Consider the following 141464-nt stretch of genomic DNA (forward strand, 5'->3'; position numbering starts at 1 on the left):
CTTTGCACGGACAAAATGCCTGTTGCCATGGAAAACAGTCCGTGCAATACAGCCTAGTGGCTGCTCTGTAGTAGGTGCAGGATTTACACCCAGCCGTAACAAGGAAAAGGACATGGGCCCAGATGGCAAAATGGGAGTAAATATTGTATCTGGCTTACAGCTCTGTTTTACATTGGGAACAGCATTAAGCAAGGCATACTTCCAAATAATGCAACCAGATTGAGAGTCCTGTGAGTTTTTAGCATAAGCACTAAGCTCTTTATGAGTGTTTGTGTACATTTTGTACACAACAATAATATGCACATGAATAAGTTGTACCAAGTTTATTCTTTTTTTGTTTTGGGTGGAAAAAAACACAATTAAATTGCAGTTATATTTCCAGCATCAGAGCTGTGCAGTCATGCTGGTAGAGGAAGATAGGTAATACCCTTTCAATGAAATCCCTGCCTGGGCACCACTATGGTCATTTATGTCCCACAGGGCTCCCAGCCATAGCTGGAGGCACAGTACGATCCAGAGTTAATTGTGAAATGAAGCTCCCTTCACTGCGGCAAGACCCAGGGCTTTCACTGGATTCACCACTCTAGCATCTGAAAAGGCCTTTTTTCTGCTGTTTTACATATGACATCACATTTGAGGTAGGATGGATCACAAGGTCCACCTTGCAAGATCCATCAATTTCTGTCTGCTAACATATAGCAACTTTGTCGATGCTGTACCATAATTGTGACCTCAGCTCCAGCCAAAGTATCAAGACTCTGATACTAAAATGAAACCACAGCAAAAATAAATACTATAATCAATAATCAAGTGTACAGGGATGCAACGTAAGGAACATCATGATCAAAATTGCAGTTTATCATCTGATAGAATTGGAATTCGAAGATGATGGCGTGGCGAGTTTCCAAACATAGGACTCCTTTCGACATTATTAGCCTGTGCCATTTAAATGTTGTCTAATTAACTTGAAGTGGCGATGGAGGTTAACTGTTGCATCAGAAGAACAAAGTGCCATCTTTGGTATAAATACATTTATATGTTAATCTTTTCCCTCAGAATTTAATTCTAATAAAGTACTGATGTACATTTTTTTGGTGTTTGAGTTTTATTATGATATTTTGTATCCATCTCATTTTTAATTGAGAACCCATTGCATATGTGCTGTTAATCAAGAGCCTTGCACCTCAGATCTACATGAAAACAAATGTTTCAGAGACTGAAAATTGTGTGCATGTCTGCCATCTACCATTTACAGTGTGGTCATTTAGCAGACACTTTTAGTCAAAGCGGCTTACAAAAGTGCATTTTGCATTGCAAGTGAGCGCCATAAGAGAGATGGGTGCAGTACATTTGCCACCGTCAAATGTGCTTGCTTCAAAACCAGTGACATAAGGGAGAGAAGGGTTCGGTAGCTAAAATGTTATATGAGCAAGAGCTGCACTGAAATGCCTATGTATTTGTTGAATGTTTTTGCAAAGCTAACGGTATTCATAAAATTGTGATAAATTAATGCTCAGGACAGACAACAATTTTATGTTTTGCTTTTGGAAAATAATAGGTTTGTAAGGCAAGCATGGATGCCCTGTTCTAGGCATACTGCCTACTGGATACTGGAGAATGTCTCCCAAATGACTGATGTTTATTCCAGGTTGAATGTAAACAAATAGGATAAATTGAATAATGTGTTCTTTTATTTTCAGTTCTTGTCAATTGTATAGAATTTTATAACTAAACATAATTTGTCATTTCTGGTGAATTTGCAGAGTAGTGCAGCATTGGGAGACAATTTAAATGACATGCACAGCTGTAGCAACAGTAACAAGTTCTTGAAATAAAATAAAAAATCAACTGGCAGAATGCTTTTTTGCCTTTAATTTAAACTTTTTGCAGAATCAAAACTTTTGAAATCTAGATTTACTGATGGTTATTTGTGTGCCTGTTTTACATTTCAGATATTGAAATGCAGAGAAACGCTTATAAGTAAAAAGTTGACTCATGAAGAAGAAGGAAAAAAGACATGACTGAACAATGTTTGTTGATGGGGTCCAAACTAGGAAAGAAAACAAAGTGGAACATAAAGGATAAAAAGAAGATCACATAAGAAGAAACAAAGTGCAGGGGAAGTTATGATGAACTGGAAATACGACTTACAGGCCAGAAAAAATGAATGAGACCATCCAAGTATAATAAAGTATACTGTCAGATGGAAAAAGGACCAAAGACTTCCTTATTTCTGTATATTCTATGATGGGACATCCAGTTAAAACAATTCAAACTACCATGCACAAAGTCAGTATTGAACATTTTTTTCATAAATGAATGGGCTTTCTTTTCAAGAAATGGAAGCACTACATGGATTCTTTTTATTCAATGAACAACTATGTAATTTAGCTAATCTTAAGGACATATGACCCTGGATGAAAACTAAGCTTAACATTAATATCAAGTATTAATTGCACTGTACAGTGTATAGTTTACTGCTGCTAAATCTGACCATACGAAGCTTGATTTCTTCCCATAAAAAAAATTGATGAATTATCTCATTATTTTGGATCAAGAACTGCTGTGACTGGCATATGATCAGCATCTGCTGCTGCAATGAAATGGACCATTGTCACAACCTTTTTCTTCTAAGCTTTATTATAGCCACTGCTGCATTGTCCTCTTGCTTCTGTGCCATTGCATCAGTTGTAAATGTGATTTTTTAAATGCTCCTTTAGTGCCAAACTACTACAGCTATATTTTGAAGTTGAATGATCACATCTGTTATGATTGCACATGTTCCATATGTACCTATAATAGTGATGGACTTGTTTTCTTCTCTGCCATTCCAAACTACCAGTTTATTCAGTTTTGGCTGCATTGTAAAACAGACTCATTAAACTGCAGCAGCAGAAACAGTGTTTCCCACCCTTGCAGTAACCAAGATATATATGGTTTTATATTTTTTAGTTTTAAAAAGGACTATATATTTTTAAAATGCAGAATTTTCATGACACCTCTGCTTCTCCAGCTCCCCTCCGTGGGTTTTCTAGTGTGGTTGGTGCTGTTGGGAGGAATTCCTCTTATCAGCTCCAGCCGTCAGAACTTCAGAGCTCTTTGAGATTGCCAGATGAATATGCTAGTATGCTGCATCAAAATCCTCAGACGCAAAACCAACACCCATCCCTCCACACAAGCCAGGCAGCCCTCATGCAGGGTTATGAGGCTAGACACAGAGGAAGGGGATCTGAAGAAATCTTACAAGGTAACCTTAAGCATGGCAGTAATAATGCTAACAACCCTTACCAAAAGGAAACAATGGATTATTTTTTTTTGATGAGTAGTAAAGAAGGACAGAGAAGAGGAAGTCATGGATTTGGATATAGTACAGGATTGGGGTTTCCCAGTTCAGATGGACAGGTGCCTCACCAGTACCGATCTAACAAACCTACTTCAGGAACTGTTCCTGGTGTGTCACAATATCAGATGGACTGTAGTGTTGCCACAGGATCAGCTGGCAATAGAAGCAGTAGTACTGGAGCCTTTTCTCCTTCCCACCAATATAGTATGGCCCAGAACCCTTCTGTAACAGGATCTTGTGTGCGTCGCCAACAAGCCCAGAATTACCCTTCCCCTCAATCTATACAGCAAGAGCAACAGCACAGAGGTTATTCCCTACCTGGACAAAGACGGCTACCACAGTTCTCCAACTGCCCTCCCACAAATCCAACAACGGGGTCAGCAAGGAAGTACAATTCCTCCCCACACAGATACTATAGTGGGGGAAATGGTGAAAACTGTAAAATGAATAATACAGCTACTTCTAATTCAAATCCAAGTTCCTATAGAAATTCAACCAATCCAGGCACTACACGGTCATTTGAGGGGATGGGGCAGAGTTACCCCAGTTCAGATTATCCATATAATTCCAACCTCTCCCACTCACATTGCAACCACCAGCAGAATGTGGGACCAAGCTATGAGACCTCACACAAAATGCACCCCACCAACCAGGGGTTGAGCCAACCAGGGCTTTCTTTCCCTAAACATCCCCCATGTTCAATATCATCCTCCAAGTCTTCCACATCTTCTACTATTCCATCTGTACATCTGTTTTCTTCTCACGAAATGACCAAATCCCCAATGCACACACAAAGCCAACAGCCTCAATTCCAGCAAAACTTCAGTCCAATTTCTAACCCATCTCCAGCTGCCTCTCTCGTCCAGTCACCCAGCTGCAGCTCTTCCCCATCTCCACTGATGGGTATTTCAGAGGGTCTGGGAAATTCCACTGCACCCTCTGCCCACCAACCATCATCGCATTCTCTCTCAAACCCCAGAAACAGTCACAGTAGGCTGTCACAGACAATGCCTCAGCTGAGTCCCACACAAAATTCGAACAGCAGTAACAGTAGTTGTGGGAGCAGTGTTCATGCAAACACAACTAGTCTGAATGCAAGTCCAGGTGCTAGTCATTCCGTTTTAACAAGAAAGGGAGTGGGACACAAGGGAAGTGATCGGTGTACATCGTCCTCCCACTACTCCACCTCTTCACTTGAAAAACAAGTCCTAGACCCTGGTACCAGCAGTCTAAATGCCTTGAGTTCGCAGGTGGCTAATTTGCCAAATACAGTGCAGCATATGCTGCTCTCTGACTCTGTCTTACCAAACAACAGGGGCAAAGATGGTGGACACCAGCCACCACTGCAATGTTCACCCACTGGTCAGCAAAGGAATATAAGTAGTAGTTCAACACCAAGGAGAGAAGGCTGTAGTAGAATGGACAGTCATGATATAAATTCTGATGAGGAACACATGACTGAACAGCCAAGAGAGGCCCAAGTTGAAGGTGAAGAGCAACATTTGGAAGGGGAAGATGGGAAGATAAGGCAGTTAAGTGAAACTAACAGTGTGGCTGGACTAACTGATGGCATCCCTACATATCAGAATCAAACTAACTCCCAAACTGAACATGATTGTCAGGGGTCTCCATCTCATCTGAATGTAGAGCTATCTAAAAAGAAGAAAACATGGTCTTCCCAGAGTCCCCCTCAATTACAAAGGACTGATTATAAAACATACAGTTCAATATCCCCCTCTTCCATTTCTTCTCACATTCCATCTGAGGGACCTAGTACAGTCCCTCCATGTCCCTCTCCTGCACCCTCTACTAGTCTGAAGTCCCCTACACCATCACCAACCCTCGTCTCTTCATCTCAGCCTGATTTTGTTGTTCCTTTTGTTATTCCTAGTGATGAAGTTGGAGGGAGGAAAAAATGTAGTGATACAACAAAGAAAGAAGAGATGTGTGCTAATGAAAATGAAGTGAAACAATTAAAAACTGATATGTGCCAAAGCGGAGAGAGTCATATAAAGAAAATACATGCTAGGAGGGAAAATGAAGGTGAAATTCACTGTCAGGTCTCCTTCAAGAAGCGAGAAGATAAAAGAGGAGAGACAAAGGAAACCCACATAGAAGGAGGGGTTGGGGTGATTGTTTCAACTCGCTCTGGAACTCAGTCCAAAACTCTGTCAGAACAAGCTATATCAGCATCCTCACATGGACGAGATCAAACTAACATTCTGGGAATTCCAAACTATTGCCCTAATAGGGAGAAGCACTCTTACAGTTCATTCAAAGATTCAAGTAGTCACAATGGAGAAGGTGATATAAGTGTGCCGACTAATGCTGAAGCACATGGACCAAAACTGACTGGTAGGCACTCACCACCACCACCTCACCACCTTAAACCTGGTGGTCAAAAGTCCCCTTACAGATTCCCTGAGTCTGTCCAAGGTAGTGGGAGGAGTTTAAACACTGACAGAGTTGTGCAGAGTGAAGATGGACTAGCACCAAAGTTAAATGACCAAGCTTGTCAGCAACCTCCGCAACACATTGCAGGACTTCAAAAAAAGGTAAAAACAGCAGAAGTTAAAGGACAGACTAGAAGAAGCATGGCTTTAGAGTCTGGAAGGGGACATGATAATACTGTTCAACAGCAAACATTTCCAAGTCTTTTGCAAGAAGTTTTACAAGGTTACCACACAGAGAAACGATATAGGCATACTGAAAACATGGCTCCACAGTTGCAAACCCGTACTACTCCTCAGTTTCAAAATATACCTTATCAATACCCCCATGCCAGGCATTCTAAATCCATGACTGAAAGTGTGAGAAACCATTTTTTGTCTCAGAGTAGAATGAGTATGGATTGTCATATCCCTAATGAATCCTCTTCCCTTGGAAAGACCTATCCAAATCAGAGGCCTGAAGGTGAGATTAACATAGACCAGGATGCTGGTCATTCCTGGTGTTCTGGAGGAGCTGGATCAAAAGAAATTCAATGGGGTTCTTTGGGTAAAGTTATAGATTCCCCAAATCATCGTGGAAACAATATGCCACAGTCCTCAGAACTTGCAAGGCCCTATACAAAGAACAGTAGCCCAACGGTATCTGACTATGCCCATCCTACCAGGAAATCCTTGTCAAATGAATTAAACTCCACTTCTGCAGTGCAGCAGTTGCTACTCAAAGCGGCTGAGCCAGCAAGGGGAAATGAATCATCTGTGGGGCAAGTTAAGCCTCATGCACCATCATCACCATTACCATCTCTCTCATCATTGGAGCGACGCTCAGTCATCTGTGATCTTTCACCATCTTGTCTGACCACCCATGCAAGGGAGAGATCTTCAGAAGGAGATACAGTGAGTATTCTGCCACTAACCGGGTCTTCTGTTATTCAGCAGTCACCTTCTACTTCAGTGTTAAATCAAGAGGACAGTAAAGAAGAAAAGTTGCATAAAGCTATGTTGAGGGAGGAAGCACTTAAGACTATGAAGGAGGTCCAAAATTCTAAAAAGTGTAACTATAGTCATTCCTTTACGAAGGGAACAACTATTCAGCTTCAAAACCGAATGCAGCAACCCTGTGGTCCTCACCAGTTGGACACAATCCCTGGGGGGAGTGTTAAAACGGCAAAAATGCCCATTCTTCACACCCAACAAGCCCCACAACAACTAATACCCACCCCTAATCCTCTGTCTTCACCATCATCAAGATTTCAACTGTACTTCCAAGGCCTAGATGAGTCAAGTCATCACTCTACTGGTGTAGATGGCTTTGGATTGAGAGATTCAGGGGATGGGACTGTCAAAATAAGTCCTCGACACTCCTACCAACTATCGCATCACAATTTGAACGCATCTCAACCAAAAAACTCTCAACCCACTAATAAATTGCAAATGTATCCCCACTCTCACTCTCTCCAACACTTACACAGCTTAAATGACAGACTTGAATGGGGCTCAAATACTAACCAGCCATCTTCTCAGGATTTAATGATGTCCCCTGATTCAAGCAAAAATCAATGCCATGCAGGAATTCGATCCACACCTGATGTACTAGCTAATCCACAACTACCACCTCCTCAGGGCAGTTACTATAGCATTGGAAAAATGTGGGGGCCATCATTACCTGGAAGAGAGAACAAAGGGATAATGGAGGGCGATTCCTACCGAAGAAATGAACCTCCTGTTGCTCCCTCTGGGCCAATGGTCTTGCCCTCAATGCCACTAGTGGTTTCCAGACATCTTGAATCAAACTCATCAAGAATCGTTACAGAAGATGTTGTCAAATCATTTCACCAAATGTCTACGCCTATCAAGCAATCTGATTCTAGCAGTGTTAGTGGGAATAGTGGTCTCTTGGGACCTCAGGGGAAAACTAAAATGGGGGGTTCTGGGGACACAAACCCATTAATTATGAGAAGAAGGGTCCGTTCTTTTATCTCCCCAATTCCTGCAAAAAGGCAACACCAGGATATATCCCAACAGCAGCAGCAAAGAGGAGTTTCAAGTATGCATCCCTCCCATTTATCCAACTCTGATGTAAAACCCAATGTAGATATTGACCCATTCAGCCCAGATGTGCCCAAACACAAAACAGTCAGTACAAGTGATTCTCTAGACTCTCCTCCACCCTCTTTGGGAAAAATGGATGTTCTACCACTTAGAAAGGGAAGGGGCTTGAAGCTGGAGGCAATAGTACAAAAAATTACACCCAATACTAAAAAAACAAATGAAGATAGTGAGAGTAATACTGATTCAACTTCTAGCTTATCTCACACAGAAATGACTTGCATATCTGACCTGAAGGACTACAACTCCAGTGTTGGGGAGAATTTCTCAAGAATGGAAACTGGCAGCGTGAGTTGTTTGCCATACCTAAATGAAGGTATATCGTTGGAAGAAATTATATCCTACAGGGAGGTTGAGGAAATAGGGCCTCTGCCTCCAACTGCATACCAGTGTGACCCCCATCAGGACACACACATCCTGAAATGTGATTTGATAGAAAAGCCTACCAGAACTACAGTTAGGGATTTGGAGTCTGCATTAGACTTTGGGATCGGGGTGCCAGGAGCTCCAAAGTCTGAAAGAGACACTGCAAGAGATGGGGGGAAAGATGAATTATCCCCTGATTTCACCCTATTAGGACCATTGCCCCCACCCCCTCCATTGCCTCGCCCTGTACAAGCAACTTCCCCTCCATCATCTTCTGCTCTGTCAGATATTCAACATTTCACTACAACTTATCAGCAACTGGAGACTCGTAGAGAACATTCAGCAGCTACTCTTCTGAGGCAAAAACTTGAAGAGGGTGAGATGTGTTTGGGTTTGGATGATTATTCTGGGAGGGATGTCCTTGGGACTAAGTCACCCCACCACAACCAGAATCCAAATCACTGCCTATTATCCATTCCCCCACAAAACCAGCCACATCAGCAACACATATCTACAGGGAGCATATCTTCAGTGAATGGTGAGCCACAGTATACTCAAACGAAGCCCTCTGATAGTGCTGTACCGAGAGGATATTTTCCATCTGGGAAGAAAAGGGGACGACCAGTGGGCAGTGTGAATAAGCAAAAGCGTATTCAGGGACAGTCACAGAATGCATCCCTTAATGCTTCCCCTGTTACGGAAATGCCTACATCTGTTCCTACTGCTACACCTCAAACTGAAGTACAAAGCATCACCTCTGCAATTCCTATCAATAAAACCAACTCTGACAATGAAACCTCTATGCCTCTTACTTCTGTTACTATATCTCTGGCAGCAAAAGAAGAGATTGAGAGTGAAGAGAGAGAGCCAGAAATGGAAGCAAATCCTTGCAGACAAAAAGGAAGAAAGGAGGAAATTGGGAATGAAACGGATGGAGTGGTGACCATGCCGACACAGAGAAGTGTAGTAGATGTGTTTGAAGGGGAGGTCAATTCTGCAGGAATTAGAGGAAACCTGAGTTCTAGTGGGGTTTTTCCAACCTCCCGGAAACCCGTTTTTGCTCCATACATTCATGTAGAGAGAAAGTTGGAGGAGCTGGGAAATGTATGCTCCATTGTAAATGCTGAAGATGAAAAGAAGAAGGCAGAGAGTGGAGAAGAGAGGGGAGGAAAGTGGACAGGAAAAGAAATGGGAGGAGGGCCTGTTGCCTCTATAAATCCAACACACACGTCTCAATCGACTAGGAATGATGGAGAAAGGGTGAGGTCAAAAGAGAAGAGAGGTGCAGAAAAGGAAAATGCTTCTCACATTCATTCTAGTCCAACAGGGAAGGTGCTTCCTTCCTCAGGGTATGTTATTTCAGGATCAGTGATGACTGAGATTGACGCCTTTGGTCATCTTCTCTGCTGCCTGTGCAAAAAATGGGCTAACTACAAAGATCTTGGTGACCTCTACGGACCTTACTATCCTCCTGAGTATGCTTTGAGGTTTCCCAAGAATCCCTCTGTAATTAGGCAGAGCCTGGGGCCAAGCAGTGTCAGCACTGTGGGGGCATTAGCAGGGGCTGCTAAAATTGAAATGAAACAGGAGATCACTCCAGTAGCACTTCAACAATGCGAGCCTGCCACAGACTCCAGTTTGACAGGAAATCAAACTACAGACCCATTGGCTGCTACATCAACAGACAAGGAAGCTTCTGTGAGTGCACTGGATAGACACTGTAGTAGTAACAAAGGGAATAAAGATTGGGAATTGACGCAGATACCTGCTAATGAGGTGTTGAAACAAGAAGAGCAACCAAATGAAATCTCTCAACTGCTAGAAAATGAACAGCATGTAGAGGACATCCAGAAAAGGCCGCAACACAGAAAATTAACTTCTCATCCAAGATTTAAAAGGCGACACAAATCCAGTGAAGATTTGCCCAAAACTGGACCCACCAACAGCAAAGCCTTACTGCCCTTTCAACCCCCTCCACCTCTACCACTTCCCAACCAAGATTCCTCTGATCCTTCAGCGCCATTGTCCCTGCTTCCTCAGGTGCCCCTGGACCCAGATGAATTGTGGGTACACGAGGGATGTATAATCTGGGCCAGTGGGGTGTATCTCGTTAATGGAAGGCTCTATGGTGTGCAGGAGGCACTAGATGGTGCCAGAGAGACAGTGAGTTTTTATTTATTTTTATTATTTTTTGTGTTCTACTACTGAAAGGCTCACATGCATCAGTGTTCACGTCCTGGTTTTAGTATCTAAAATGCCCACAAAACGTTTGCAAAGAGCATGGATTTTTTGTAGGTTTTTTTAAAAGTCCCTAACCCTGCCCTGAGAAGCCCAATTCCCCCTTCCCCTCTCTGTTAAAAAAAACATGTCATGTTTGGATATACATTTACAAACCGCTCAGAATAGCAGCAGATAGACCCTAAAATATGCATACTTCTAACAAAATTGCAATTGTTTCGCAGTATGAAACACAAATCAAAAGCTCCAAGATTAAATTAAATATGCGTGTGGGCCTTTAAATTAACTGCATTTATTTGAATCCCATTTTCAGTAGTTTTTTTGAGTGTTTGACCTATTTGTGTTAACAGTAATTTTATCTTTCATAATTGTATGTGTTATTTCAAAGTAGACAACTTGTAATTGTCTGTTTCAGCTATACAGTACATTGTATAATTTGGTTTATATCACTCTTTCTGTCAGATGTCCCTCTGTAGCTCCTGTTTTCATGTAACTGCTGTACTTCTGTCTTGAGTGTTGACCTTGTTGCATCCAATTTGTCGCCTTGTATTTCAACTGCGACCACTGTCTTCACTAGTGCTGCTCCCATTGTAAGGCAATGGGTTCAACCCTTGGCTGCTACAGTAAAGGCTGCACACTAAGATACCACTATTTGTGTGCTACAGAGGCAGGTCAGCATTTTAATTATTATACACATTTCTTCATTGCCAGCTACTTGTAACCAAGTTTGTGTGTTAAGCACAGCTATTGTGCATGTTCTACTTTATTTTATCTTGTTTTATATGATGATCTATATAAATTATACTGTCTCTCTCTCCCAGGCTGTGCTCTGAATGAAGACAACTTTTCATTGCGGTGTCCAAAGCACAAGGTACGAACAGAGACGAATCATGAACAAATCTTCTGGTGAACTGCCCTCTGCCTCAGTTCATCGAGACACTACCACAAAGACATTTTTAAAGCTTTGAAGTTAAACACATTTTTGCCATTCCTTATTCAGGTTTTTCCAAGTTGTCTGTCTCTTTCTCTTTGGAATATCTTCTAGTTCCCTCAGAACAATCGGCCAGTGAAGCCTGTGTGTCCAGCGCAATCGGAGATAGGTTGAGGGAGAGCAAGAATGGAGCACCGAAGAGACAGACCTGGTGAGTACAGTGATGTGGGAGAGCTTTGTGTCATAGAATTTCAATGGTCCAATTTCAGTGGTACAAATATTTAAGGAATGCACTCCACGGTTTGATGAGGTGCTGACTATTTAAAACAAAACACAAAGTCGAATGCTAACCAAAGACATTTCATTATGCCTTGATCAGGGTATGATGGAGGCATGTTATGGCTATAACAATATTATTACAATATTGCTAATGTAATATACACCGTTAGATGAGTGGAGGGTGGGAGTGTATTCCACTATAATGGGGTCTGTTGCGCTTTCAGAGTAATTGCCATGTGCAGGAAAATGGGTTGTAAAATTTGGTTTGCTTTTAAAATGTGAATACTGTGCATGTCCTTATTAAGTTTCTGTATTGTCCCTTCACTGGTTGACCGAAAGAGCACACGTCGGATGGGTGTTAAAATCGATGAGAGGAATCCAGAAAACAAAACTACTGTGTGGGGGAAATCATGAAATCCTGGAGCAAGAAATATTTTTAGAAAGTCCCTTTTCTGAAGAACCCTTTTTTTTATGCAAAACAAATACCAGAATAATCTCTCATCAGTAAAAACAAATGATGAAATATTGATGAAGATCAAAGGACTGAAGAATACTGAAGGAGATGCGGGAAGAAAGCAAATGATGGAGGAAAGAAAAACATGGCAACAGAGACCCACACACTGACACTGGAAAAAGAGAAACTTGCTCCCTTTTAAAAAAAATTTTGTGAAAAATGTGGGGGAAGTTTTTGACTATCATTTTTTCATCATTGTGAATATTTAATTTATTTTTTAAACTGAAATACTGGGCATATAAGTGGAGAGAATGGAACTGGGAATGAGTATGGGAAAGGACTGCAAGAGCATGGAGAGAAAATTGATGGGGAGTGAGAGAGAAGAGCAGGGTATTCTTACAGCTATCATTGTCAGCATTTCCATTTTTAATACGATCACCGATTTATACTCTAGTCTGAATGGGATCTTCTCTATTTAAAATAGTTGACTGAGGTTGATGAACTACTTTTTCCCCCTAATGTTAAAAAATAATGGCACCACATTTTAATTGTTTGAGTGGCCTCTGAGATTAATATTGCCTTGGGAAATGTTGGCTTGTTGCCTCTTGGAATTTGTGTGTGCGTGTTTGCACACTCTTATGACTTTGCCTGTATGATCCTTTGAAAAATTCTCCTGTTTTCATTATGGGGGTTTTTACAAAGCAGACAGTATAGAACATTTTACATAGAATTGCTCCCAGATCAGATAAATCATGTTATCTTTGAGGAGGAGGCTAGAGATAATAATGGGACTGCGCCCTCATACTTTATTGACCCAATGGGTATGTCAACTGACAACAGTAAATGGGCTAAAGATCCAATATAACAAAAGTCTTTTTTGAGCAGTAAAGTGGTTCAATAGACAAGGAGACAATACGCTGAGAGAGAGAAAAAACATTCAGCCATCTTAAAAAAACATCAGTTTAAGCTCAAGTGTGAACTCATCTGTATTACTATAGTCATTATTTCTATTGTTTTTTTATTCTGGTAAAAAGTGACAATATCAAAATGTTGTATTGGAACTGCCTTGTAAATATGTACATGGATTATAAAAATGACCAAATTGGGGGAAAAATGCATGTGATCAATGTCTTTACTATTGAGCACTTCGCCTATAAGCTGTATTTAGTTACAATATGAATATATGACATTAATTTGTCTATTCTGATTAATGTACGTCCATGCCTCTGTGTCTGAAATTTCCTGCGTGTCATCATTGAGGCTTTCAGTCTGTTTTTCTTTTACACAACACATTCAATAACCACTCTTTGGGGAAGTTTAGTTGTTTCTGTGAAAAATAAAATGAAAAAGAGGAACAGTCCGAGGCTGTCCATGAGAGGAGTGTTATAGGGACATGCACACCACTGTTGATTTCACACAGCCTGATGGTGGATGCCCAGTGACAAGTGGTTGCTGGACAGAACCAGAAGCGTCTACTATTGCCTTGATGCACATTACTTAATAGCAATATGGAATGGCTGCTGGGTTTGGTATGTGGTCTGATGTGTTTTGGATTTCTCACTGAAGGTAAGATTATTACTCATTCAGCATATAATACAAATACACACCATATTGTGTATATTACTTTGTTGTGAATGTGACATCCTTAAAGTAATAATTATTCAATTTCATATGTGCTGCAATGTTAAGAATAATGTAGTGTTTCTTTTATTGTATGCTGTGGATATGGAACCCCCATCTTCTGCCCTCAGTTTGAATAGCATAAAACCATAGCATCTTTTCTCACCTTCAAGGTTAGTTTAGAAACAACATTAGTAACTAGTTTACTACAAATCAACAATATGCACCACTTTACCAAAATTATTTGATTGTACTTCATGATTATCACCCATCCGGAGCCAATTATGTATATTATAGCCATACTTTTGTGGATCTCACACATAGTCTTTTCAATGTAATGAAGAGATTAGATTACATTGAATAATGAAAATTCCAACTACTTGGAACTACTTGGATCAATATTTTTGTTGCTGAAACTGAAATCATTTCATGTGTATAGCATCAACCTTTATCCTCATTTAAGTTGGCATATTCATTAATCATACTCAACGAGATTATGAAATACACCCAAGTGCTCAGCCTCCCCAATTTTAGCTCAGTAGCAGCAACTGTTACATATTGCATCTGTTATCTATCAGTATATAATGCCTTTTCATTTTTTAAAAATCTTCATTCACAGCTCAACCCAAAATCCGTGTGGTTAAGCCAATCATGGTGGCACTGGCTGGAGAAACACTCAATCTTGAGTTTAATGTGACTGTGCCAGTGAACCAAAGCTCAGTTCAATTTGTCTGCCATTGTCGTCGCCACAAAAAAGTGCTAAAATCTTATGACGTCTTGGAAACAAAAACAATTTCATGGAAACTGTCTGTTTTGAATAGTTCAGATTCAGGAGAATACTACTGTGAGTACCAGAAGACAATAGCCTCCTGGGAGATCCTAGTAAGAGGTGAGGGTCTGTAAACTGGAATGAATGGAAGCGGTGTTGAAGTGTATTTGAACAGAAAGTTGGTTTCAATCATTCGCTTTGTGTTTGAATGTTTTGGTTATGTCTGTTTGCTAAAAAGGTGCACATACATTTTAGTCTACAGAGTTATGGGGCGGCCTGTAGTGCAGTGGTTAAGGTACATGACTGGGACCCACAAGGTTGGTGGTTCGATCCCCGGTGTACCCACAATAAGATCCGCAGAGCCGCTGGGCCCTTGAGCAAGGCCCTTAACCCTGCATTGCTCCAGGAGAGGACTCTCTCCTGCTTAGACTAATCAACTTTATGTCTCTCTGGATAAGAGCGTCTGCCAAATGCCATTAATAATAATAATAATAATAATTCCCTTTCCCTTTCGATTAAGGAATCTTTAAGATATCTGAAGGCATTGCCATGGAGCACATGAAAATGTATGTATTAAATATACCTGAAAAATGAACAGTGGTTCTCAGTGGAATTCACCTGGCCCAATTCAGGTTGTGAATGCAACTTGTGAATACTTATTAATTAGGTTTTTTTCAGCAAGGACATTACCACGAATCAGCCAGCTAGAAGGCTATTCTGGTGATTCTCAAGTGTCGGACACTAGTATGGATTGCAGAAGGACATGGTCAGCAGGACTGGAGCTTTTCATTCTGTTCTTTTCCTGTTTAGATTTTTTATATAATCTTATTTTTCTTAAACTGTAATTCTGAACCCTGACATTACAGAGAATAACTAGTAAAAATGGTATTTTCAACAAAACTAAATCAGAAATAACATTATAATAACAAGGGGGTGAAAACATTCTGAAGGCACTATAAATCTCCAGGACTAATCCTTATAACATCCTACTCTGAAGTAGAGAACATAAATGACGGAAACTGATGTCTCAGTCTTGTGACACCATTGGGCAACAGGAAAGTGAGTATGATGATTACATTAATGGCATTTGGCAGACACTCTTATCCAGAGCGACGTACAACAAAGTGCATACCCATAACCAGGGATAAGTGCGCTGAAAGACCCTAGAGGGAAGTACAATTTCAACTGCTACCTGCACAACAAAGATAAGGACCAGGGCCTATTAGATTTTTTAAAATTATTATTATTTTTTTTTCAACAAACAAACAAACAAACGCAAAAGTATGACCAAACCCCTTAACTAGCCAAACACTGCTTACCTAGCCAAACAAAAAATACTGATACACAAAAAAGTACATCACAGAAAGACAACGATTAAGGTTCACAGGGAGGTAGGGAGGGACGGGGAGAGGTGCTGTTTGAAGAGGTGCGCCTTCAGTGTGCGCTTGAAGATTGGAAGAGATTCTACAGTTCTGACCTCAACGGGGAGTTCGTTCCACCACTGTGGAGCCAGAACAGACAGTAGTCATGACAGTGAGGTGGAAGTTCGGAGAGGGGGAGGTGCCAAGTGGCCTGTGGTGCATGATGTAATGCATGCATTTCTGTACTGATGTGTCAGGACTTCCGTTTTGCACCTAATATCTAGATTTCAGAATATGTTCTCTTTGCTGTGCAGTCTACACAAATAACACATCTTTCAATCTCTTTCCTAGATGTGGGATACCGGGAGTCAGTTTCTAGAGATGCAGTCCTCATACTGAATGTGGCTCTGAATGTGGGCCTTTTCCTCTTCAGTAGCATTGGGTCCATAATTCTTCTGATGGACTACAGGGTGAGTAGGGAGGAATAGGGACACAAAATCCAGGGATGACGTTTCTGCAAAAAGAAACACAATTATTTAAAAAACATAATGATTGTAATGCATTGTGATACACAGGGATTTTACATAGATCAGTCAATTTCTTTGAAAGGCATTCATTCATTCAGGTAGTTACTACAAAGATTTCAGGTAATATTACTGTCATTAATGTAAGTGCTTTCTTTTAGAAACAGCACAAACTGAGGAATGAGAGAAAGGAAGAAGGGGAAGGGGAAATGGTGAATGAAGTGGAAGATGCAGTTGCCACTGACTCTGTTTACACAGTGAGCCCCTCTCTTTCCTTGTATATATATACACACACACACACCACCATCAATAAAAATGTTATTTTGTATGTATTTAGGTATCAACTTTTAAAAATAATTGTGAAATAAAAGTATTAAAGATCACATTTTCACTACTCCACCCCAAACTAACCTCCAACTTTTTTCAGGCTCTTGAACATGGGACTTCCTCAATTTACAATGTGCTAGACCCATCAGCAAATGACATGGACCAAACATGTGTGCAGCAGGTGATTAATGAACCATGGTTAATTTTATATGTACTTTACGATGTCAGAGAGAATAGTCTCACATTCTCTCCATTTTGTCTATTAACAAACTGTTCTTTTGATATGAAATTCCATTTGGTTCTTGGTGTCGTTTTAGGGATGAAAGACCGACTCATATTGGTTTTTTTTTGCTTTCTTTTTTAGACTGACAACTCACAAAAGGAGGATGGCATATTTGAATCTGTCTATGAAAATTTTTGATGTGCTCTATTTTTTTTCATTTTCTTTTGCCCTTTCATCATCACTTTCATTGCTGTAATGTACTTCAACCTGCATGTTTTCAAGAACAGAACATGCGTTTCATTAAATTACTTCCTACAACAATTTCATGTAGGCTTACAATATGAAAACATGAAGCAGTCTGAAACGTACTATTGAAACTGAAATATACTATTTGAATTTGTTATGTTTTGACGAAATAAATGAAAATATAACATAAATAACTGGTGCCAATTTATAATAAGTTGTTATAGTCTTATAGTTAAGGCTTTGCTGCAACTCAGATGCTATATATTTATTTTCACAACCACGATCGTAGATTACAACCCATATTTAAATATATTACCTTCCAATCAGTTAACACGGTTTCCAATATTGTTTATCGTATGCAGCCAATATGACAACTTCAACTCTTATAATTGCAACCTTTAAAAATAACACGTATACACAATCTTCTTAGTTATTAAAATACATTTTATTTTATGATTTAATGTAAGTTAACTCGAGCACTTTCAGTTTAATACAATAACATATTGAGTATAAGGGTGACCGCATGTTAAATACAGTCCATGGTATGACATTAGCTAAATAACATATGTAACCAGCTCAGAAAAGGGTAGGTCTAATACAAAATTCTGGAAAGCCCAAAAAACGGGCTACATTTCCAGACGTTGCTGTTTCTTCGTCTTCGTCTTCTTTAGGGCATTTGAGATAAAGCTTAATTTGTGCATTACCGCCACCAAATGGACTGGAGCGTGGAGCAGTGGGAGCAGTAGATTTGGCGGGGGAAATAAATAATTCTTTCAACTGGACCATTTGCCTGTTTCCAAGTTGTTTCCAAAATATTTTACTTGATGGCCTTCCTAGAAACCATTTAATGACATTATTATGCTTTACTTCCCTCAATGAGATAAATAAACTGGTTTACTCTTTACTTTATCCTCTACATTTAAATAATATAAGTTTTACTGTTTATGGCTCAATACAGTGTATGCAATTTCCTTTAGGATGCTTACCTATTTTATGCATTGTATAGTTGAGTTCTGTATGATCAATTATTAAACGGGTTATCGCGTTATTTTCCCTCGGCAGCTATCTAACTCCAGTCTCTGTGGAATTTGTAAGTATGTTCTGGAGCCTGAGAGTCTGTTTGGCCATTATATATCTACTTCTTCGCTTCCCTTTACACCAATATGGGCAGTTACCCAGAGAAAATAAACCTACGCACCATTTATTTGTCGTCTATACAATCTATGGAAAATATCAAGCAAAATATCCTGCATGCATTGGAATAGTTTTGCTCATGCTCAGTTGATTCAGTTCTGTGGGTGGGAACTATTTATGCGAAGACCAATTGACTTACGAGCGGCTTGTGACGCAATCAATTTTAACAAAGATGGCTCAGAAAATATCAAGATATACTTCTTATAACACATGTCAATGTAAAACGCACTGAGACCTACATGAATACTCAAGCAGCTAGTGTGGACATTGTGTGGGCAATTACCTTTTTTGGACAGTCATGTATGAAAATGTGACCCAATAACAAATAAATTTGGTTATTCAATCTGGCGAAATAAGTCACTCGAGTCCTCCTTCCTATGCATTATGTTGCGTTTCGTGAGACAGAAAATACAGCACTTAACTACTCTCTACAGTGACACCGCCTTTATGATTTCAATCACAACCAACCAAGTAATTCCATGAACATGGCTGCGGAAGGTGATTTCCTGATGCGATATCGAGCAGTATCCAATAAATTAAAAAAGTAAGAAAAAATTATATTTTCTGTTCGCATTTTAAAGTGAGTGTTTTTCCATGCATATACTGGTCGTACACGTACGTTCCGTTTTAAAGCTTAAGGGTCGCAATCTTCCAATGCTAGCTAACTAGCCAACGTCAGATACAATTTCCATTTGTTGTCTCGATAGCTAGCTTGTTTTGTTTTTTTAGAATTCCGTTGTCATCTAGCTAGATAACCTTAGCTAGCAAGCGACCGGTGTTTGGTGAATGATATAGGCCAATATCATAAGAGTCTAGTTATTAGACTAGTTATAATAAAGTACAATAGCTAACTTGCTGACTTGAAGTAACGCAAGATGTCTTTCCTAAATTCAAGCAAATTAAAACAACTTGAAATGACCCAGGGTATATCATCTAGATCAGGGGTCGGCAACCCTGGTCCTGGAGAGCCGCAGGGTGTGCTGGCTTTCGTTGTTACTTGGCATTAATTGATCAATGAAAGCCGTTGATTGCTTATTTTAAGGTGGAGACGAAAGCCAGCACACCCTGCGGCTCTCCAGGACCAGGGTTGCCGACCCCTGATCTAGATCTAAAAAATTAAAATCTGTAAACTGGAGGGTAACGTAATGTAAAATGTAATTTCCATATGTTGCTCAGGGTAAGAGCATCTAGCTACTGAGCAGCATAAATAACGCCCCCATTAACTTGTATAAAAAGAGCCCAAGGTAGAGCAAACCTAGACCGCTTTCAGTGCCAAATACTTTCAGTGTACTGTAAATATTTAGATGTAGATTTTTTGTTAATTTACAGGCGATTTCTTCGAAAGCCAAATGTTGCTGAGGCAAGCGAACAGTTTGGTAAGTTAATATTGGGTAAAAGTAACAATAGAAGGTGACTTGAGTCTTGTGTCTAATTTAATTTTCCTTTTATTTCGAACTTGCACTTGTCAGCTTTACAGTAGATAACAAAATCAGGTTCACTGTCCTGGTGTTATTTTTGTTATTTTATCTTTCATAGGTATGTAATAATTGTCATATCTTGCTCCAGGTCAGTTGGCCAAAGAGCTCAAACAGCAGGACTGTCTGCAGTATGCTGCATTTTGTAACCTGGCCATGGCAAGGTATGTGGACCTTTTTCCATTATTGACTTCTCATGAAGTTTTTTATTAATTGTCCTTCTGGCAAATCACACAGAGAACCCCCATGATGGTATATATGATACAATAGATTTGATAAAATAAAGTAGAGGTTGAATCATTTGATAATTGATCAGTGTGTGCTTGTGTTACAGGGAGCCTGAATTTACTAATTTTGGATGCTTACCTGAAATTAAATACTTGTATTGTGAAATAACAGTAATTGTTTGTTAAAATAAATAGTCTGGATAAAGGGCAGGAGTGAAGCTGTAGTTACTGTTTCATCTAATGCAATAGTTATTAATTACCTAATTAATTTCTCAATTAGATGTGAGCAGACGTTGTTCAATGCCCCAGGGGAGGCGCTTGCTCTTACGGAGGCAGCCCGGCTGTTCCTGCTCTCCGAGCGGGAAAGCCGCGCACTCCGAGCCCCAGGCTTTGACGAACACCTTCAGGCTGCACTCAATTGCTACAGCTTTGCTATCAAGGTGATACAGTGGCGCCTGTGTCCTTCCAGTGTGCATGAATGAGCGTCGTATGTTCTGTAGTGTTATGCACGTGTACATGTTTGTGTTCCCGGTGTAATGTATTTTGTTATGACACAAATCATTTGCTTGTATTTCAGGTGTACATAGAAATGAACCAGCCTGTGATGGCTGCTAGTCTCTCTCTAGAGCTGGGAAATGCTCTGAAGGTAACTGATTGCTTAGCATATATCCCACATCATCCCTCTTTTCCGTATCATGGTCCCCATGTTAATATAGTTAAAAAAGTGCCTGAGCTTTCATTCAGCACTGTTAATGTATTGTGGTTAGCCTGTGTGTGTGTGTGTGTGTGTGTGTGTGTGTGTGTGTGTGTGTGTGTGTGTGTGTGATGTGTCTGTGCATTCCCTCAGGGGAAATGGAATCCACTGTAGGATCCAGTCTTTCCTTGTCTGTAATATCCAAACATTGACTCAGGGGACTGTGATTGGTCTGGACTAGTCTTATTGCATGCATTGCCCTTTCTCCAGGAGATGAACAGACACGGAGAGGCCATAGTTCACTACCAGCGGGCCGCGGAGCTGCAAGCACAGACCCCAGTTGAGTCTCTGCTTTCTCTTGGGGAAATGGCCTCCTGCAAAATTCTAACACGTGAGTGAATCAGGGCATGTGTGCCTCAGTTTCTCAAAAATGCCATTTATAGCAAATTGTGTTGCTCTACATTGTCCGCTACACGGAATAAGGTGATTAAATGTATATTGTAGGAAATTTTGCCTATATCCTCTGTGTCTTGGTTGCATTTAAAACGTACAGACTCTCTGTTTGTGTGTGCAGGTGACTATGACGGCGCACTAGCTGTTCTTACAGAGATGCAGTACACGTGTCAGGAGAGGGGGCTGCAGCTGCCTGGTACCAACACACCTGTGGGTGAGGCAACAAGATCCAATCACATTGCTGTGGCATTGTGACATCATTTCCTGTTAAACAGTCAGCCTGTAATAAGTCCATACCTTCGGCTCTGATACTAAATACTGGAAAAATGTCAACGCAAATGACATGCTATCACATACACTGTTTTGAGAGATACTTGTCCGAGTAATAAAAAGGACAGACACAAGCAGGCGCATTGCAACCTGAGGGGAACTATATTTACAACTGCTTTCCTGACGGATAATTTGTTAACCACACACTACGGCATTGGATGGGTAACACATTCCAGGTAGATGATAGAGTGCTGTTTTGCTATGAACTGTCTGGCCATATCTTACCTGTTACCTTAACTGTACTCAAGGTAAGGGAGATGGAACGGGATGGTTTTATCTGGTGTACATATTTGACTGTCTCTCGTTTCACCACCTTTCTCCATTTATTTTCACTCACTTACAACTTCCACATTCCAGGGGCGTTTTTGGATATTGTGGCCAGATGTGAGATCTCCAGAGTGCTTCTCCTCATGCTGTTAGAGGTGGGACCAAAATTCTTTTTACTATTTGCAGTTACATCACTGCAAATCTATTGAGACTTTTGAACTATGAATGCAAATAATCATTGAAATTTGAATTGTTTAGTCACATTTGAAATATTGGAAGACACCCTGAGTAATCAAGATCATTAGTAATGCATTTGTCTGCCATGAAGTATGTGATCAGTTGACTTTTGATGCCGCTATTAACCTGCACTTTTGTCTGTGAAATCATTTGATTTGATTGCTTATTTAAATTAATTTGCAGTTTAAAACTATTACAAAAATATAAGCAACAAAACATGGGCATATTCTTTTGGGGGTATTTTGAAGGCGTACTGTAAGTCCATGCATTGTTTCTGCCGTCTTAGTTGTCGTAGCCATGAATACTCTCCTGCTGGCATTGTCTTATTGTACATTATTAGACATAACTTTAAATGTCAAAGATATAAATGATCAAATACATGCAGTACATAGTGTTCATACTGCTGTTTCTTCTAAATGGGAACATTTGGTGCTGTTGCCATGTTTGAACTGCCAAGTTTTCCCTGGATTTCCCAAACTTATACTGTGACAAGTAGGTATAAGAGTAAATTGTGTGCTATACCTGTATAGATTTGACATTCTTGTTATACAACATATTACTGCATTATGCAGTTAATATGTGAATTTCATATAGAATAAAGAACAATAGGGATTCAATGGCATTATCTTATTTCTTCATGTTACTGGGATGCATGGATACAGAGATATTTTACGTGAACCAGCTTTCCCAAACTTCTTTCAGCCTCCACCTCAGAAGTTGCTACCAGAACACGCTCAGACCCTGGAGAGGTACGCCTGGGAATCCTTTGATTCTCACAGCCAGGGTAAGTGTCTATCCCGTCAGCACATGGAGGGAGGTGCCTCTGCCGTGTATAAGCTCTGGAAGTCAGCCATGGTGCACTCTCTGTGATAGCATAGCTTCCTCTCCCGACAGATAATATTCCCCAAGGCTTGGTGGAAGCACAGCCTGTTCTTAAAGCGACACATACAGAAAATACTGCTGTGTGAGTATTTCAGTTTCTGCTGAAGCTCACTGCTTCTTTGCCGTCTTTCTTTCCTGCAGTGACTTTCCTGCCCGAGAATGTCTTTTTACTTCTGCAGTCCGTGGTGGTAAGTACAGAGGAAGCAGAATGGACTGTGAATTTTAAGCATTGTTGCACAGAATTATATCCTGCTACATACTGTGTAGTGCTATTGGGGTTGCCATCCTGTGTTTTGGACTTATAATTATGGAGGACTGCGGTGGTGGTGTAATATACTGCTGTATGTGCTATTTGACTAGTGTAGTTAAAGCTGGGTGTGTAACTGTTGAGTCTGTTTTGGTTAGACCTGTTGAGCTGATGTGTGGGAAACTATTTTTTTTAAAGCAGTTGAGATGTGTAATAATTCATTATTTATCATTGTCAGGATATAATTGAACTTTTTAACTGTTGAGTTTTATAATATTATATATTGTTGTATTATTTTACAGATGGCCTGCCAGGAGAAAGATACAGAGTCTCTAAAATCTCTACAGACTGAATTGTGGTGGGTTCCGTCTCATGCTGCCGTTTGTGTGGGTGCTGGTGGTTGTCATTTGAGGCACCTTTTGAAATATGACCACTTATGAAATGTTAATGGGCTGTGTCTGTAGGCCATTGTTCATGGCACTGCTCCTTCCCTCTTGTCCTGTCCTGCCAACCCCTTGTGCTGTGTTTCACAAACCCCTGTGCTGTGTTTCACAAACCCCTGTGCTGTGTTTCACAAACCCCTGTGCTGTTTCACAAACCCCTGTGCTGTTTCACAAACCCCTGTGCTGTGTTTCATAAACTCCTGTGCTCTGTTTCACAAACTCCTGTGCTCTGTTTCACAGGCCCCTGCTGTCTGCAGAGCAGAACCACCTGCTGCATCTGGTGGTTCAGGAGCGCATCACTCCCTCAGGGCAAGGAATTTAGTGTGTGCTCCTATTGCCCCTCACCGCCCCCCTACACACACACACACACACACACACACACAGACACATACACACACACTCATACACACACACAGACACATGCAACACACACACAGTCTCAGGCTCATCAACTCTGTGCATTCACAACATGGAACATAACTTTCTTTCAGTCTTTCAAAGTATCACTATGTGAGAGAAAGCCAAGTCAACGTAGATCTTGTTTCAAAATTTCATCCACATTGATGTATTTACAGGTAATGACATGAAAGGGTCTGACTGGTGTGGCTTTTGAAGACCAAGCCAGACAAATCTGTTTAGGGGCTACTTGTTTTAATTTTTCTCAGTGTACAGTGTTTTATTTTAGCTGCCAGTTAACGATATAAACTGGCATTATGATATGAAATTATGTCATCTGTAATGTTGGACGTTAAGTTTATTAATATATTATTTAATTAAACTGTTGTAAGAAAGCTCTGTGATCTCTCATTTCCTTTGGTTACATGATCTTTGTTTTAGACCTTTAATAATGAAAGTGATGGTATTGGTATGTGCTCCTCTGCAGATTTAATACTGCATGATACAGAACAGTATTCAACAAATTTCCGGATCCTGAATGCATTAACAGTGACAAACAGTGTGTTATAATGCACAGTCTGAGTGACCAGATACTACAGCATTTTAACACCACACAAATGACAGACTGCGTTATAGTATATTTGAGCTTCAGCATAGTGATATCAATATACAGTACAGTGTATTTCCAATATTTCAGAAAATTTTGTTCCTTCATGGGATAAATGTATACATTATAAAACATTAATATTTGTGAGAACTTTTTTGTATTACAGATGTTCTTTTTTTTTTTCCAACCTCTCATCCTCAGTTCACCCTTTAATGTGTTTGACCACATATATTTGATTGGAATGTTTAACTACTCTTCAAAGCGCTAATTCAACAGAATCCGGCAGATTGAATTATGCCTCCACAATTCTGTAATCCTATAGAGGTCCATACAAAAGGTCACAAATCTGAGCTTTTACTAAGAATAATATCCAAATATTTAAGAAATGTAGTAAAAATACATTGCAAAATGAAAAATAAGGAAAATGATATAAACAATAATTCTTGAAACAATATTGGAAAAAATACAGTATGTTCATTTGTTAGGGAATAGCAGTATGCTTATACAGTACATTAAACAGATACCTTCAATTCAACTATATTTCAGCCTGTTTTTGTACACTAGTATGAATGAATAACGTCACAATATGTAGTTTACACCACAGTGGTGTAAAAGAATTGGACACAGTGCGCCAATAAAGAAGATAAAGATAGAACCGGTAATCACCTGTATTCTGATATCTGAATGTCACTGTCCAGTTTGAAATTGTGTTGTAATATTCCATTCAAAGTTTTCAGATATTTCTTTGTGACATGTTCATAAATTGTGGAATATGCGCATCTTTATTATGTTCTAGCAACCCAAAAACATGGACTGCTCTGTATTGAAAAGTAATACAATAGCTCAAGTGCTTTTAGAAAATGGAAACATACAATTGTTGTTCTTTCCAGTTGTACACAATGAAATTAGCTCTAAAGCCCTGTTCAGACCAAAGATTTGTGACACAACAAGCTGAAACTGGTGCATGTTCTCTTGCTCGCCACCTGTGACTACACAAGTTGCATTAGACATTCTGAGATTGGTAGTTCACACTGCTGCAGCTCCTCTCTGCAACAGGTTCTGTGACTTTGCAAATCTTTGGTGTGAATTGGGCTATGCACTGAACACAGGATAAATTCCACAAACTATCTGTGCTTGTGATTCAATGACTTGGAACCGTTCTAAACGTTTCCAACATTCCAGTTTTCCGATTTACTATAAAGGAGACGTGTCTTCTATTGACAAAATGGCCTGTTTTGTGTGTAGTGCTTCTTCTCAGCTTCAGTTACAGTGCTGAAAATCCTGACAACACGCTGCAAACAGATCAGAGATTATATCAATGATTTGAGAGAAAATGCATGAAAGAGTGGTGCCTGTCCAGCATTTAGCTAAATCTGCTTATCTGTATTCCTTCTGCTGGTTTAATCTAGCATTGTAGCCTCTCTTTGCTAATGCACCTTATCATTTTATAGAGGATTTCACAATCCTTTTCTAAAGGGTGTCAGAGGAATTGGAACCAGACCAGGATGCAAAACATGTCAGTCACTGTTGCCATTCTGGAGGGAGCGTGTCCCCATCTTGTATCTCTTCTATCCCTTTTCTCTCTCTTTCATTCCATTTAATCCTCCTATCTCCCTGTGTTTGGGTCTTTATCACCACAAACGATTTCAAATGGGCTGAAAATCTATTTCAAACAGGAAGAAAGAAATGATGCGCAAGCAAATAAAAAATCTAAATGAAACCAACAAAACAATTACAAATGTCAAATCCCTACCCTTGTCCACCCTCCTCTGCAAAAAACGCATAGCTAAAAATGGATTTGGCCTGTTTTTTTACCCCCCCCCCCCCTGCCACCACCACCACCTCTCTGGCGGGAGCAGCTGGACTTTACGAGTCGCTCTCACTCGCTCTTCTTTCGAAGGACGAAGTAGATGACGCTGGAGATGAAGGTGAACACAAAGGAGATCCAGGCGATGGTGAAGCAGTGTCCGTGAGAGCCGCTCTCCTCCTTGTGGAAGACATCCGTGTAGATGGAGGCAGCGATCATTATACACAGGCCTGGGGGTTGGCGTGAGAGAGAACACCAGGGTAAAGAAAATAAAGGAGGTGAGAGGAAGGTGTGTGGAAGGATGGGGAAGAGAGAGAGATGTTAAAACAGCGTAACATTAACGAGTTTAACAGAAGGAGAAGTGAACACAGGGAAGAAGATGGGCTCGGACAGTCTTCTTCTCAGGCAGTACTTACAGGAGATGAGCTGGAAGAGGCCGGAGAAGGTAAAGCGCTGCCCCTTGCCCAGGGTGAAGAGCTGGGCCAGGAACACAAACAGCCCCAGGATGGAGAACACACAGGCCAGCACCGCACTGGCCTGCACTGCGTGGAGGTAATCTGCAGGGGGCGTCAAACAAAAGGACAATGCTATGACGCAGATTCACTCCTAAATACACTACTGCATAGATTGCGACAGATTTGCACGGTGGCGAAGGGGGCATGGATTTTCTTGTTAATGCTTCTACCTGCACTGTGGGTTACTGTAATTCAGTGGCACATACAGGAAAACAAGACAAATGAACCTCACTGCATGTAAATAACAGGATCTTTACCTTGTAGGGCACTGTCGGGGATGTCAGTGTAATTCCAGCCTCCATTGACCATCACCCACTGACCCCACACATCCGTGGACACAGTTTCTGTGACCCACCAGGCCTGGGAAAGACAGGGAATTTCACACTTTTCCTCTCTTTGTGTTGGAATAATGGGTTATTTAGCAGATGCTCTCATCAAGGACAGTGGGCACAGTTTATGTTTATTAAAATATTGTCAATAAATTAACCTGGCTTATTTCATATCCCAAAGCAACAGCCTTGCAATTAGCTCTCTTAAGACAAATCTGAAGGCCAAGAACAGTGCAGTTGATTTAGAAAATTATAACGTTACAAAATACAAAATGTTCATTTTGAAATTAGACAAGAAAAATATAACATGACATGAAACAAATAAAAAACAAAAAAACAGCTGAATTATGTGATTCAATCAAACCAATCACTGCAAAGTCATTCCTGACAGATTCTTCATCATTCATTCACATGCAGTATTTGTCTTTTATAGTGATTTCATATTATCATGTATTTCCATAGCACATAAGTTTGAGCCATTATTAACAGGTTAGCATAGCTGCCTGTTGGTGGCTTTCACTCCATAATAACCTGCTTTGTTTAAAAACAAGAATGGTCAGATACCAACATCATTGGTACATTACTGCCTTCTTTCATTAGGGCCCGATACATTCATCTGAATTAGGGTAAATGAAGAAGTATCCTTCAAGTTCCAGGCTTGAAGTGTCATTTGCACAAAGGTATTATTTCACAAGCAGAACAAGCTAGGTAGCGAAAGGCAAATTAAATGTTATCAAGCGTGCATTTGTAATACATCATATTTAGGTGATATCTATATGTCTCAGAGTGACATAGATATCACCTATAGATATATAGATATATATAGATATATGTTCCAATAGGGCGTTGCCTACTGAAGACGGTAAAATGATGACGTAAGTAAAACTGAAAGGACTGTTGCTATTTGAATTCCATTATACTTTTAAGAAGCATTCATGATGGTGTACATAGGGTTAAAGGGAGGAGGGATACTCACATTGTCGATTGTGGCAATGAGGAGGAGGATGATGGTGGTAATGTGGAAGATGAAGATTCCGGCCAGGAGTATTAACATGGTGACTGAGAGATGGAGAGAGGCAGGGGTCGATACAGTTACTAAATCCTCAGACTGGACATTTTCTCTATTTTCTCTATCTCTATTGGCTACCAGAGTCCACCTAACCTCACCTAAACACATGCAGAATCTCGGGAAGCTTGTGATTTCATGGGAAGCTATAATCTGAATGCCATGGGAGCCTGTGTGCGGTACACTTATAAGACCCCATCCCATGCATGACATACTGGTTCAGCCAATTGCTGAAAAATCTGTCAGTAATAGGCATGAGTAAACAAATACAACACATATGTTCCTGGGGCGGAGAAAACCAACCATTTCAATTGATAACTGAACTAAATAAATGCACCTGGTTATGAAATAACATGTTACTAAGTGCAAATAAATTAACATAAAAATTCTTTTTAAAATTCTAATCAAACATAGACTAGTTAAAGCACTAACCTTGACACTTAGAGATGGGGGGGGGGGGGGGGGAGGGGATTGGGTGGTGAGGAGGGGGGTTTCAATGGAAGTTGGTGATCACATTTTGCATGTGTGCCAAGTTTAAAAATGGCAAAACTCTGCAGATAAGTTTAAAGCCCCTGAATGTTGAATCAGGGTTAAAAACATGTTCTCTGACCCAGGCTCGAGAGCAACTCTTTAATTTAACCAGAGGGACAGTAAAGCCTATTATCTCTGAGGTAATAACCTCAGAGGTAATAACCTCTGTTGTGCAGGGATGAGTTATGACTCGTCTCTGACGTTTCACAAACACCACTTAAAATAACTATGCCAAATACCTGGCTGCTTGTCCGTTCCCTCACACAATTTCATAAACTGACACCTTGGTGCACACACACACACACACACACATGCACATGTACACACACACACACACACAACAGCAGATAAGCAAATATGGGGGTAGAAATCCAAATACTTGGTACTACTCAGTGATAACATTTTTTGTTAGTTGTGCTCTAAATACAACATGATGCAAACACAGTTTTTGTTGATCAGTTACTCTTCCACAAACAAGCTCAATGATAAATAGTAAAGATTGATCAGCTTAAACTAGTTCAACTGGAAGGTAGTTAGCTGAAATTTGATATTTTAATAATCAAATTGATTTAAATATTTTAATTACACAGATTCTCATTTCTGTGACCACATGAACATTTTCTAAATGCCATCCAAAATATGTAAAGATTACAGAAAAATCATGTCCTGCTTAGTTAATATTGGCTTTCCAAACAAAAATAAACTTTCCAACCGATCACAACAGTGTATGAATATGACCATAATTGTTCAGGGAAGATATTATATCAAGATTTAAAAGCACATTTACCAAATAGAGAGAAAAGCCTCTCCTTTTGCCATATATTTGTCAGCAGGTCAACAATTGAGATTGATACCTATTGTTATTTTTTTCCATCCCACAATGCCCCTCTGAATTTTCTTTGCTAGCCAAAGGCACTCAACTGGAACAATGCTCTTAAAGCTTGTTTATGTAGCAGTAACATGACGTAATGACACGTTATCGAGGAAAACCAAGATTGGTCAGAAGAACGTCCTGACTACTTACTGCTGCTCCAAAAGAGAACAAGATAACTTCAATTTTGATAATCATGAAGACAATTGTCTCTCACACCATCAAAACATAACTTTGCTTCAAAGGACTATGGAAGAGAGAGCCAAGGTGGGTGGAAAGGACAAACTTTTAAAGAGGAGGATTTATAAAAAGGTTGACCTCTGTACAGTAAGGCCCATTTTTTATATTAGCAGTCTTAAAATTAAGCTGCCCACACCATAAGCAAGCTATCTCATCAATTAAATATCCTCTTTTAAGGACCATAGCCAGCCACAACACAGCTCAATCCTGGATGACACTACTCACTGTCACTACTAGTCATTATAGTTGCTAGGCTGCATTATTGTTTTCCCATTTTTCATTACATCATAGAATGAAGAGGAGATTACATTCATATCACAGATCATTACTTCTTGTTCTTATAGAATAATGTTTTTTTTATTACTAAAACAGTTCTGAAGATACATTAAGATCATCTCCTGGTTCTCTCTTTGAAAGTAGTAATATTATATCCCTACCAAAACCATCATGGTTCCTTATCCATTTAGTGTAATACTCAGAAATACTCATGAAAGAGGCTAGTAGTTTTTGGATACATTCAAAGTTTCAAATAGATTCATTTCACACGTTTTTCAATAATAAGAAGACAGAACTACTAGTAAATTCAGATTAAATTACATTTAAATAATGTCAGTCAGAGAGGACCGTTTGCACCAACAGCACTAAAAAAATATGTCTCTGTAATTTTCATAACTTATTTAATAAATAAATGCTCACATTCAATGTAGACACATTGTGGCTGACATAATAACCTACAACTGTATAAACATATGCAATAGCAGGTTTATTGCGATTTCACACGGCAAATTGATAAATGCCCCAGGCAGTTGTGTACACAACCGCTCGTCATAATACAAAGGGGGGCAAACACCATGCAGAAGGTTACATGAGTAATACAATACACAATCCGAATGTACGGACTGTATCCCATAAATGAATATACACTGACTTAAAGATTCAAATATTATAATTGTAGCCCGCGGAAAAATCGCAGAAAATCACGACTTACCTGTTCTCTATAAGGCGTATCCGCGGGGGAGAAATAAAAACGCTTTTGTCAATATTGTCACTAAAATATGAAGTGCAATTAGTTCACTGATAGTTTATCCTTAGTAAAAGAAAAAAAAAAACGATGAACGAAACTTTTCATATACTCAAGTGTTATTCGGTCGGTGAATCCAAGAGGAAATGTTAATATTTAATGTAGCTTATTGCTGCCAAAAGAAATGCTTGATAAAATAAAAAATAAAAAACCCTGTCCGAAGACAACAACGGTTTTATGTTATTTTATCATAAAATACAGTTTAAGTTATAGCTTAAATTATTTGTTAAATAAAGATACACTAAATATCATGAGGTTATTTTTACTTGCGTTTACGTTTACTTGCTACCGAAGAGAAAAAAATACAGTTTTTGTACGCCCTCTTCTTTTCCAAAGTTTTGAAATCCACGAAGACTTCACCCGCCCATTGCAGCACTTTCCCACACAAATAAGCCCCCTCCCACTACCTCCCGCCCTATCCCAGTTCTGCAACTCCAAACCCCCTCTTTCCTGAGGGAAAAATTAGAATTTTGTCCATTTCACGATAACATTTTATTTGTATTTATCTTCATCTTCTTCTAATATTATTACTATTAGTATTAGTATTATGAGCATGAGTATTAGTATTACAATTCGTGGTGCTACTAGCACTACTACTACCAAAATGATGCATCCCTCTCTCTGTCCATCTGTCTCTCCCTCTCAGGAAGAACAGTCAGTGGAAAAATGCAGTTAGTAGGAAAAGGGTGAAGCATGGTACATATCACACCCTGGGAGATACAGCACATTGAGCGTGATTCACTGCTCATGTTATGTCATTGTTTAAAACTTTATGTATACAGTGTGTTTGTGTTGCTCTCTTGTCTTTCAACAGAGGTAGGGCAGCTGGCTGATGCCCAACTTTCCCGGAGATACAGGAATGGTATCCACCAGCAGTCTAATGATATTGACGTTATTGTGGCCTTCGCATGGCTGTGTGAGCCAGTTGGTTGCTGGGTGATATTAGGACCTGTGTGCCCACAGCTGTGTTCGCCATAGTCACGTTAAGAGCTCAGCACAAAAGAATGGTAAACTTTAACTGTGCTTCCGCATTGTGTCTGTCCCTGGTGGATGCAATCAAACTCACCGGATGCGCCCTTCCTTCCACTGACGCGCCGGACTGGCAGGAACAGCAGCTCCTTGCTTAGAAGGGATCTTGCTCATACTTCTATTTGCTCACCCATAGCTCCAGCACTGGCATTGACCCTAAGTATTCTAAGTGCAATGGACTCCCCCACGCACTTCTGAGTACGGGAGTCTGGAATGACACAGCTGCATAGCAGGGAGAGATGCAGCTCCAGGAAGGAGGGGTCACTGCTCCACCTGCCAAGATGGCAGAGACATCCACAGAGCCATGCCCACCAGGCAAAAGGTTCACAGGAGGGAGAGGGACAGAGGTCAGAGAGAGAATTTTATGATTCTCTCCCTTCATAATATTTTCTATCTGCTGATTCCATACAATGTTTCTTTAAGTAATTTATGACAATTGAGATTAGAGTAGTCAAAATGTAGATACGTGCTAACTGGAAGAAAAAGAAAACATTAAAATCCATATATTTAAATCAGACTATCCCACCTTCACCATAGTCCTGTCTTTTCCAAACACTTTCCAGCCTCCTCTCTATGCTTCAGACTGTGACACACACAGGGTTAACAGTACAGTAGCCTGCATATCCTCTTTTAGGGGTGGACCATATAAGCAGTTGCCAGACTCACTCGTTGACTTGCTCACAAGAATTCCTCTCTTGTGTACTCAATTTTTTCCACTCCCACATATACAGGATTTCAAAACAGCACCACAGACTGTGCTCTTTGACTGGGAATATACAGTCATTTTTCAATGTATATTATTTTATTCAATTTCTTATAGTTGCTGCTATGTTGTGGTTTCTGCTTTCATTGGTGACAGGATTTTCAGGTTATGCACAAGAGGTATGCTCAGATGATTATTTTAAAATCCTTAAGGCCCTGCTTTGTAGAGGGCAAGGCTGAGTACGTACGTAAAAAGATGTACGTGTTCACCTCAATCAGACCAGGCATTGCCTCTAATCTAATCTGCCGTATGATCATTATTGAGGCAAATACAGGTACTGCACAGTTAGTCTGACTATTTCTGTTACTTTTTCTTCATTATTGGCATTTCTTCAATAGTTGCTGGCTTGCTGACAGGATTCCATTGTTACTGTGGTTTAAATTTTGCTACAGTTCCCAGTGAGCGAAGCCTGTTTTTACACTCTTGTTTTACTCTCTTATATGCCCCCTCCATCCCTCTTTGTTCTCATTCCTGTCTTTCTCTCTTTCACGCTCTCAATAATATCCAGACACATCTTTTTCTTCAAAACAGTTGAAGAAAAAACAACTCCTTCCTGTAACTAGGCAACCTAGAGAATTTGAGTCGTCTGACAAGACACACCCACAGCCCCCCTTATCTGTTTTGAATCTTTCAGAGCTGCCTTCCTGATCCTGTACTTGCAGTTGGCAGGCCAGCCCAGCAGTGCACATGCTGTTTTAATTCTGCATGACTCTCATACCAGATGTGTCCTGCGTTGATGGAGCATTAAAAAAGCAACCTTCACACCACCATCTTGTGGCGCACAACGGACACTGAAACTTGAAATATTTTCAGCGCATATAATGGACACCTTTCACAATTCACTTGCATTTCTCGCTCCCAACTTGCTACACCACCATACTCCGAACAAGAACAGATGCTGAGCTGATGTAGAAACATAATTATTCAGTTTATTTTACTGGCATTCTTGTGCGCTGCTACAAATTTCCAACAGAGCAACTGAGTGCTGCTGTTGTTGGTATAGGTATAGTATATGGTACAGTTTTATAAAAGCACTGGCTCATATAGCCCTTACTCCGCTTATAGTGTCAGTGCTAGCAGTCATGTGTGCATGCATCCTGAGGGAGGGGTTTAAAGGGCAGGTGGGTTTCCCATCTCAGATCTCTTTCTTCAGGTTGAGCAGATGCCTGTAGTCAGTCTGCATTATACTCCCCCAATGAAATACACAGCACAGCTGGTGGTCTGCACAGTGAAAATAAGTGGCAGCATTGGAGACATGCAATCTGCATTCTCCTGAATGTGCCTGGGCTACTAATACTATAGCAAACTGGGCAAAGAGCAGATTAAATTGATCAAAAACAAACAACAAATCTTTATCCAATTTCCTTATCTCTATTAAAATGCAGTTTTAAAAAAAAAAGTCCCACCATTAAGGAAACACTGTTTGCAAGTCAGCACTGCTCACAGTAGCCTACTGTACAATTGCAACAACAGAAAGAGCTGCATATAAACAGGAAAAAGGTGCTATATGATAGTATGTATTATTGTAATGTCATACAGGAACAAATACTTTGCGTTGCCTTTTGGTTGATGGTTTACTATTTACGACGAGTGCCTCCATGGATGCTGCCATTGTTGTGTGACGTCAGACAACTGCTTCTCGTGAAGTTGTGGTGGATGGATTAGCTCCGAGTTCACAAGAAGTAATTTCGATTTTGAGTGACGTTCTATTGCACTTTCGGAGGAGGTCGGAAAAGCCGGACTTCCGAGTTGTCTGGAATGCAGCATTTGTATGTGAACCCAGGTTGTGTTTTTCAATACGTAGCCCAAGGGTAGCCTAAATGTTCAAAGTGTGATGTTAAAGTGACCAGACAACGTAACGTTACTTTATTGATAACATATATAAACATATTAAACCATACACTATGAAATACATGCTAGGCCTACGCATCTTCTATCAATGTAAAAACACATGGTCCTCTTGAATGACACAAATGGCACTGAAGACCTTTATCAGACCGAAAAACTGCCCATTATTTAGGTAGCTACATTGATTTCTATTAAACCAATTTTCAAGCGATACGGTCTTGGTTTTCCGTGCTCACTAGTCAGAATTTCTCGTAATTTTCTGCAGCATCCAGTTCGGCAACGGCTCTCTGGCAATAGTGGTGCCAAAGTAAAATTGATTGGTTTGGCAGGTGAAATCACGCCGAGGCCATGAGCGCTGAAATTGTGGAATTGTGGACACCTGGTTGCAGCGACCAACCTCCGTTGATCTAAAAAAAAACAAACAAACAAAAAAAAAAAACCAGTTTGGAAACAAATGGTTATGAGTCAAATGTATATTTTGTTCAAAATTATTTCACCGAGAATACAAAATGTGTGTGCAAGTTCTTTAGCCTAATGAATTCAGTTTGGTCTCAGGCTAACAAAATCTGCATACAGATGGATGCCTAATGGAAGTGTTTGGACAACATTAATGCAGGGCACAGATGATTTGTCGTTCCGCGATTTCAAGGGGTAAAACTATATCCATAACTTGCGATGTCTTCTGAAGGTACGAGAAAGGTCGTTTTCTTTTTATGCACTGTAAGCTTTACTCTTTGTGTTCTACGGACTTGTGGTTCTACAAAAGCAACAATACAACCCGTTTCGCATGGTTTTAACACGTACCCGCAAAGTGGGAACTTCAACGAAACTGCAACGGAAGGTGAGGACTCGGGCAAAGAGGTCCGCTTTAGATCGCTTGTGCTTGGACGCAATCTTCAAACAAAGTACAGACGTTATGGTGGAATTAAAGTAGACGGACTGCGAGGAAACAGTCTGCCTCCCCAGACTTCTTTACCGAACATTACCTATTCTGAATTGCTGAAATCCCAGAACAATTCAAACCGAATTAACGAACTCTCGGAATCATCCAAGCTCGCCAGCGAGAGCCGAGACTCTCAAAAAAACGATCGTGTCAGTAGAGTGGACTCTCAACCCAAATCTGACACACGGAGTCTTAATAGAGATGGAGAGAATTACCGCAATCTCTCACGAAATTCAAATTGGAACGATGACACTAGTGCCGTCAAGTCTAAAATGGAACCTCTGAACAATGACAGTGGATACCAGTCTGACACGTCAGGACAAGCAGGTGAAGCATTTATAAGGACTTGGGGACAATTTGGTTGAATCCTCTGTCCTTGTGGGGGGATATCTTGAGAAGAGTTGTGGTAAGTAGCGGTCACCAGGCTATATATTAACTTTTACAGGATTGATGGGCAACTTGTTGGCTTTAGCTGATAGCGGTGGACTACCCACGGTTAACATCCTTCAAGCAGCTGAGTCAAAGCCACTCATACTATGTGGGACTGACGCAATGACATTGGTGGCAAATAAAAACGAATATGACTATTTGAAAGTGGAAGGAGGTAAGTGTGACTTGGAGTTTTTAGAGTGGATTTTTGTTTTTGTTTTTTGTTCATATAACCTATACGTGGCTTAGATCTTTGAGCTGTACTTGAATTTATCTGGTGACATGCCATTCTCCCTCCCTCTCCTCAGTGAATGATGCGCCCCTTTACCTGTCCCAGCTGCCCTCTTCCTGTGGACACACTTTTGAAAGGATGTCACATCATATAGTCTTAAAGACACCCTATGATGGATGTTTCATCACAAGAAAGGTACTTGACCTCCTTATGTAATGATGTGTATACCTTCTACCATTAATTCGTATGCATCTCAATTGTTTCTTTTCTTTCTCAGGGTGATAAGTACATCATGCCATTGCTGTGGTGGGAGAGCCCTGTGAACATATCCTGTCCTGTCACAACTCCCTTTCCTCTTCCTCCTCTGCCTTTCCCCCCTCTTCACCTCTTTCACCCTCCTGCCATTTGCACCCCTTTTGGAATGAATATCAACATTGAAGGAGGACTGAATGCAGCCGCGAGGCTCAACGTTGAGTGTAAGTTGTCGTTTTTGTTATTTTTAATGATCTGACTTTGTGTTCTGCTGTGTGTATAAGATTTTGTTTGTGTGCTTCTTGTCACTCATGTTTCTCTGAGTAACTGTTGGTTTTTGTATATTTTCTTCCATCTTTCTATCCTCAACAGTGCAGGGCAAGAGGGTGCCTTTTTTATCGTCACAATGTGGCTACCATGTAATTGGTAACCCAGCACAACCGATCATACACGTTCCATATAGAGCATGTGGGATGAAAATGATGGTAAGCACAAAAGCACTTTCTTTCTCTCTCTGTACACTTAATGTTTTCCTGTGTAATATAATGATATCATAGTTTTTACTCAAGAGAAAGGGAGACTGGTGTATATGTGAAGGAAGTGTTATTAGCATGGCTTTTCAAAATTGAACCCTTTCCTCTTCAGAGCAACAGTGTCATTTTCATTTTGTACTTCCTTTCTCAGGCTGGAATGCAAGTCCTCTCCTTATTTTCTGGAAAGACTGAGAAGATCTTTACTTGTCATCTATACCCCACCTCCACTCCTTCATTCTATCATTCTGTTGTACCAATTCATGGCTATTCCAGCCCTCCTGTTGTTCACCAGGTTCCCCCTCTTAAAGTCCCCATCTATCCATCTGTACCTGACCCCTTCAACTATGAACAGAGCTTATATACTTATCCACAGGCAGTCCTGTCTGTTAAATCATGGCCTGCTCCCACTAAGCGTACTCCTGTCCCTCCTGGTTACCATCCGTATGGCTCTGTGAACCCCAACATTCACCTACATCCTTCTGCTGGTGGCTCTTCTCTTCCTGGTTTCATCCCTCCTTTTGATTCAGCCTTGCACATGCAACAAACAGCTTTTCCGGTTTGCACCCCTTCAGGGCCCATACCTTGCATTTTTCCTTTTCCGTTCCATCACCATCGTGACCCACTCTCTCCTCCTCCTAACCACCATCACAATCCATTCTCTCCTCCTCCTCCTCATCACCATCATGATCCATTCTCTCCTCCTCCTCCTCATCACCATCATGATCCATTCTCTCCTCCTCCTCCTCATTACCATCATGATCCATTCTCTTCTCCTCCTCCTCCTCATTACCATCATGATCCATTCTCTTCTCCTCCTCCTCATCACCATCATGATCCATTCTCTTCTCCTCCTCCTCATTACCATCATGATCCATTCTCTTCTCCTCCTCCTCCTCCTCATTACCATCATGATCCATTCTCTCCTCCTCCTCCTCATTACCATCATGATCCATTCACTTCTCCTCCTCCTCATCACCATCATGATCCATTCTCTCCTCCTCCTCCTCCTCATTACCATCATGATCTACTGTCTCCTCATCACCATCATGATCCACTGTCCCCTCTTCCTCCTCACCAGCATGACCCACTGTCTCCTCCTCCTCATCACCATCATGATCCATTCTCTTCTCCTCCTCCTCATCACCATCATGACCCACTGTCTCCTCCTCCTCCTCCTCATCTTCATTATGATCCATTCTCTCTTCCTCCTCGCCATCATGATCCACTGTCTCCTCCTCCTCTTCTCCGTTATGATCCATTCTCTCGTCCTCATCACCGTCATGATCCTCTCTCCCCCATTGTTACTACTTCCCCATTCCGTTTTCTTTCTTTTCCTACCTCCCCCACTCTATCACCACCTTTCCTAAGCTGCAACACAAGTCACATGAAAATCAGGCTATCTTCTGCTGTCCCGGGTACTGTTAAAATCAGAGGTATGTGTTTTTGAGATGTGGCAAAATCATGCTTTATTGTTTGAACAGTTGTGGGTATAGATGTCTTAAAGGTCACTGGACAATATCTTGTCATCAAAATGAATAAATACACATGCAAACGTTGTTGCAAACTTATGATGGATGGTAGATAATTCTATTTTGCCCAAACCCGACAATAAAAAGATGAAAAACTTCTTCTTTTTGAAAGACAATTTTTATGCTTCATTTAAAAAAAATTAAGGTTTGAAGCAGGATTTTTGCCCTCTCCTCTTCCACTGCAGGTCCCGATAATGCATGGTGGCCAATTACCAGTGTTACTGGCTGTTCTTTCAGCATAGAAGAAATGGGTGTTAAAGGAGTGAGCATTTTCTTGTCTCTTCGCCCCTGTCATGCATACACTGTGGTGAGTCTGCAGCTGTGGCAAATTGGATATGACTCAGCCCTTAGCCCAACTATATACAGTCGCTTTACCCCCTAACCTCCCTCCACAGAGTCCGACTAAGATAACCTTACCCATCAAGTTTGCTGATGCTGATTTGAGGCGACTTCGGATTTTGGAGTTGCAGTGCCCCTATTACTCGCCCACCTCCACCTTACCCACCACACACCCGGGCCAGACTCCTCAACTTAAGGTCTTCTGCTCTGACCATTCTATGAGTGTGGACCTGCCCTCAGGTCCCCAGTATGCCCTGATGCTTCAGGGTAAGTGCATCCGTATTCAACTCGCTGTAATGCCTGTGTGCTGTGTGGTTTGTCATGTTCAATTATAGGTGCACTGGGTACAGTGCTAACCTGTACAGAATAACATTTGTGCATTGATTAGAAATCGTATGGCCCCAGCAGAATGTGTACAGAGACTTCATGGGGCTCAAGGGTGATATGTTTCAAGTATAATTTGGTTCTTTATTTTGTTTCTGTCCACCACTCCCAATCCCCCACCCTCCCCTCGACATTGAAGGTACAGAGAGCGGACAGAGTAGTGGCCACAGGCATTGTGGATATACCATGAATGAGGGAGAGAACGGTAGAATCGTGCTGAGTGTCCCCTTCACTTCTTGTTACATGTCTGGGCAGGTGAGTGGTCATGGAGAGATGAGTGGTCAATACTTTTAGCAATAAACAAGCAGTAGTTCAATATCCTTTTTTTCCCCAACAGGGTAACAAGCGGAACATTTTCCTAAAGTATCAGACACTGAGTGGGCAAGAAGGAGAGGTTCCTTTATCATGTACAATTACTCCACCAATTAAAAAACAAGGTTTGTGGCCTGCTCTAAACTATTGAAACTGCCACAATAGCTGACAACTCTCCTGCAGCTTTCATTGTGGGTTGATTGTTCAATTATTTGGCACGTTTACCCAACCCAAAACAACTTTAACCAAGCTCCATGGACAACGAGCACACAAGTCGGCCATTTCTAGACATTTATCAAACCCCCTTTTTCACTCATCTTTTTCCAAGATTTCCATCCTCCTCTCTAAGCAGCATGTATGTGTTTGTAACTTTCAAGGGTGTGAGATCAGCGATGATCTGCGCCTCCTGTGTGGGCACGGCCCAGTTTCTCCTGCTGAATGTCAGACTCTGGGCTGCTGTTACTGCTCGCGTACTCATGCCTGCTACTACCCTCTGGACGGTGAGCGCCTCTGGATTCCTGGCATCGTTGTCATCACTACATGTTATCAGTCATCTCTGGGTTCCCAGAGGTGGAGTATGGGTGATATTGCATATGCAGAGCTTTGAACTAGTTACCTGGGCTTATTAATTATATTTGAGTGTGTAATAGTGCTAACAGACAGAAATGGTCTGAACATACGTGGGTATATTTTAGCCATAGGGTCATTCTGTGAAAAATGTCACTGTCACGTGGAAATTGTGGTTTGTGTCCATTACTTATTATTTAAGAGCCATATCTCCAGAATGTCAAATCCAATGAGGCTAATGTTTTGGATGTCCTTTATTGAAAATATAAAGAATATTTACACAAAGTTTGAGCATAATTGGAGTGGTCAACTCCCACACCTTTTGGTTGATGTTTCACAGAATGACCCCATATTGCATGGGAGAGTAAGCTAATGCTGTGATATCAAATGGCTGCTGGAGTAAATGTTACACCATCATGCTTGTCCTCCTGATCAGAGTGCACACCTGACCGTCACATGATCTTCATTGTGCCTGCCTCTCTCACGGACCCGCCCCTGTCCACCTCCTCGCTGTTCACGCCTGGCAAGAATACCTGCTTCCCCCAAAAGGTCACCTCCAGCTTTGCTCTGTTCAAGATCCCACTGGATGGTTGTGGGGTGCATAAATATGTGAGTCTCTCTTATTATAACCTCATTCCTTGAGCACTGCCTTATAGCTGCTGGCACTAATGACCTACCCCTGTGTGAACAGGAGGTCGGACACACTAAAATCTACATGGTGGAGATCCTCAATAGCCTCTATGCCATCAGCCTCAACTATGGTACCATCACCAGAGACTCTCCAGTCAGGTAAACAAGACTGTTATGTGTATCCATGAGCTTTAAATCTTAATCTCTGTGTGCTCTAAAGTGGATACCAGGGAACAACATGAAACCCAAAGGAACGGGAGGAATTTGTTCCTTTTTGTGTTCCTTTGAGGCACATTTACAAACAAATTCCGTTACAATGCCATTCCAGGCAGGGGGTGCTGTAGCCTGCATTCTTCACAGTGAGTCACAAGTTACATTTGCGATGCTCCAGTAAATCCATTGATGAAAATTCCCTGGCTGCTTGAAGAACACACACCCACAAATCGACTTCTCTTGTGTCCCCAATTTCTTTTGTGCTATTTTTAAATGCAATTTGTCTCATTTCAACCATGTTTTAGGAATAAAATTGGCATTGGGTGTTTGGTGTGGTTACAGTGGAATGATATATGACCTAATTGTATCATCTTGGGCCCCACGCATGAAGCATAAGATACAAAATGAACTTTGAATTTGGCTGTTTGGCCATACATTATAAAAGCAAATTATTTGCAGTTACCCAAGTCTTTCACATATATTACACTTTAGCTGCCAATAAGGTTGAAACCATTAATCATGGTTGTTAAATGGCTGTAAACAAAGAATTTTCAATTGTGAGTTTCTTGCTTGTGTCCCTCTGTCAGGCTGATAGTGGAGTGCAGGCACAGTCCTAGCGCTCATGTGAGTGTGGCCTACCTGGTGAAAACGCCCTCTCTAGGGCCCGCCATTCAGGCCCAGGGGGTGTTTGGCGTGCAGCTGAGGATTGCTAAAGGTACATTATTCCTGGAGGGGTAGTGGGGTGCACCTTTAATCTCCCTTTCTTAGTGCGGTGCAGGGAGATGCTGTGCTTACAAATCTCTGCCATCTGCCCTCCAGACGGGAGTTACACAGATTATTACCCCCAGTACCACCTTCCGCTCAGCCGTCTTCTTCAGCATCCGCTGTACTTGGAGGTGCGTCTGCTCAACCCCCCGGATGACAACACGGTGCTGCTGGTGCATTACTGCTTGGCCTACCCCCGCTCAGCACAGGCTGCTTGGGTGCTGAACTATGATGGGTGAGTTGGGTTTGTTTTCCCTTCGCAATGAATGAAACCCATTTCTCTGAATCCATGAGACCCCATGGGTGATGGGTAACTGGGTACTCAACTGTCCCCAGTTGTCCAGTGTTGATGCCATGTATTTCTAACCCCTTTCCTCCATTAGTTGCCCGAACCAACTGGACCCCACTGGTCACCTTCCCACCTCTTCCCCATCCCCACTGAGCCACACCAGGAGATTCACCATCAGAACATTCCAGTTTCTCTCTTCTGACTTGTCCTACTCAGATGAGGAGGTGAGTCCTATGCCTTTGAGTTGGTGTGGATTCAGTGACTGTAAGCCAAAGCTGCTAACTCTTTTTCCCCACTGCTTCCCACAGATCTACTTCATGTGTTCAACGGAGGTCTGTTCTCAATCTGATGGCCCCTGTGTTGAAGGCTGCTTTCATTGTAAGACCCATAGAAATGGCACTAAATGTGTAACAACGTTCAGCCTGCTGTGGTTTTCCCACTTTGACCCTTCAATTTCTGCATGGCATATGAGATCCCGTTGATTTGCTGCAAGAAGGTCCAAGGTCCTCAACCATGGAAACTAATCATAGCCTTATGTATTCTCCTCCTGGGGGTGATGTCAGGTTCTGTACCTGCTATAAAAGCACACTTATCACCCGCACAATTGGCACTGGCTTGTGGGGCAATTTTAGAGCATACATGCGTTCAAGTGGTGTCCATTAAAGGATGTAATTTTGTGCATTTCCTTCCAGTTCCCTCAGCTGGTAAATGAGAAAAGGACCATTCTCGCTGGAGATCCAGATGGTAAACATTACAGTCTAATGTTAAATCTTGGGAATCTTGGTGTTAAATCTTGGGAAGCAAAAAAGGTTGCACTTAAATTTTTCTCTGTCTCTCTTTCTTCTCCAGGCTCAAAAAGACTTACCAACAATAAAATTACTCAGAAATGACACCTTGGCTTGTGGTGTTTTCTTTGGTTTTCTGGAGAAACTGGAGGCCAGGGAAACACCTTGAACTCTTTGTCATGTTCCTCAAACCATTCCCGAACAATCTGTTCAGTGTGGCAGGGTGCATTGTCCTGCTGAAAGAGACCACTGCCATCGGGGAATACCGTTAACATGAAGGGGTGTACCTGGTTCACAACAATGTTTAGATAGGTGGTACGTGTCAAATTGACATCCACATGAATGCCCGGACCCAGGGTTTCCCAGCAGAACATCGCTCAGAGCATCACACTCCCGCCACCGGCTTGTCTTCTTCCCACAGTGCATCCTGGCGCCATCTCTTCCCCAGGTAAATAGTGAACACTATGCACATGATATAAAAGAAAATGGGACTCATTGAGCCAGGCAATCTTTCATTTTTCCAAGGTCCATTTCTGATGCCGACATGACATTGTCACCACTTTTGATGGCACTTTTGATTGCATAAGCATTATTACAATTTTCCACAAATTGTGCCACAGTAGCCTTTCTGTCGAATAGCCTCCAGCACCCAACACCCTGTTGGTGGTTGGTGGTTTGTCCCTCCTTGGACCACTGTCGGTAGGTAATCACCACTGCTGACCAGGAGTACCCCACAAGCCTCTGGTCATAACGATTTGGCCCTTGTTAATGTGGTTCAGGTCTTTATGCCTGCCCATTTGTCCTGCATCCAACACATCAACTATGACAACTGATGATTCGCTTAGCATCTAATATATCCCAGACCTTGTACTGTTCTTACAAGATAATCAACCTTATTCACTTTTTCTGTGAGTGCTCATAATGTTTTGCCTCAACGGTGTAGCTAGATACACTTTGATTCAGGTTATGTACCTCACGCAGTGATAGCAGTGTCCTACTTGGGATTCAGAGATGCAACCTTTAGGTTACAAAGCCAGTTCCTTTACTATTATACTACACTGCCAGTCAACTTAGTGTCCAGGGGTCCCAGTAACTGTGGTTAAAGTAGAAAAATCATTTTTTGGCCAGGCACACCAGTGGTTGGTTTAGTATTGGAAGGATGCTTATCCTGAAAAGGATGTTCTTCCTTATAATGAAGTATGGTGGTTGATTTTTGTTATACGGTTGTTTTTCATCTCCTAGGACCCTTGTTATTGTCAATTGTTGGGATTGAGCCTTTTAGATGTATCATATCACATTAACTGTTTCACTCTAAGTGGTTCTTAGTTTACCTTAATTTTGTATACACACGCACACACACCCACGCAGACAAGGAGACATGCAGGCACACCTAGATACACACGCACTCACTCTGCAATAGCCCTGCCACTGGTAGGGACAGTTGGTCACATAAAGGGTTCAAGTGGTGTTAATATTGTTGCTTGAGTAGGATATTACAGGAACCACAGATCAAAGGGGGTTCACACTAGCAGTGGGGATCCCCGGGATGTCTGGGTGCACTGTGATTCCTTCATGGTAATGTTTATTCGTGCCATTTGTCATATGTCACACTCCCCTAACAGGGCTACTTAAACTCTCACTTTAGGTTAACACGTTGAGATTCAGATGGAAGGCTTGTTGGACGCATTCATCGCGAATCTCCCTTTGCGCACTGTAAATAAAGCTTTTCAAGTGGACAGCAGTGTGTTACTTCACCGGTTCCAATGAGAATATTCCCAACACAATGGAATGATATAATCCAGCAAGAACAGACATAACGTGTTTAACGTGGCTGAAACGAATTTTTCCACAACACATTTTTCCAAAATTGACATACATTCAACAAATCAAAAATGTGGTTTGATTTGAAGAGAACTTTCAAGAAATGCAGAGCAAAAAACTGGATAGAATGATTCTATAGTGAGTAAAGATCAAAGATTCCCTCCCAATATGTTCACAAATCTCACAGAAGATATTGTTAGTTTTATCTTTGTAGTGGGAGGGTATACAACCTACTGAAAACATGAGTGTGTATCAACAACATCTGAAATAATACTTATCTTTGATCAAGGGTATGAATGGATTTTGAAAGATGCTCAATAAGCACATTCTGCCTTGGAAACACTACTGTTGGCTTTCACTTCTCATCATGAAAATAAAACTTCACTAAAACAATGAGCACGCTTTAAGCTTTATTTAACCGAAAGAAAATAAAAACAAGATAAAAAAAGAAATGCAACAAAGTAGTAAAAAGTAAAAACAAGTAATACCACATTCAGAAAATGTTTGCATCATCTACTCCCTTACACCTTGTTTAAAATACAGAATATACAGAAGAAAAGCTCCTGTATGAAAACACCTCCAACAAACAAGCAATGCAATCTTATAGTAGGGTGTCTCTCTCGTACCTGAGAACAGTGCTTGCCAACTCTTGATGATGTACCATGAGTAGACCAACTCAGTGCACCATGCCAATTTGGTTTATGTTTGATATGGTTCTGGGTGGCAGACCAGGCAGACGATTCAAATATGACAATTTGACACATCCATTCCAATTCCTAATTTTTTTTCGTTTCTCCTTTTCTTGGCCCTAGCTTCACGCAAGGAGAGGCTAGGACAAGATGAAAGAAAAAAGTAAAAGACGTGAATTAGGCAAATGGAATGTCCTTGCTCCTTCAAACGTCAGTTCAAAGCCACGTCAGTTGCAGATGTGGCCGATACATGGCAGATGCGGAGAGGTGGACTCAGGTCGATTATGTATACATCACGCTTTAGGAAAAAACAAGAGCTTGTGTTTCCTCACAAGAAAAAAAAAAGTTTGAGACTTAACTTTTACATATAGCTCTGAGAAGGACCACTTAACGTATTGAAATGTCCTTAAACATGACAAACCTTTATTGATTTCCGGGCCAGGAAGATAACAGTAAAAGATTAGAGGAGAAAAATAAGAGATTGGAATTAGCCCCATGCCTTGATTCCAAACCAGAAGTACACTAGCCACTTTTAAACATGAGTATAACGAATTGTGGTCTGGCACCAGTTCATGAATGTGTCACTGTCTTAAACTTGTTTTATTAAACCTGACTGGGATTTAGAACAAAAACTGATATTTAAATATCCTGTGGAATATTGAGAAAGCACTGAGATTTTAAGAGAAAGTATGTTTGTGCATGTGCAGCAATATTACTTGCTCCATTGGTTATAATTTACGCAATACTGTAATATAATGTAACAGTTTAAACATTTATTATTAAAATCAAGCTTAAAATGTAGCTGATTGAACAAAGCATTTATTTTCCATCTTTGTTGGTAGAATGTAAAGTTTAGAGAATATGGCATGCATGTGCCACTTCCACAGTTAACCCTGAGGGTTGCGAAGAAGATCCTGATGCTGGTTTTCTTGTTGGGAGCATGGAGTTATTTGTAGTAGTTGGGAGTCGCTTCATACTTTCTAACGTGTTTAATCAGAACTTTGCAGCACGCCATGGTAATGAACTGGAGAGAGAAAGGACTGGGGTTCACATTCAATCTACATTACAGTACATCTAAGCAAACAATGTCCACATTAAGATACCTGGCTTGCAAAACATTCTCTCAAATGCCATAAATACTTTACATGTTGCAGTCATATCACCTCTTCAACCTTTCAATATAATGTACAAATACCACTTGCTTATAATACTTTGCCAAGTTATACTTAAGAATGGAGAAAGCAGAGGAATTAAAAACGAAACGCAAGGAGTGGCCCAGTGAATGAATGAGTAATAATAACAGAATGAAGCTACACTTAAACAGAAACTCTGAGATCACGAACATATAAAAAGAAAGAAAGCTCAGAGAGTGAGAAACCAAAAGGAATTGGGTAGATGTATTACCCAGCTAACTCAGGAATCCTGTTTTGTGAGATACCCCTGGGTTGCTATATAGTGTCAGAGCAAGTCTGAGTCCAAAGATAGCCTTACCATCAGAGCTCCTATTCCAATAAACACCCCTAAAACCACTGGCGCTTTGGTCTTGAATACTTTTCCAATCATCTTTGGACAGCCCTGGGGGGAAAAATGAATTATAGGAATTATGTAGCCAGGCAAAACATGTACTTAATCCTGATTACTCAAACTAAAATAATCTAGACATATGGTGTGGCCATGTTAGCTCTGAAACACCCCTGGTTCCCCCAAGTTTCAAAGCTGAGTAAAAAGTATATAATAATATAAGTGGCTTCAAGATAACTTACTGATAGCACCTTGTACAGGCTCGGCACACATATAGACAACTACATATGCAGAAGATTTAGACTGAAGATACATACATTTTCTACACCATTAATGTAAATGGTAAATGGTTGGCTTTTATATAGCGCCTTTATCCAAAGCGCTGTACAATTGATGCTTCTCATTCACCCATTCATACACACACTCAGACACCAACGGTGATTGGCTGCCATGCAAGGCACCGACCAGCTCGTCAGGAGCATTTAGGGGTTAGGTGTCTTGCTCAGGGACACTTCGACACAGCCCGGGCGAGGGATCGAACCGGCAACCCTCCAACTGCCAGACGACTGCTCTTACTGCCTGAGCCATGTCGCCCCTCTGTATGTATATTGTATATTGTATATTGTATGTATAATGTATATTGCTTAAGATCTGATTAATGATGAGGGCTATCTATTGCCAGAGCCAATGGTACACAGGACACAATGAAGACAGAATCAACTGTGTGGCTGCTACAGAGTTAAATACACTTTTATTTTCTGCCATAGACCACTCCATTTTTTATTACTTCAAAGATTAATTTAATCTGACTAATGTTATCTTCCAATGCCCTTTTCAGAGCATCCAAAGTGTAATATAATATTCTGGAATCTGTGTTCAAAGTCTAACTGACAGGGAATAGTAAAAGCAAATCAAATCTAGAAATGGGGAGAGGATTTCTCACAGCCCTGTGACACGCGACAGACATACGTGCTCTTTATTTTTTGTACTGTACCATGTTGATCTCATACACGGTTATCAAAATGTCATCTGAAGACCTGAACAGAAAGACAGATAAGGAAACAGACTCACGGGCATTGTGAGGGATTCTTTGATGCCTCTGGTGCTGGGACATGTTTCTCGCACAAAGGGCTCCAAAACTCCCCCAATACCGCAGCACTTAAACTGTTAGAAAAGAAGACAGAGCTGTGGCATTCAAGCCAGCACAAAGACAGGCGGATCCTGGATAACTTGTTTGGCTAAAGAACCGGCCCTTTGTAGTGAAGAACCCCATGGTGCGTAATCAAATCCTTACTGTGCCAGTGCAGACTAGGGTCAGGAGACATGCTGTGCGATGAATCATTTTTCCATAAAACTGCCCAGTGAGGGACAGCTTCAGGCAGCAGGGTAACCCAGGCACAACAGCGCCTCCTCTGTTTGAGTGGGCACATATCTGCCTCCAGGGCAGAAAAAAACAGTTGGACTGTTGGGCCCAAGGAGTGTATGGCCTAGTGTAACCCCTCCTGAATTGAGTGTGGGAGCTTCAGCAACAATGCATGCCTACAATTACAATTAACTGTCCCAAAATATAAGAGTACGTAACCTTTAGTAACTTGGAACCAAGGTTTTCAGTTAACAGTGTGGCTCTAAATTAGTGAATCTGAATTTGTCTGTGTATCACATATGGTCTATACATTCATCTCCTGTTTTTTTTCCTAATTAGTTTGAAAACATAAACATAAAAAAGTATACAGAATGAACAAAGAACATTCTTACTGACCACATATTTACATAATTTACATTTACATAATTCCTTAAACTAATTGTATGTCATTCCACTGAACTGCATCAGGCTAACCACCTACACACAGTTTCGAAACCAAATCCACTACCTACAGCTGACAATCACACGTCAGGGTGTTTAACCCGGTTCAACAAAGCTATCATGTGTAAAAGTGCAGTGAAGCGGGCCAGACTGCATATAGTTTGTGGAGATGTTGCCTTGCTTTCTAGGCTGTTAGACAGCATTAGATACAGTCCCCTCCAAACATATTGGAACAGCAAGGCCAATTCCTTTGTTTTTGCAATACACTGAATACATGTGGGGTTGAGATAAAAAGATGAACAAGAGACAAGAGTTCAGAATTTCAGCTTTTATTTCCTGGTATTTACACCTAGATGTGTTAAACTACTTCGAACATAGTGTATCAGACTACCCAATTTTTAGGTGAAATTATTGGAATAGAGAGTATCTAAATAAATCAAAATAAATAGCACATACTACTTGGTAGCATATCCCTTGCTTGCAAAAACTGCATCAAGCCTGCAACCCATTGACATCACCAAACTGGTGCATTCTTCTTTTGTCATGCTTTTCCAGGCTTTTACTGCAGCCTCTTTCAGTTGTTGTTTGTTTCAGGGATGTTTTCCCTTCAATCTCCTCTTCAGGAGGTGAAATGCATGCTCAATTGGGTTAGGGTCTGGTGATGGACTTGGACAGTCTAAAACCTTCCATGAATGAATTCCTCTGTTGTCCTGGCAGTGTGTTTTGGGTCATTGTCTTGCTGCATGAAGTTCCTCCCAATTAGTTTGGACGCATTTCTCCGTAAGTTGGCAGACAGAATGTTTTTGTTGACTTCTGAATTCATCCTGCTGCGACTATCATGAATTTCATCATCAATAAAGACTAGTGAACCCATTCCATGACACTTCCTCCACCGTACTTCACAGCTGAGCTTGTATGTTTTGGATCATGAGCCGATCCCTTCTTTCTCCATACTTTGGCCTTTCCATCACTTTAATGGAGGTTAATCTTGGTCTCATCAGTCCATAAAACTTTGTTCCAGAACTTTTGTGGCTCATCTTTCTACTTCTTTGCCAATTTTAATCTCACCTTCCAATTCTTACTACTGATGATTGTTTTTTTGAATATATTTTTTGGGGGTTTTCTTCACAGCTCTCACAATGTTTCTGTCATCAACTACTGTTTTTTTTACTTGGTCGACCTGTTCGATGTCTGTTGCTCAGTACATCAGCGGGTTCTTTCTTTTTCAGGACATTCCAAGTTGTTGTACAAGCTATCCCCAATGCTTGTGCAATGGCTCTGATGGATTCCACCTCTTTTCTAAGCGTCAAAAAGGACAGCTCTCTGGTCTTCATGTTGGTTTATCATTCCTAACACAAATGCAGTCTTCACAGGCAATACCAGAGGTTAAAAACCAAGAGTGGACATTCAGAACTATTAGCTATATTACTATATACCACGTATTACTATATACCAATCAATCCCACAGGACACATCTGGGCAACAAGAAACACCTGTCAGTCACACGACAACGACCCAAAGCACATGGCAAAAACTACAGAGGAATGCCTTCAAAACAGGAAGGTCAGTCTTCTGGAAGAGCACAGCCATTGAAAATCTGTGCTGTGACCTGAACATTGCTGTCGACTGACACGCTCAGACTGCTTGGCAGACTTGGAGCAAATTTGCATGGAGAAAAAGGGCAATAACTCCAAAATCTCAGTGTGCAAAAAGCAGGCAGACATACCCAGGAAAACCCAGAGCTGTAATTGCTGCCAAACGCCTATCTACAAAGTATTGACTCCAGGAGCGTGAATGCTTTTGTAAATGAGAAATGTACGAATTGCGCCATTCCGCTTTTGAAAACAATGTCGTTATGCCTCCTAACTGGATTGGAATTATTGCATCGAAGAAAGGGCAAAAAGAATATGAAGTATTAAAAATCTAACAGGACCAAAGTGGAAACTTTCCCGTGGTGAACACAATGTGAGGGCAACATGTAGTTCTACTGCATGCCCCGTGTGGGTCGACAGGTTGGGTCAGTGATGGTGGGGTCACGCTGTGCCAGCCCTGGGGCAGTGGACACACAGATGGGCAAAAGGGAGCAGGCAATGAGGTATGTTACACATCACGCTACCCCGTCTCCTCCAGCCAACCGCGGAGGCCCACTGGCATTAATAACTCATAGCAGACGCCATCACGCAGGTATCATACGTGGAGTAAGCCATGAGAGAGGATCCGCAGTGCCTGACTGATGAAGGGACACATCAATCAAGGCTAAAAAGAATGAGAGCGTGTGTAACTCATGCATCTTTCATGCGCTGGAATGTGTTTTCCAAAGTTTAGTCCTGTGCTCCAGAGACACGAGTATACAGAGTTCCCCCTGTGTTTCAGGTAAAGCAGGCCGTGTGTGTGTGTGTGTGTGTGTGTGCTAGCTGGTGAATGCATGTGTGTGTGTGTGATTGTTGAGGCAGAGGAGACGGTATGAGTATGGCATTGACTTCTGATCCCCCCTGAAGCACAGAAGCACACAAGAAGCCAGAATGTTCCACTACTTTTGCTCACCTAAAAATTGGGTGGCCTGATAAAGTACCAGGAAATAAGCTGAAATTCAGATCTGTCATCTCATGTACATCTTTTGACCTCAAACTCAATTGTCTTCAGTGAATACAAAACAATGGAATTGACCTGGCTGTTCTGAGTAGTGAGTAGCAGCTCTACAGACTGCTATTTTGTAATGAGAGACGTCAGAGGAGAAAGGCCAGACTGGTCAAAGCTCACAGAAAGGTGACAGTAACGCAAATAACCACACATTACAGCAGTGGTATGAAGAAGAGCTCTGAATACACAATGCATCACAACTAAGTGGATAGGCTACAGCAGTAGAAGTCTAAAGAATAAGTCTAATAAATACCTAATGAAGTGCTCAGTGAGTGTAATGTAGGGTGTTGTGCAGTTGTGTAGGCTGGACATTTACCGCATTGTGGAAGATTCCCAGTGTGACGGACAGGCCAGCATCCTCTTTGTTGATGTATTTTGCATACACAGTCATATAAAAGGAAGATGCCTCATCGCCAAACTGCACAGAAACACACAGCATGTACCCAACAACATTATTTTTAACTATATTTCTGGTCTCTGCAAAATGCATAACATTGTATGTGTATGTGTGAAATCACTTCATGCCTTATAATAGAAAATGAGTGTAAATAGCAAAATATGGCAAAGGCTCATTCAACTTCCTCCATTACACGACGGAACCTGAGAGTGAAGGGGCAGTCATGTGAGTAACCACATCCTTTTCTGTCTGCTCAAACCAGCAGAACAGCCAAAGTCTGGCACATGAGGGCAAATTCACGAGACCTCAATACAACGATATGCTGCATGAGTGTTCCTTTACTCTCACAGACCTCTTTGCCGTAAAAATAGGCCAGGATTCCAGCGACGATCACTGCAATAGCCAGGAGGCCCACAGTGTAGTAAAACTGTGGATGAAAGAGGAGCACCCAGTCAACTCAGCTGTCTGAGCAGAATATCAACCAGGGTCCTTTGAGGGCACACAGCTACACAAGGCAGCTGTAGTTCAGATATGAACACTTCCAAGAAAGAGCACATAGAAACACTGGATGACCCATCAGCACAGAGTCATGATATAGGACAGGAATCTGGGCTTGCCACAATACAAGGCAGGAAAAAATCCATTAAGTTAAGGAAATCAAACTCCAGTTCTGGGAGGCCACATTTTTGCTAAAAGGTTTGCTAAAAGGTCTGCAGACTTGGTTTCTAGTGCCAAAATTGACTGCTTAGTAAAAGGAAAGCAAAAAACCGACAGATGCTTCTGCCACCCAGGACTGCGTTTGAGATCCCTGCTTTTTAGTCAAAACAGAATGAGTCAGCCTGAGAAACCTGGCAAGGACAACAGGAAAATTTCAGTTGAGGTGCCTCACCCAAATATTAACCAAGCCCAAATCCAGCTTAGCTATCAGGCAGGAGGAGTGGTATGGCTGCTGGCATTACGCAGCACATAATGCCTGTCAATACAGAACGTTGCACTTCTGATTGTACAGGGCATGTAGAGCTGATTTAATTAATCTCAAATCAAGTCATGACCTGACACGTCAATCTGGCCCAGGCCTAAATATTTCTTCGTTTTTGTTTTGATGCAAGAATCCTTTAGAAACCAATCCCTGCAGAGGTCCAACCACGATATTTGATTTTTTTTTTAAGTAGATCATTATATTTGTTCTTACCACTCTCAGAGCAGTCTTGTTCTCATTGCAGGCTCCATAGTCCCCAAATGCAGAAATGATCAGCATCACTACTCCAATCAAAATCAACACTGTCACCCCTACGTAAGGACAGAAAGATGGTCAAAATGAGAGTGCAGCATGGCTCTCTAAGCACATTCTCTTAATTGTTATAATAAAAGCAATTATTTCTGCACTGACTGCGATGATATACATATAAGCTGTTTAGCGTTTATATGTAGAGAGAGAGAGAGAGAGAGAGAGAGACGGAAATGCTGGAAAGATAATGCCCAGCATATACAGTATCTACCGATGACAAATTGTTTTGTGTTGAGTTCAATGTCGAACAATCCTCCAGTACTGGAGCTGAATCTCAGCCACAAACCCAGTCCCAACATTGCTATCCCCAGCAGCTGAAAGAAAGTGGGAGAGGGTGACATAGGCATATGTCAGAGAACACATACAATCCTATTGCGATCCTTGTGGTGCTATAGGTATAGTATGTCAAAGTATACATATATTCCAATAAACCAATAAATCCAATAAATCTCCATGGGGTTTACAATAATTCAATCATGCTACTTTTGAAGTTTCAATAAAATTCAATCCAATGTTGGCACAAGTTTTAAATGAAACAAGCTAAAATATGCTAAATAAATACATACACTGTGAAAAAGTATTTGTCCCCTTCCTGATTTCCTCTATCATTGCATATTTTTCACACTGACTGGATTCAGATATTTAGACAAAATGTAATATTAGACAAAGGGAACCTGAGTAAACACAAAACACATTTTGAAATGATTGTTTCATTGATTTAATTAAATCGCTTATCAAACATCCATAATTGCAAATTAAAAATCGGTAATTGCCCCCTTAAATGTAATAACTGGTTTCACCACCATTAACAGCAATAATTGCAACCAAAAACTTCCTATAATTTGATAACAGTGTTTCACATCACTGTGGGGTAATTGTAACCCACTCTTCTGCTTTAATAAAGACACATTGAGAGGTTTTTGAGCCTGGACTGCTCTTTTCAGGTCCAGCCACAGCATCTCTATTCCAGTCAAGTCAGGACTCAAACAGACCACTCCAAAACGGTCATTTTGATTCAATTAGATGTGGACTTGTGTTCTGGATTATTGTCTTGTTACATAAGAATTATGCTGATGACCATACATTCTCCTTAACAATGTACTGGTACAGATGTCCTGACATAATGGGACCCGTATCATTCAAAAAGTTCCACTTCATCTGTCCATAGAACATTATCCCAAATGGCTAGGGGATCATCCAGGCGCTTTTTTGCAAGTGAGATGAGCATTGATGTTTCTCTTGCTACTCTCTCATGAATCCCTTCTTTGCCCAGTTGAGGCTAGAGAGGCCTGCAGGTCTTTGGATCTTCTTCTGGGATCCTCCGCAGTGATGTAAAAGACTAATATCAAATTATAGGAAGTACTAGATGGCAGCTAAACGGGGGAATTTTTCACAGGGGTGATTTGGGTGTTTCATAACTTTTTTCATGAAATAAATTAAATAGTAATTTAAAAAATGTGTTTTGTGTTTACACAGGTTCCCTTATTCTAATATTACATTTTGTCTAATGTTTTGAAACCATTCAGTGTGAAAAATACAAAATAATAGAGGAAATCAGGAATAACATAAATAGGCTATACAGTATATACCATAATAATAATAATAATAATAATAATAATAATAATTACCCCAAACAGGATGTTGAAAATTATGAGGACACATTTGCACAGCTGACCACACCCGCTGACGGCCATTTCTTTATTTTTTATGAACTTCTTCTTCCTCCTGCAGTTTGTGTTTTTTTCTGAAATTAGTAGGAAACACAGTATTACCAGTGTACCAGAGGAAAGAAGAGTGGTGCAATGAGGATTTTTAAAATTTAGTGACACGCCGGGATGCACGGGAGAGCACGCGAGAATTCAAGCAGGTTGCAAGTCAGTTGAAAAAATATATATATGCGATGATATTATACCACCATTAAATATGTGCAATAGAAGGCAGAAAAGATTAGGAAGAGCAGCCGGCCTACAATTTTTATCGCTGCGTCGCCACCACTTATCCTAGGCATACACCGACTCGCAAATCGCCATAACTGCAACAAATCAGTAAACTTTGGTAGCTACCGTGGTTATAGAAGAGAAGACTGGATCGACAAAAAAGACGAAACTGAAGAACAACATTCCACTCACCATAAGGTATAGGCGGAGCTAAAGTAAAACGAGGTAAAACTTTTAGAAACCACTGTCGCTGTTGTATTTCATTTTGGGAGGACACAATTGCTGTAAAATAGCTCAGTAAAGTGTACATATGTTGTACACTTTACTGAGTTGAACGCAAAGGCAAACATACCGTTTAGATGGACGCTGTTACTCCAGTACTTTTGCGCTTTTACCTTTCCATAAAGAAAAGAGTAGGCGTGGGCTTATGGCTACGCAACAGCGCATGTTTTCGACAGTGGAAGGCGCATGTATTTGAACGGGCGTAATAATAACCTCATAAAACACGCTAATCCTTTTTAGTCTCTGGTCTTAATCCCAGATGCTTTGTCGTCTAATACACTTCTATTATGTGACAAAATGAAAATAGGCTAGGTAAACTTTTTTTTCCGGTCGAGGGCTAGATGAAAGAGTAATACTTTTACGAATAATACGTTTTTGCAGTCTTATGCATCTAAATCCTTGTGTATCAATAAATGGTTTATTTGCTGCACTATTTTTCCTGCCACATGAATTGAGTGGAACTGGAACTGGTAATTATGAGAGAAAAACCCCCCAACTATATATATACAGTACTGTGCAAAGGTTTTTGGCAGGTGTGAAACAATGCTGTAGAATGCTTTCAAAAATATGAATGTTAATATATATTTTTTAAATCAATTAACAAAATGCAAAGTGAGTGAAGAGAAGAAAAATCTAAATCAAATCAATATTTGGTGTGACCACCCTTTGCCTTCAAACCAGCATAAATTCTTCTAGGTACATTTGCACAAAGTCAGGGATATAGTCATATAGTCAGGTGTGTGATTAACCAAACAGGAGGTAATTATCATCAATTGAATGTGTAGTTTGAAACACAATCATTAACTGAAACAGAAACAGCTGTGTAGGAGGGTTAAAACTGGGTGAGGAACAGCCCAACTGCTTCCAAGGTGAGGTTGCTGAAGACAGTTTAATGTCAGAAGTCATACACCATGGCAAGACTGAGCACAGCAATAAGACACAAGGTAGTTATACTGCATCAGCAAGGTCTCTCCCAGGCAGAAATTTCAAGGCAGACAGGGGTTTCCAGATGTGCTATCCAAGCTTTGTTGAAGAAGCACAAAGAAATGGTCAACGTTGAGGACCGTAGACACAGTGGTCGGCCAAGAAAACTTAGTGCAGCAGATGAAAGACTTGGTTCCCTTCACAATCGGAAGATGCCCAGCAGTGCCATCAGCTGAGATTGGCAGAAACCAGTGGGACCCAGGTACACCCATCTACTGTGCGGAAAAGTCTGGTCAGAAGTGGTCTTCATTGAAGATTGAAGAGGGTAGTTTGTTCGCCGAAGGGCTGGAGAGCGGTACAAAAATGAGTGTCTGCAGGCAACAGTGAAGCATGGTAAATGGCAGGCATTTATATAGCGCCTTTATCCAAAGCGCTGTACAATTGATGCTTCTCCATTCACCCATTCATACACTCACACACTCACACACCGACAGTGATTGGCTGCCATGCAAGGCCCCGACCAGCTCGTCAGGAGCATTTTGGGGTTAGGTGTCTTGCTCAAGGACACTTCGACACAGCCCAGGCGGGGGATCGAACCGGCAACCCTCCGACTGCCAGACAACTGCTCTTACTGCCTGAGCCATGTCGCCCCATGGGGGAGGTGCCTTGCCAGTTTGGGGCTATATTTCTGTAAATGGAGTTGGGGATTTGCTCAGAATGAATGGTCAGGCAGATACTTATTCATCATGCAATGCCATCAGGGAGGCATCTGGTTGGCCCCAAATTTATTCTGCAGCAGGACAATGACCCCAAACATACAGCAAATGTCATTAAGAACTATCTTCAGCATAAAGAAGAACAAGGATGCCTGGAAGTGATGGTATGGCCCCCACAGAGCCCTGATCTCAACATCATCGAGTCTGTCTGGGATTACATGAAGAGACAGAAGCATTTGAGGTGCCTAAATTCACAGAAGAACTGTGGCTAGTTCGCCAAGATGTTTGGAGCAAGCTACCTGCCAAGTTCCTTCAAAATCTCTGTGCAAGTATACCTAGAAGAATTGATGCTGTTTTGAAGGCAAAGGGTGGTCACACCAAATATTGATTTGATTTAGATTTTTCTTCTGTTCATTCACTTCTTCTGTTCATGCATTTTGTGAATTGATAAAAATAAACTATTAACATTTCTATTTTTGAAAGCATTCTTATTTTACAGCATTTTTTCCACACCTGCCTAAAACTTTTGCACAGTACTGTATTTTCTGATTTCTATATATATACGCCTTCCTCCTCCAATCCATATCTATTACAGTATGAACACTGTAGCAGTTCCTCAATTCCCACCCCGCCCCAACCCTGAAGCTGTCCAACTCCCATGCAAAATCTTCTCAGTCTGAGGGCAACAATGGTATGAGGAATCCAGTCAAGTGAGATTCTGTGTATTCATATTATTATATTTCAGGTCTGGCAATGGATACAGCCCAGAACAATACATGAGTAAAAAAAGCCAGTGAAAAGGGGGGATATCCTAACAGTAGACATGGGAGAAGAGAGGGGTGAGGTCTACCTCTTTGCCTGTTCTTCATTTCCAAGGATAGACGTTGCATGTTAATAAACCCAATACTGGAATGTAGTAATAAGATTAGGCTACTGCAAGACTGAAACTTACCTATTTGGGAGCCAGGGAGATGAAGGGGAGACCACATTTTGAAAGTTAATGAATGAATGATGAGGTCAGCATGTGGGAGGGATGAAGAGAGGTGAGACTAATGTGGTAAGGGCCACACCATGGCTAGAATTATAATTAAATTATTATTATTATTATTATTATTATTATTATTATTATTAGAAGGAGCAAATGGGCCTGGGAGGGTGACAGCAGCAGGGAGAGGGGAGTAGACCCCAAGGGGGGTAGACCCCGGGGTACACATGGCACATGGAGAGATTAGTGTGCTGAGCTAAAGACCAGAATCCCCATCCCAAAGAAAGAATGCTTTGAAACAACCTACCTGCTGAGTTCCTTCAAAAACTGTGTGCAAGTATACCTAGAAGAATTGATGCTGTTTTGAAGGTGGTCACACCAAATATTGATTTGATTTAGATTTTTCTTCTGTTCATTCACTTCTTTTGTTCATGCATTTTGTGAATTGATAAAAATAAACTATATATATATATATATTTATATAAATCCACCTTAAAATATACATATTTCAAATTGTAGTAGAGAGTTTGAATAAATACAATCATGATTATTTTCTGTTGTATGATAATATCACAAGTATTATAGAAGTGTAATGTTTCTGTATTTGTTCTGTATGTTTTCATGTTTATTATTCATTTTTCTTAGTTACCTGGTTTATGTTTTCCATTACAGTTCTCTATTGTCCTCCCCTGTTATGTCTGCGTCTGAATGTTTACCAGTCTAGTCACTCCCCTGTCTGCGTGTCCCACTATTCGGGTGGTTACGGTAGTTTTCGGGTTTCCAACATTTTTTCTAAAACTCGCGATTCTTACTTCCTGCTTTTTCTTGGTAGTTAAATGTTGTAAAGCACGATTCTTACTAACTACTACTAATCTAGGTTTTGTACAGTACTAATCCGATTAATATTCACGTAACTAACTCACTAACGCTATCTCTTAGTATTTCTGCACTGTTCTGTAACTTCGCCTCCCTATGCTATCCCTGATTACTCGTTTAGTTTCAGCGAAGTGTTCGCACCTGTCTCTAACTATCCCTACGTCTTCAAACTATGCAAATGTCTACTCCCTAATCCGGAGCCGTATGTTTTACATGTTTTGTTTCGTGCATCCAGTCCGCGTTTTCATCTCCCTCCCGTTATTATTTTATTACCCTATTATGTTTCCCCACCTGTTGTCTATTTGTTTAGCCCACCTTTTTCTCTGCCCCGCCTAGATTGTCACCTTCCCTCTTGTATTTAAACCTCATTCTCAGTATGCTTCTTTGTCAGAACGTTGATCTTAGTAAGTGCCGATTTTGTTTAAGCCTTATTATTGAGTAGACACCCCTTTGCCTTGACTTCCGTACCTGCCTTGCTCTCTTGTTTTGTTTACTCATCTGATTTTTTTGACTACGAGTTTGTTTTTGCCCTTTTGTACCTTCGCCATGTGTTTTCCTGGATTTTGACCTCTCGCTTGTTTTTTCGACTATTCTTTTGCTTTTCGTTCTTGGCTTTGTCCTGGATCTCTTGGCTTTTGACCACTGAACATTAAACTTCGATTTTTGGATTATCCTGTGGTCTGCGTCTGGGTTCTCTGCACCGTACATAACAAGAAGATTATATAAATACTCATATCAATTCCCATGATGCATCTGTCAGCCCAGCCTCTGCCTGTGATTACATTCCCATATTGGCAGCATTCATTAAGAGATGAGATCTTGGATCCTTTCACACTCACAGTTTCACATATTTTAAATTAAAGCATGAAAGACATCAGGAGCAATTTAAATAATATTGTGCCAAGTCATAACACTGTTGCAACTGTTTTACACACTGTTTCACAAAAATATACTATTCTGTTGTTTTAGTAAAAGTTAATTATTTGTTCCATTGTGAGAAATATACTTTCACTTTGTAAATATTACTCTCTATCTTGAGGATCCTTGTGGTTACGGATTGAGGGACTACCACCAAATACTGTACAAAGCTTATCATAAAAAATAATCATTAAAATATGATGTTGGTTTGGAAACCATGAAAATGGAAACCAGATGTTGTTCTCTTACTGCCTTTGATAGAAGTAAACTTTTTCTTTTTAAAGACTAGGCTGGTAATCTTTGCAGCCTGCTTCTCGCAAGACTAAAAAAATTGACTGATTCTAGGCCCCTGTCAGATCTGATTATTCCATCGTTCCAAAGAAACATTAAAAAAAATAGTTCAAGGTGAAAGTTGGCATACTGATGAAAGTATCTTGTGTCAATGCTTTATAATTTAAGCATGTAAATTACAGTATGTGATATTAAGGATTATGTGATATATTTCATTCATTCATTCATTATCCTAACCCGCTTATCCTGAACAGGGTTGCAGGGAGGCCGGAGCCTATCCCAGCATACATTGGGCGAAAGGCAGGAATACACCCTGGACAGGTCGCTAGTCAATCACAGGGCACACACACCATTCACTCACACAGTCATACCTACAGGCAATTTAGACTCTCCAATCAGCCTAACCTGCATGTCTTTGGACTGTGGGAGGAAACCCATGCAGACATGGGAAGAACATGCAAACTCCGCACAAATGTCCTGGGTTCGAATCCCGACACCCAGGACCTCCTTGCTGTGAGGCGGCAGTGCTACCCACTGCACCATCCGTGCCGCCTGATATATTTCTCCAATTGGAAAAAAAACATTGTGACAACCATGGGACACACTCTTTGCAAAAAGTTCAAGTGATAATAATAACGATGTATATATTTACATTTATATAGTTCTGAAAAGCAGTGCAAATGAAAAATGCAGTGTGGTTATATCGAGGTCTCAAACTGGGCTGCAGTGTCTGTAGCACTATGCCTCTCCACCAGGTGTCGCCCAAACACTGATTAAGTGGTCTGATGCATGTCGTTCCAGGGTTCTTTGTATCCATTTTACATAAAAAACGGGTGCATGGAATGATGCACATTAACAAGCATGTTCTTGTTCTCCATGACAATACCCTGATTCATCTTTTAAGATAAATATAGCCTATTTCAGTGACTTAAGCCACACATAGACTCTAGGATACGCAGCCACTGATTTATAGCCTATAAGATCTGCTCCAGCGGATAATCGACATAGGTGATAAGATTAACGGGTCAACATAATATACAGATAAATGCATCTACGTAGCAGCAGCTCTAAATTTATGCCGAGGGACACAGATTGTTCAGGCTGAGCAGTCAGTTCCGGTTTGTATAGCCGCGGAAATAGCCGAAGAATGCTCGTACTCGTCTCCTCCACCCCTCCGAGATGTCGGCCGTGTTTGCAACATCTACGCTACCCCACCCCTATTATTATTAGCCTTGTGCACACAGTCCTACATCTGACCCATACCAAAGCTAATAGCTGTCAGCCATTGCACAAGTTCCAATCCCGTACTGAAATAAGTAGTCAATACGAAAGGCGAAAAAGAGCAACCAAGGGATAGATGAAAAAGGTCGGAAGGCAAACCCAAGAGTTAGAAGTACCGGAAATGGAAAATAATGGACTTTAACTCCCACAAAAACCGGTGTCGTTCTGCCTCGGTGATATAGGCTACTGTAACCAAACGTGTTGTTCTCACCGCAACTGGGGCTAATGACACGTGCAATTATGAGTTATTCATACAAAGACAATACTGTTTCGCACATAGATTTATAAAATTTTCTTTTGAACTGTCGTTTTCAAACAACCATTTCAGTGGATACATTTTGTATAGCTATATTTGGCAGGGAGAGGCGGGTTGCCTGCGACCAAGGGGGAATAAGCAAGGGGAGTGGGAAATACAAGGAGAGAGAAAGAGAGGGGGAGGGAGGAAATCGTTTCCCTGCAGCACACACGCCAGAGGAATACGTCGAGCGGATCTGGAGAGGAAAGACCGAAGAGAAGAAAGGAAATAGTAAAAAAATCTACAGGACTTCTTTGTTTGTGAGATCATCTATTATGAAAGAAGAAAGGGATAATATCAACAAAAATCTGGAATCAGATAATTTCCCTCAATAGCCAATTTGGAATATACGGCGAAAGAGGTAGATTTTTACCTAGACAATATTTTGCAGTCGAATACAGTTATTGTGTTAAGTTGGGTTTTGTTTATTGCTTTAAATATATACTTTACTTTTAATGTAGAGCAAATGCGGGAACATTAGGGAATTACCAGGACACCGTGCCTGCACACACATATTTGTTTTCTACGACAAGAGCCTTTTATTTATATACATTTTGTAGACATTTGTGGTACCTTGCAATAATCTATTAATGATTACCAGTACCATTTAAGCGCCACATTTCCAGTAAGGACTTCTTTTAATGCAGCCTTAAGGTACTGTTTTCCCACTTTAATTGGCTACGTTTAGGCCTATGATTAAGAATCGAGTTGGGTGCATGAAAACGGGACAATATAGCAGCAGTGTTAAGAAGTCCACATAAGCTATTGGGACTACGTAGATATTTACATAGACCCAGTAAATAGGCTACTTTCCATGCCATTTTCCCACTGGATCAAGGTAAAGACTTACTCTGTTATATCTACCTAGCCAGCGCGCAAAACAGACTGAAAGAAAAACAATCGTATGAAATTACTTGCATTCCATATCCTGACGTTTTGTTGTAGGCTACATTTATCAGATTTAGGATATTCAAAATTAAACGCATGCGAATGGGAAGAAAATATTGAACGGTATATGTTTAAAACGAGTGACGGATAGACTGCCTTTTATATAGCCACTTCAGGAGACGGGGAGGAAGGGAAAAGGACTTTAGAAAAAAAACTGGTAGGGAAGACGACAGTGTGCTTCAATGTTAATGTCGACAAACGTAGCATCAATTATGCTACCTGTAACCCGGGGGTTAATGGACCGGGAAAGGGACTTGGAAACGATAACAGGAGTGCACTCGAACACCGGCGGTGCTTCGGCGGTGGTCAGGGGAATCAAACGAGGGGACCCAGAGCCCGACGTTCAGGCTGCGGCAGCTTTGGCGAATTCGGCTGGAGCGGAGTGCAAGCGACCACGGATAGACGGGTCTGTGGGGGTCGGTGAGATTGGACAGGTAAGAAAAATGGTAATTGTCCGACAGGTATTGTTTGAGAGACCCTCTTAATGTGTCCTTATATTATTTGCTTGGCTATTAGTACACCATAGCCTATCTATGTCAGACATGCATTATAACGTGTATTCTTAAGCGAATATTAATAACTGCGTGCACACTGTAACCGTATATAGTTAAATGTGTGTTACGGGATACCCCCACGTAATAGGCCATTAAACTACAGTTAAGGCCGTAAACTAATATATGGGCTTCTTAATATAGGCCTTAACGGTTGTTTAGTTCCAGTGTGCACTCTCCGCTATATAGGCCTTGGTAGCAGAATTGGGTTCACGATGAATTATATAATCTCCATTAGATGTAAAGTGAAGGACCATTTGAGTAGGCCAACATCATTGTAGCCGAACAAGCAGTGCCGGACTGCAATACCATGTCCAGGGCCAACTGACTTTCTCTCTGTTACAATTTATCATTACCGTACTGTAACACATGTTCCTTCTCTCACGCCAAGGCTACACATGTAGTCTAGTTATGAATTATTTAAACGAATTATATTTGCTGATTATTCCATAAATGATAACGAAGCTTTGACTACTTACGCGCAACGTCATACGCGCAAACAGAACATTTTGCGATCACTGGGTAGTATGCACGACAATACCGGCAACAACATATAGCCTAGCCCTAGCCTATATATACCTATTATTTTTTAGGCTCACGTGTGGGTGTGATTGGGGGGACGACGACGACAAAGGACAAAGAACAGGCCCATTGGCATAAGGGGGGAGAGTGGGATCTTAGGTTATACTCCATGTTACTGAGTGTTTTATTTCATTTGAATTTATTATTATTTTGGATAGACCACTGACATTCTATCCAGAACAGCACATTTATAGTGCTCATCGCGTGCCCCCTTCCACTCAATCGCACATTGTATTTTGTTTGTACTAATATCTGCCTTTGCATTGTGCAATCAATATATTCTGATCTGAGGAGTCATTTCTATATTTAGATGAGATTACAAAATCATTGTCCTCACCTGTGGAAATTTGCCATAGGCTTTGACCATAAAAAGAGGTAAATGCACACGTACAGTACAAAAGTACATGTAAAGCCACTTATCCTTACACAATACTAGAGCATCAGAGCAGCGGGGCATAGTGAATAAATGGAAAGTGAAATTGTTACTCCCGCTGTTTAGAGTGTGGCTCTGCCACCTCGCCACACTGATGTCCCCTGATGCAGGAGCTGATAGACGGGCCGAAAGACAGAAAGTACACTAAACAGATGGATGCAGAGATATGTGCAGATGGTCCCACATGAAATTATGGATCTGGGCCCCACAACAACTGAAAGCTATCGATCGTCGCGCGGAGAGAGATGAGTCGGCATACAGGCCTGAGGGAGGGAGCAGAGATGGCCGGGGTAATAAAAGCAAAGTGCAGCGGCGGTGGATGAGTAGTGATGGGTAAACGGAGAAAGACGAAGAGCTGTTGCAATCTAATTACAGCAGTCTAATCAGGGAAGTGACCTTTTTAATTTTTTGAAAGTCTGGAACATCATAAAAAGAGATTATATTCACACTGGATCTCAGACAATCACAGATTTTATCTTTCCATTTAGCACGGTTTCTTCGAAATGGAGAGAACTTGAAATCCATAATTGGTTGCGTGCACTATATTATACCCCCACTGCAGGTTGTGCCTGCACTGAATGCTGCCTTTGTATCCAGCACATGGACCTGGGGTGTAGTATAAACGCTTGTGGTCGTGGACGCAGTTCTGGTGGAAATGTAACTGCAGCAAGTTACTGAATTTTGCCCTTTTGGAATGGGACCGGTTCAATGGAACAAATTAATTCCCTAAAATGAGGCCGTGAAGACTCGCCTGACCAGAGTAACTCCTGAGGTTCCTGAGGTTTCCTCCACATAGGCCTTATCCTGCCCTACCCACAAGTGCTGCTTTCCAGATCGCCAACATAGTCATTTATCAGTTCCCAGCTCTGTGTCAGTCAGATTGTCTTGGTCTCAAACTCTGCTTCTCAGTCTTATCCCTCCTCTTAACAATGTGTAATGTTTATGTTTTGAGGGCCAGTTTAAGGTGTTTGGTGTATTTATCCTCTGCCTGGAGCTTATTGTACTCTATTTCAAGCTATTTCAAGAGGCTTAGTGAGTGGGCACACAAGATCACAACTTGTATACGAAAACCCATTATTTTAAGTAGAGTTTATACACACACATCACACATGATTCCGCAAAATATTTTGCGACCAAAAAAACTAACATTTGAAAATCTATTCTGCTCTTTATTATTCAAGAAATCAATTTAGAAATGTATCTTAGTATTCCTTGCTTCTGCATACATATTGGAGTTTAAGTTTGAATTAATTTGTTTGAAGCTCTACTGTAAACCTTTCCATTCTATTTGCTCTACCATTTCTGTTTTCAACCGTTAAAAGCAAACATTATAATAAATGCAGTTTATCTATCTGGCTAGATAAAATACAAGTACTGTTTTTTGTCGAAAGGCTGTTTTCCTAGAAAATAATGTACCTGACATCTCTGCGTTGTCCTGGGAATGGATTTCTGTTCCCGTGTTAGCACAATTACATACTGCGCTTGCAGTGAACCGAGAGCAGACCAACACCAAACCATATGGCTTTTTTATTGCTGTTGTGCAATTAACTTGAAAACTCGAGAAGGTTTGCCTGTTGAGACCCTCTTTAACATTCAGCTCTATGCAGCATGACACATTTATTCACTAATACTCTCAGGAGTCCCCTCTATGGCTAGTTGTAATCGCCATGATTTTCAACATTGGTAATTTCACTGCAATTAGATGAGGAAACAATTATTCACGTTACAGCATTTTAAAGGTCAATTGTTTGATATGTGGTGAAGTGTTTAATATGAAACACCGGACCAAAAATACAGAAACTCAGCGCAGCTCTTGTACTTTATCAATGCAGCTGCCTTTCTCATAGCACAGTGTGGCACTCTGCCAAATTCAGTAAATGGATGCATACAGAACACACCCTTATTCTGTAGATTCTATAGATTCATTTTTTTCTTTGTTTTACACCCAAACTTTTGATATGCATTGGAAATGAGTACAAATGGCCAACATAATACTTTATCTTTTAATTTTGGAATGAGGATTAATTAAAAACTATTGCTTATTGGTTTACTTGGTGGGCTACAACTTGTTTGGGTAACTAGCTTGATTTGTTTTGCGGACCCCATTTCTAAAATGAACACTTTTTGTTTCAATTTGGTTTGGTTTGTTGTTGTTTTTGGCTTGTTGGCCTTTAAAGGCAGAAAATAAGCACAGCTAATAATAGCTAGCTAGCTGTGAAAACAAACTTTTGGGACCATATGATGCCACTTTAGTTCCATGTGAATCCTCACACCCATGTCGCATCTGTGTTTAGACCTTGTTCTCTTTAGAGCTCTTTCATCCTAGACCCTCAACCCTGGTCTGGTTTGTATTCCCATTCCTTTAAAGGCCTGTTTTTATCGCCTGCCCTTTTCCACTCCTCCCCTGCTGTCTGTTGACCTCCTGTCAGCTTGTTGCTTTCTCACCACAGCTCTTTTTCCCCCGTTTGTTTAGCTCTTTTCCTTGTGTACTCGTATTTGGAGCGAGGGACAAATAAACAGACACTTGATTGGTAAACGGAATGGCTCCTTTTGCAGTGCGGTGATAGAGTGCAGTTCCATCTAGGGTAGTCCCACCATGTAACCCTGCCTTATGTCACTAGTCTTTAACTTTGGTGTTTCTCGTGATGATGCTTTCTACGTATGCTGTCATTCCATTTCAGTTCATTGGCCCTCTTTGTTTAAGTGTATGACAGGGAGAGGGGATTGAGCTTGGAAGGATTTTGTAAACAATTTCAGGCTGTTGATTAGATTAATATGAAATGTGATGATACATCATACCTGGCCAAGTTTTTAATATTGGTGCGTGAGTGAGTATATGTCTGCGTGAGTGGGTGAGTGGGTGAGTATCTGCATTTGTTGGCGCATGGGGTGGAGATGGGGTGAGGCATTGCCTGCCTTCAGTCCCCGCCCTTCCCCTTTCAGTATTGTTGCACTGGAAAATTTATCCTGAAGTGTGACTCACTTTTGCCATTTCGCCATCTTTCTTGTTTCTCTTTTTGCTTTTATTTTTATTTCTGTACAGTCTCCGTTTTCCTTCTCCCTCGCAGGCCCCCTCTTACTTACGATGAATTGATTCCAGATGTTAAAAAAATAGTTCCCTCTTCTGCCGAAATCCCTCCCACCCCAAATAGTATTTAGTATTTAAAAAGTGTCTACAGTTACTTGATGGGAAATTTTGAATGCCTGTATAAACCATATATAAGAGTGAAGTAGGTCTACTCCTAATTTCAAATGGATATTGATTCTTTGTTCAGAATTAATGTACTGATGCTTGTATAATGCAGTTTCTTGAATTCAGGTTTTAATAACTCCAGAAATGTCGGGTTACCATTTGCAGTTTCTCCACAGGCTGCAACCTGCACTTTTGACTGACAGGCACAAAGCTATTTTTAAAGGATGCAAGCAAAGCAAATCCAATTAAAAGAAGAGAATGTACTTCTCTTTCTGGGGCCAGCTCTCAGCAGGGATTTTGTATAAAATGCAAATACCATACTCTGATATCTTGTTTTTCTTGAAAGTGTTCCAGGCATTTCATATTTTGAATGAGTAGGCTAGATATTAAAGTTGTATTGAAAAGGTTGTTTCTTGTGTTAGCACTTTTATTTAATGTTCTGTGCACATGTATGGTATGCCAGCCATGCGGATTGGTTTCCCATGAAACAAAACCCAGAACTGCGTTAGCATATTATGCAACAATCTACCATCTTTGGAATAAGTTGGCATACACTCTGTGTATGTGAGGAAATTGGCTGACAAATCGCTTCTACGTCGGCGATGTGTCACTTGTGATTTCCGCTTTTACTTAGTAGAATAGTTATGGAACATGTACATGTGTGTGACAGTCAAGACGTTTACTGACTCTGTAAAAGGAGATTACTTAGCTAGGAAGCTTAATGGGAATGACAGCAATTGTGCAAGCTTGCTAAAGCACAAATAAAAAGTAGGTGCCCAAGCCTCAACCCTGGGGCCTGCTACTTCATGCAGAAGGCTACCTTCGACAACGGTTACGTTATATAGCAGCAATCAAACTTTCACTCTGATATTACATGCTACCTGCAGTTTCCCACTCTTTGCTTTTTTTTGTTTGGGTATTTGCTGTTATGTGAGAATGTGTGGCAGCGATCCATCCATGGTGCCAAAGGCAAATGAAACAGGTTTGAAGCCTTGCAAATGAAGGCTGTCAATGCCGTAACAAATGGGATTCATTGAAAAAGCATTCAGCTTGAGAAGCGCATGTAAAAGAGCTGGGGTGCTTTAAATAGTGTTTTGAATTTATAACCTGTTCTTTACTGACCCCTAATTTCCATAAGTTAAAAAAGGGTTAGAATGTGGGCGGTGATAAGTGTAATGAATTTTACTGTTGACAGAAAGATCTTATGTCTAGTTACTGCACTCCATCCCCCAACGCCTCCACCCCCCCCCCCATCCAAAAAAAGACAGATGTCAAGTGTAAGACATCTATCCAGTAAACTGATAAAGCATTGTTGGCTACATTTCTCCAGCTGTCACCAATGCATCCTGCCCCCTCTATTTATTGGCTAAAAAAACAATACCTTGATGTGATTCTCCCAATGGGATCATTGTAGAGAGAATGTTAGTTCGTTATCTCTGAAGATCCCCAGGTATTTTGTCATACAATCGGTTAACATATATAATCTTTAGATTGTAGGAATTTTGCCTTGGACTCAATTTAAGTAACATAATTTTATAAAATATTGTGTGTTGTAAATCTTACTATGAATTATAAGCATCGAAGTTGATCCATTTTTGATGGTTTGCATGATCTTTTTCAGCTATGCTGAGATACTGTACCAGCTCTGAGATATAAATATTCCAAAGCAAAGGTTAAATAGATTCAGCTAATCCGTTCATGTCGAATCTGAGCTGGGTTTAATTGCTGTGATTATCTGTAGTGTCGTTTTTTCTAAATGGGAAAGTCTTTGCTTCGTGTTTACACTTCCACATTGTTCACTTATATTTTCATGTCCATGTTGAAAATGTTTGTGTTTATTTTGTTGACACATTGGCGAGACTCGTCTTGCTGTTCCCCTCTCTCCCTCACTCTCTCTCTCTCTCTCCTCTCTCTCTCTCCCTCCCTCATACTCCCTCACTCACACAATGGCTCCAGTGGAGTGAGAAATGACATGACACTGGGATCAAGAGCGAGGGGATGAGACGAGAGAGAATTAATCTAATTAAAATCAATTTAAGAACAATTAAGCGGAAGGCCGCATGTAGGGAGCCCGTGGGACTGGGATGGAGGGCAGGAGACAGAGAGAGAGACGGACAGAGAGAGAGAGGGATGGAAGGAGAGAGGGACGGAGAGAGAGAGAGGGACGGAGAGAGAGAGAGGGACGGAGAGAGGAGGGAGAGAGGGACGGAGGGAGAGAGGGACAGAGAAAGAGAGAGGGACAGAGAAAGAGGAGAGAGAGAGGGTTGAAGGGAGACAGGGGACAGAGAAAGAGAGAGGGACAGAGAGAGGAGAGAGAGTGAAATTGAGTGCCCGTGAAGGAGATTAACTGACTGCTCAGAGCGACTGCTGCACTAGCTGCAGGGCAGGTTGCCTCCTGGCGGTTAGGGTTGGGTGGAAGGAAGAGGTTTGTGTTCAAAATACCATAGAATAATAGGTGTGTGTATTTTTAATTTTTTGTCAATTATGTAATAATATGCTATTTTCTGTATTTTGTAGAACAACGAGCCTTTGAACCCTGGCTACCATGGATACCCACCTCACAGTCAGGTAAGATTTTGCTTTGAGATTTTTGAGATTATCTACAGCATGGCAGTGACTCATGGTGTCTTCCTGTATACTTGGTCTGCTGTTGAGTACCATCGTTTTTTTCTTTGCTGTTTTTTATAATTAGTGTGTTTTATTTGTATGAATCAATCATTCATGCTTGGCTGAATCTGTCAGGGTTTTGTGGGGTTTTTTCTCGCATAGCTATACAAACAAGATAACTGAATCGGGTCATTACCAAAATGGATTTTACTTTTCACGATTATGATCATGAAAACGTTTGAATTGAATTTCTGGCAGGCTTGCTATGTTTGCTGTTTCGGAAATTTGGCACACATTTGAGTGTAAATGTCTGAGCCATATACATTTTATTCTATTGAATGTACAGTGAATGATAACATGCCACTTTTCCTCTTTAACATAGCATTAATGTTATCTTTTACCAACACTGCAATCACACTGATGTTTACTTTTATATCAGGTTTGACAAACCCTTAGCAACTGCAAATAATAATAATAATAATAATAATAATAGTAATAATAATAAAAATAAATAAATAAAAAAACATAAAAATTTCACTGTATTTGGAGTGGCAGTTTGGAACCAGATGCTGTGGATTGATCACATTTCCAAATGTTCAGCTCCATCTTAGTATTTTACCCCACAAGGTGCAGCTTTATCTGCAGTGAAAGGCCTTGTGACAAAGGGCATGTGCTCACTGCTTTCTTGTTCAAGATCACAATATCAAACTGTGAAAATGTAATGCACTGGGTAATTGATTTTGTAATTACATATTTGTTCCACCGGAGGGTGTGACTAGTATGTCCTTTTTACATTCTTGGTGGCTAACGGTGTCTGCTAAATGGCTAGAATGTGGCTTGGGTCAGTACAGATCCACTACTGGTCTCCATCTACTAAGCCCCAAGACAGACCACCGTGCGGGAGTAAAATATGTGCAAATACAGTGCAGAGGGGGAGAGTCCTGATCCCTAGTGGATATGTTAGGTGTTTTTTATGGCTGAAGTATATCCAAGGGCTTGCCTTTTAAAGCCTGTTATACAGTCATGGTTTAAGGTTTTTTTTCTTTTTTTTCTCCAAAACCGGTTACTTTTCATTTCTATAATGAATCTGAATTGCAGATGTGGTGATTTGGTGTGGTGCACTTGTAAGTCGCTTTGGATTAAAAGCGTCTGCCAAATGAGTAAAATGTAAATGTAAAATGTGATTGTTGGGCTGAATCTGTGATTAATTGATTTTGATTGTTCTTGTCACAAATGTGTCATCTTTATCTCTTGTTGCTAGTTAAAAATATTCTCACACAGTTGGCTAAAAATGTATAATGAATAAAATTATTGCCTTGGGCAGAAGGCTGAAAGACACATTTTCAGCCTGACCTTGCTCCGCTAATGGCAGACATGGAAACCTATTTGGATTAAGCTCAGTACAAGCAGCCTCTCTCTCCTTCAGCCAAGATCAGTAAGTAATGTTTTAGGGTGTAATTCAAACTAAATCATTCAGTAATAATTTGTTTGATGCAGGAAATGTATATCCCTTGAAAGCTGTCGTTAAGCCTCTTTTTCTCTTCAGTTTTGGCCTTCATGGTAGCCTGTAGTCATAGCAACTTGGGACATTTGCTTTGACTATGGTTGAAACTTGCTGCATGCAGGTGTAAACAATACATTGGCTTTCGCTGCGCAAATATCAAGACCGGCTATTTCGAGCACCTCCAAGACGTGATTGTTTGTGATTTACAAATATTAAATTATTATCCATCTGATATCTGTTCTGCTTTAGTCTTCTGGCCCATTCCTATCCCTGCTGCAAAAAACTTCATTGGTCTGTCCAAATCCATGGAACACTTCTAACTCCTAAACTATTGTTTGTTTCTTTGTATTATGGATTATGTTTGTATTATGTGTTTTTTTGGAAGAAGTTAAGGAACGTGTTTGAGTCAAAGCCGCACATCGCTAAATTTGCGGTGTTCTTTTCAATTTATGTCCATGTGATTACCGGCTGGCTGCCTGGCTGTGTTTCAGCTGTGTGTGTAGGTTGTCAGTGTCAACAAGTCAATGTTTATCCAGTGGGCATAAATCCTTCAGTGTGTGTGTGCTGGCGCTGGTAGACGGGTGCAGGTTCGTGACAGAGACCTGCGGGGTGTGTGCGGGAGAGGCGGCCACTGTAAGGTCCTGTCGCAGGGTGCTCTCTTCCTCCTCCCCTTGCAGGCGTGACACATTCATATGCAGCGCGTGCTAAAATGGACGCTCTCTTTTGCTGCCGGTTCACTTTTGGCGTCCTGCGGCTGCAGCAGTTGGTATGGCAAGTGCCAACACGCGGCGAGCGCTTGTTACGGTTCAGCTGCGAGAAAGCAGTGGCAGCTGCGGCTTCTTCGGCGTAAAAGTGAAAGCAGATTGACTCGTCCGGCCGCATATTTGCTGACCACTTCACAGGTAGTCTGGCGTCCATCAAAGGCACATTTGTGGGGTGCCGTATACATTTTTCAGCAGATTTATTGACATTTTCTGGTGGCTTACAGTTTGTAGAAACGGTGCACGTGTGAGCAGCATATGTGCTTATTTAACTGTAGTTCATTGCAGAATTGGCATTGTGTGCATCTACAGTGGCAAGTGGTAGGATTTAACCCGTGTGAAACCAAACACATTTCTCACATCTCATTTTGCACCTAAGTGACGCATCAGAAGGTGTTAGGCTACAACTAAAATGTAAAATGTGCAACGGCTCTGCAGTTCTCCACTGGGTTTCGAGAACTTTATATTTGGTATTCAAATTTTAACTGAAAAGGCATCACCTTTGAATATATCACTTAGGTGCCGAACAAGCTGGGAGAGATCTCTACATTTGATTTCTCTTAAATCCGTTTGCTGCCCAAGAGTTAAGTGATGCAATTTCTTTACTGGATTACAGTTTATTGAAGGCAGACTGAAAATAAGACCACCAAAAAATATAAGATTCCCAACAAAATCATACTTTACCCAGCCAATCCTAAATATCAAAACACCTATGCATTAATTCAGTTAGTCATTTAGTTTTATTGACTGAATTCTTCAAAATGGCTGTTTCTACAAACAAAATTCCTTTTCTGAATCTGAAATAACTCATTGGAAGCTGGTGAAAGTACTCGAGAAAACAAGTCGCAATGTACTACTGTCTCTACGGAACATTTTTGCCATAGATTTTCTTCTCACAAATCCACCTCTCTTGGAGGTTGTGAGCAGTGTTCAGCGCCTCAGATACGTATGTGGGTTTCACATTGGCCCCATTATCCGTGTTCTGAGTGCAAACAGATGCTCTCCTGAAAGCTGTGGCTCAGCGCGTTAGCCGCTTTTAGAAAGCCAGTGAGGTGGCAGCCAGGTTGTGTGTGGATCCTGTTCACGCTGGATCAAAGCTGCAGTGCTGGTGAGAAAAGGATGGCTTTTCCTGCAGTGTGAATGGGGCTTAAATTGGCCTCCGTGACGGCGCTGTATGCTAATCAGATGCCACGTGTGATGCTTTGAATTTCTAAGGACATATTTTTAAGTGGGAGAGGGCCAGGACATATCAGATGGTCCCTATGTCTTTTGGCTTGTTTGCTGTGCTTGTGCTGTGTTAAATTATGGTTTTATTACAAAAAAGAGCGGTTGAACAATGATCTGAACACCCAGGTTAGTTCAGTGCTTAGGTAGATATCATTGGCTCTTAACGCATTAGGCTTTGTAAACCCTAAAGGAAGTAAATATCAGTGTCATTTTGCTGTCCTTGTGCAGACCCTAAAAGACCCTCTTTTTCTGAGGACTCGTGGGTAGATGTATGGTTGCTTCTGAATAAAACTAAAAGCAGATAAAACTGAAATTGGCTGCACATTCAGTATCCTGTTTTCCGCTTGGTTTATTGTACTACTGAATCTCCCTGTGTGTGTGTATGCGTGAGTGCGTGCGCATGCATGCTTCTCTGTGTGTGTATGTGAACGTGCGTGCACGTGTGTATGTGTGTGTGCTTTTACATGCATCTGTATGTATATTGAAGAACATATGTGTTCAACTGTGGTCCATGTATCTTTCTGTCATAATCTGTGTGTGTGCGTGTGTGTGTATGAATGAAATCTGTGCATAAGTTTGTGTGTTATTGTACACTAGCGAGTGACGGTTTATCTCCCTGACCATTCAGTCCATGTAGTTAATCCTTAGATCATCCTCTGCTCATCCCTTCATCCTCTGCACTTGTCCTAATCCCGTCATCGTCCATCTTTTTAACTGCCCCTTTATCCGTTTATCTCAATCCTGTTTTCTCTGCGGCCCCCAGTCCCCCCCCCCCCCCCCTTCCTTCTCTGCACTTCGCATGTCTTTCACCCTCTCCGCACGCTGGTGTTTTTTGTGCGGCTGGTGTGTGGCAGACGTGTGTCTGTGTAACGGCATTCGCACTTGCCTTCTTAAAATAAAACGCTGCACCACGCAGACGGGGTAAGCGAGGAGGAGAGGGGCTGGGGAGGGAAGGCGCTGCGGAGGAAAGGCTGGTTTATACTCCGACGGCGACCGCCGCTGGCTGCGGTGACAATCGCTTTATGCTTCATAAATGAAACGTATCTTAAATTAAACAACCGACACAGTCAACGTCGGGCGACGGTAGAACGTTCGTGAACATTCTGCGCTTTCAGTCAAGTGACGGGAGTATAATCCAGCATTTAGGCTGCAGATCCCAACACGTCTGAGAGAAACAGCAGCCGTGAGCTTCACCCAAGCTTCTCTTCCCTCAAACATATTAAATGTTAAATTAGTGCTGAGCCTGGACTTTTCCTTTATGAAAAAAGGGAGGCTGAAAGAAAGCCCGGTGCAGGTTGTAAACCTGCTCACCGCTCATGAATAATTAAAGCTAAAAGCAGTGTAGTGCTGAGGCGGGCTCTGCCTCCGAGTGAAACAGGGGCGGGCTTGCTCTCAGCAGTGCGAGCTACCTCACCTACATGGAGAACTGGAACGAAGGGAAAGAGAGGGAGGGAGAGAGGGAGGGAAATTTTTGAAGGTGGGACATATGGAGGGAGGGGGGGGCAGGTTATGGGGATGAGAGAACGGGGGAGGAGGAGGAGAAACGCACGCTATCAGGAAGAGAGGTAAAGAGAAGGGAACGGGGCAGGACAGGAGGGTGTGGGGGGTGAGAGGGAAGAGCCTGGGGATCGGATTGACGGGGACAGAAGGGCTCCGACGCGCTGGAGGAAGGGCTTGCATGGATACTGAACGAGGGAGAATTCAAACCTGCGAGAGGCATGGACAGAGGGAGAGAGTGAGCGAGACGGACCCAGCTGCGCAGAAGGACGGGAGAGAGAGAAGAAGAGAGCAGAAAGAGGGTTGAGAGAGGAGACATTTTGGAGTTTCGCCCATATATACGATGATGGGATTGTACTATCCTTCGGTGTTTCCGGTGAGTTGATACGTGACGCGAGTTCTGCAGTTTCTGTGCATCGCTCCTGTGTTTGTTGTGGCCCGTGCGTGCTGTGGCTCCAGTGCAGATCCAGTGTAAATAACCTGCGTTTCCACCGGATCTAAAGGCATTCTCAGGAGGGTGAGCGTTGATGTTGTCTGATCTCAGCTCTTGTGATATCTGGTTGAGAATTCTGCGCACAAAATGGTGAATATGTCCGTGATCAGTGAGAATTTAAAATTAAATGCAAAGGGGCATGTGGCCTTTTATGACCAGAGGCTTCTAAAATGGAAAAAATAATGTCCAGCTGTTTGTCAATGAATTAAAGTGTCTGTGTGTGTGTGTGTGTGTGTGTATGTGTGTGTGTGTGCGCGCGCACGCGTGCGTGCGTGTCTGGCCTCTGGCACTCAGAGTGTTGGATAATTGAACAGTTTGATTGAGATGAAGTTTCTTGGGGAGGCTGGAGTGGTTGTGTCTGGGCCTGTGGGAGGACTCCCTGGCCGTGCTGACAGACTGAGGAGTGACACTGGGCCAGCACCGTGGGGGAGGGGGAGGGCCGGGGCGGGCAAAGAAATTCTTTGTTGTCATCCCAGCTGTCTTTGTAAGTCAGCCTGTTCTTTGAGCGAAAGAGACAGGTGCCAAGAAACAGTTGTTACCCCTTCTCTTTCTGCTCCAGTCCTTCCTGGCGTCTCCCTTCTGGTCTGCTGTGTCACGCAGCTCCGGGCTCCTCCGTGGGCAGGCTCCGCGTCTCATTCAGCGTTTGCTGAATTTGCCCATTTCTTTTCTCTTTTTTTTTTTTGTTGTTGTTGTAGTGTATTTGTGTAATACAGGCTTTTGCTCTCTTTACAGTTTGACCTCTTTCTCTCCCTCTCTCTCTCTCCCTCCCCCCCCCTCCCTCGTCTTCTGCCTCAGGCTGCAGCAGCTGTTATCTGAATGTTTTTCTTTAACAGCGAAAGGGGGATGGGAGGGGAGGAAATATAGTGGGAATTGATTTTAAAGGTGACACAACCAGCAACCCCATCTCCCGAGAAATTATAATGGCACTTCTACATGCGCACACAAACACATGTTCACACAAACATGCACACACCCGTGTGTGCGCGCGCGCATGCGCGTGTGTGCACGTGTACGTAAATGTGAGGTTAACACAGAATAAATATGGCAGACCCATGTACAGCCGCAGTGCATGAAGGCCAGGGAGTGCTGTACAAACAGCGCTGATTCCGCTCAGCCCAGCCTGTGCGCGCGGCAGGTGAAGTTCTTTTCTGAGCTCCACCCTGGCGCACGCCCTGAGGGGCGGGAGAGAGAGGCTTACCTGCAGACACAAGTCGCCGTCGCAGAGATCACAGGAGCGGCAGCGCGGCACGAAAGAACAGCCCCGCTGACTGAGCTCGCAGCCTTTCACGTAAACACGCATCAGGGGCGAACACGCCTCGACCCCCAGCATGCACAGCGGGCCGGTTTCACCCTCAGGGGGGCGCTTGAAAGGTGGTATGCGTTCTTCAGCTCCGACGTGTCAACATCTCGGTGCGGTAGTGAGATATGATCGTGTTCTGCTGAACGCATTGTGCCGTTTCATTGTCTCTCTCCTCTACAAATATACTTGCACTGTAATGGCAGCTGTGTGCAGATATTGACTGTGGTCCATCTGCCTGTGCTGTTGTCTTTAGTCCCGGCACGTAAATAAGAGGGCCATTTGGGGGCCCCAGGGGCCTCATTAGACCCCAGCTGCTCTGGCTCGCAGGCATGCCTAAATATTGAGCAGCAGCTAAGGTGAGGCAGGCCTGGCTCTATCTTCAATTCTCCTGTGTTACATCTGCAGTTCTGTGGGCTATCTGCACCTTTAAAACCAATTACACCGCCAGGAGACCTTTGATTCGCACTGATATTAACTTTCGTTATCAGGGAGCCAGACCAAAAGAACTACAGAACTACAGAACTACAGTGCGCTTTGGAACAGAAGAGGGGTGTATGACAGGAATGGGCTGTTCAGCCCCTCTAGGCTTTCAGTTATGTTTAATGTTGATCCATATCGTAGTTGAATGGAAAGCATTTCATTGAAATTCCTGTAATCTCTCCGTGCTTCTGAAACCCCACACCCCACAGCGACCTTGGGTTCAGTGGAATTCGTAGCCCAGTTGCCCATTCCTGAAAATACCTGATGCATAGCTTTAAAAAAAAAAAAATCAGAATAATTTAAACCAGGCATCGGCAGAAATGTGGTATTCAAGCTGCAGTCTGTTCATTATTAACAGAGCTGTATTAATATAAGCAGTATTTACAGTGTACATAAAGAGAGTCTTTACAGCTGGTTGCCTTTAAGAAACTGCATGTGCTCTTTGGGTCCATGGTGCCTTGATCCTTTTCAGCCAATTAGCTTTTTTTTCATAACTCCGGGGGAGGAGTGGAGAAGTCAGCTGTGAGCCTGATTGGTTTAGACTTGGGCGGGAGTGGCGGAGAAGGAAGGCGCAGGGCAGCCTTATTAGGATATGGAAGGTGGTGATATGAGAGCTGAGGATTGACAGGCCTGGGTCATATTTCTGGCTGGTGGAGGCCTCCAATGGCATGGTGGGGGAGGGACAGAGTCAGAATGCCCATCTGGGTTCTCTAAAGGAGTCTGAAGGGGAGGGGAAAGAACAGAGGACTGAACATTAGACATGTTTTACTGTCCCGGGGGATAGAGTGGAAAAGAAGGGAGGGAAAAAAGGAAAGGAAGAGAGAAAGAGGAGACTCAGGAGAGGGCAAAATCCAAAACTTTTTTTTTTTCTACCTTTGAGGAAAAACATCACTTAAATAACAAGCTATGGTGTCTGTCAACAACAATGGTTTCTGCTATGTCCAGGATCAGCTGTATAGCCTAACACAGTTTTTGTGTTGACAGGTATCTTCGTGGTTGAGGTCTTATGAAAGTTTAGGCTGTTACAGTCTCATACGTACTCTCGTGCCACTTGAAAAAGGCCTACATGAAGAGAGATTAACATGATACACTTGTAGACCGAGACACAGCTCATAGATTCCAGAGCTTCTCTGAACTTTTTGATCTTCTGGTTCTCCTCCTTGTTCTTGTTTTTTTTTAACCTGTCTTCTGTTTGTACTGGGAAGCCCATGGTGTCGCAGGTAACAGTGTTCTCTCTCCAGAGGTTGTGTGTTGCGTGACGATCGCTGGGTTAGCACAGGCAGTGCTGCGGTGGTTATGTTTGTAAATTATTGTATGGATAGGGCGTGTTGGACGCAGTGTTTATGCTCTGTCACTGTGTTTGACTACATGCTGTTGTTGCAGTTCCAGTGTTTACACATTTATCCGCGGTTGGCGTTGTTAAGGGAGAAGAGAATGCGCGTGTGGAATGTTTGTGGGTCACTGTATGTCTCTAAATTTACAGGTATCAGTCCTTGTGTGCGGTATTGTTTGAATCACTTGTGGTCTGTTGCTGTACTAATATATGCTCAGCACTGAATTTACAGGCATCTTTTCGTGTAAATAGCAGCTGTAGAAATACTAATTCTAACTATTTTGTTAGTTTTATGGTGTTATGAAATGTAGAAATTATGCACTGTTGTTTTGCCAAATGAGTGCTTTACCTCTGTGACATCAGTAAACTGGTCACAGAATGTGCAGTCATTTCCTGCATTTTCCAAAGTGTCTGCTGAAATCGAACAGTAATCGCTTGGAGACTGAATTAGTTCTCGGTGATCAGAAATCATATACATACAGGCATATGCTCATGAGTCGACTAATGTTGTTATCATCCACCTCATTCTTGTAGCCTCCCCTCCCCCTGCACCCCTCCCCTCCCCCTCGTTCTCTCTCTCCCTCGGTACAATGCTACCTTTTAGGGCAGCAGTGCCCTCTCTCTGTCAGCGAAGCAGGAATGCACGTTTGACAGCTCGCAGCATCTGCAGCTCCAGCCAGTGTGTGGGTCACAGCCGTACGCTGCAGTGTGCACATGGATGCACTCACTTACCCATGCATGAGCTGCAGTGCGCTGCCTCGGCATCCATTTTGTTTCGCAAGGATGCAGAACGCGATGCGTTTCCCTGCAAAGATGGAAATAGAATCAGCCCGTGTTCCCTGTGCACACCCACGCATGCGCACAAGTTTGTGTGCGTGTGCCTGTTTGTGTGAGTGAGCATTTATTATACCTTCGTTGAGGAAGGAGTAATGAAGGATTATTGCACAGTGGGTTTGCTGACATTTGTCTGTCCGTCCTTATCGACGTGTGGACTCTGAACATGTTCACTCTTTGTGCAAGGCCTTTGGTTCATCATTTCGTCGTGGCGTGTGTATCAGACTTTCAGACTCTCAATAATAGATGCGGTCTTAGTGAATATTTCATGTTCGCCTGACGGAAAAACCACTCGTTGTCACAGAGATATGGAAGGAGAGGGAGGGGGGTGGGGGGTGGTGATGGAAGGAGAGCGAGGCAGTGAAATTTAATATTTTACCTTCTCCTCTCAGGGCAGTGCTAATGCACCCTGTGCAGGGCCATGTGTGGCTGTAGTTATGGGGCTCGCTCTTATCGACCGGGTGCCGTAGTGTGCTGCAGGCTAGCCAGGGCGCGCGGTTAACCCTGCTCTTTGTCTCTTTCAGGGCTCCCAAGATTCAACGGGGATACAGGAGGTGCTGGTCCCCCCGCCCTTCTCCACCTTCCCACCTCCACCACCCCCGCCGCCCCCGCAGAATGGGCTGCCGTTAGAGTTTGGGAACGCCATGTTCGGTGCCGGGGGAGTGGGCCCCGCAGAGCTGGGAAGTGGGACGAATGTCTCAGCCTCTGTTCCCAACAGCTTAAATACCCAAGTGAGCTGCTGTTTTTTGTTTTTGTCTGTGATGCCATAGCCACCCTGCTTCATAAACTCTTAATTGACTCCCTGTTAGCAGTTCACTGGTGCTTCGCTGTGTATGCTACAGTCGCTGCAGTAAAGAGCCAGAGAAGCAGTGAACTGAGCAGCCATTTTCTCTCTCCCTCTGGCAGCAGACAGACGTAAACTCTCAGATAGAGGGCCAGGGCACGACTGGGTCGGTGGGAGAGGCGGATGGAGGTGAATCCTCTGACGAAAAAGGGACCCCCAAAAGGCTGCACGTCTCAAACATACCCTTCCGCTTCCGCGACCCAGACCTTCGGCAGATGTTCGGGGTAAGAATTGGGGAGAATGCCCCTCGGTGTGCCTCTGATAGGGAGTAAAAGAGATGGTGAAGACACAACAGGGACAGAAAAGGAGAAATTGTAAAAAGAAAGGAAAAGGAAAGAGCTGTACTTGCAGCAAGGAGGAATGCAGGGAAGAAAGCTGGGAGAGCAGAGACGGGTGCCTTTTTTCTTTGGCAATACTGCCCCCTTGTGGGAGAAGCAACTGTTGTAATATTTAATCTAACGGTAAGGAAATGGACGTTGGTGTCATTCATTATGAGTAAAAAAAACAACAAAAAAAGCATTGCAAATTTTATCTTTATATTTATCAGTTATATTATTAATTTGCTCCAGCACATTAATTTTAGGTGTTTTGTATTTTATTTCTCTTTGTTATACAAGGTATCATTTGTTATTTATATTGGACAATAAGTACTTATTCAGGGAAGTTTTCCATTCATCCCTCAAATCTCTGAAAAGAACATTACAAAGGATTCTGCTGCTGTGGTATCTGTTTCAGTGTCCGTTGATTTTCCTTCCTGTGATGTGATTTTGTGATTTGTTTGTCCTTTTCAGCAATTTGGAAAAATCCTTGATGTTGAAATCATCTTTAACGAGAGAGGATCAAAGGTGAGTGTGCACCAACGTGCACTTAATCTCAATGGAAAATATTTACCAAGAGGAGATAGAACACTCCGAACAAGTGGAACATAATACTGCCTCCGATAGTAGTGTATTTAGACAATTATTTACCGTCTTTCCCCTGCTTTAATACTCCCATCTGTCAATGTGTGAGTGTGAGTGTAACTTTTGTTTTCCTCTGCCCCATTCTGTCCTTCTCATCTTTCTACTGTTCCTCTTTCTCTCTCTCTCTCTCTCTCTCACTCTCTTATCTCTCTCCTCTCCCATCTGTCTCTCATCCCCCCCCACCTCTTATCTTCCCGTCCCATCGCCCCCCTGTGTCTGCAGGGATTCGGGTTTGTGACATTCGAGACGAGCGCAGACGCTGAGAAGGCCAGGGAGAGGCTACACGGCACCCTTGTGGAGGGGCGCAAGATCGAGGTAACTCACCTGGATTCCCACGTGCATTTTACCATGCTTTTTGCTCCTGGTTTGATGTAAACGCTCCCCCTCGCCCCCATACACACGGTCTACACTGGTCTTGCTTTGGTGTTGCCTGTGCCAGTGTGCTGTGGTGTGTGTGTGGGGTGTGTGTGTGTGTGTGTGTGTGTGTGTGTGTGTTTTGGCAGAGCCAGGCACTGCTGTGGCGCATGCCCTGTTTCACACGTTCGCTGTCTGCTCCTCCATGCAGCCTCTCCCTTGTTATTGTGATACTTGGTGTTTTGTTTTTTTCCCCCCCTCAGCTGGGTTGGTGCATGTTTTTATTGTTTATATTCTATTTTTTAAAACTTTACATTTTCTATGGGTTCACTGTCACTGTAATGGAAATGCGGTTTAATTATGCATCGATGTTGACAATTCTGCATGGGCGTACAGTTGTGAGATTCTTTCTTTTTTCTTTGGAGTATTATAATTTTTTTGGATTGGGTTTAGAGCTACGTAAGAGTTGTGCATGGGGTCGTGTGGCTGGCCTGTCCGTTATCCAGCTTTTACTAAACGTATTGCGCGGAGCAGCAGGAAATGGCCCTCTCTGGATGAGGTACCTGCCCTGGCCCTGAGCCTGTGTGAAGCGCCTGGGCTGGTGGATGTTGGCCTCCGGCCGGCTGGGATCAGAGCTCACTGTGGCAAAGCCAGCACGCCTCAGTGCTCCATGTCCCCATTACAAACGAGTGTGTTAACATTGGCACCCCATGTATCAACATGATTCACCTGCAAAGCTTTCTGGAACGAGGTGACAATGTTCAAAACTGTAGAATTGCCACGGAAGGTTTAATAAAAAAAAGCCTTCCTGCTGAATTCGTTATCTAAACGCATTGCCCCACATGGAGTCCTTCCCCCCCCCCGCGTCTTTTTATCTCAGTAATGGCGGTCCTGCACGTGTGGCGGTTGCCTTTGATTCATTGCTGTGGCATGGTCTCTGTCTCACTGTGCAAGAGAGCTTACTACTGCATGGGTTTGCGATGTTCTGGCTGTTGTGTAAGTATCTGAGTTCATGCATGGACTGCAACTGTAGGCCGTCAGGACAGGATGCATAAAGGCAAAGAGTTTATTTTATGCATCCATTGTGAAAGAAGATGAATTCGGCTTTCATAAGAAACAGCGTGATCGTAGCAGCCTGCCCTTATCTGTGACACCCCTTCAGACATTGCTGAACCTTTTAGCCTCAAAAACCAAAGAATCCAGCCAATGAGTTTGGTCCGACAGCGCATTTAAGACTCCTGGAATGGTTTCCATGTGATTTCCATGGCAACAGCTAAATTATTATACATACGCACACTGAAAAACACACACAAGTGCACATGCATACAAGTGCACACACACACACACTCAAAGATATACAGAAACACACACGCACACAGAAACGCACACACAGTGGGCTGAATGAAAGCTAACGCCTGAGGGAAATGGTCCCAGGTGTTGGCTGGTCTGCCAGAGCCCCAGAGAAGGGACGGTGGTGTTAGCTGAGTGCTGCAGGGCTCATTACCTGCTGCTCTCTCCCTTCACCAGCCCTGTGCTCCTGCATGGGCAGCTTCCTCCTCCACAGCACTCTGGGGCCTGGTGACTGAACTGCTCGTGTCTCTGCGGTGTGTACTTCTGTGTGCGTGCATGCGTGTGCATGCGCGTGTGTGCGCCTGCGTGCGTGCAAGTGAGTGCGTCTGTGAGTGCGTGCGTGTGCGTGCGTGCTCGTGTTTGCACGTGTGTGCGACTGAGTGAGTGAGCGAGCGAGTGTGTGGGGAGTCTGACGTGTTGGTGCATGTGCTGGCATTCCCTCCCTGGAGCTGCCCTCTGGAGCTGCCCTCTGGAGCTGCCCTCGGCCCTGTCTGATGGATGCGTGGCGGAGCCCTTTTGAACGCGATACTCTTTATGGCTGTTGGGAAAGTTGTGCATGGTGATATATGGATGTTATCTTTGTGTGGCATGTGGCCAGATAGGCTGCCCAAACCCAAGCTTGAGGGTCAAAGTCTTTGAAGCACTCCCCATTGGTGAAGCCACTTGAAGGTGCACAGATTTTTTTCTGATGAAAACGGAAAATAATCCAGTGGGGTTTAAAAAAAAAAGACATTTTGTTGTGAAAGTGCATGTTTTTGTTCTAGATCTAAGGAACCCTATAGTCTCTGGCCGCTGTTACTGACTTTGCATGGGTGTTTAGACATGTCAGTGTTTTGCTATCTAGTAGTATTGTGTTTCATTGAAGCTTGCTCCTCTCTCTCCGATGAAAACTCTGCTTTGAAGAAATCACATCCCCTTACAGTCTCACAAGTGGAATTAAGCCGTGTACGTGGTCCTGGAGGGCCACAGTGTCTACTGGTTATCATGGCGCTCTTGGTCCATTGGTCATTGATTAGATAAGGAGCACATACACCTTGTTGTGAAGGCCTTAATTAGGTTCTGATTGAACGTAAACCACAAAAACCAGCCTCTGTGCCCCCCCAGTGAATTTAGTGTGTAAATAGGACTTGGGTGCTCCAGACGCAGAGTTTTCGTTCGACTGTGGGTGTGGTTGGATTGGAACCACACCGTTCACGGGTAGCTCAAGGAGGTGATTTAGCATTGGCATGCATCTCCGGTTTATTCCTGCTGGTGTCTCACAGATATGAGCTGGGTTTGCCGTGCAGGGACTGCATGCTGTGGGAATCTCATAGCCGCTGAGATGAGTTTTCATCGTATAAGCCTGTGCCATGGCTTTGGCTCTGCATGGTTAAGTGTAAGCTGTTTCCAGGCAACCGTGATTCCAGCCATCATTTGAAACGGTGACAAACATTAGTTATTAATATGTTTTTTTGGCCGGGATTCATTATGTTTGACATGAAAAATCCTCTCTCATGCTCCCCGCCTTAGCTCAGGCAGTGAGCTGGTTGCTTGTTTTTTTGAAGCTCTTCCAAATTCTGGAGCTAACTGAGGATAATGTTAACAGAATGAGTCACCTCATGGTATTGTTTCAGATGAAGGTTGTGAATGCTTTCTGTTCTGTACGTAGATTTACCTCCAGGCTGTTTGTCGTATATCAGACTTTTGCTTTGGTTGTAACTTCTCAGTTGATCAGTGGTTCATTTGTGTGTGATGCTCTTTGCATGATATAAAATCTGAACCTGTCAGTGTGTTGGTCTGGGCGTGTGCGCATGAGTGAATCGGAGAGAGATGGAGAACGGAAAAATGAGGGTGAGAGAGTTGTTCTTCCGCTCTCTCTCTCTCTCTCTCCCCCTGCTATCCTCTCTTCTTTTCTCCTGATCCATTTCTCTTCCCCCCTGTCTTCATCATGCCAGTTAGTTTTTATCATACCTCCTCATATCATAACCCAGGATGGCCCTTCCCTTGTCTCTGTCACCCTTCACACCAGTCTAATTTCTGTGTCTGTTTTTCCCCTGTTAGTCTTCTTACCTCTGTCACCTATGTTCTCATTCTCTCTCACTCTTTCTTTCTCTCACTCCTTTTCTCTCTTTCTCTCTATTGATTTATGTAGAAATGTACATGTGGTGAATGGGACGTATTGGTATTTTAGTATCACATGACATCACAATGCCAATAGGTTTATTTTTCTTTAATGGAATGATATTGATTTCAGTTAACTTGTAAGTCTTGCCCTTTAAATTCTACTTTTGTTCATAGCAATTTGGAATTCCAATTTTGTTTAAATGGCCTTCTGGGATACGTAATTGATAATTGATTTGTTTTCCTCACCTCACGCCCTGTCTCTTGGAATATCAGAACTCATATAGCACATTAAGTATATGTCCCCGTTTTTATATAGTGACATTTCAACTGGTTCACCTGCAGGTTTTTGTTTACAAAGTAAATATATTTTGAGCAGACCATTTTGTGCCTGTAGTCTCTGTCTCTCGCTCGCTGTCTGTCTCGTCTGGCTGAGAGAGTCAGGATCACAACGGCCCCCTGCTCACAATCCTATTTCACTTATTCCCTCTACAGTCTGACCCCCTATGTTCATTTCCTGTATTTGGGGACTTATTTTTATTTTTTATTTGTTGGGTTGTTTGTTGGTTTATTTATTTATCATATTTTTTCTGTTTCCCTGATGACTTCTATGTGTGTTGTTGTCAGTCTCCACGGTAACTGCTCGCGTGTCCCCACGCCGTTTCCTCGGCAAGGGTAAGTTTTGTACGTATGACTCCATCGCTGACTGACCCCACCCACCCCCCGAGAACCTAATGAAACACACAATCATACTTGCTTTTCAAAGGGGGTAACAATTTCCTAACTGATTGATTGCTCATTCATTCCCATTGCCTGTTTATTTTGCATATGGTTAGAGAAGAGCATACAAGCGAGAAGCTATTATACAAATTAATTTGTAGACATTAGATGTTTCTAACTTCAGATGTTTCATACACATAAAGAAAAGTCAGCATTCCATATCACAATACTCTATTGTTAGATACATGCAACAGAATGAAGTAGACATGGATCAGAATCCTGTGGGTTGACCAGACTAGTGTAGGAGAACATCTTGTACCCTGCTGGACATGTTTGTGTTCCGTGCTTTAATGTGCTGTCATATGCTGTGCTGTTCTGTGTCATTTCTGCCTTTTTTGGGAGGTGTTTTTGTCACACGGGACATTTGAGGACTGTTCAGTTTAACATGGCTGGGGACAGGACCAGAGGAATGTTCTAGACATGACTAGGGGAATGAGGTTGGATGTGACGGGTAGTATTCTTAGGCCTTGTAGCCTGGAGTTAGATTTTGGGGGTTTGTAAAAATAGCACCCGCTGTACATAACAATAACCGGAACCAGTGAGGGGGGCAATTTACATTTTTAGTGGTTTGGGTGGGTGGAAAACAGTGCATGGCTTAACTTGTCTTGTTTACTAAAGTGTTCGGTAGTACTATAATAGTTATGGTCAAGGTTTTAGAGGCTGACAGGGAGGCTGGTTTATTAGGCCTTGGGGCCCAAGCAGAAAGGATGAACTCTTTCCCTCTCTGCCCTCTGCCTACCTGCCTACCATCAAAGAAGGCCCAGTAGTCATCTGCCCTGCATTATTCTGGCTAATATTGTGGCAGGCAATGTTAATGGGATTGATTTTTCCTTATTCTCTCTATTCACTGTAGTCATGCTGTGGAGTAGTACCCTGTAGTTCAGTAAGACTGTCTGCATTGTGGTTGATGTCTTTCAGTGTGATATCTTTTAAACAGATGTGTCACTGAATCCTTGGATGTTTTCTCCGTTCAATTTTCATTATTCATCCTGACCGGTAATTAACTGTTGCTTTCATCAGACATGCTTCAAAGTCACACTTAAATTTAGCTTTTGTTTGACGACGACCGCGTTTTCACAGCATGTTTGTCTTGAGAGCACGCTGATATACAGTTCTTCAGTAAGCCTATATTGACTGCCATCACTGGTTCTTTTGTCCGTCCCGACAGTATTTGTCCTTAATTTCGGTATTCATTAATTTGTTGGTGATGCACATTAAATCATGTTCTCCATCTCGTCCTGAGGCCAGCTGGTTGCAGGTCCCTCTGTGTAGCACACACATCGAGGCTCACACTTAAAAGCACCTACCCAGTGACACAGTGTAGTGAGAGATGCTGGAGGATGGGAGGGTGGGGGAAAAACTGAATGTTTTGTGTCATCTTTGTTTCAGACTCTAAGCCTGATCTCAGTGTTTTCTCCCATCACACAGTAAATTCTCACCACATCTTTGTTTCAGGCTCTAAGCCTGATCTCAGTGTTTTCTCCCATCACACAGTAAATTCTCACCACGTCTTTGTTTCAGGCTCTAAGCCTGATCTCAGTGTTTTCTCCCATCACAGAGTAAATTCTCACCACGTCTTTGTTTCAGGCTCTAAGCCTGATCTCAGTGTTTTCTCCCATCACACAGTAAATTCTCACCACGTCTTTGTTTCAGGCTCTAAGCCTGATCTCAGTGTTTTCTCCCATCACACAGTAAATTCTCACCACTTCTTTGTTTCAGGCTCTAAGCCTGATATCAGTGTTTTCTCCCATCACACAGTAAATTCTCACCACGTCTTTGTCGGAGACTGCAAGGTCTCATTAGTGTCCCGCCTTTGATTAGATTTATATATATGTTGACCGCCATACTGACAAACCAAACAGAAACTCATTTTTAGCTGAGAGCAGATTGTATTTTTTTGTGGCAGGGGTGGGGGCCTGGGTTATGTGTTATTTTGAAGGGGGCCTCTTTTCCCTTTCTCTTATATTCTGTGGTTGTTAATTGGTTTGGTTTTTGGATGACGTGTGAACATTTTGCATACTAGTCATAGTTTGTGACACCAAATATTAATGCCTGGCAGTGTTTCTACGTTTTCCTTTTATCTGGTTTATTTTTGGCTATGATGATTGCTCTTCGGTCTCCTCTGTCTCTTCTCCTCCATCTCTCTGGTACACCCTCCACATTTCAGCAGTATCTGTAAATGAATGGTCACTGAATCAAATATCTTTTCTGTATGATGCACCTTGGTATTTTCCTTTTTTTCATTTTTATAAACGTAGATTGTCTTGGTGTTGCTTATGTAGATTCAATGTTTTCTCTCTATCTCTCTATCTCTTCCATCCATCATTTTTGTGTTACCCTCTTTTTGAATGTGGACTGGCTCTGTCTCTTATCTGCATATCACTCCCCCAAGCCCCCGCTCCCCTTTCCTCTCTGAATGTGTTTGATTGGGACTGCCGCAGATCGTTTTGATTGGTCTGTATGCTGCATCCAGTGCTTGCTGATTGGCTGTTTTTGGTTCTTTAAATGCCCACTCTTAGTCATGTGATGCGCTAATATCTGGCTGTGAGCAATTTCTGTATTTTACTGTTGCATTTTTTTGTGGATGATTATTATTATTTTTTTCCTTCTCCCCTGTTCTTTTATTTGGGGTATCAAAGGAATGCTTTTATTTTATTTTTGTAGGGGTTTATATTTGAACCGGGGAGGGGGGATGGTTTAAAACCCATGCAGAATTGTATGACATATAATTCACAACCTTAATGTGATATGATTGTCATGATTCAATCTTAATTTTGATTCTACTGCAATGTGTTTGATTACAAATAGAAATGTGAAATGTGATGTGATTCTAAATGTGATTCACGTTTTATAATAACTTATTTAGGTTAATAGTAACCAGAGACTTCAACTTTGATTCACTATACCCAGATTTCACAATTTTTAATAAGAGATTACATTGTCATTCATATGTAGTAGTCAAATTCCTGCATTCTGCATTTGAGTAGGATCTATCCCTGCTATTTATTCAGAGATTAAATTGGTAGGTTCTTAAATCTCATAGTTAAACCCAAATAAACACCATATTTTCAAACAAACATTCCATTCCATGGGTGAAAACTTTTGAGGATCTTTAGGAACTTTTGAGGAAATTACAGATACTAAGCATTGTTCAGTTGAGTTCAGTATTTCAGACATACTTTGCCCATACACATTAAATATGTACCTTGCCTTGGGAATATGACAGCAAAATTCTTCTCACCAGATGTTTCTAGTTTTAAAATATTTCAAACGTTTTTATAGACGCAACCACGCAAATTAAAATGTATAGCACTGTTAGTTTGGAGGTGACATTAGTGTTTTTGGCATTCCTGCTAGGCTCTCCTCCCTTCTCACACAAAGTTGAAATGCTGCCACTTCCTGTGTCACCCTCTGTACCCATGACCAGTTTCATCAACAGAATTTCGAGTAAATTAACAAAGTTCATTGTTTAAAAATAAATAAGCTCACAGAAATGAGGTGTGGAACCTCTCACTCTAACGCACATGGTTTAACGCTGTGCTGTATGCTAGCTCTTAGCAGTAACACCTTTGAACCTTTACTTTCCAGTCTCGTTTGCTTAATTAATACTGACATAATGCTGAATACAGGGGTGGCTGAATAAGTTAGCTGACCAAGTTTATTGTGATAATGTGCATGTTGATCAGCCATTAATTGTATGGTATGTACCTGTACTGGTATAGGTGGCCTCGGCCTTCTCAGTCTTTCCATTTCTATATTACCCGTTCATCACTCCCATCTCCCCCCTTTCAAATATCCTCCCTAATCCATCACGTTTATTCGCTGGGTGTGTACCCTCATCATAGCAGCCATGCTGAAACAATAGATCATCACTCCGCCTATAGTCCTTCCTATCATGACTAAAGGTCCACTGACAGCCATAGACAGGCTCCTAAACAGCAATACAGTGGAATATTGGTTTTACATTCAGGGTAAGGGTAACCACAGGAGATGGAAGGACACCCATGTGAACTATAGACTTCTAATATCACAGGATATCAGAGTAAAGATTAACGAGGGACTCTATGACCATGATTTTTTTTTTTCCCTGTTAAACTAGATTATGCCTGCTTGAGTTGTCTGTGTGTCTGTCCTCTCCCTGGCCGGTTGACAGTGTAGTTTACATGGATCCCGTCTATTCTGTTCCAGGTTAACAATGCTACAGCCAGGGTGATGACGAACAAGAAGACGGGCAGCTCGTACTCCAATGGAGAGGCCCTGAGCTCCCTGCCCTACGGTAAACCCCCCCCCCCCCCCCCCCCCCCGTCCCCCTCTTGTGTTTGGTAGCCAATAGCTGCTCAGAGCTGGGGTTGTAAACTGACGTGCCCTGCAGGACGTCAGCTGCTGCTGGGGTCGCTGCTTTCATTAACATGGCAAAAGCGATGTGTTCTTTGGGATGTTTTTATTTTCTGTTCTGCTTTCGCTTGATCTCATTGTCATCTTCCTCTTCCTGTTGTTCTCTCTCCCTTCCCCTTGGTACCCTGTATTCCCTCTCATCTTCTCTGTGTTCTCTATATTTCTGTGCGTCTTATTTGGCATTTTTTGTTTTCTTCTGGGCTCCCATCTCACCCCCCTCCCCCTCCACACACACACTTTTCTGGCTGTCAGCTGGGTGGAAGTTGAGTCCAATGGTGGGAGCCATGTATGGGCCGGAACTCTACACAGGTGAGGTGCTTTGTATTGTATGTCTCTCCATTTACCCATAGTCTGCAGTCGCCTCTGTGTAATCCGTGTGTTTGGGTTAATGCTGCCAGCCCTGTCAGGCGGTGAGTGTGTGAATGAACAGTGCTCACTGCTTCTCTCTCTCAGTTCCAGGGTTCCCGTACCCCACCGCTGCGGCAGCAGCGTTTCGGGGGGCTCACCTCCGAGGGCGAGGGCGCCCCGTCTACAGCGCGGTCCGCGCTGCCGTCCCACAGCCCACTATAGCGGCTTACCCTGGGTAAGGCGCTATATACTGCATGCTCACAGACAGGCAGATGGACAAGCATACCCATGCACATGCACACAGACAGAGACACACATGCACACGTAAACACACACAAACACGCTGACGGGCAGACAGACACACTCACGCCTATACCTATGCACACACACACGCACACACGCACACACACACACACACACATGCACGCTGACGGGCACACAGACAGACAGACACACACACAGACAGGCACACACACACACGCAGAACTGGCACACGCACACAGACAGAGACACACATGTAAACACACACAAACATGCTAATGGGCAGACAGACACACACACACGCACACGCAGACACACACACACAAGCACGTAAACACACTCACACGCACATCTGCATGTTGCCTGTGTGTGTTTTGGCTGTGCAATCTGGGGTTGGTGCAGTGCACATACAAACTCAATGATGAATCGGTAATTTTGCACATTTTTGCAATGGGAAATACCACTTCCAAATCTTAGAGCAGAATGTTTGAACTGGCTACTTCAGTACACTTTTTTATGTAGCACATTTGTTGCCTGAATCCAGGAGGACGTGGTGTCGGGTGTCCCTTTATGTGGCTGATATCTACAGAAATAAGGTCCTTTCTAACGGGTTTAATGGCTCCTGGAACCTTAGTTATAAGCCTCAGTCTTTAAAGCTTACACACATGCTGGACAATAGTCCCCATGAAAAGGGGAACTTTAATATGCATTTAATTTGCATTTAGAAGTGCAGCAGCTATTCATGGAAGTTGTATTTCAGCACGCATGTTGCATGGGTGTGTAATAATTCTGTCTCTCTCTTTCTCTCCATCTCTCCTCTCTCCCTACATCTTGTAACTTTTTTCTATCCATTTTTCACATATTCCATTTTCCCCTTGGCTTTCTGTCACTGAATGATTTTTCTCCTTTCACCTGTCTTGCTGTTACTCCTTCATCTGTTACTTTCTTCAATCTTTCTCTCATCCCTCCTCTTCATCCATCCTTCCCCCCTCTCCTCTGGTTCCGCATCTCTCAGTGTGGTGTATCAGGATGGTTTTTATGGAGCTGCAGATCTATATGTAAGTAAAAAATCATCTCCTCTCTTCTCTCTCTCCTTCTCTCCTTCTCTGTCTCAGAGTGTTTTTACCTGTGTGCATATGTAAACAAAATGCATTGAGCTGTGCGATTCTGGATGTAGCATACATATAAATTGGAATAGAAACCTTAGTGTGTTTTGTAGCCATAATTGCAGTACCTTGTCTTCTCCCTGTCTTTGTACTCCACATGGTTGTCTATTACTAATATTAGTTTGGACATGTTTGTTTGTGTAACCAGAAATTGTGTTCCAGTGACCATTCTTTCTGTTGGGGCCCTAGGTTAGGCTAAGCATTCAACTGTCGTATACATTCATAATTGGGCGGCTCAATGTGTGCACGTGTGTGTGTGTGTGTGTGTGTGTCTCAGTGTGCGTGCCCGTGTGACTGTGTCCAGGTTGACAATAGCTGTTTCTGTTCTCTCTGTAGAATAGTGTTTCAGGACTCTGTGCTTAGTCCCAGAATGCCTCAGGTAGGGTCCACATGAACTTTGGTGTGGAGTATTACCCTTATGATGACTGTTTGATATTGATCATTTTGAATCATAACAGCTTCTCTGTTTTTTTCTACTAACTCACTGGAATCTGACAATGGGTGGTCTTTGGAAAGGGGGTAGCCTTTTTATTATTTGTAATATCTTATTACTATGAATGCCTATCATCAGATATTAGATTAGATTAAATATAATCCTAGTACTACTGCAGTTAAGACTGTATATATCTTTTATATATTTTAAAGATATATTATTAATCTACTCCCATTTATCCTGAAATGGCTTTTCACCCATGTCTGACAGGCCCCTTATACCACTCCCTGACACCAGGTGGCAGTGCTGGGCTTCTTGTTAGTCTGGGACAGATATTTCACAGAAATGTGCACATCAATTTCTGTCAATTTGTAAAACAACTGGTCAGAGCTGTGCAAATATTGATGCTTTTATGAACTAGGAGATTACATTACGTTACATTATAGGCATTTGGCAGAGGCTCTCATGCAGAGCGACGCACAGCGTACAACATTCATCTTATCGCTGGAAAACGGGAAGGACGTTGGCCACAACAGTATATCATCTACAGTAAAGGAGAGCCTGTGTGGTTTAGAGACTGTTCCCCTCACAGATTTTGTGATTTGGAAGAGGAGAATGCAGGGTTAAGTGCAGGGATGAAGTCTTTACAGCCGGCTCTTGGATTGTGGCTTTGAGTCCACACCTCCGAACAGCCTCCAGACCCCTTCCCAACGTCTGCGTCTCATTTGAAGCATGCTGAACTGATCGATGTCGGCATGCCCACACTTACCCCCCTCCTCTCCCCCGTGTAGACCCTGTATCCCTCTCTCCTCCCTCCCTCCCTCCCTCTATCCAGTCTCCCCCTGACTCTCCCTGTTCCTGTTTAATAATATCCTTTAGCTCCCCCCCTCCCGTTTTGCGCAGGCGTGCAGGAATGCTGGGAGTTGTACATGATTAGGGTAGAATGCAGTGGCGTGTTTGATCGGGATTGCCTTTTTTTACATATATGGGATGCATGCTGTCTGTCTGTCCGTGCGTCCATCCGTCTGTCTGTCTTTGTCTGGTTGTGGCCATGTGAGTGTGTCTCTGTTTGTCATCCTCATTGGCTCCCTCCTTCACCGTGTGTGTGCTTGTGGGGGGAGGAGCCACTTCCCTGTCCGTTTCTCCGTCTGTCCCCCTTCTGACAAACGGATGAATTCGGTTCTGGCAAATAATTCTGGACTATGGACCACCACTGGACCGCAGTGCCAAATTCCCGGTGTGCCCGGCTCCACCGTGGTCTGTTTGTCGTTGGGGGGGTGGGGTGAAGGGGAGGGCAGGGCAGGGCAGTGTTAATATGAGAGATCCCCCGTTACGACATTCTGTTTGTACATATGCGTGATGTACGTGACTGCCTGTGCTCTCCACCATTCTCTCTTCATGTGGTCGTGAGGTGGTCCCCGCTGTCCCGTTCCCCAGTGTAGTGTGATGGCGCGGTGGGCCCGCGGCGATGCCGTTAACTCTGGTCTCTCTGCCTTTCTCCCGCAGGGCGGTTACGCTGCCTACCGCTTCGCTCAGCCCACCGCTGTAACCGGGGCAACCGCTGCCGCGGCCGCGGCCGCCGCCTACAGTGACAGGTGCGGGAGCGAGGCGTCGCCGTGGCGCCCTGGCTGCACAGCCTTCACGCTGGTTTCTCAGAAGCCATTTTGTGTACATCAGAGGGTTAATGTGCATAATTCTGTTTTTATATTAGAACACAACCACTTTCTTATCCACATTCATATACACATAACGTACATATCATAGCAGTATGTAGAGATTCCAATGAATCAACATCTAACTAAAATGTCCTTTTATAAGCATACCTCGGTTCAAGTTCTCTGTTTTAGGTTGCAGTATTATAACTTTATGCTTCCTCTGAATAAGAACCATAATAACTTGTGTGCCTCTTGTCTCTCAGTTACGGGCGAGTGTACACTACGGACCCCTACCACGCCTTGGCCCCTGCTGCTGCTGCTTATGGAGTTGGAGCCATGGTGAGACTCCCCTTCTCCCAACGCAGTGGAAGGCGGCCATTTTTATTCACAACAGTGCCTGTTGACTTTCAGTAAAAACTCATTTTCATTTAGTATTGGCAGTGATGTACCCATTAATTTCATTACTCTCTCCCTCTCTCCCTCTCTCCTTTCTTCCTTTCTCTCTCTCTCAGGCAAGTCTCTATCGGGGTGGATACAGCAGATTTGCCCCTTACTAGGTTAAGTGGCCACGCCTTGGATTTTCCCCATTCCTTGGAACCTGTGTTCTTACTCTGCATTTGCAAAGAGTTCCCTCACCTCCTTGGGTTGGAATTGCAAAGTATTTTTTGACTCCGTACACAAAAAAAAAAAATCACAAAGTCCATTTAGACTTCTGCATAGACCACAGGGAAATGATTTAAAAAGAGAAACATCACCACAGTCACAAGTCTTGCCACAGGACATCTACGCAAAAGATACCGCTCCGGAGAAGTGTGCTGCTCAATCCATTTCACAGCTTTGTGCACGTTAATGATTCTTTAACATATTACGTCTGCACAAACACTATTATGCTCAGCTGTGTGCTACTAGTATATACACCAACCTACAGATACCCATTTTTAAAATTGTAGTTCAGTTTTCACTCTCAGAGAAAAGTGTTTTCACAGTACATGCAGACATTTCCCTTGACAAGATCCACGCACGAATGGGACGGCCCCAGCAACACAAAAACCAATCAGAGACGGCAGCAAGTGGGGCAAATGTGCACAATTTAACCTGCAAGATGGATAACCGCTATAAGACAAGCTATTTTATAAATTTTTCTTATAAATATGGTGGATAAAACGACAGTCAAAAAACGACAAGAAAAATGAGGCAAATATTACGCAACTTAAAAAATATATTTTTTTGTTTGGCATTACCTCAAGTTTTTTTCTCTAATCTCTCAGTTGATATAGTATTGATAATAATGATAATTATATAAAAGCAATTGTATAAAATGGCAATTTATTATTATTATTATTATTATTATTATTATCATCATCAGTTATCATTCTTAATCTCCATTGCTAGATATTAGTGGTATAATCTGTGGTAATTATTGTCTGTTATTTTCCAAATGAATACGTGTAAATATAGGCTACCAGTTGCCCTCTTTCTTTAGCATAATATTTTACATGTGGATGTAAAACCTGGGAGAGCTTGGATCACGACACACATCATTATACGTAAGTGAAGTAGTGTACGGTTATTAGTTGTTGTATGGGTTGTTAGGGGTGAAAAGGTATTAACTGAGTTTTTTACTCCAACTGTAGTTCGATACTACATTATAAACAACATTAGAAAGATTTTTTTTAATTCAAGGTTAAACATGATTGACATTATTCAACTGAAAAGGTTATCACATGAGTTGGACGTAGACCATGGAGATTTACCCCAGTAAACACTAAAACTCTGAAAATACACTAAGGCTCCGCTTTCTCAGAAGTGGAGCCATCAAATTAAAATTCTTATTTAATGTAATATTTCATCATTTTGCCTTGAGTACATGCAGAGCTGGCTACCAATTTATTTTTAGAGATAAAAACTGAGAGGGCTTGACTAACAAAAAAAGCTAAAATCACAACTGTCTGTTATTATGCACATTGTCCATGCATGATGAATAGATTATTTTTAGGATGCTTTTTCATTGGGTTCCAAAGATGTATTATTATTATTATTATTATTATTATTATTATTATTATTATTAGTAATAATAACAACACTTATTATTGCTGTTTATGCAGTTATTTGTCTTATTGTTTGGTTAAAATTTCCTGAAGTGCTGTTTCCAATGTATCTCATTGAGGCTTGTGATGTGTTTAACTGCATATTCTTAGAAATCATTGCATCTGTTCTGAAGTAATGTCCATGGGGAATGCTGTTTCAGAGAATGGTGGGGGTCATGATAGCATGTACAATCCTGGTTAGTATGATCAGTGTTTCTGTCTGCCATTTCAAGTTCCTAAACTACACTTGTTGCTCGACATAACTAAACGCTTGTAGGATTGAAGCCTGCTTAATTTTGTTAATTAGCCATGTCCAACTTCACAGGTGAATACCAACAGTCTGTGGTCAGTGGCCTTTTTTGGTCGCACCACATATTGGATATTACAGGACAGGGATAACAGATTTGAATGAGGAGAATAATCTGTTAGACTGAACCCTGTTTGATGATAGTGCGGTCAGGGTGCCACTGGTCCCATTGCAGAAGACTGAGCATGTTTTTAAAGTATCACACCTTTTAATGAAGAGTGCTGGGGACAGTGGCTGTTATGTGTAGGGTGGGACAGCGGAGCGTTTAATGGAGAACAGCATTTCACATTTGCATGGGATGATATTGGGAGGATATTTTTGGGCTGAATCATGTAGTGTCACCATGAAAGGAGAGGCGATGGTACTGAATTCACATAAAGCATTTCACATCGGGCCCAAAACAAAGGGGATGAGATATCATAAATACCAACCAAATCTCATTTTTGTGAATCGTGCTGAATTATATGTTAAGAGAAGATGTAATTGCCATTAAATGTTTAGTTATATATAAATATATTCAGTGGGAAAAACATTCAACATTTTCAAGAGCTGCAAAGTATTTTTTTTCTTCCAATTTGTTTGCTTTGTCTTTATTTCTGATTTATGTTTGTCATGGGAATTGCAGCCTTTGAATTCTTCTTTTTTCTTAGTGTTATATTGAGCTGGTACATCAAACTACCTTTTTAAATTTTGTTTTTAAAAGTGAAACATTACACTACATCTGCTGGCGTCATCAGCACTGCAGTGCAGTGCAGGGGTGTGATCTGGTGTAATCCACACACAGCTACACATTGCTCAGCATCGGACACTACATGGTGGTGCGCACATGAATGACCCAAGCTTTTTAATTTCTTCGTTTTTCTCTTACGGGAAACCATGCTGGGGTTGCGTTAATTATGGATTCTGTGGTTGCCACCTTTTTTTTTTTTTTAGTACTTATCATTCTTCTTGTTATGGTCCAGGCACCGATTACCTTTTTTGGTTGATTATGAAAAGTGGCTGTTGTGCAATCCCGCCCCCTCCATTGTGCCGTTTCCACTCTGTGTTCTCTTCTCTTTATCATGTTGAATGTACATATAAACAGTTTGTTTTTATAATCAGTCCTGGCTGCCTGTTTCATTTCCATCACTGCTGAAACCTGTGTTATAATATTCTTGCCTGTTAGTGGTGGGTGGGGCAGTAGTTGCAAGAGGAATGGGTGGTTACCATGGAGACACCCGTTTTAGAAACGCGGAAGAAATTCAAACGCAACCGTAAAACTGTTCCTGCATGCTGCACTGGAATGGGAGTTTCTAGTTCAGTCCAATTCAGGAACGGACAGAAAAGTTTATATCTACATTCTGAATGTAGGACAGCAGAATATTTTTTGCCTGCAATACTACAATACGAGTAAGCTACTACAAAATTGAATTAAGGGTAAGGGTATTGCTTTCATAAGGTAATGATCTTTTTTCCATACATTGCATTTGACTTTTATAGTGTCATTTTCCATTCAGCTTTAAAATGTAAAAACAGCCATATTTCTTTCAGGCTGTATAATAAACGCGACAAACTGAAATATGAATCAATAAAAAATATGAAAATGGGAAGACTACTGAAGTTCCTTTAGCAAGGCTGTAGTTAAGCCTGTATATTTGTATGGTGTGATATGGCTGTTTAAATGTGCTGTTTAGTTCACCTGTATAGTTCTACAAATGCAAGATTCAGTCATAGGCTTAGGTTTCATAAACCCCTCTATTAAAAGCATGAAGAGTATATGCCCTGCTCGGTTAGTTTCTGATTCAATAATAAAATTATCTTACATCGTTCCAAAATATTTTAAAATATCATTCCGTTCAGCACCTGTTTGAAAATTATTTTAAAAAATCATTGTTGACGGACATCTGTAGATAATGCACATCCGCTTGGGACAGGAGCGTGGTCATTATAACTGAGCGGTTATGCTATCTTGTCTCCCCTGCAACCGCTTAATTGCAAATACAGATGATGGGGTGCTGCACTTGGTTCAGTTTCCCTGGGGGATTGTCGTCACCTTGTAAAATTTCTTCGAAAATTCGTTGCGTTGTAGAAATCTGTTCTAGTCAGTGTATTTTGTGTTCGCGAATTTAAAATATGTTGTTGATCCCAGACCAGTAAGGAGTAAACAAGGCATTGGACGTGTGGTCCCCCTGCAGGGTAAGTTAAAAGCCATGTTACCCGCTGCAATTTTATGGGCAACGGGTGACCGCAACGGGCAACAAGGTGAGACACAAAGCAGCCAGTTCTGCCAACTGGTAGCTGTTTTACAGAAAGAAGCTGAGCATAAAGCCAATTCAGCTTACGCAAGGTGGCAGTAGCCAACAGTGGCTAGCAAATATAAATATTATTGATGCTATCTTTAGCCAAAACTGGTAAACATTTGATTCAAGAATATTGAAAGGTACGCTACTGAGACAATTGTCTCTCACAACCTACCCCTATCCAGTCAGTCTAGTGATCTTGGTGGTCTTTTGGCCTGTTTGTTCATATTTGCCTTTGTGTTGTTGCAACTATGTTTTTGTTTATTTTATTGTTTAATTTATCTGGTAGAGCACTTTGCACAACATGTGGCAGAAAGAGGTACAGACCGTGATCTCCATGTCTTGGGATGGCTGCAGTAACGGGCCTGACAAAGTATCACCAGAAGAGCTATACTCCTGCTGATGTCTGTGCCTCACAGACTTAATGCAGTAATTGCAGGCAAAGGGTTTGCAAACAAGTTTTAAATATGATTACTTCCATTAACATAATTTAACTAGTTGGCATTGATATCCCAAACATTATGGTGCTGTGAAATTTATAGTTGGGTTGTACAGATCCATGTCTTTGCCTGTCCCAAACATTATGGGGCTTACTTGTCATATGGCTTATCTAGAGAATCATAGCGCTTATTGCACTGTGCATGGCCAGGTGTGTGGAATCATTACTACAGTAGTGAGTGTAGCCCATCCTTTTTGAATTGAGATTTGACTTGAATGAGTTAATGCTGGTAAAGCTGTAGTTATATTTTTGCATGTGAGTGGGTGTGGACCGGGATCAAGAGCTACTGCGACAGTCCAAGCCTGATAAGTGTGCCAAATGCGAGGCGGATGGGAGAATTGTATTTACATTTGAAAAACATTTTTTGGCAGCTTTAATGGGAGTGGCTCGCGACCTCGTTTCACACAATTCAAGGCAATACGAAAAATATAGCAACCTTTGCATATTGAATATAAATCAGCCAAATTGCAGTTGCAAAGTTTGGGGCCACATTTAGTGTGTCTCAGAGTTGACCAGGGACTAAGAAGCATGATGAATGGTTTGCTCTCATGTACCGTCCATGTCAAATAATTTTACCAAATGTGAAACGAGTGCTTTCTGCGAAAGTTGTTCAAATGTGAAAAGCGCTTTTGGCAGCCATATTTGGTGTGGCCTTGGACCTGGTCACTAAAGTATTTTAAGTTAATCTATGAATCATTACCAAGGATTTTCGCCTGAGTTGAACTTCATGCAATGCTAGGAGGTTAGCAATGCAAAAAAAACTAAACAAAAAAAACATGTTTTTCAACTTTTTAGGAAATGGCTGAGTGAGGATCTGTACCAAGAGACACAATGACCCTTTGTGTGTGCTGGAATCATCCCTGGCATAAGTGCAAAATGGCAGTTCAATGAATTGCTTTTTTCACATCTCAAATAGGATGAACTAACTGATCTGCAGAGGCCGATGTTTTACTAATTGATTTATTTATGATCACATTCAAGTAAACAAAGCACAGTTATTGAAAATAAATCTTTGGTAGTACATAAATGAATGTATATATCTGAGATACCCTTTGATGTTTTCGTGGTGAAAGGAAGGTCAGAGATAAACTGGAGAGGGGCGATGCTCCATTGTTAATTTTACTTTTGTACAGCATTATTTTGGTAACAGCAGCACATATTACATCCCGTTTGCAAGATACAGTCAGTTCAATCATCTGTCCTCACATTTAACAACAAGATAAAATCATTTGTGCAGATCATTTGAAAAGTTTGACAGGTAGAAGATAAATGCAATGGGTACAGTTAGAGGAAGAAAACTGGAAAAAAATAAATAGTAATTAAAAAATTGATTACTGTAAGCATTTCTTTACCTTTCTCCAAATTTGATATCAATATTTATCCTTTAGGGGTACTCATCTTACTATAGGCTGCATATTGCACAATATTTGGATTGGTAAGAAAAATATTATTTTCTTGTCTTGGCAGGTAGATACAGTGAATGGATATGTGCGTGTACCAGGTCAGTAAAGACCAATAATGACTGTACGGTATATAGCTTTACTCTGAACTGTTGGCCACACTACAGGAGACAGGGAGAGGGGATGAGGAGAGACGGGTAAGGGTGGGCTTTACACAATGCCGTATTTGGCCAGGTCGCTGAGCTCCATGTCACCAAAGGCCTCCCAGGGGCAAACCACAGAGATGTCTGAAAGAGACGGGGACAGAGGCATAAGAGCTTCTTAATGCCGTGCCCTTTACGGCAGATGCATTAGTGAGAAATAAGCAATTGTGATTAAAAAGAAAAATACATATTCAGCAGTGATGCTACATTCTGATTAGCAGTCTTTACAATACGATACGTAAAGTATATCTGAATGTGATTCTTACCGGTGCCAAGACCCTCCATTCCAGGGATGTCATCACCAAATCTGAGAGAAGCAGAAATGGGTACATTAGCCGTCAGCATGGAATAAAAGAGGATCTTCTACTATCTTTGTTTATTCGTGTAAATTGTTTAATGAAAGATGGTACCGTGTCAGTAGTAGTCAGTTGCGATTGTTTGTTGTAATTGTGTGTGTGTGTGTGTGTGTTTGTGTGTGGCGTGCCACTCACCCTTTCTGTCCCGGCTTTGGGGCCTTGCTCTTGAAGGTACGGGCTGCCCTCTGCTTGAACCTGGGGGGGCCCTTGGACATGCCAGCGCTTGTTGCGGGTCCTTCTGCGTTCATTTCTGCTGCTGACTGAAGAAGGGAAACACAGGGTCTGTGAATTCATACTAACAGACTGTATGTGTGCACCGTGCATTCATACTAACAGATTGTATGTGTGCACCGTGCATTCATACTAACAGACTGTATGTGTGCACCATGCATTCATACTAACAGACTGTATGTGTGCACTGTGCATTCACACTAACAGACTGTACGTGTGCACTGTGCATTCATACTAACAGACTGTACGTGTGCACCATGCATTCATACTAACAGACTGTACGTGTGCACTGTGCATTCATACTAACAGACTGTATGTGTGCACCGTGCATTCATACTAACAGACTGTATGTGTGCACCATGCATTCATACTAACAGACTGTATGTGTGCACCGTGCATTCATACTAACAGACTGTACGTGTGCACTGTGCATTCATACTAACAGAGTACACAGTGCATTCTAATTCCTGGTTTCTCATGCCCTTAACAAGAACCAGTTACTCCGCATGTGCTCTTCTATGTTCTTCATCTCTCCATTCATTCCTTCATTCATTTCTCTAGTTGGCTTTATCTTTTACCTATTCCTCTCCACTTCCACCTGTCAACTAAATGTCAATAACACTCTAAGCTTTTCCCCCTCCCTCCCTCCCTCCTCCCTGCCATGCTCCATTAATCCATGTAGATTAACAGAATTAATGTATATATTCAAAAAAAGATCATGGTTATCCTATTTAAAGATACAGTACCCCATACTACAATATATTTATGGGAATGGCACAGGCACAAAAATACCATGGCACAAATATAGCACAGCAAATCGCTGTTACTTAATCAGCTTGTTCAGAGAATTATCAGTGAGGGGGAATCCCTTCTAATCTCTTCAGAGTCTCATCCTTCCTCATGAGTAATGCATTCTGATCACTGATGTCTCATTACTAAGACATATTGAGCTACAATGTGGAAGATATTGTACATGGACACATAATCCAGCATTCAGTTATTAATGCAAAAACCCATGCAATATTCGAATACTTTCACACTTACATTTGCAATCTTAATTCTGTTTTAAGGCCATATCATTGTATGTTCAATTCAATTTTATTTGTATAGCACTTTTTACAATGCAAGATTGTCTCAAAGCAGCTTTACAAAGAGACCACGCCTGAAACCCCCTCAGAGCAAGCTTAGGGCAACAGTGGCAAGGAAATAGTCCCTGACTAACAGGAAGAAACCTTGAGCAGAACCAAGCCCATCTGCTTCTGGCTGGCACTGGGCAAACAGTGAGTTTAACATATATATGTGTCTAACATACATTGGTACAGTATACCCATATGTGTGCTGTTTGAATTTAAGATATGTTGTGGCCTGTAATGATGGCCCCAAATCACATGTACAAATGTATAGATTCCAGATGCATGTGTCAAACCACTCTCCTTCATCAATATAATCCATCTAGCTTTTCTTCCGTAGTTCAAAGCAAATATTATGGTCCAATGTGACCAACTTTCTCTGACCAAATAACAAACTCTAACGACATTGTTTCAAACTAGCAAGCAGGTGGTCAAGACAAGACTTGACACAATGCAAGATTCTTTCCAGACAGCAGCCAGTATAACAAGCCTAGATGGACTGAATGACTTTCTCTCTTCCTCAAACATGTTCATGCTTTCTGTTTTACAGACAAATCTTTGCTTACATAACGGTCTGCAAGAGCAACAATAAAATAAATAGATCGGTTCTCTTACCTTTTTAGTTCTTTGGATTAAAAAGCAAAAGTTCTCTCTTGAGAGCTGACAGGACAAGAAATGCAAAACAGAGATTCTTCTCTTTTTCTGCAATCTTTCACCAGTTCTGGTCTTGGTCTCTCTGTCCTCCCTTTAAATACCCTAGTCCCTAATCCCCTGGTCCATCCCCCCCCGACCCCCCCCCCCCCCCCCCCCATCCAGTTCCCACTCTCTCCTCATCCCCCTCTCACACGCACAGATTGGCCACAGGGATAAAAAGATTGTCGAGACAGGTATATTTTAAGGGTAGACTTACAGATAAGTACGCCATGCATGTGTTCAGTTGGGTAGTTGGGGCTCATAGAAAACACGTGAATCTAACACTGGGTATTAGGGAATGCATGTGTCAGCATATTTGTTGACATCAACAATGTAAATATAGTCTAATTGGGTCCAAGTAGGGGTCCAATTAGAAGATTGGAAAATGGGCCAAAAAGTCAGGTGGATTTTATTTTTGAAGTATGCATGCGTTTTTGTTTTTTTCTAGAAATGATAACAGTAAAATTGCTCTTGCAGTACTCAAATTATGTGGCTCTTGCTTTTGTACAATTGTTAGTTTTCTTTTAATTTCTGTTAATGATAAATATGAACTGAATATTTTTCTGCGGAAGAATAAAAGCACTTTAATTGTGTACAGTTGTACTTACCTGAGTACAATGTGCCCTCACCTGAGAGTTGTGTATTTTTATGCATTCACTGATTTACTTTTTGTTTCTGCTTTGTTTACTTCATAGGGACAATATTGTGATCCATTACAAATATTTCTGTGGAAAGGCAGCTGGATCTTGGAGCAACAAAAAAGATACAAATATACAAAGAGGAACAAATGACTGGTTTTATTTGAAAGCCTAATGGAGTTTAAAGTCTGGTTTGAGAGAGCTGTGGGCATATGTCAAGACGTGCCCTGAGATTTGGCTCTTAAATTGGATTATCCTTGCTAAAATGGCAAATGCATGCGTGGGCATGGCTATGTTAACTATGTGTGAGCTTGCATGTGAACTCGTTTGAGTACATATGTTGATGAACCCCGTTCCTAAGGAGGACAACTTATCCTGTAATTCAATTAGACATGTTGTGTACAGACACACCACATCTGTCTCAGTGCAGATGATTGCTGCATATTTGTTATGCAGTCATGTTTGTGTTTAAAATATGCTTGAGAATGATATTGTATAGTCATCATGCAACCTGTGTTCAGAATCATTGTGCTTCATTCTCCGTGAGCACAGTTCAGGTTGTCACATGTTGCACAGAAGACAGAAACATGTGCAACTTTATAACTGCACAGCACGCAGATTTTTGATGAGAGATGTTTAATTCTGTATTTCCAAAAACCAAGGGACCTGGATCACTAAGCAGGGTTACTGAGTTACTGACTGCACTGAGTAAAACCCCTGTAACCATTCTTTCTATTTTAGTCCTTGTTCCAGATTTGGGAGGGTTCTGGGTTTTTACACAGCGCAGTCGGCCAGCAAACCAGCTTCATGCTACAGGCCTCAGGTCTGAGGGAAAGAAAACCCAGTGATTCCTGTGGAAATTCACTCATTTCCCCCTTATTAGCATAGTTAATCATTATATTCACAGCATACAATAATAACACCTGTATGCAAACATTGTTCACATCCCACTGTTATAATTAAGCATAGACTTTGTGTATGCTTCATGCAGATTACATGCATGTTGAGCTTTGTTTGAATAGCGGTTGACTTAGGTTAGTTATGTAATTCTGATCCTTTCAGTCTACTCGCTAATATATTTACAGGGGGAGGATTAGAAAGGCTTGTTGCTCACGCATGATCTTACCTCAGTATACACTTCGGAGAATTGTTTTGTCTCACTCTGCAGATTCAGAGAAGGCCCATATACAACCCAGAAACTGAGTGAACACATGGAGGGGATTCAGGCCTGGCACGGACAGTCCATACAAACCAACAGGAGACTCAACAGATCTCCTCATGGACACTCTCTGCATTTTCCTCCTCTGTGATAGCTCCCATGACACATTTACTGTTATCCTGTACTCTTATCCCAAACCTAAATCAGAGTCCTGTACTCTTACCCCAAACTTAAATCAGAGTCCTGTACTCTTACATCAAACCTAAATCAGAGTCCTGTACTCTTATCCCAAACCTAAATCAGAGTCTTGTAATGTTTATGAAATGTGGATAGCTCATACATGTAATATTGGTCCAACTGATACATTGTGGCCAAATTTTTAGAATACCTATTATTATACAACTCTGAACTTAGCTCTTACTTAAATGCTATATTTAAGAGTTGTCAAAGTTGACTGAAGTTACTCTTTTTTATATATCAAACATGACATCATATTCTGTACTACATTTAAACTGTAGGCTTGAAGGCTTGTTCAAAAGGCTTGAAGTGATATTTTTATATATTTTTTGTTTTGCACAAAACAATATTTTCTTTAGCCACAATACACAGAAAGGATATATGCCATGGTAAAGTTTAAAGTGTCTCAGGCTGAGTTGCAGGAGTGCTGTGTAGGAATTCTGCTGTCCCCCTCAAATTCAGCTTGGTTTCTACCGGTGATGATAAACTGCACTACGCTCCTTACATGTAATGTTTCACAGCAATACATTTTATCCTCAGCAAATGCCTTTTTTTTTTTAATAGGAAAAACACAAAGGGGGCTGAAAAACAATGACAGTCATGATATAAGACTTTTTTAAATCAAAGAAAACATGATGAAAATGTGAGATATGGAAGAGCAGCTGGTCTGAAACTATGAACTGGGAAGAGACGACATGGAGTAAGGAAGATAGAAATATCACATGCTGTAAAGCTCTGGAGCTTTCGGTGGGTGTTAAGGAGCCTCTAATTAGATTAAATCTGATGGTGGGACTAGGACGTCACTGTGGGGTTGTCGTAAAGATTACAATGTACTGGGAACATTACGGGGCAGTTATAGCACGCAAAGCGAGAAATTAGAACAGGTTAGTCACACTCAGGACAGAACAAAAAAACACTTATTTTCATACCTGTCATTCAGAAAGATCACTTCTCCCAACAGAGATGAATTGTGGATGATGCTCTTGTGATAGACCTTGTTTAATGCAGTAGCCAGACCTGCAGGTAGTGGCTCAAAAATTATTGGCACCCCTGACAGAAAATGAACAAACAATACTCTAAACAATATATTTATAGACAAACTCAAAATACCAACATGTGATAAATACTGTGCTATATTAATGTTTCAATGGAACCAACACAAATAATTTACTGATTTCCTCCAAATCAATGTTTCACAATTATTGGATACAGATTATTGTAAATAACAATTTTTACCAAATTTTTACCAAAATTAAACCAGGTATTAAATTCCACTTATTTAAGTTTATCTATGTGTTAAGGAACTGTATTGAGTGATTACATCACGTCCTGTTTCACTAGGGTATAAAAATGAGGTAACACACATGCAATATCCCTTTGTCATCCAACACCATGAAGAAAACAAAAGAATTGGCAGTTCAAGAGTTCAGATGGTCGTAGACCTTCATAAACGTGGTAATGGCTACAAGAAAATTCACAAACGATTGAATATACCACTGAGCACTGTCAGAGCAATTATAAAAAAGTTCAAAAGATATGGAACTGTTGAAAATCTCATGAGTAGAGGACGCCACTGCATCTTGAATGGTGAGAGAAGCAACAAAATCCCCAATGATCACAGTGAAAGAATTGCAGGCCTTGGTGGCATCTTGGGGTCACCAGGTTTCAAAAAGCACCATCAGACGCCACCTCCATAACCACAGCCTTATTGCTCTCATTCTGCATGGTTGCCGGAAGAAAGCCTTTTCTGACCACAAGACACAGAAGAAAGCGCTTGGAGTTTGCCAAACGTCATTTACATTATGACTGGAACAAGGTTCTCTGGTCAGATGAGACCAAAATTCAAAGTTTTGGTTAGATACAGCATCGGTATGTTTGGCGTAGGAACAGAGATGCATACAAGGAGAAGCACCTCATACCCACAGTGAAATATGGTGGTGGGTCAGTCATGTTTTGGGGCTGTTTTAATTCCAGAGGTCCAGGGGCACTGGTTAGGATTGATGGCAAAATGAATTCCAGCAAGTATCAGGCAATTTTGGCTGAAAATCTGGTTCCCTCTGCCAGAAGTCTGGGACTTGGTCGTAGGTGGACTTTCCAACAAGACAATGACCCAAAACACACCTCCAGATCCACACAGAAATGGTTCCGTGACAACAAAATCAACGTTCTGCAATGGCCATCTCAGTCACCAGACCTCAATCCAATCGAAAACCTGTGGGCTGAGTTGAAGAGGTCAGTTGATAAGCACAAACCCAAGAACGTGAAGGATCTTGAAAGGATATGCAAAGAGGAATGGTCCAAAATCCCTCCAAATGTGTTCCTTCATCTTGTCAAAGATTACAGGGAGAGACTCCATGCTATTATCCATGCCAGAGGTGGTTGCACTAAGTACTAGGTGAAGGGTGCCAATCATTCTAAAACCTTGATTTTGTTGAAATTTATTTTTTATTAAATAATTGTTATGATTTTGGTTGTTTCCATTGAGGCATTAATAAAGTACAGTATTTGGCACATGTTGGTGTATTACCTTTCTCTATAATTATATCTCTGGTTCAGTGTTCCTGCTTTTGTTGAGCCCTCTATTAATCTGGTTTGCTCAGGATCGGAATGACTTAAAATTACATTAATTTTCCCTCCTCAAATGGTTCAAAGCAATCCATTTCCTCAAACCAGTTGCATTGAACCATATGAGTGAGCTATATGTTTTGGTTTCCAGAGAGGATTTTTATTCTGGATGAGGCACTGCTATTGTATTCTTTTGTGAATGGCATATTGCAATGCAACTCAAAATACTGAAAATGCAAAGACACTTTATCATGATATTGTAAGTTCCTGTGTATACAGACACCTGATAAGTAACAGAATTCTGCATTAAAGTTTGCCTGGGCTGTGGGCAGCCGTGCTGTGAGCTGCAGACAGAGGGTCCTGGCAGGAGAACTGACTGCCGCTGATAGGGCCTCCACCACCCCACCTTGATTGGCATCAGAGGCAGGAGTCACAGTAGACTCCAGTGCCCTGGAAAGCTGCCTGCTTCTGCTTACATCGGTGGATTTGTGGCGTGCTTACCCTATTACACAGATCTGGGCACTTTCCCAAAACTGTTTCATACCCGTAAAATAGCTGGCTGCCTCCAAGGTCCCATACCACTGACCTTGGCACTCACTTCACTCACTTTCATAACATATATGTTGATATGTGTATCCATTTTGCATATTTCACCAATGCCACAGGCCCTAGTTTTATTATACTTAAGCCCTTCTATTTGCTGCAAAAATGATTGAAATGTCAAACACGTGGTCAGTTACAACAAAGTAGGAAGTTGCACAAAGCTGTAGTCTCCGTGGAAGCCAAAACACTGCACATCATACATTTGTATTTTGCAAGTGCCTGTTGGAATTTCTTTGCATCCAGGCAGGATGTCTGGCCTGCTCTCTATTCTTCATCTCCACACAACTACAGTGTAAGATATGCTCTGACAGTGTAACCTGGAGTGACTGCAGTACATTATTTGAAAACCTTCCGACAGTATGTGTTATGTTAAAGACACAAGCATGATGTGATGTTAATTGTTTATCTTTAATTATAATGTAACACTGGGGGAAGTATGGGAGTGATTATGCATTGCTGCATAATTAATTATTTTCAGTATATTTTAAAAAGAGAGTGGACTCATTGGTGCCACCCAGTTTTGTACTGTCACAGAGCAATATGCATTGAAACATATTCATTGAAATTTTCTCTTTAGCATCTCTTCTCTGCTTTCTTTTCTATAATTAGCTGCCCCCTCGCTCTCTCACCCCCTCTCTTTCTCTCTCACTCACTCTCTCCCACTTTCTCTCAATGGGTCCAGTACGTATCAGTCTGTGTAAATGAATGGTGTAAGTGTTAAACGTTTGATATGTGCTGGTTGAGGTGGGATTTCAACCCAGGTCTCTCACTTGCCCAAAGGATCCAAAGACTCATATGAGGGTTGTGTCATGAGAGTCACAGTATCCAAGCTACGCCCACTACAAAAGCATAGATAATATATAGATATATTGCTCTGCTATGTATTTTTCTGTTAATAATATGAATAAAGAATCATCTTGTTGAACACTCTAAAGTGATTTATTTCCGCAACATAGCTCTGGAGGACAGACTGTTGTGCGTGCTGAAAGGGGGTCATCACGTTGTGTCTTCAGAGGAACCTGCTCAACAGGGATGGAACAGATTATGAGGGATCGCTCTTCAGCCATTTGTAGCTGTTTTCCATGAAAGGAATTAGCAGGATTAACTTTCACACTGCTTCACACAACATGCAGAAGCATACAGCATGGTCTGTGTTAAGTTCATGTATCTGTATGTGTCCCACAACAGACAGTTTTTGGCAGAGAGGCATGCAAAATGGTGTCACATGTAACTGCAGAGAAAGAATAACAAGAACAAGTACATTTTCTGGGACAATCAAAATGCCAAGGTGTTTGGTTTGATATATGGGACATTTATAAATAATAATTGTAAAGAGGCATATGATTAAAATTCACATGCTGCATCCAGTTAGACATATTCCCTGGGACTCACAGAGAAACAATGCCTTAACTGTGTAGGAGGATGACTGACTATGCTGCTTTCAGTTCACTATGAAAGGAGGTGAACAAAGCCATTTTATTAAAGATTCTGAAATGATACCCCTTAGAGAAATGGCTTATATCCACATTTCAAAACAAACAGGTAATGTATTCATTTGCAGATAAGGAGTTATTTAATGGAAACTACTCTAAATGAATGAAGTTACCACCCCCTGCTTAACTATATCCTGACAAATCACATTTTTGGGATCACATTTTGAGAATGTAACAACTGTATTGGGAACATATACAAGTGACTGATGGGCAAAGCAGAGACAGAAAATAATATAATTAAAAATAAGTGGGAAAGAGAAATGAATATAATAATAACAGAAAAGACTGTGGTCAGATTTTTCAAGAAGAATTCAAAGCATCAGTCGCTATATTGGAGAGAATTTGCCTGGAAAATGGTGGTAAGAGGTTTCATAACTGCAGATGTTTTGTGCAGATACAATAACACTTGCCCAATGCTGGAGGAACTGTGGTGAGAATGTAGCCAATTGCACACACACTTTACTCCTGTACAATTCCTAACACTTATTGACATAAAGTGATAGAAATTATATAAAATATATTTCATAAACAAGGTCAACTTAAAGCTGTAAACATCCTCCTGGGGAAATACCCTGAGCAGTTGAGGAATATGTTTTTTTTAAATTCTCAGAATCACTCTAAAACACATTGCTAAGAATTGGAGAAAGACCTCGCCACCAGAAATATAGGCCTGGAAAGATTACTACAGGAAACATATATGGAAAAGGTACTTTTAAACTTCAAAATAATGAAGCTACGTTAGAAAAAAGATGGGAATTGCTAAGAAATAAATTTTAATGAAGGAAAAATAAGGTCACTTTAGTTTACAGTTTATAAATTAAAGGCTAAATGCTAAGCCATCCAAGAACCCCTAAAGCATCTATGGCAGTGAATATTCTCATCTTCCCCCCCCCCCACACTTTTTTATCATATTTTTGCTTAGTATTGTGATTGAAATCACTAAATCATTTATGTCAAATGCAGGTGCAAAACAAAAATAATGAAAGATAATTGAACATGAAGCCATTAGAATACCACTATTATTGCTTGTTTCTTTTTTAAAAATTTTGTATTATTGCACAGACGATTGAAAAACAAAATGTATAAGCTCATGAAAGGATGGTGCTATATGACCTTTATCTGTTTTTATATGATGATGATGATGATGATGACAACTGAAAAAGTAAATGCCACATAAACATGCCACATAAGTAACAGACCTTTACTATGAAGAACATATCAACAAAGAACAATTTGTTAGGTCACCTTCAATTACATACTAATGAGAACGCAAAATGTGTTTCAAATATCTACATAGATACCATAGGCCTAAAAATAGCTTCGTCTGAATCTTGTAAAAAAAAAAATCTGAGAAAGCTATGAGAACATGATGTATACTATATTGGCCATGGCTGGGTGTGGTCAGGTGATCAGCCATGAAACAAGTTTCCACATATGGATGCGCAGCTGGTGCCTGATAAATGCACCAGATTTAGAAGGAAAGAATGCACTGACATGTGTGAAACACATTTCTGGTCGGCTTTTGTGATGGAATCAGGCAGTGTGGTCAAGAGTTACAGGAGTTACGTGTGGATGAACAATAGGACAACAGTGAGGAAAAGGTGACAAAACCAATACTTTTAGATTATTTTTCTTTGTTTGCCAATGTAACTTTGTCTTTAATCAAATATTAACCTAACAAATGTTATTCATTCTTATACTGATGGTGACGTAGCATGGAGGATCACAGATGCAACATGCATTCTTTGAATTTCACACGTTGGAAACTTTTGGAAAGAGAACATAAAATGTTATTTGTGCATGATTCTTATGGGTCAAACCACAGAAAGAACTTATTTTGGAGCATTCACAATGCATGAAAAAAGTGGAACCACACTCAATCTGCAAAAACAGCCCAGAGTAGAAATACCCCGAGAATGAGAGAGAGGCTCTGGAGGGCAAAGGGAAAAAAGACAGACACTCAGCTGGGGTAAAATATAGCATACATTTAAGGGGATAAATAAGTTTCCATTCCTGTGGTGGCCCCACATTTGTGTCACAGGAGCACAAGACCATATACTGTGGTGATCAGAGACTCTTAGTCCAGCATTTCTTCATTACCACAACTAACTTTGTTGCTTATTGTATGGAATCATTATCATTATCCATTATAAAAGTCCTGTCCTCTTTGGTATTAGTCTATGCGAGTGATGAGGCCTTGCTGTGCCCTGGTGTGTCTATATCATCTCCTGTAAAATAGAAGAATGTGTGCATGTTCTTCTTTTGTTCTCTTCTCTTAATGCATTTCGCATTAGGTGTAACATGCCACAGAAACTCAAAACTCTGTCTAAATGAATTCATTACTAAACAAACAATACCAAGAAACCTACTGGCATAACATCACAGCATAACTTCTAGTGTAAAATTACTCTGACAGAGTACTTTCAACTCTTGTGGAGTACATTTGGTCTCTTTTAGAGGTCATTTAACACTGAGAGGTTTTCTGTTTACCAGGCAGAACAATGAGTATACACTTAGTGATCACTTTATGTTAAGTGGCCCTGTACACCAGCTTGTTAATGGAAATATTTAATCAGCCAATCATGTGGCAGCAACTAAATGCATAAAAGCATGCAGACGGGTTGAAGAGGTTCAGTTGTTTTTAATACCAAATGTCAGAATGGGGATGATATGTGTTCTAAGTGACTTTGACCATGGAATAATTGTTGGTGCCAGACAGGGTGGTTGGTGCCAGACAGTCTCTAGAGTTTGCAGAGAATGGTGCAAAAAAACCCAAGAAAAACATCCAGTGAGCAACAGTTCTGCAGACAGAAACATGATATTAATGAGAGAGGTCAGAGGAGAAGGACCAGACTGGTCGAAGCTGACAGGAAGGCGACAGTAACGCAAATAACCACGCAACAGTGGTATGCAGAAGAGCATCTCTGAACACACAATGCGACAAACCTGTGGATAGGCTACAGCAGCAGAAGAGTCTAAAAAATAAGTCTAATAAATACCTAATAAAGTGCTCACTGAGTGTATGTTCTCCTTATCCTCATAAGACCTGTCAATGAATTTTTTGCTCTGTAGGGAACACGACTTCCCTACACCCTGTAGGGAACACGCCTATGCTGAAGCCTACAATACAAGGCACATTCAAGAACAAAAACTATTTTTGAAAATATTTCAATATTCTTGTCATCCAAAACTCAAAAAACCTTTTGGTTTCAGGAGGTTGCATCTGATAGGGACACATACACAGAAACAAGTGTGATCCTCCGTGCTCTGACACAGTGACACGTACCCCAGTCTGCTCTGGCCTTACCTTATCAATAACACCTGCTTATTTCCCACTCAGCCACCAATCAGAACACAAGATAACGCTCCAGTAATGCACAAAGAAGGACAAAAAGCGGAAGGCATAGAAAGACAGGCACAGAGTCGCACGTGCTGGGGCCCAATATTTTATCTGTAAAGAAAATAATTACATTCATATTTCTCTGTCTGCCTCTCTGGGAACGTGGTTCCATTGGATTTTTAATGCTAAGATGTTGTGCATTTTGTTTCTCTCTTTACTGACAGCCTCAGTGATAGCTGATGAGAAAGGTAAGGCTGATAGAGTGTTTCTCTTTTCACATGGTATACAGTGTGACCCGTATGGGTTTGGAGCCCTATGGTAGGATGCTTGCAGTGCTGGGCTTTGTTTGGCTGTACTGTGGGTTTGGTGGTTTTAGGTTTTGGGTGAGGCATTGTTCATGAACTCTGAAGTAAACTAGACCATGTTACCCCACTTGGTTAATTGAAAAATTGAGAGAATAAATAGACTATCTATGGGATTATTTGTGCTGAATTATTGTATACAGCAAACTGTCCAAAAATAAGGACGTTGGCAAACAAATATGTAACAATACTGTGTTTTGGCTTTCTGTTATTATAATCTCTGTACATCTGTTTTCTGAGTTGGAATCTATATGGGTTCTTTAACTCCCTCTCTACTCTGCGGTTTATTTTTCAAAGTTCACTGTCTGTCTCTAGACAGAACAACACTGAATTGCCTGCTGGCTCTGTCTATGCAGGTGAACTGTTTATCACGTTTGCATTGTGTCCATTTCAGTCAGGTAGCAGGAGAGAGATTCAATATGACACTATGGAAATTAGAGGCCAATGCACATCTAATAAAATAGTCTGGACAACATGTTTATTTAATATTTTTTATTTTGTCATTGTACTGAGTTATGTTCAGACCTCAGATTAAAACTTAAAAAAATGTCTTTCATTATTAACAGTTTCTTGGGGTCGGGTTCTGGATCGAGGTCCTGATCCTATAGCTTCTGGGATTTGCAGGATCATAGTCTAACAACAATTAGAGCATCGGAAAAGTAAATGGCTAAAATGGCAGAAGTTCAGTTCAAGGGACACAAGGCTATAAAGGTCACCGAGATGCCATATATTGCTTCACTTGATTGAGACTGGGCTATACAAAGTTATGATTTTCTTAATAGAATTTTTGATATTTCAGTTTTAGTGTATTTTTTTGGATTGGACCTGACAGTTTTTGTGTTCACTGAAGGATATCTTTGATGATGACAGTTTATGACAGTTTATCATATACAGTAATTGTACAATTGTTATGCCATTGTATTATCCTTGTTTGAATTTTTGATGACTTGATTTGTTTATTGATTGGTTTACAGTTACTCACATAATGATCTATGGTCTAGTCATCTTGTATCTACACAAATACATCACCGATCCTTACAGTATGTTTGAATATTAATGCATGGGTATTATTAATACATGGTACTTTGCTGTGACTCTATGTGCCATGAGTTACACACAACCTGCATGTTTACGGTGTGAGTTTACTTTCTACTCCTGGGCACAAGTTTACTTAATGATGGGGCTCAACAGGATATGGGTACATTTTCTCAGGGAAACATCCTCCTGGCAATAATTAGTGTTGTAGCCATGTCCCAGTAGCTATTTTCCTCCAACTGATGTAAGATTTAGAGTGGGTATCCAAGCATCTTAATTACGTTACATTACATCATTTAGCGCATGCTCCTATCCAGACTGACCTACTTTACTTAACTGTATTATTTTATTTAACAGGGACCATGCCCATCACAGATGATGCACCAGTGTTAGCTTTAGACCTAATTTTCCATCTCCAGTCCCTAGGGAGGAAAAACATTAGTACCAATAATAACACTAATACAGAATTCTTGACAAAACAAGGAAGAACCACATGGCTAAAAAGATATCCCAACACCCCCCAGGTCTCTATTTGTGTTCTACAACCAACAGACAATAAACAAAGGTCACAACACCATAGGTGAATGTATACAGGCACTTCATTCACAGTTTGAACTTCTCCCTCTTGGTTGTCATTTACGCTGCCCTAGATGATCCGCCAACAGATGATAAAAGCATTCATATACCATCCAACTTATTAATTCATTACACAAGAACTGACATGGTATGACATTTTGAATAAACTTTTTTTTCTTTAGCCCTATATCATATCATGTCTGTCTATCTGTTGTGTCAACGGTAATATATTGTGAATTGCTGATTCGCCCTGTAAGAAATTGCCACAAGGGGATACATTTAGTAGTATTGCATTGAATTGTAATACATTTGATATAAATACAATATCTTTGCACAGATACAATACTTCCAGTTGCATGTCTGATTTACCTTGAGACATTTTTTTGTTCAGGAGCACATCTGAAGCCAGAGCGCTTTTTCAGGTTGCATGGTATTGAGTTCCACATTGAAGTTGTTTTGACTGAAAAGGCTGATTGGCCAAATGTGGCTGATTTAAAAGACACCAAATACTGAAATTGTGGTGGGGCACAATCTTTTCTAACTTTAGAATAGGCAAGGATTTTCATGAACAGTAGAGGAAAACATCACTGTAACTCTCAAACACAAAAATGTGATGTCACTAGGAAGGCACAGAGGCCCATTAATAATACATAAGTGTAATGTTAACCGAACAAACCACAAGTTGTATTGAAACTAAAGAAAGTACTAGAAAGATAATATATTTTATACTAAAATGCTCTAATTATAATAATTTACCTCAAACAACAAAAAAAGTTTTGTCTTAAACAGCATATGGAATCATACCTCAAAATGTTTGGATATTATACAGTAAATATAATTTTATTTAGCCAGGTTATGATTTGCAATGAGAAACTCCCTCTCTCCATAATTCCTACAACTTCCCTTGAAGGCTAAGGTTATGCAGGGAAATAGTGATGAGTGCAGAGATGTCTAACACATACAAATATTACAGCATGTGTTAATTAAATGTCTTCAAGCACAATTACACTGGCTTTGTGAAGACAAGAAACCGCCATAAACATTTAAGAAACATTTTAGACCGGAATGTAAAATTTAAATGTACGCCATAAACTGTCATGATAGATGTTCATAATGTGTATGTGAGATGTTCTCCCTGTCTCTCTCTCTGTAGTCAGCTCCCTGCCCAGGCTGAGTGATGTTGAGGCAGCCGAAGCCTTCATCGAGGCTGCTGAAGTGGTGGTGATTGGGTTCTTCCAGGTCAGAGATGGAGGGGGCTGAGGGGGCGGGGGGCAGGGGGCAGGGGGCAGGAGGGCTAAGAAAAGGATAACAGTGTGTGGACTGTGTCTGAGAAAAATAACAGGAGTCAGAGCCAAAACTTGGCACAGCCAGACGGGTGCAGAGCGACTGAGAAAAACAAGGGAACTGGCCAGTGTTTAGAAGCGGGAGAAACACTAAAGAAGGGAGATTCTGTGCAGTCCTACGGGGTATTTATGGTTACGGCAGTAACCGTGCTGTCTGATTTTTCTTGATCTTTCGTAAACCACAGCCCTGGCAGGGAAATTGTCTGTCTCCTTGGATGCAGGAGAGCAGGCAGGCATCCCAGAATGCCAAGCCCTTTGGCCACGCTTCCTGCGCGGGGGTTGAGTGGCGGGTGTACAGGAAATGAGGGTGCATCGCAGTAGCTGTGGGATTGGCATGAACTTCAGGGCTTCAGAAACCACAGTACACAAGGGAGGGCCAGAGAGGGCATGGCGAGCAGGGTAGAGGAGAAAAAGAACCAAATAAAAGAGGCATGGGGTAACGCAAGGGACAGGGGACAGATTCAGAGAACACACGGATTACGGTTAGCATCAAAGTGGGATTCAGTAACAGACTTTACACAGGTACACAATCTGTGACACTGCCTATGTGATATGTTTCCATTCATTAAGCACAGGTATTCTCTCTTTGTGGCTTTGCTCACCATTGGCACACGCCTCCTCTGTGCCACCTACCTCTCACTCTGTCAGGGAGAGGACAGTTTCGGCTATAAGGAGTTTCTGACCTCTGCGTCTGAAGTGAGCCCCCTTCCAGTGGCCCTGTGCATGGAGAAAGAGGTGTGGGCAAAGTACAGTGTTACCTCTGACACCATCTCCATCTTCAGAAAGGTACGCCTCTCTCCTGTCTGAGTCACACCCCTGGATGAACCCTGTCACTATCCTTCACATAGCATTCATAACAATAATAACTGCTGTACTATTGTCGTTTTCATTAGTGCCATCAGCATTAACTTGTATTAATTGCACTTATCCAGGACATCTTGTAAAGTGTACAAGACACAATCAATCAATCAATCTAGACTTTAAAAAAGGAATGAATGAAAATAAGGTGGCATGGATGGTGCAGTGGGTAGCACTGCCACCTCACAGCAAGGAAGTCCTGGGTTCGAATCCCGGTCGGCTGGGGCCTCTCTGTGTGGAGTTTGCATGTTCTCCCCGTGTCTGCGTGGGTTTCCTCCGACAGTCCAAAGACATGCAGGTTAGGAGAGTCTAAATTTCCCATAGGTATGAGTGTATGAGTGAATGGTGTGTGTGCCCTCCGATGGACTGGCGACCTGTCCAGGGTGTATTCCTGCCTTTCGCCCAATGTACACTGGGATAGGCTCCAGCCACCCTGCGACCCTGTTCAGGATAAGTGAATTAGGATAATGAATGAATAAAAATACATTTCTGTATTATTATAAAAGTACAAATAGAAACAAAGAAGTAAAAAGATATTACTGACTTGTGGTACTGTATATGAATCCTGTGTGTGTGTGTGTTTATGTGTGACCACAGGCAGACTTGCACCAGGAGAACCTGGAGCTCTCTCGGGCGAAGAAACTGGAAAGCGATGGACTGACTCGCTTTTTCCAGATTAATGAACTTCGCTACATCACTGAGTACAATCCTGTGGTATTGTGCCTACATACTTGTCAGTTACTACATCACTGAGTACAGTCCTGTGGTATTGTGCCTACATACTCCATCCTATTACTACATCCCTGTGTTACAACTCCTTTATTGCATTACAGAATAAAGAGCTACTGTATCTGCATACAAATGACCCATTACAATGATAATGTCAATTGCTGGGATGGAAGTCCTCTCCTGACAGCCCTTTTCTGTTTCCTTTTCCTACGCTCTTGTCCCCCCCACCCCCCAAAAAAGACAGCAGTTGGTCTATTTAACTCTGAAGTGAAGACACACCTCTTGCTCTTCATAAACAGAGGGAGCACTGACTTCGCTGTGCTGAAAGAGAGGTTGGGTGCTCTGGCCCCAGAGTACACTGGCCAGGTCAGTAATGATCTTAATTAAACCTTTAATGACTTTAAGCTAAGCCTGTTCACATGGCGCTAACCTGATCCTTGGGTGTAGCCCTCTGTCTCCCTGCATAATTGATCTGGGTTCAATTCTGTTGTGTAATACTGTGTACGACAGGGCTGGGTTTTATTGGATTAGACTTATCTGCAGTTTTAGCTTGCTGTAACTGTATGTAGCTGTAATTTAAAAGTATCCTGATTGTTCTGTTTTCAAGATGTCATGCGTTCTGTTGTTTTATTGCCATTCTGCACACACACACACCCACCCACACACACACGCGCACAGATGGTAATGGAAGTTATCTGTTGTAGTTCCTGTTTGTGCTGGTAAATGGTGGACTGAAATCCAATGACCGGTCCCTCGGCTACTTTGGTTTGAAGTCACGTGACCTCCCAAAAGTGGGCATCTATGATGGCAACTTGGACAGGAAGTGGCTGCTTCCCCCAGGAGAGATCTCCACTGAGCGAGTGAGGGAATTCTGTCAGTCCTTCCTCAATGGGACACTACAGGTGACAAATGAAAGCTCTTCATGCAAATGTACAGTCATTAAGTCCTGAGAGTATACTTTCATAAGTACTGCTACTTTCTCTTTAACATATTTTCTCCTTCTTGTTTTCTACTCTCAGATGTGTACTGTCACTCTCACTCTTCTTGCATTCTCTTTTTTGTATGTTTTACCCAGTGTTATATTTTTAGGTCAAAGGACCTTCACTTTTTCATATTCTGATTCATGCACCTGTTATTAAAGAACCATACCTTAATTCCTCTCTCTCTATGACTCCTTGACTCTATGTCAAGAGTTCTCTTTTGTTAAACACTAGACAGATGTCTTTGTGGAATAGAGCTTTAAGGACAAGACAGGATCTTAATCACTTGATGTGTTGGGGCTAAACATTTAGATATTCATCAAAGCATGCCAATTGTTTATGTGATATCTCAAATTTTATGTATACTTCCAGCTCAATAAATACAAATGGTGATTCAATAAAAGAGTTAGATAATGTTGAATGGCCTATGTACTATATTAAACTGCATTGAACATTGTCACTCAAATATGACTCCTTTTTCAGGAACAAGAAGAAGACCCAAAAAAGGATTCTAAAACCGAGCTGTAATGTGATAAAATATTACATTTTGGACAAAATAAAACTCTTTCTTTTGTATGTGTGTGTGTGCATGTGTGTGGCCATACATTTGCGTGTGTGCATTTCCATGTAACGCTTAAGCACTGACCACAGGCTATTGGCTGGCAGCTGCTGTGTATTGTGTTAGTGATTCCACTTGCCTGATTACGTTGACCACAATGGTCTGACGCTCGAGAGAGAGAGAGGGGAACAGGGTGCCGACAGAGGAGACTCGAAGTGGCTCGAGAAATTTAAGCAAGCTACGAAAAAGGAAACAAAAGGAAATCTGGTGAAAGGAGATGATTAAGGGATTAAGATAAACTAGTGTAAAATTAAAATGTGAGGCAAAGGCAATATTTTATGCAAAAAAAAAAAAAAAATTGTTGAAAAAAAAGAGACACAACAAGTTTAGACTGGTTTTCTAAATTGATCAAATGAAGGGATATTTGAAGCCAAGACAAATTCGGAAAACTAGCAGGGTTTGTTGGCCAAAGGAAATATGCTTTGAACAAAAAGAATGCTGCCATGCCAAGGCTAGAGAGAGAGAGAGCGAGAGACAGACAGAGAGAGAGAGAAATTACAATATATTTGAGATAAATAGTTTCAGTTGGATAAATGGCTAGGATTACCCAGTATTGTGGGACATTTCCTCAAATGTTGTCCCCACATTGATTGCAACACATGGCCGCAAACACACACTAACACAAACGTTGCATGTCAGAGCGTGTGTTTGTGGCCATGAATATCCCACAACTCTGGGTAGATCTAGCAATTTATCCTACTGAAACTAAAGTGAAGCCTTTTTTCCAAAATAAGATTAGAATGAAAACCAGGAGGAATTCAGACATTTAACCGTTTTCTAGAATTTGCAGAGAATGGTGCGAAAAAACAAAAAACATCTAGTGGGCAGCAGTTCTGCAGAAATACGTTGTTAAAGAGAGAGGTCAGAGGAAAAGGGCCAGACTGGTTGAATCTGACAGGAAGGTGACAGTAACATAAATAACCACGCATTACAACTGTGGTATGCAGAAGAGCATCTTTGAAAAACATAATGTGTCAAACCTGTAAGTAGATAGGCTACAGCAGCAGAAGACTCAATATATAAGTGTAATAAATACCTAATAAAGTGCTCACTGAGTGTATGCTTATGCAGGTTGGCATGCATGTGCATTTGTACACAACTATTAATTGTGACAAATATGCAATAATAGAGAAAATCAGGATACTTTTGCAGTCTGTTGGGACTGGTAGAGATGGGCCAAGCACAGTGGAGCTGAAAAGAGCCAGAGGAAGGGCTTGCCCAAAAAAGAAACTGGAAAAGATACAGTCCATCTGCAGAATGCTGCTGACAGAACCATAATAGGCCACAGACACACAACACAAACACACATTTTGCCCCAGATCATGTCTATTACAACAGCCACAATACTATCCCCCAACATGGAGGACACACCTCAAACCTTTTAATGTGTAACTAAAGTGTCTGCTTGTAGTTACATAGGCGTGGACAGACATATCTAGATGCAGATACACATGCAAACACACACACACACACACACACACTAGAGTAGTAAACAGAAAATAGACAGGCAGTAGAATTAATATTTTTGATTTTGGAAGATAAAAAGAAGGACATTTATAGGAAAATGACTGAATGATATCACCAAGAGTATTTTTGTGTACGTAATTTATTAATTATACAGAAATCAGGTGAGAGAGAATGTTTATGGAAGTTTATGGACATTCTTAAGAATGACAGAGTACTAGGTGCTTGTTGTATAAATCTGCTTCCAAAAAAACAGAAATAAAAACATAATTTGCACTTTGTAGGGTGTTGGGAGGAAATGGTGGGAAGTATGGAATGAGGGGGGAGAAAGGGTGGTATCACTGTTAAACCATTACATTCTAAAAAAAGAAACACAGTGAAACACGCTACACAGACATATTCATACTCACATACATGCAAACGTACAAGCATAAATACACGCACACACACAAGTGCACAGCAGAACAATAGAAGCACATGCATGTGCATCAGCCAGACTGTACATGCAGACATACAGACAATATGACCCTTATAGAAAATACTGAAATAACACATTCAGTACGTATGCAAGTACCACTGCTGCACAGTACATACTGTACATCTTAATTGCGTAGGGTTCAGTGGTGACTGCTGTGAGTCCTTTGCATGATGTATGATGCTGGTGGTTTTGTAAGCATGTATTTGCGTATGACACAGGGCCTCCATTACCCTGTTTGAGAGTTTATATGTGCACTCATGTTGGTTCTGGTTGTGTCTGTTTATTCTCACAGATCTGGCTTTGCCTGCAGCTGCCCGTGTCCGCCTGGCCACTGAGGCTGTTTCTGGTGCAGTCTCAAATGCTTTCCCTCCAGTGCCCTACTTTCTTGTCTTCCTTGTGGTCTACTGTATGTGTTACGTCGGGGGGGACAGAAGAACCAAAAGCAGACAGGGGTGCAGAAAAAATGGCAGGTTTACTTGCAAAAAAAACAGGCCAAGGTGAAAAACCAGGGGGTCAGTCCAACATGGCAGAGGTACCGAACAACCAAAGAAGAGTCCAGGGAAGCAGGCAGGGGTCAAAACCGGAAATCCAGATAAACAAGGGCAAGGACTCAGGGGCAAGGGCAAGGGCAAGGGCAAGGGCAAGGGCAAAAGGAGGCTAGAACTGGGGGAAGGAATAAAGGGCTCGGGACTCAGAAAACAGGACAAGACGAACTAGCAGCATGCAACTGAAAAGGGCAGGTATAAATACACAGGGGAATGAGACAAACTAGGCGGGGCATGGGAGTGAGGGCAGCCTAACAAATAAACATCAGGTGAGACACATGAATAATAATAATAATAGCACAAAAACGAGGGGGAACGAAAACGTGGACTGGATTCACAAAGACACACATGCAATACAAACGGCTCCGGACTAGGGAGTAGACAATTTGTAGAGAATCAGGAGATGCAGAGATACGGAGAGACAGGTGCGAATACTTTGCTGAAACTAAGCAAGTAATCAGTGATAGAATAGGGAGGCAGAGTTACAGAACAGAATTGAAACTGGAGATGCGTTAGTAAGTTAGTTAAGTGATTTAAATTACAAATACCCAAAACTAGTGAATGTTAGTTTGTTAGTTTGACAAACATATTAGTGCGTCAGTATAATTAGTACTGTACAACTTCTATGTTAGTTGGGATTAGTATATTAGTGCTATGTTCAAACATGAAATGGAGAGAAAGCAGGAAGTAAGGAATGCAAGATTGGAAGGAAGGTTGAACCCCGGAACTACCATAAACACCCGAATAGTGGGGCACGCAGACAGGGGAGTGACTAGGCTAGTAAACATTCAGACTCAGACATCACAGTGGAAGACGAGTGCAAAGACTAATGAATATAAACAGAACACCAGACATGAAATATGAAAAATAATAAATTACAGGAATAATGATAATAAACAATGATGAACTAACACAGGACAGAACACAGGAACATAACAGTATGTGAATATTTGTATATGTCTCTTACATTATTTGTGTTCAAATAGCTTTGTCTGTCACATCCTGTAACCACCCACATCTAATATAAAGAATCAATATAAAAACTAAAACATTTTTGAAAGACTACCCTAACTTGGTTTAAATATTCTAGCATTAAATCACAGGAATAAAAGAGGAAGGCTAACAGATAAAAGCAACCTGATCTTATTTCTAATTTACAAAATCATCCTAAAAGTAATGCATATTTCATGAAGGTATTCACAGATGACTGAAAATGAGAATGATGGCTGACCACTGGCCTGAGAGGACAACTACAGCAGACCTACCACAGCCTTTACTGTGGCTGTCACGCCAACAGAAATCCCACTTTGACTCCCAGGCCATCACAACACAGACAGCAGTGTGTGGACTTTATGCCAAAGAACATTAGGTCAGTCCTCCAGGTACAACAAAAACAACATAAACAAAAACACTCACTATTCCATTCACCCACCATCTTTCCTATTTATATTTATTTTAGGAAAGGGAGATTGAGCTCACATCTCTATTAGCAATTAGAGCCTCTTCAACAATGGAACCATACATTTATACTATTTTTACACAGAAATGAGAACACGATTTCCTCCCGGTGGCCTTACTGAACTCTCCTGGTCACACTTTCCACTCCAATCTTTTTAATTCTACTCTGGGAGTACTAGTCTGTCTTTATCTGTTTTCACAATTATATGATTGGTCTCTGTCAGTTTCTAACTGTTATACAGACTCCAGAATGTTCTACTAAGAATGATATACAGTGTGCTCTGCCACATAAAGAAATACAACTAAGGAAACAAACCACAAATGAATTTAGCCAACACCATAACAAATGTACGACCCAGCATTAATCCAGCCTCACAGTACTAGAAACCTCTCATGAGGCAGAAAGTCAACATAAATATTAAGTGAAAGCACACAAATTGATTTCTAGTACAAATATATGTGGCTGGTTAGTTCTTAGGCCAGGGATGACCTATCCCCACCGCATGACAGACAGAACACACAGAATGCACTTATTCTTGCTGTTATTCTTTGCTCAGTTCTGTTGCTCACGGTGGCAGGCTCATGTTTTTTAACAAGTGGGTGAGTATTCACAGAAACAGCAAAGGCGGAGAGGAGAAAGTGAGCTAATAGTTTGGCCTGATGGGCAAATACAGGAAGGGAGGGGAAGGGAAAGAGAGAAAAAGGAAAAGATGAGAGTAAGGGGTGATAGAATGGAGGCGTATAAAAGCCTAGCTGCAGGGAATAGACAGACTTCTCAGACAGACAGGAGGAGTGCAAGAAAAGCTAATCAGCAAGAACCCATACACTTCAACTATTTCTCAAAGGTAAGTACACTAGAAAATGAATGTGTACACAAATAACTACTTAATTAATTTATAAAACCTTAATGCTAATACACAGCTGTTAAGTCAGAAACCATCTTGAAATGTTGTGAGCAATTTATATGTTATTTCAGTTGCTCTAAAGGGTAATTATGATGTTTTTTATTCCACCTTGTATGTAGTATAGGCCTACACACCCACACAAACATCATAACTGTGAACACGCTGTTGGGCACATGGCAGTGTCAGTTTAAAAGAAGGTTCAATTCATTTACTTTGACAAAAACATTACTAAAATGTATTTTTATTACATGTTATTTTTATTTCATAATTTTTGCAGTGTCTGTATGTGTACAATGGACCCATACATTACAAGTCACTTTAACATGCCTAGCAAATATCAATTACTGCTTCATTGTTAAATAGATCATCTGTTTTTCACCATTTTTCAGTGCTTGTCAAAGGTGAATTCTACTGCATGATAAGTACTGCAGTAAATGTTCATACCATTTAATATGTTGACTCATGGTTTATTGGTTACCACTCTATAACCAAAAACACAAAAACAAAATGAAAACAGATGTTTCAAGGCCTCTTTTTGGTCATAAAACAGTGATGAGCAATCCATCATGATGGTTTTAGAACCATCTTGATGTTTAAAGATAACCTTTCATCCTAATGCAGACTCCATTGGAGTGCACTGAGGGTTGAGGAGGGTATGTGTGTATGTGTGTCTATCTCAGCTATTAGACATGTGTAAAGCTGTAGCATCAGCACCTCCCCCAGGCAGAACCAGCCTAAGATCCCCAAAGATCAATCACCCAGAGCAAAAAGCCGCAAACATAGCGCCCCTCATGGCACGCGGTCTGGATTCCCAGCACTAAGAGGGCTGTTTTTACAGGTGTAAACCTCCATCCTCCATCTACTAACTGGGCTTGTGCCTCACTCTGTTTCCATTCCCTAGCTTCCTCAGGACTCGGGCATTTGCTTTGCCCTGCAGAAGGTACATTAGGAACAGAGGAGGGCTGTATTTGGATATTGGGGTCACAGGTGGAGCTGCCCACAGGTGGAGCTTGCGTTCATGTTCATGGTTCTTTTCACTGTGATTTTATTGTGGTTCTGTGAGCCTGAGTACCTGCCCTTTTCACCCAAGTGTCCGATGTTTTCACTTTGTCATTATGGGTTACTGAGTGTATAATGATGGGCAATTAAATCTACAACACAATAAAGTGAAGGGGTCTGTACACTTTCTGAAGCCACTGTATCTGACTGTGATGTGCCGTTCGTCTTTTATGCAGCTGATATCGACAGAAATTATTCCTTTCAAAAAGGGTTTGAAAGGAATTCAATTTCAGCCTAATTCTTTAACCATATGTGCTGGACAATAGTGCCCCTTTGGCATTGCATTTGCATTTATATATAGTATATTGTTACTAAAGTTACAATAACTATTAATGGAAGTTTCATTTCAGTACACATGCTGCATGGGTGTGATAACACTTTCTGTCTCTCTCCATCCCCCCCCCCCCCTCGCTATCTCTCTCTCTCTCTCTTTCGCTCTCTGTCTACAGGAAGGATGAAGGTTACTCTGCAGTGTGGGGTGCTGAGTGTCATTCTCGTCCTCTGTCTCTGCTATGGTTAGATTACTTTACTCATCATATTTATCATACTCTGCCTTATTCATTCATTACCAACGTGCAAGGACACTGTGTGCCACAAGCATAATAAAGAAAGGGGGTTCATATTAATATATATTTTATATTCTGAAATGTTCTATTTTTGCATTGTAATGCACTGTAAAGGCATGTGTTTTGTCTGGCCTTGTTCAGGTCAATGCACCAGGGAGGGGACAATGAGCACTCAGACATAAGCCTATTAGATTGAATGCATTGACTACCTATGGGGCCCCCTGGTGGACAGTCAGAAACAGATGACTATACTGTACAAATATGCATTGTAGCAATATTGTTTTATATTCAATACACTCAAGATTTTCCAGAACGAGTTGCGAAGAGATTTTATTCACCTGTGACTTTATTATTTTACAGATTCTCATGAAAGTCGTGAGTCTTTTGAAGGTAAAGTATATCACATTCTTAAATAGGTGTTCTTAAATTATTACTAAAAAAGGCATTCTCAATCATACATAGGAATGAATATATTCAAATATTGGTTATATACTGGTTTAAAAATGAGGTGTGAGCATTATATTAGCATTATTTTCACTAAGTGATTTTATATTTTTCTTGATTATAAAAATTTCAGATCTGTTTTTAAGTCCATACCGAGCCAATTCTTTCTTCAACCGTCCAAGAGTCAACACCTACAACAGCTACAACTACAGAAGGTAAACCTTGCATAATGTGACATCAACTATAGCTGTCAATAGTAATACCTAAGTACACACAGATTAATAAAATAGCCATAGCCACATGTTCACTGTTTTCACATACCATACGAGGACTACTTTTTTGTGAACAATTATTTTTATCATTATTCAGTCTTCTAAACCCATCAGTTTGTCAGTTGTGCACACAAAGACTACATCTGCCGACAGGCATACTCCATGTTGTGGTTGTGATGCAGGAAGCATGTTAAAGTGTTGTTGTAATTCTCAAGGAGAATCTCAAGGAGATAAATATATGAATAAACTCAGTGATGACACATTAAAAAGCTCCTGTATGTGCTGAGTGTGCGTGTGTGTGTAATACGCAGTAGGCAGCAGGGCGCACACCTGTAATGTCTGGAGGCACTTTCCAATCCTTGCCACACTGTATATTCATGTTGAAAATGTGATCACTGTCACCATATATGCAGTTGTGTACAGTTTCTATACATAGCTATATATTTCGATGGATATTTCTACAGTCCATACTATAAAAGCAAAAAATGACAATAGATATATAATTCTTAACTTATTAAATAAAACCTTGATTACCTGATCACATTAATGATCCACTCATTCAGTTGTTTTCAATATTTTAACGGGAAACACAAAGGGAGGAGAGAATTATGTACTGAATTGAAGAAAATGGGAAAATGCTTACAGAAACTATCTTTAAAATAGGGTAAATAAAAGAAAAATAGAGAGATGCAACACATTCACACATATCTTTCTTCTCCTGCTCTTCTCATTCACACTTTCCTTCCGGCACTTTCTCTCCTTGTCAGGTTGATCAAGTCCCCTCTGGAACGACAGTCAGAGATCTGTGAGGATTTCTCTCTGTGTCGCCTCTATGCACATCGCTATGGATACCAGAATGCTTATCAGAAGTATTTCCCTGGAAGACATTTGAGAATGGTCAGAGTGTAATCCAGAGAGGAAGAGAGGACAGAGAAGGCCATGAATCAGTCTCCGTGTCACTTGCCAGTTATTGTACTTCTTTCCTTCTAACTGGGTTGTATATATATACGTATATCATTTTGTTGATTGATTTGGCAATTCTAGAAATTGTTTTACACCCCAAGCATTACCTGCTTATCCGAACCCTCCTGGTGCACTTATTCATCACAATGGGGCTCCTAGGCTCAGCTCAGACATTGGAATTGATCATATCTGTCATTTTCATATTATTTATTTTAATATAATATGTATATCAATATGATATATTTCGGCAATCACATAAGTTCCAAACCATATTTATTTTCTCATACAATATAGCTTTAAGTCACACTCAATCTTATCAATCTATTATACTCATTTCACTATATTTCACTATATTTCATCACATTGTTTTTTTTAAAACATCTGAATTCACAAGCTCGTCTGTTTCAATTAAAGAATGAAACCATTTCTATTTTTTCTAAATGAGAAAAAAAAAAATCATATCTTGCAGTCTAGAATGCTTCAACAGTACTTTGCACACTAGAACACATTATTATTCCTTCCTGCAGTGAGAGCATTACTGCTCCTGACAGTAACTGTTAGCTATCCTCTTTATTCTGCACTCGGATCGGATGATTCAGAATGTAAAGCTATGATTTATGATTGTTTTATACCATGGTTAGGCAACAACTGTGTACAAAGTGTCTGTAAACAGATTATGTGGAATCACCAATAAAAGTGAGCTTGAATTTATTTCTGTAAATGTGTATATTATTGTAATCAGATATGTGAATGCATAATATGTTCCACAGCTTCATATGAAGCAATCAATTGGCAAGAGTCATTGTAGCAGCTTTCTGTGTTATAACTCCAGATGTAAATGTGTATGTATAGTTCTTCCAGACTAATTACAGAACATTAACAACTGGTTTATGTATTTACATAGTTTATGTGACAAAACATAGCACTATCCTGCACCATAACCACAACCACATTACGTACCATAGCCTTAAACCCAAACCTAACCTAAGGCAAACCCAAGCTAGTTATATGATTACTAAGTTTATGTAACAGTACATACAGAACCTGCACAGTTATGTAGACACACATTTTAAACAAAATGTGTGAGAAATCAAAGTAACAAGGATTCACATAGCCTTTTTGACTGTATGCTTATTTTCCCCAAAGATTTTCCCCAGATTGAAAGATATACAGGACATGAACAATGAACCAGACAGTCAAATTGCATACCAGGCTACCAAGACAAACTTCTCCCACCAAGAATAACATTCAGACAGAGGGAACGAGGTCAAAATGCTCTACTGTACATCTGAATGTCTCATTGCATGGCAGCTCTTCTGCATGTTTTTCTGTGATTTGCTCCATTGATCTGAGAAGGTTAAAGCCTGCATCAAGCTGCAGTGAATTCATGTTAAATGGATTTAAATGTGTGTTTCTCAGCTAACTACTTTATATAATATAAATATATACTCAAAAATACTATAAATACATACCAACTGTATCTTGTACATATGATAGATGGTAAACTAAAAATATATGTGTTAGCATGCATAAATACACCAAGCATGGAATTAAACTGCACACTTTGGCTGTTTCTGGTCCCTGCTTGGTATAGGAAATGGTTATGGTTCTACCAGAAAATTAAACTGTGGCACATAATGACATCTGCTGGTGCCTCCTGTCATTCACAATATTTGGTCTGCGTAGCCTATAGTTTGGGGTTTGTGTGGGAGGGGGAGGAGCACTGGAACTGGGAATTGTATATACCACAAGATACTGAGATGTAAAATACAAGTTATTGATGACAAGTGACCTTTTGCAGAAATTATGACATAATTGATATATATTGCTGGTGCTAACTTCTGTTCTATTTTAAATATGTTCCAATTTTATCTAGCAGATAAAAATGAGGCAAGAAAACTCTAAATTGTATCAGCAAAGGCAACTCAAAGGGCTTTACAGTGATGAGGGGGAAACTTGCCTTAACCACCTCCAATTCACAATTTAAGTGGCTTATCTATGTGATTTCTTTTTTTTTTAAACATATGGGCTACTTACCAGGTTGAGCGCATGTGTGCTCTTGCGTGTGCTTGAGTGGAAGAAAGCATTTGTGGGTGCATGTCACGTGATTCCCTGACCAATTCCACACTTGACCCAGTATGGGGGTGTAGAACTATAAACTGGGCTGAAAACTGGGGAGAGAGCTGAGAGAAAGAGTGAGCGTGAACAGGACTCATACCCACTTCTCATTCAGAAAATCAGAGGAGAAAAAAGCAGAAAGATGAAGACTTTCTTTGTCCTGGTTGCCTGCGTGTTGGTATCTGTCTGCATGTCTACAGGAGGTAAGACCACATCAATATCAGTATGAAGGGATAGAACTTACTGTAATGTAGTTATTTTAAAATTTTAAATTGTTCTCTAACTGATGTGTTTTGTCTTGTCCACAGATATCGCAGACCCTGAACCTGAGCCTGACCCTGCTGCTGACACTGCAGCTGCCAATTCAACCTCTTCCTCGACTTCAGATTCATCCTCTCATCATTCTGCCTCCGACTCGTCCTCATCCTCATCATCAGCAGCTGAGACCGCAAGTGCTAAGGGTAAGAGATCTCTGTGCCTTGTTGTTATCATCAATGCTAGTGGTGGAAACGCTCATGTGATATGAACCAAATGTGTACTGCTTGTGTATATCACACTGTATCTATCTGTGAGAGCAGTGCTATTGGCCAGAGGAACTGCTTTTATAAACACCTGCAATATCTGAATATCTGCACATCATTGTATGCTTGGCTGAGTATTTGTTTGGGTGCGCAGCAGACATGCTATAATTGTTCAAAGAGACAAGAGAAGTCTGAATGAAAAGAGCAGGCGTGTGCACTTGGGGTAACAGTGCTGTGTGTGTCTGTGCTCCAGAGGTCTTTGTGGAGAAAGACAAGGCGTCTACATTCATGAGGATGAAGAGAGCCGCACTTGCAGACCTGTCCCCTCGTCAGCGGGAGAGGTAAGTCTGTACCCACTGCATACCTCCTCACTGTATGTCCATCTGTTGTACTGTATGGTGAGGCAGTCATTTGATTCATTTTCATGCAGAGAGGATTGTTTTTGCAGAATTAATGATCATATCCCAAGTCACCGTAGATGAAAGCTACAGTATGTGTTCAAAGGTGTCGTAGAGCAGAGAAGTTTGATTCATTTTACCCATGAGCAGTTTACTTAACCTAAATTTCTCAAAAACAATATAAACTGTATACTGTAAGTTTCATTGCATAAGAGCATCTGCTAAATGCCTTAAATGTAGGAACAAGAGCCATTTCATGAATTGATTACAGAAAATATGAAATGTCTGCCTATTATCATACTGCATTAAATATAAATGTCACACGTCTTTCTTCTTCTCTTCTCTCTCAGTATTGTTGAAGTCGCAAGGACTGTCATCGAAATCCTTGACAAAAAGCCAGACTATCCTAAACTTATGATTGTATAATCCAAGCCTTCGTCTCTTCCTCATCGAACAACTAGCCACTTCAGCTCCCAACACGGTCATCGCATTTTACCAACTTCCACCTTTACACCAGATGCTAGCAAATGTTCCATGAAAAAAGCTTCTTCTTTTTTTTTTTGCTGATGTATTATTGATTGTCATATGATAATCTTAACCTGTTGATGTTACATTACTTATCATTACATTCTTTAGTAATGTACTGAATACAAAATAGACAAATACTCTTTGTCTGTCTGTGTCTTTCTGTCTTTATTGCTATTGAAAAAATAAATCCCCATTTATCATCCTTTAAATTTGTCGTCCCATTTTTATGAATCAAATACTATGCACATATTTTCAACATACATTTAACATGAACAAAAAAAAACAAACAGAGGGTGCAGTATGGACTAGCCACACAGTACATAGCAGATGGGACACTCCCATACTCTGCCACTACATACAGATGAAAAACCTCATGGGAAAGTATCCAAAGCAATACACACAGACCACTTTCTGTTGAGTTTTTATTCATATACCACGGAAGCAATTACATTACATGGCATGTTTATTTCCAGCACATGTATGTACATATCTTGCTCCACAGAGCAGTCGAGTTGGGCAGACATATACCAGGGGGCTGATCTTCTAAATCTATGGTAGACCATCATTACTTTGAATGAAGTTCTCAAGAAGTCCATTAGGCAAATAAATCTTTGTTCCTTACTGGCCAAGGAAATATGAAACAGCTATGAAACGACATGAACAGCAGCCTAAAACACATGTTCTTTAACAGAGATCATTGAGCAAAGGCCAGTTTCTCAGTAACATGGACCAACTATGTATCAACATCATACATCACAGGTCCCTCGGCTGCAAACCCATCCACTGGCAGCGCCAGCATCTCAGCCGGGTCCCCGATCATCAACCAAGAAGAGGTGACCCGCCTCGTAGAGGGAAGAAGGGGGAGGAAGGGGACAGGAGCAGAATCAGACACTCGGCGCACCCATGTCCTCTGCCAATCCAGGCCAGATGGGCCCCCCAACCAGGGCCATGGGCCCCCTACCAGGCCAGATGGGCCCCATCACCTGGGCCATGGGCCCCACCACCAGGGCCATGGGCCCCACCACCAGGACACATGGGCCCCACCAGCGGGACACATGGGCCCCACCACCAGGGCAGATGGGCCCCACCACCTGGGCCATGGGCCCCACCACCAGGGCCATGGGCCCCACCACCAGGACACATGGGCCCCACCAGCGGGACACATGGGCCCCACCACCAGGGCAGATGGGCCCCATCACCTGGGCCATGGGCCCCACCACCAGGGCCATGGGCCCCACCACCAGGACACATGGGCCCCACCAGCGGGACACATGGGCCCCACCACCAGGGCAGATGGGCCCCACCACCGGGACACATGGGCCCCACCACCAGGGCAGATGGGCCCCATCACCAGGGCCATGGGCCCCCCACCAGGGCAGATGGGCCCCACCACCGGGACACATGGGCCCCATCACCAGGGCCATGGGCCCCCCACCAGGGCAGATGGGCCTCACCACCAGGACACATGGGCCCCACCAGCAGGGCAGATGGGCCCCACCACCAGGCCAGATGAGGCCATCACCAGGGCCATGGGCCCCACCACCAGGGCAGATGGGCCTCACCACCAGGGCAGTTGGGCCCCACCTGCAGGGCAGATGGTCCCCACCCATGAGTTTAGTTTTTTAGTGAATTTCTTTATTTTTACAGTTTGGATTTGGCTCTCCTGCACACTGCCATGATCCAGTAAGGTCTTTATGATCAATGGCAGGACCAATTATCACAGTATTCATGAGATCACTCACTAAACCTTCCCTGGATTCACACTTAATTTGATCATATTCAATATGAACACACTTAAAATCCAGGAAGTGACTGGTGTGTTCTTGTTTAAGGTATCCTCCATTATCAGACTGTTTTCAAATGGGATACACATCCCAGCTCTGTATAGTCAAGGTTCTCTGTCTTAATATGAGCCTAGATCAGGTTCTGTCTTTATCAATGATGCTCTGTGTGGTGGACATCACTGACCGTGCTGTGTGCTGTAACACACTCTGGCTCCAGTGCGTTCAGTCCTGGTGCAGCACTCTCCATCTCTGACTCTGCCATGTAGACAGACTCCATTCCACCGGCTTTGTCTCCTTTGTGTCTGAACATGTGCTGCTCAATGAGCTCTGGTTGTGTTATCTCAATGTCCTGTCTCAGATAGACGCCTGCCGGCATCATACTGCTGCTCAAAGGTGTGCAGAAGTGCAGCTCCTGGAGGGAAACAGCAAAAGGATTTTACATTAATCAAACAGTCCTACTGCAGCAGCAACACATGCTGTACACTCAGCAGTCCTGCAGATGCCTGAATGACCATAGGGGTCAAATGAAATATTATTAAAACGATTATGACATGACAGCTTCTACACCGGCAGTAAATTGAAAGGGCCAGTTCTGTGCATTTAATTTCCCGGAAACAAGTTCCCAATACACGTTAACATGGTTAACAAATGACGTTACATTGGTGTCAATACAATCAGCAAGAAATATAATCAGAGGAACTGTAAACTGCATTACCACAAAGCCAGCAAAATGGTTGGCTGAGCACTTTTTATCCACTCCTTGAACTCACGCAGCCTCCGCTCTGGTCCCGTTCCTTCAACTTCACGTGATCGCGCGCCCACTACTCAGTGCGCGTTCCTGCAAAAAAGCGGAAAGCGGTACGGTAGTTAGCTAGTGGGGAGGCAGAAAAGAGAGAAAAAGAACGAAGGGCAACGAAGAACAAAATCATGGATTTTCTCATAGGTAGCCCGTTTTCCATGGGGGGGGGGGGGGGGGGGATATGGAGGGAATTAAGATCAGGGATATAGGAGGGCTAACATAGAAGGACCTGTATTCAGAGCAGAGGAAGAGATGATGATTTATTTATTTTTCCCAGGGAGCAATACAGCGCATTTACATGTTCAATTGTAAGCCATTACTTACAAATATTACCTAATTTATAAAGATATAATTTACACACATTGATGTATCCATGTTTAATGTACCAGAAAACATTTGACATTAACAACAGTTAAGTGAGAGCATCTTCGACATATGTTTATTGCACTAGAGGTTAAGGTTCCTTGGAGGACCTTGTACATAATGCAATGAGAACCTTGGCAATTACTGCTAGAATGCCAATTGAGCTATGGTACAACTGAAACATGGAACAAATCAACATTTTCTCAGAATTAGTCAGGACACACGAGAAGGGGCTGACATAGAGGGCTTTCCTGGGTGTAGAGATGGACCCTTCCTGGGTGTAGAGATGCTGTCACAACATGGTGTTTTTAAACTGTGTTGTTTCACGCCATTTACCCTTGTTAGAACAAGCCACCAACAACACACTGCAGGTAGAGGACTGGGGACTCAACATGGAGATCTGTGACATCATCAATGAGACGGAAGAAGGGTATGACATTTTCTCAAATGCTTGTATTTCTGAGCTCCTAGTCATTATAATTTCACTTCTTTTGTACAGTTATTGATTGTGTTTCCTTGTAGTCTTTTGTTAAAGCACATTTTTCACAACTGAGAATGTCAAATCTTGCAAGAGGTTTGTGGAATCCGTGTCCTTTGATATGGCTGCTATGGACAATTCTGTTGTAACTTGCATTTGTTAGCCCGAAAGATGCAGTCAAAGCAATAAAGAAGAAGATTGTGGGGAATAAGAATTTCAGAGAAGTCATGCTGGCACTAACTGTGAGTTTCACCTTATCTTCCTGTTATCTGTGTCTTCTCTCTTTCTTAGATTGTAGTGTCAGTGTATCACGCAACATCTTCATAAACAGTGTACTCTCTTTTCCCTTTGTTTAAGGTACTGGACGCATGTGTGAAGAACTGTGGACACAGGTTCCATATTTTAGTGTCCACCAGAGAGTTTGTGGAGGGGGTTCTAGTCAGAGCCATTTTGCCCAAAAACAATCCCCCCATGCCCCTGCATGACAAAGTCCTGAGTCTCATACAGGTGTGTTGTACCCCTGTGTGTTGTAAACAGCACTCATTATAGTTGTTAATGTTCTGTTTCACACACACAGGGCGGGGCGATGTCGTATGTGTGCTAACTGGGGCGCACCTCTCCCTGTCCTCTCAGGCCTGGGCAGATGCATTCCGCAGCGCCCCCTCTCTCAGATACGTTTTATTTATTTTCTCCCATACGTTTTACTTCCACTCTTTACTGGTCCGGGCTGACCAAGAATCTCCACAATAGGGCCAATACATTCACCTTCGTTTATCTGACTCCATTTTAGAATAATAATTTAGATTAGTTATCCACATTAGGTAGATTTCTTATTGATAATTTTGACTTGATCGCTATAGGAATCCTGTACTGAGATTTACTCATCTGAACAATCCTCTGCTGGTACCGCCGCAGTTGAAATTGTACTTCCCTCTAGGGTCTTTCAGCGAACTTATCCCTCGTTATGGGTATGCACTTTGTTGTACGTCGCTCTGGATAAGAGCGTCTGCCAAATGCCAATAATGTAATGTAAATGTCACATCGCGCGTTATGTGCACGTCTCACGAACTGACTAGATATCTATAGTCATTACAGAGGTCGCAGGAATAGCTACTCTTGGGCATATCTGTTTACAGCCTAGGGACCCTAGTAGACCAACCTAGCTGCGGCTGTGCTCGACATGAATGAACTACCACGCGGAGGCGAGGGATTTACCATCATAGGTCTACTGGTGCTATACGCTGCGATACATAAAGCGTAAATATTCATCCTCCCTCGACCAGTTCGAGGGGGTAAACCAAGCATTCCCTGTATAACATTGAGTGTCAGTAAGCGAAACCACATAGATCAAGTTTTAACAATTTATTTTACCAGGCAGGTTACATACGTAATTACACACTAGTTCCAAATCAAAAAAGCGTTACAATGGAAACCAAATTACGGAGTCTTAAAAGTCATACCTGGTAATAAAAGCTACTTACGGGAGTCTGACTACAGACACCCTGTACGTAGAAGTGACGTGCACGGTGTGCACGGGAGAGACTGATTGCATCCTCCCAGATTGCTTAGTTTACTGTCCTTAAATCCAAAATCTGGCCTTTGATGTTAACCCTAAAAATGGGTCACCCATCTGGAATTTGGAGCCAGGCCTCCCCAGGAAACGCAGGGGGGTTGAGGCACATGGCTTTCACTGGGGCAGAGCTCCACACAGTTTCTCCCTGGTTCCTGGTTGGTTATGATGTCCAGGGTTTGCTGTTAGCATCCTCCATCTAACTGGGCTTGTGCCTCACTCTGTTTCCATTCCCTAGCTTCCTCAGGACTCAGGCATTTTGCAATCAGGCTTTGCCCTGAGTACATTAGGAACAGAGGAGGGCTGTATTTGGATATTGGGGTCACAGGTGGAGCTGCCCAAAGGTGGATGTTCATGGTTCTTTTCACTGTGATTTCATTGTGGTTCTGTGAGCCTGAGTACCTGCCCTTTTCACCCTAGTGTCCAATGTTTTCACTTTGTCATTATGGGTTATTGAGTGTATAATGATGGGCAAAAAATATTATCCATTTAAAATTAAAACGAAGGGGTCTGAACACTCTCCATCTCCAACCCCCCCCCCCTCTCTCTCTCTCTCTCTCTCTCACTCTCTCTCTCTCTCTCTCTCTTGCTCGCTCTCTGTCTACAGGAAGGATGAAGGTTGCTCTGCAGTGTGGAGTGCTGAGTGTCATTCTCGTCCTCTGTCTCTGCTATGGTTAGATTTTTTTATTCATCATATTTATCATATTATCATACTCTTCATTACCAACGTGCAAGGACACTGTGTGCCACAAGCGTAATAAAGAAAGGGGGTTCATATTAAGATTTTATATTCTGAAATGTTCTAAAATGTTATTTTTGCATTGTAATGCACTGTAAAGGCATGTGTTGTGTCTGGCCTTGTTCAGGTCAATGCACCAGGGAGGGGACAATGAGCACTCAGACATAAGCCTATTAGATTGAATGCATTGACTACCTATGGGGCCCCCTGGTGGACTGTCAGAAACAGATGGCTATACTGTACAAATATGCATTGTAGCAATATTGTTTTATATTCAATACACTCAAGATTTTCCAGAACGAGTTGCGAAGAGATTTTATTCACCTGTGACTTTATTATTTTACAGATTCTCATGAAAGTCGTGAGTCTTTTGAAGGTGATATAAGTATATCACATTCTTAAATAGGTGTTCTTAAATTATTACTAAAAAGGCATACATAGGAATGAATATATTCAAATATTGGTTATATACTGGTTTAAAAATGAGGTGTGAGCATTATATTAGCATTATTTTCACTAAGTGATTTTATATTTTTCTTGATTATAAAAATTTCAGATCTGTTTTTAAGTCCATACCGAGCCAATTCTTTCTTCAACCGTCCAAGAGTCAACACCTACAACAGCTACAACTACAGAAGGTAAACCTTGCATAATGTGACATCAACTATAGCTGTCAATAGTAATACCTAAGTACACACAGATTACTAAAATAGCCATAGCCACATGTTCACTGTTTTCACATACCATACAAGGACTACTTTTTTGCGAACAATTATTTTTATCATTATTCAGTCTTCTAAACCCATCAGTTTGTCAGTTGTGCACACAAAGACTACATCTGCAGACAGGCATACACAATGTTGTGGTTGTGATGCAGGAAGCATGTTAAAGTGTTGTTGTAATTCTCAAGGAGATAAATATATGAATAAACTCAGTGATGACACATTCAAAAGCTCCTGTATGTCAGTTGAAAATGTATTAATGGGATTGTATGTGTGCGAACGTTTGTGTGTGTGCGCGTGTGTGTGTGTAATACGCAGTACGCAACAGGGCGCACACCTGTAATGTCTTTCCAATCCTTGTCACACTGTATATTTATGTTGAAAATGTGATCACTGCCATATATGCAGTTGTGTACAGTTTCTATACATAGCTATATATTTCGATGGATATTTCTACAGTCCATACTATAAAAGCAAAAAATGACAATAGATATAACTTCATTCTTAACTTATTAAATAAAACCTTGATTATCTGATTACATAAATGATCCACTCATTCAGTTGTTTTCAATATTTTAAAGGGAAACACAAAGGGAGGAGAGAATTATGTACTGAATTGAAGAAAATGGGAAAATGCTTACAGAAACTATCTTTAAAATAGGGTAAATAAAAGAAAAATAGAGAGATGCAACACATTCACACATATCTTTCTTCTCCTGCTCTTCTCATTCACACTTTCCTTCCGGCACTTTCTCTCCTTGTCAGGTTGATCAAGTCCCCTCTGGAACGACAGTCAGAGATCTGTGAGGATTTCTCTCTGTGTCGCCTCTATGCACATCGCTATGGATACCAGAATGCTTATCAGAAGTATTTCCCCGGAAGACAGAAGAAGGTCAGAGTGTAATCCAGAGAGGACAGAGAAGTCCATGAATCAGTCTCCGTGTCACTTGCCAGTTATTGTACTTCTTTCCTTCTAACTGGGTTGTATATATATACGTATATCATTTTGTTGATTGATTTGGCAATTCTAGAAATTGTTTTACACCCAAAGCATTACCTGCTTATCTGAACCCTCCTGGTGCACTTATTCATCACAATGGGGGTCCTAGGCTCAGCTCAGACATTGGAATTGATCATATCTGTCATTTTCATATTATTTATTTTAATATAATATGTATATCAATATGATATATTTGGGCAATCACATACAATATAGGTATAAGTCACACTCAATCTATTATACTTCACAAGCAAAAGCCCTTTGAATATAGAAAGAGACCGTAGATGATTTCACTATATATGATTTCATCACATTTTTATTACTTTTTTTTTGAACATCTGAATTCACAAGCTCTTCTGTTTCAATTAAAGAATGAAACTATTTCTATTTTTTCTAAATGAGAAAAAATATATATATTTTCATATTTTGCAGTCTAGAATGCTTCAACAGTACTTCTTCCATGACTGCTCCTGACAGTAACTGTTAGCTATCCTCTTTTTATCGGATGATTCAGAGTGCAAAGTTGTGGTTTATGATTGTTTTATACCATGGTTAGGCAACAACTGTGCGTACAAAGTGTCTGTAAACAGATTATGTGGAATCACCAATAAAAATGAGCTTGAATTTATTTCTGTAAATGTATATATTATTGTAATCAGATAGTGTATGCATAATATGTTCCACAACTTCATATGAAGCAATCAATTCACTAGTCATTGTAGCAGCTTACTGTGTTATAACTACAGATGTAAATGTGTTTGTATATTTCTTCCAGAGTAATTACAGAACATTAACAACTGGTTTATGTATTTACATAGTTTATGTGACAAAACATAGCACTATCCTGCACCATAACCACAACCCCCACATTACCTACCATAGCCTTAAACCCAAACCTAACCTAAGGCAAACCCAAGCTAGTTATATAATTACTAAGTTTATGTAACACTACGTACAGTACCTGCACAGTTATGTAGACACACATTTTAAACAAAATGTGTAAGAAATCAAAGTAACAAGGATTCACATTGCCTTTTTGACTGTATGCTTATTTTCCCCAAAAATTGTCCCCATATTGAAAGATATACAGGACATGAACAATGAACCAGACAGTCAAATTGCATACCAGGCTGCCAAGACAAACTTCTCCCACCAAGAATAACATTCAGACAGAGGGAACGAGGTCAAAATGCTCTACTGTACATCTGAATGTCTCATTGCATGGCAGCTCTTCTGCATGTTTTTCTGTGATTTGCTCCATTGATCTGAGAAGGTTAAAGCCTGCATCAAGCTGCAGTGAATTCATGTTAAATGGATTTAAATGTGTGTTTCTCAGCTAACTACTTTATATAATATAAATATATACTCAAAAATACTATAAATACATACCAACTGTATCTTGTACATATGATATATGGTAAACTAAAAATATATGTGTTAGCATGCATAAATACACCAAGCATGGGATTAAACTGCACACTTTGGCTGTTTCTGGTCCCTGCTTGGTATAGGAAATGATTGTGGTTCTACTAGAAAGAGGAAAACCTTTAATTAAACTGTGTCACATAATGACATCTGCTGGTGCCTCCTGTCATTCACAATGTTTGGTCTGCTTAGCCTATAGTTTGGGGTTTGTGTGGGAGGGGGAGGAGCACTGGAACTGGGAAATGTGTATACCACAAGATACTGAGATGTAAAATACAAGTTATTGATGACAAGTGACCTTTTGCAGAAATTATGACATACTTGATATATATTTCTGGTGCTAACTTCTTTTCTATTTTAAATATGTTCCAATTTTATCTAGCAGATAAAGATGAGGCAAGAAAACTGTAAATTGTATCAGTGTTTCTGCAATATTTTTGCACATTACAATGTAAGCATTAATAATAATAATAATTTACCAAATAATAATTGCATTTATATAGTACTTTTCTCACAGCAAAGGCAACTCAAAGGGCTTTATAGTGATGAGGGGGAAACTTGCCTTAACCACCCCCCAATTTACAATTCAAGTGGCATGTCTATGCGATTTCTTTAAAAAAAACAAAAAAACATATGGGCTACTTACCCTGTTGAGCGCATGTGTGCTCTTGCTTGTGCTTGAGTGAGAGAAAGCGTTTGTGGGTGTATGTCACGTGATTCCCTGACCAATCCCACACTTGACCCAGTATGGGGGTGTAGAACTATAAACTGGGCTGAAAACTGGGGAGAGAGCTGAGAGAAAGAGTGAGCGTGAACAGGACTCATACCCACTTCTCATTCAGAAAATCAGAGGAGAAAAAAGCAGAAAGATGAAGACTTTCTTTGTCCTTGTTGCCTGCGTGTTGCTATCTGTCTGCTTGTCTACAGGAGGTAAGACCACATCAATATCAGTATGAAGGCACAGAACTTACTGTAATGCAGTTATTTTTAAAATGTAAATTGTTCTCTAACTAATGTGTGTCCTGTCCACAGATATCGCAGACCCTGAACCTGACCCTGAGCCTGACCCTGCTGCTGACATTGCAGCTGCCGATTCAACCTCTTCCTCTACCTCAG

The 141464-nt window shown here is 41.3% G+C and overlaps 13 protein-coding genes across 22 annotated transcripts in view; 10 read left to right on the forward strand and 3 right to left on the reverse strand.

Moving 5' to 3' along the window:
• Nucleotides 1-6049: 6049 nt before the first annotated feature.
• On the forward strand, nt 6050-13281 carry LOC133113213 (uncharacterized). Its single transcript, XM_061222945.1, has 5 exons — nt 6050-10428; nt 11081-11174; nt 11325-11374; nt 11549-11645; nt 12053-13281. Exons 1-4 carry the CDS (start codon nt 6058-6060, stop codon nt 11606-11608), a joined length of 4575 nt encoding a protein of 1524 aa, XP_061078929.1. The 5' UTR covers nt 6050-6057; the 3' UTR covers nt 11609-11645; nt 12053-13281.
• Nucleotides 13282-13558: 277 nt separating this feature from the next.
• si:ch211-243a20.4 (uncharacterized) lies at nt 13559-17431 on the forward strand. Of its 3 annotated transcripts, none has more exons than XM_061231150.1 (6): nt 13559-13733; nt 14614-14676; nt 16269-16387; nt 16603-16698; nt 16869-16949; nt 17133-17431. In XM_061231150.1, exons 1-6 carry the CDS (start codon nt 13676-13678, stop codon nt 17187-17189), a joined length of 474 nt encoding a protein of 157 aa, XP_061087134.1. In that variant the 5' UTR covers nt 13559-13675; the 3' UTR covers nt 17190-17431. The 3 variants fall into 3 exon arrangements, with proteins under 3 accessions (XP_061087134.1, XP_061087133.1, XP_061087135.1); XM_061231149.1 differs by having other exon boundaries at nt 13560-13733; nt 14407-14676; XM_061231151.1 differs by lacking the exon at nt 14614-14676 and having other exon boundaries at nt 13560-13733.
• Nucleotides 17432-18813: 1382 nt separating this feature from the next.
• f8a (coagulation factor VIII associated) lies at nt 18814-24477 on the forward strand. The gene is made up of 12 exons (XM_061231148.1): nt 18814-18975; nt 19761-19807; nt 19998-20070; nt 20414-20573; nt 20711-20779; nt 21098-21218; nt 21402-21494; nt 21968-22032; nt 22817-22898; nt 23138-23184; nt 23546-23601; nt 23927-24477. Exons 1-12 carry the CDS (start codon nt 18911-18913, stop codon nt 24006-24008), a joined length of 960 nt encoding a protein of 319 aa, XP_061087132.1. The 5' UTR covers nt 18814-18910; the 3' UTR covers nt 24009-24477.
• A 223-nt stretch (nt 24478-24700) lies between these two features.
• On the reverse strand, nt 24701-32312 carry emp1 (epithelial membrane protein 1). Of its 2 annotated transcripts, none has more exons than XM_061231153.1 (5): nt 32196-32312; nt 28317-28399; nt 27269-27371; nt 26913-27053; nt 24701-26726 (listed from the first exon to the last, which is right to left on the reverse strand). In XM_061231153.1, the coding sequence occupies exons 2-5, from the start codon at nt 28392-28394 to the stop codon at nt 26569-26571; spliced, it is 480 nt and encodes a 159-aa protein (XP_061087137.1). In that variant the 5' UTR covers nt 28395-28399; nt 32196-32312; the 3' UTR covers nt 24701-26568. The 2 variants fall into 2 exon arrangements, with proteins under 2 accessions (XP_061087137.1, XP_061087136.1); XM_061231152.1 differs by lacking the exon at nt 32196-32312 and adding an exon at nt 31037-31483.
• Nucleotides 32313-35094: 2782 nt separating this feature from the next.
• Nucleotides 35095-43078, forward strand: LOC133114545 (uncharacterized). The gene is made up of 19 exons (XM_061224040.1): nt 35095-36039; nt 36158-36316; nt 36450-36568; nt 36651-36849; nt 36998-37110; nt 37310-38591; nt 38873-38994; nt 39083-39293; nt 39550-39665; nt 39748-39847; nt 40100-40222; nt 40726-40898; nt 40981-41078; nt 41720-41847; nt 41952-42132; nt 42281-42410; nt 42495-42564; nt 42879-42930; nt 43036-43078. The coding sequence occupies exons 1-18, from the start codon at nt 35445-35447 to the stop codon at nt 42896-42898; spliced, it is 3939 nt and encodes a 1312-aa protein (XP_061080024.1). The 5' UTR covers nt 35095-35444; the 3' UTR covers nt 42899-42930; nt 43036-43078.
• A 2111-nt stretch (nt 43079-45189) lies between these two features.
• zgc:65811 (uncharacterized protein LOC393524 homolog) lies at nt 45190-55524 on the reverse strand. Of its 2 annotated transcripts, none has more exons than XM_061231866.1 (9): nt 55421-55524; nt 54760-54875; nt 53343-53445; nt 53036-53133; nt 52196-52270; nt 51763-51864; nt 48074-48166; nt 46973-47056; nt 45190-46505 (listed from the first exon to the last, which is right to left on the reverse strand). In XM_061231866.1, the coding sequence occupies exons 2-9, from the start codon at nt 54823-54825 to the stop codon at nt 46428-46430; spliced, it is 699 nt and encodes a 232-aa protein (XP_061087850.1). In that variant the 5' UTR covers nt 54826-54875; nt 55421-55524; the 3' UTR covers nt 45190-46427. The 2 variants fall into 2 exon arrangements, with proteins under 2 accessions (XP_061087850.1, XP_061087851.1); XM_061231867.1 differs by lacking the exon at nt 55421-55524 and adding an exon at nt 55195-55225.
• A 5874-nt stretch (nt 55525-61398) lies between these two features.
• On the forward strand, nt 61399-98006 carry LOC133121534 (RNA binding protein fox-1 homolog 2-like). Of its 6 annotated transcripts, none has more exons than XR_009708013.1 (13): nt 61399-63018; nt 69861-69911; nt 79904-80110; nt 80286-80447; nt 81015-81068; nt 81408-81500; nt 89958-90045; nt 90417-90473; nt 90618-90747; nt 91789-91831; nt 92276-92318; nt 93879-93967; nt 94291-94332. XR_009708013.1 is itself a non-coding variant. In XM_061230764.1 (13 exons), the coding sequence occupies exons 1-13, from the start codon at nt 62767-62769 to the stop codon at nt 94582-94584; spliced, it is 1347 nt and encodes a 448-aa protein (XP_061086748.1). In that variant the 5' UTR covers nt 61400-62766; the 3' UTR covers nt 94585-98006. The 6 variants fall into 6 exon arrangements, 5 of the variants coding, with proteins under 5 accessions (XP_061086749.1, XP_061086748.1, XP_061086747.1 ...); XM_061230764.1 differs by lacking the exon at nt 91789-91831 and adding an exon at nt 94540-98006 and having other exon boundaries at nt 61400-63018; nt 94291-94366; XM_061230763.1 differs by lacking the exon at nt 92276-92318 and adding an exon at nt 94540-98006 and having other exon boundaries at nt 61401-63018; nt 94291-94366.
• Nucleotides 98007-100809: 2803 nt separating this feature from the next.
• LOC133121288 (retinal cone rhodopsin-sensitive cGMP 3',5'-cyclic phosphodiesterase subunit gamma-like) lies at nt 100810-101373 on the reverse strand. Its single transcript, XM_061230492.1, has 3 exons — nt 101294-101373; nt 101069-101109; nt 100810-100886 (listed from the first exon to the last, which is right to left on the reverse strand). Exons 1-3 carry the CDS (start codon nt 101371-101373, stop codon nt 100810-100812), a joined length of 198 nt encoding a protein of 65 aa, XP_061086476.1.
• Nucleotides 101374-113437: 12064 nt separating this feature from the next.
• LOC133121289 (endoplasmic reticulum resident protein 27) lies at nt 113438-119385 on the forward strand. The gene is made up of 7 exons (XM_061230493.1): nt 113438-113495; nt 116374-116459; nt 117212-117349; nt 118019-118135; nt 118391-118516; nt 118855-119052; nt 119365-119385. The coding sequence occupies exons 1-7, from the start codon at nt 113438-113440 to the stop codon at nt 119383-119385; spliced, it is 744 nt and encodes a 247-aa protein (XP_061086477.1).
• Nucleotides 119386-124431: 5046 nt separating this feature from the next.
• Nucleotides 124432-128578, forward strand: LOC133122740 (matrix Gla protein-like). The gene is made up of 5 exons (XM_061232887.1): nt 124432-124539; nt 126108-126173; nt 126585-126614; nt 126802-126883; nt 127708-128578. The coding sequence occupies exons 2-5, from the start codon at nt 126113-126115 to the stop codon at nt 127847-127849; spliced, it is 315 nt and encodes a 104-aa protein (XP_061088871.1). The 5' UTR covers nt 124432-124539; nt 126108-126112; the 3' UTR covers nt 127850-128578.
• A 1524-nt stretch (nt 128579-130102) lies between these two features.
• Nucleotides 130103-131539, forward strand: LOC133115443 (osteocalcin 2b-like). Its single transcript, XM_061225358.1, has 4 exons — nt 130103-130224; nt 130330-130482; nt 130796-130883; nt 131291-131539. Exons 1-4 carry the CDS (start codon nt 130164-130166, stop codon nt 131364-131366), a joined length of 378 nt encoding a protein of 125 aa, XP_061081342.1. The 5' UTR covers nt 130103-130163; the 3' UTR covers nt 131367-131539.
• Nucleotides 131540-137065: 5526 nt separating this feature from the next.
• Nucleotides 137066-138827, forward strand: LOC133121290 (matrix Gla protein-like). Its single transcript, XM_061230494.1, has 4 exons — nt 137066-137135; nt 137548-137577; nt 137758-137839; nt 138689-138827. The coding sequence occupies exons 1-4, from the start codon at nt 137075-137077 to the stop codon at nt 138825-138827; spliced, it is 312 nt and encodes a 103-aa protein (XP_061086478.1). The 5' UTR covers nt 137066-137074.
• A 2390-nt stretch (nt 138828-141217) lies between these two features.
• Nucleotides 141218-141464, forward strand: part of bglapl (bone gamma-carboxyglutamate (gla) protein, like) — a 1378-nt gene continuing 1131 nt past the window's right edge. The window contains exons 1-2 of the mRNA XM_061221511.1: nt 141218-141278; nt 141381-141464. The exon at nt 141381-141464 is cut by the window's right edge and continues 192 nt beyond it. Of these exons, the coding sequence (XP_061077495.1) occupies nt 141218-141278; nt 141381-141464 (145 nt within the window). The remainder of the gene's footprint in view (nt 141279-141380) is intronic.

The sequence above is a fragment of the Conger conger genome, chromosome 2 (genome assembly GCF_963514075.1).
Source record: "Conger conger chromosome 2, fConCon1.1, whole genome shotgun sequence".
Classification (NCBI taxonomy): Eukaryota; Metazoa; Chordata; class Actinopteri; order Anguilliformes; family Congridae; genus Conger; species Conger conger.

Coding starts and splice junctions, on each gene's coding strand:
- LOC133113213 (XM_061222945.1), top strand. CDS start 6,058: ATGGCTCCACAGTTGCAAACCCGTACTACTCCTCAGTTTCAAAATATA. Junction 10,429..11,080: donor TAGATGGTGCCAGAGAGACA/GTGAGTTTTTAT, acceptor TGTCTTCACTAG/TGCTGCTCCCATTGTAAGGC. Junction 11,175..11,324: donor TTTGTGTGCTACAGAGGCAG/GTCAGCATTTTA, acceptor TCTCTCTCCCAG/GCTGTGCTCTGAATGAAGAC.
- si:ch211-243a20.4 (XM_061231149.1), top strand. CDS start 13,676: ATGGAATGGCTGCTGGGTTTGGTATGTGGTCTGATGTGTTTTGGATTT. Junction 13,734..14,406: donor TTTTGGATTTCTCACTGAAG/GTAAGATTATTA, acceptor CTTCATTCACAG/CTCAACCCAAAATCCGTGTG. Junction 16,388..16,602: donor TTCTTCTGATGGACTACAGG/GTGAGTAGGGAG, acceptor GCTTTCTTTTAG/AAACAGCACAAACTGAGGAA.
- f8a (XM_061231148.1), top strand. CDS start 18,911: ATGAACATGGCTGCGGAAGGTGATTTCCTGATGCGATATCGAGCAGTA. Junction 20,574..20,710: donor GCTACAGCTTTGCTATCAAG/GTGATACAGTGG, acceptor CTTGTATTTCAG/GTGTACATAGAAATGAACCA. Junction 23,602..23,926: donor TCTCTACAGACTGAATTGTG/GTGGGTTCCGTC, acceptor TCTGTTTCACAG/GCCCCTGCTGTCTGCAGAGC.
- emp1 (XM_061231153.1), bottom strand. CDS start 28,394: ATGTTAATACTCCTGGCCGGAATCTTCATCTTCCACATTACCACCATC. Junction 27,054..27,268: donor CCCCGACAGTGCCCTACAAG/GTAAAGATCCTG, acceptor CGCCCCCTGCAG/ATTACCTCCACGCAGTGCAG. Junction 26,727..26,912: donor CCTCTTCCAGCTCATCTCCT/GTAAGTACTGCC, acceptor GCCAACCCCCAG/GCCTGTGTATAATGATCGCT.
- LOC133114545 (XM_061224040.1), top strand. CDS start 35,445: ATGTCTTCTGAAGGTACGAGAAAGGTCGTTTTCTTTTTATGCACTGTA. Junction 36,569..36,650: donor GATGTTTCATCACAAGAAAG/GTACTTGACCTC, acceptor TTTCTTTCTCAG/GGTGATAAGTACATCATGCC. Junction 41,079..41,719: donor ACCAGAGACTCTCCAGTCAG/GTAAACAAGACT, acceptor TCCCTCTGTCAG/GCTGATAGTGGAGTGCAGGC.
- zgc:65811 (XM_061231866.1), bottom strand. CDS start 54,825: ATGGCCGTCAGCGGGTGTGGTCAGCTGTGCAAATGTGTCCTCATAATT. Junction 52,271..53,035: donor ACAAGACTGCTCTGAGAGTG/GTAAGAACAAAT, acceptor TTTCATCCACAG/TTTTACTACACTGTGGGCCT. Junction 51,865..52,195: donor CCTATTTTTACGGCAAAGAG/GTCTGTGAGAGT, acceptor GTTTCTGTGCAG/TTTGGCGATGAGGCATCTTC.
- LOC133121534 (XM_061230764.1), top strand. CDS start 62,767: ATGTTAATGTCGACAAACGTAGCATCAATTATGCTACCTGTAACCCGG. Junction 90,748..92,275: donor ACTATAGCGGCTTACCCTGG/GTAAGGCGCTAT, acceptor TTCTCTCTGTAG/AATAGTGTTTCAGGACTCTG. Junction 92,319..93,878: donor TTAGTCCCAGAATGCCTCAG/GTAGGGTCCACA, acceptor TTTCTCCCGCAG/GGCGGTTACGCTGCCTACCG.
- LOC133121288 (XM_061230492.1), bottom strand. CDS start 101,373: ATGTCCAAGGGCCCCCCCAGGTTCAAGCAGAGGGCAGCCCGTACCTTC. Junction 101,110..101,293: donor CCAAAGCCGGGACAGAAAGG/GTGAGTGGCACG, acceptor TGCTTCTCTCAG/ATTTGGTGATGACATCCCTG. Junction 100,887..101,068: donor AATGGAGGGTCTTGGCACCG/GTAAGAATCACA, acceptor CGTCTCTTTCAG/ACATCTCTGTGGTTTGCCCC.
- LOC133121289 (XM_061230493.1), top strand. CDS start 113,438: ATGTTGTGCATTTTGTTTCTCTCTTTACTGACAGCCTCAGTGATAGCT. Junction 117,350..118,018: donor CCATCTCCATCTTCAGAAAG/GTACGCCTCTCT, acceptor GTGTGACCACAG/GCAGACTTGCACCAGGAGAA. Junction 118,517..118,854: donor CCCCAGAGTACACTGGCCAG/GTCAGTAATGAT, acceptor TATCTGTTGTAG/TTCCTGTTTGTGCTGGTAAA.
- LOC133122740 (XM_061232887.1), top strand. CDS start 126,113: ATGAAGGTTACTCTGCAGTGTGGGGTGCTGAGTGTCATTCTCGTCCTC. Junction 126,615..126,801: donor AAGTCGTGAGTCTTTTGAAG/GTAAAGTATATC, acceptor TAAAAATTTCAG/ATCTGTTTTTAAGTCCATAC. Junction 126,884..127,707: donor AACAGCTACAACTACAGAAG/GTAAACCTTGCA, acceptor TCTCCTTGTCAG/GTTGATCAAGTCCCCTCTGG.
- LOC133115443 (XM_061225358.1), top strand. CDS start 130,164: ATGAAGACTTTCTTTGTCCTGGTTGCCTGCGTGTTGGTATCTGTCTGC. Junction 130,225..130,329: donor TGTCTGCATGTCTACAGGAG/GTAAGACCACAT, acceptor TCTTGTCCACAG/ATATCGCAGACCCTGAACCT. Junction 130,483..130,795: donor TGAGACCGCAAGTGCTAAGG/GTAAGAGATCTC, acceptor TCTGTGCTCCAG/AGGTCTTTGTGGAGAAAGAC.
- LOC133121290 (XM_061230494.1), top strand. CDS start 137,075: ATGAAGGTTGCTCTGCAGTGTGGAGTGCTGAGTGTCATTCTCGTCCTC. Junction 137,136..137,547: donor CGTCCTCTGTCTCTGCTATG/GTTAGATTTTTT, acceptor ATTATTTTACAG/ATTCTCATGAAAGTCGTGAG. Junction 137,578..137,757: donor AAGTCGTGAGTCTTTTGAAG/GTGATATAAGTA, acceptor TAAAAATTTCAG/ATCTGTTTTTAAGTCCATAC.